General features: G+C 42.1%; 1 protein-coding gene across 1 annotated transcript; it reads left to right on the forward strand.

Annotated features, from left to right (window-relative positions):
• The first annotated feature begins 19,516 nt into the window (after positions 1 to 19,516).
• Positions 19,517 to 97,923, forward strand: LOC124035156 (GDNF family receptor alpha-2-like). The gene is made up of 8 exons (XM_046348577.1): positions 19,517 to 20,105; positions 24,778 to 25,086; positions 40,372 to 40,458; positions 52,515 to 52,878; positions 73,390 to 73,502; positions 74,524 to 74,664; positions 78,356 to 78,519; positions 96,293 to 97,923. The coding sequence occupies exons 1-8, from the start codon at positions 20,063 to 20,065 to the stop codon at positions 96,431 to 96,433; spliced, it is 1,362 nt and encodes a 453-aa protein (XP_046204533.1). The 5' UTR covers positions 19,517 to 20,062; the 3' UTR covers positions 96,434 to 97,923.
• The last annotated feature ends 26,087 nt before the right edge of the window (positions 97,924 to 124,010 follow it).

The following is a 124,010-nucleotide window of genomic DNA, read 5'->3' on the forward strand; positions in this document are numbered from 1 at the left end:
TACGTCCTGTTAATTGCTATGACATAAACCTGTCATAAAAGTCAGTGAAAGGTTCAATCACAGTTCACCAGCAGCTCTACTGGGGTGGTTCCAGTGTTTGAGATTTTGGCATTTAAGCCCTTTTTTCCCTAGTTACCCAGAGTCAGATGAACTCATGGATAGCATTTGGACGTCTCTGAGTGCTGTTTGAAGGTAGTTGAAGGTAGTTTCTGTATGCTAGCTGGTCGCATAGACTTCCAGTCATTGCGCTCCGTCTAGTTAGCAATCGCTCCAGAAACGACCTTAAACTTCCGTCAGACTGCACTCGAAGACAAAAATGGTATCTATGAGTTCATCGAATTATCTCTTTAAATCAAAAAGACCAAGGCACTTTTATCAGAGAGTTGCAGTTAAAACGCCTGTATTGAATTGGCATCTCTATGTAGTCGTTAAAAGCTAAGTTAAAAACAAGGCAAACAAATTGTCTGTGTGTGTTTTTTCATCAGAGCCGGGACGTGTCAGAGACAGTGTCAGCCACAGTGTTTAGAGGGTGGCCTGAGCACAGTTCCACAGTTCAAAGGTTGTCGGTGACTCCCCTCTTTCTCATACTGTTGAAATCCCAATCAGTCAGTGTGCGTAGAAGCATACACAGGACAACTGGCATGGTGGTGTCCGACTCTTCACCGTAGTAGCCTATGTGTCATTTCTAGTTGGTCTGTGACTTCCTATAGCGAAGCCAGCTGAAAAATTGCACCCCAGCCATGATAAGCACAAAAGAAACTCCTCGAAGACAATGGTGCAGTCATCGCATACAGTATGAATGTGTGTTTGTGTGTAGCATGCAGATGTAACCCATCGTGCAATGACGTCACGATCTCTGAGACCTGAAGCAGTGTAGACTTGAGGACAAAATGTTGATTGACTGGCTGGATTACCTATTTCTTCCGCCAAACAAGTAAAAATGTCATCTATGATGTGTGATATCTGAAAGTTGAACATTTGTCTTCTCTCATCATGGCAGCATCTAAGAAGAAATGCTCCTTGGTCACAGGGCTGGAGGGCATTGGCCCCCTGGTGTGTTCTGTTGAGGAGATCCCCAAACCCACCACCATGGTGATCAAGGGTAATATCCTGGATCCTGCGGAATGACCCTGGAAAGTATGAGTTTGGCAAAGACAAGTATAAAATAAACTTACACTCAAGACATACAGTGCACACACACACACACCACACACACACACACCACACACACACACACACACACAAAAGGAACATGGTGCACGCACAAAGGACGCTTATGCCCATATACATATTGTGGTGTACTGCAAGAGCACACACACCAAAAACAAACCCATTTGTCTTTTGTCTCTCTCCTCAGCTACGACCACTGGTTTGATGGCATGGCCTTGATGCACCGCTTCCACATCCGTGACCGTGAGGTGACCTATAGCATCTGCTTCCTGCACAGCGACTCCTACGTGCGTGGTTCTGATCCCACCGTACCTTCTCCTCTGTGCAATCCGGTTTCCAAGCTGGTCAAGGGTGGACCTCAGCCATGCTGAAGGTACTAAACAATATCATAACCGCCATCGATAAAAGACCCTTGCAGCCATCTTCATTGACATGGCCAAGGTTTTCGACTCTGTCAATCACCGTATTCTTAACGGCAGACTCGAAAGCCTTGGTTTCTCAAGTGACTGGCTCGCCTGGTTCACCAACTAATTCTCAGATAGAGTTCAGTGTGTCAAATTGGAGGACCTGTTGTCCGGACCTCTGGTACCCCCTCTCTATGGGGGTACCACCGGCTTCACTTCTCGGGCCGACTCTTTACTCTGTATATATCAACGATGTCACTCTTACTGCGTATGATTCCCTGATCCACCTCTACGCAGACGACACCATTCTGTATACATCTGGCCCTTCTTTGGACACTGGGTTAACAAACCTCAAAAGAGCTTCAATGCCATACAACACTCCTTCCGTGGCCTCCAATTGTACTCTTAAACGCTAGTAAAACTAAATGCATGCTTTTCAACCAATCGCTGCCCACACCCCGCCCACCAGACTACTCTGGAAGGTTCTGACTTAGAATATGTGGACAACTACAAATACCTACGTGTCTGGCAAGACTGTAAACTCTCCTTCCAGACTCATATTAAACATCTCCAATCCTAAATTAAATCTAGAATCGGCTTCCTATTTCGCAACAATGCATCTTTCACTCACGCCGCCAAATATACCCTCGTAAAACTGACGATCCTACCGATCCGACTTCGGCGATGTCATTTACAAAATAGCCTCCAACACTCTACTCAGCAAACTGGATGCAGTCTATCACAGTGCCATCCGTTTTGTCACCAAAGCCCCACATACCACCCACCACTGCGACCTGTTTGCTCTCGTCGGCAGGCCCTCGCTACAAATTTGTTGCCAGACCCACTGGCTCCAGGGCATCTATAAGTATTTGCTATTTAAAGCTCCGCCTTATCTCAGCTCACTGGTCACAATAAAAACACCCACCCGTAGCACGCACTCCAGCAGGCATATCTCACTCAGTCATCCCCAAAGCCAACACCTCCTTTGGCCGCCTTTACTTCCAGTTATCTGCTGCCAATGACTGGAACAAATTGCAAAAATAGCTGAAGTTGAATACTTATATCTCCCTCACTAAATGTAAACATCAGCTATCTGAGCAGCTAACCGATCACTGCACATGTACACAGCCCACCTGTAAATAGCCCATCCAATTTACCTACCTGATCCCCATATTGTTTTTATTTACTATTTTGCTTTTTTGCACACTAGTATTTTTACTTGCACATCATCTGCATCATCTATCACTCTGGTGTTAATTTGCTAAATTGTAATTACTTCACTACTATGGGCTATTTATTGCCTTACTTCCTCACCCCATTTGCACACTGTATATAGACATTTTTTCTATTGTGTTATTGACTGCACGTCTGTTTATTCCATGTGTAACTCTGTGTTGTTGTTTGTGTCACTGTCACGTTCTGACCTTAGTTCCTTTGTTTTGTCTTTTGTTTTAGTATGGTCTTGTGGTGGGTTTCCGTTTTCAGTGTTCATTCAAATATTTAAAATGTGAACACTTGCCACGCTGCACCTTGGTCCTCCTCTCCTTCCCCAGACGACAAGCGTTACAGTCACACTGCTTTGCTTTTTTTTGCCAGGTCGCAGTTGTAAATGAGAACTTGTTGGTTAAATAAAGGTGAAATAAAAAACATTGATTACATGGGTGGGTGGAATCTGTGCCATATCGCAATGTGTTGCAGAACTCATGAGCTTGATTTAGCATGTTTGAAGCCTATAGGCCCATTTATTTGCCAATACATGGATGGCTGCATCTCACTTTAGTAGGCTCTGTTTTGGTTATTTGCATTCGCCTTTTGTTGACTGTGTTTGTTTGTTCTTAATGTAACTAGCCTAAATATAGATTGTGTAATGCCTTTATCGATCTCATATTGTGTTTATAGACCTACCGCTGATTTGTTTTGTTCACCTTCATTCGTTTGTGTCGGTAATCGAAGCCAAACTGCTATTCAATATTTTAGTTTTGCATGAATAACTAGGCTACTACTTTCAGCATTTAGTTTGCATTATTTTAGTAAAACAGCTGTGTGTACGGCTGAATTCACATAGGGTCATTCTCCTATTGCAATGCGCCTATCTGTCTTGTAGCCTATATTCATTGCCAAATAAGCCTTACTTTACTGTGTCGGGCACAGTCCATTGTGCTGATGCAGCGCAGTAGAGATAGGTACAAATATTGTGCCCAGCTGTAACTTCAAAAGCGCTCAATGGTCTTGGAGTCTTGGCATTTGAACTTTAAGTTTATTGTGGGTTAGTGTGATATACAGTGCATTCGGAATGTATTCAGACCCCTAAACTTTTCCCACATTTTGTTACATTACAGCCTTATTCTAAAATTGATTTTTTTTAAATCCACTCAATCTACACACAATACCCTATAATTGCAAAGCAAAAACAGTTTTCTAGACACAGAGGGTAGTGCGTACGGCCCAGTACATCACTGGGACTAAGCTGCCTGCTATCCAGGACCTCTACACCAGGCGGTGTCAGTGGAAGGCCCTAAAAATTGTCAAAGACCCCAGCCACCCATCATAGACTGTTCTCTACTACCGCATGGCAAGCTGTATCGGAGTGCCAAGTCTAGGACAAAAACGCTTCTCAACAGTTTTTATCCCCAAGCCATAAGACTCCTGAACAGGTAATCAAATGGCTACCCGGACTACTTACATTGTGTCCCCCCAACCCCTCTTTTATGCTGCTGCTACTCTCTGTTTATCATATATGCATAGTCACTTTAACCATATCTACATGTACATACTACCTCAATCAGCCTGACTAAACCGGTGTCTGTATGTAGCCTCGCTACATTTATAGCCTCGCTACTGTATATAGCCTGTCTTTTTACTGTTGTTTTTGTTTCTTTATAGCCTGTCTTTTTACCTATTGTTCATTGTTCAAATAACTTTTTTTGCACTATTGGTTAGAGCCTGTAAGTAAGCATTTCACTGTAAGGTGAAATGCCTGTTGTATTCAGCGTGCGTGACAAATAAACTTTGATTTTGATTTCTGCAAAGGGCATTCAGAGACTTGTCCCGAAGCCACTCCTGCATTGTCTTGGCTGTGTGCTTAGGTTCATTGTTCTGTTGGAAGGTGAACCTTTGCCTCAGTCCTCAGCGCTCTGGTGCAGGTTTTCATCAAGGATCTCTCTAAACTTTGCTATGTTCATCTTTCCCTCAATCCTGACTAGTCTCCCAACTGGAGCTGAAAAACATCCCCACAGCATGATGCTGCCAAGACCACGATTCACCGTAGGGATGGTGCCAGGTTTCCTTGACGTGACGCTTTACATTCAGGCCAAAGCATTTTGTTTCTCATGGTCTGAGAGTCCTTTTGGTGCCTTTTGGCAAACTCAAAGTGGGCTGTCATGTGCTTTTACTGAGGAGTGGCTTCCGTCTGGCCACTCTACCATAAAGGCCTGATTGGTGGAGAGCTGCAGAGATGGTTGTCCATCTGGAAGTTTCTCTCATCTCCACAGAGGAACTCTGGAGCTCTGTCGGGTTCTTGGTTACCTCCCTGACCAAGGCCCTTCTCCCCCGATTGCTCAGTTTGGCCGTGCGGCCAGCTCTAGGAAGAGTCTTGATGGTTCTAAATTACTTCCATTTAAGAATGATGGAGGCCACTGTGTTCTTGGGGATCTTCAATACTGACAATTTCTTTTTGGTACCCTTCCCCAGATCTGTGCCTTGAAACAATCCTGTCTTGGAGCGCTACAGAAAATTCCTTCGATCCCATGACTTGGTTTTTGCTCTGACATGCACTGTCAACTGTGGGACCTTATATAGACAAGTGTGTGCCTTTCCAAATCATGTCCAATCAATTTAACTTACCACAGGTGGACTCCAATCAAGTTGTAGAAACATCAAGAATGATCAATGGAAACAGGATGCACCTGAGTTAAATTCCGAGTCTCATAGCGAAGGGTCTGAATATTTATGTAAATAAGGTATCTGTTTTTTATTTTTAATACATTTGCTAAAAGTTCTAAAAAACTTTTTTTTCGCAAGTGTTTATATTGTGTAGTATTTATAAATAATAATAAGAGTCTAGTTGCAGCAGTTGTAATGTGTGTAGCAAGAATATGTGTATGTGTGTGTATGTGTGCATATCTATCTCTCTGTCTGTCTGTTTAACTTAGTCACTTGATTTCATGACAATAATAATAATGTTGTTAATAATCATCATAATAATCTTTTTACCTTTTGACATGTTGATTGGTTATGTAAATTCACACTCTATTGGCCCATGTGTCTCACCCCAGGATATTTCTGTGTGCCTCAAACTGGGGCTGATGAGTAGGGAGAAGGGGAGGACAAGGCTGATTTCAGTGGAGCTCAGGTCGTCAGCGTCTGACTCCAGTACACCACCCTAATTCCACAGCTTCGGTATTTATCCATCTCCTCCCTTCCCCTTCCCTTTATCTTTTATCGTATGCTTCTTTCTCTCTCTCTCGACAACAGCGGTGGTGAATACTAATGACTAGTTCTCACTCTCCTCACTTCTTTCTTTACTACTGCAGCTACAACATCTCCAGGATGCCTGTTTTCTCTATGTCACTGTCTTTGACTGTTTCTCTAATTCAGCACTGGTTTAAGTAGGTTTAAGTGTTTGTGTGCTCTATGCATTTACAGTATGTGACCGACCGGCTCTTGTAGAAAAATTGGAAATTATGTTTTTTTTTACACTGAATAAAAGTAGAGACTCAGAGGTACAAAATTGTATTTCATACACTACAGTTGAGGAACAATGGGAAAGTAATTTTGCTTTGAAAGTTGATCAACTTGTAAACTAATTTTTCTGAGAATGGCCTTTTAATGCTTTGGTACTACTATTGGAGAGCCCTTCCTTGTCTACACCCATTCAGCATCGCTCCCACCCTCTTAAGCTTTAGCCTCAACCATCAGAATGTACTATCAACAGCAGTCAAGCACACAAGCTAACTTGCTAGCTTCTTCCAGACATCTAAGTGAGAGAAAAGCTCACTGAACATTACTCGCCATAGCAGGGCTGGTTAGGCTGTTATGTTATCCAGAGCGTTGGTGACTGAAATTGTCCTATGGCCGATGAGTAGAGTTGATCCCAACGACAGTCCAGCACCCAAGCTAACTGGCTAACATTAGCGAGCTTGCAAGTGTTACGGATACAGTTATCCTGTGTGTGTGTGTATCCTGTGTGTGTGTTTCTTTTCTCTCCTTCTCCCCTCACAGGTGAAAATCATCACTCTCCAATCAGTCAACAATCAATCATCAATCAGAAGACACACCTCCTCCTATTTCCTGACCTATCACAGTTCCTTCCCCATGGTTTAAAAACCCCATCATTTGTTTATTCTAAAGCTCAGCTCAGCTCAATCTCTCTGTAAATGCCATGTCTGTAGGTCTCTGTGTTTCACTCTCGCTTTATGTCTTAACCTCTCTTTTGTTTAAGCACCTCATAGCACTTTGTCATAACCTGTGAGTATTGTTTTTGTTTATGGTGTTTGTTTGTTTGCTGGTGGGAAAAGGGGAAACCAAGACAAGTCGCCCATGGGCATACACTACCCGTAGGTGAACTTTGTTAAATACACTAGGTAGAACTGGGCGGACCACCCACTGTATTTTTGGTTAGTTAGTTAGTTGTTGTTAAAGTAGGCTAGTCTAGCTTAGGGGTGTGTTTTTGTATATTTATTGTTTCTTTCCTTGGGTCCAGCTCAGCCCCTTTTGCTGCTCCCCCTATTACCGTGTGTTTATAAATAAACCTAGAGTTTGACGGTAGATTTCTGTTGTCGTGGTTATTTCGGTGCACACTTTTACTTTGTCACAATAATAATTTGCATGAGTTATGTTACGAGTCTCATTACCATCCCCCCTAGACTGTCGGGCCAAAAGGGATTCGTAACACAAGCTACTTCCAGACACATAATGAGAGAACACCCCACTCTGACCATTTTATTCGCCCTAGCAGTGCTGGCTGTTTTCATGTTATCCAGAGCGTTGGTGACTGTCACTGTGCTAATGGCAACAATTTAATTACGCCTGTTTTGCCAACGTTTACTGGCCGTATTCAACGGGTGTTGAACATTTGTAAATTCATCAGTAATTCTGTGCTCTCTGGCACACTGAGATGAGAGTGCTCTGAAATCGGAGTAGATAGCCAGACTGAATTTACCAACGCACCCGAAATGGTTACTTGCACAGTGGAGTCTTTTGTTAAAACATGTAGCCAGCTAGATAGGTAAACAATGAACCATAATCCCAACTCATGAGGTTACTACCCTGCATGAATCTGCAGGTAGCTAACCAACCATGTTCAGCGTTAGCTAGCTAACATTAGGCTATGGCTATCCAAGCAATTGGCTATTTCTGTCAAAATTAGAAACTTGTAATATCTGAAAATGTAGCTAGCTAGACTATCTTACCCGTATACATCATTCATGGTTGGATGCGGCTCCTGTCGGATGCCATGCTGTCATATTTTCCTCCAGAAAGTGAAGAGCAACACTTATTTCAATACACAATACATTGTTTAAAAAGCCGCATTAGACAGGATTACCTAGTCATACTGACCAGCACAAATAGACAGAAGCGTGCTATATGGCAGACCAATCCAAACTCATCTCTCGGCATGTCCAGCCTACTAATTATCTCATTCAATCGTGGCTAGCGGGAAGGTTGCTGACTTTTTGTCTGGCTAAACCAACTAGGCTCGTAATTTAACAATTGTATTCGTATTTACAGATGGCATACATGTTTGTTATTAAGGCACATGAAAGTTCAGATGTTAGAGAACGCATTTCTGCTGGGATCACGGGACTGATAGGGTTATTAATCATAGGCAATTGGTTTTGTTTTGGAATGTCTGTTTCTGATATTGTATCTATTTCGTAATGGTGATACAATGGTTAATGTTTCCGTTTTCTGCTATGCCAGTTTTATAACTCCCTGTGCAGAAACCTTCCACTGAGACGCATCCTACCCCTGAAGGTAACTAGTGACACATATAGTGACCAAAACCTTGTCTCTCAACCTTTCTGTCAAGCAACTGCAGAAAACACTGGGTGTAGAGAGGTGTGTATGTGTGTGTTTGTGTTTATGTTTTACTGACATTTTTATGCCATTGTCTGTCTTTTTATACCAAACTAAGGATTATTGCTCTAAGAGGGGAAGCAAAGCACTCAAGCACTTGAACCAGCAACCCCTTTAGTCATCATACCATAAATGGCTAACTCTGTCTGTTAGCACTAAGGCATTGTGACGCATGTTCTGTCTGATGAAAAGAAAAGTTGATGTGTTTGTTGTCATGTCTACCTGACATACAGTATATATAGAACAAATTCTTATTTTCAATGACGGCCTAGGAACAGTGGGTTAACTTCCTGTTCAGGGGCAGGATGACAGATTTGTGCCTTGTTAGCTTGGGGACTTGAATTTGCAACCTTACGGTTACTAGTCCAACGCTCTAACCACTAGGCTACCCTGCTGCCCCAGGGTGTACCAAAATGTATCCCATCTGGGTGTGCTACCGTTGCTCTGTAATCACTCGGATCTCTATGACGAAGAGTTGCTCCAGTACTGTGACCTGGAGTTCCCACAGATCAACTATGCCCACTACAATGTGCATCCATACCGCGTCCATACTGCTACAACTACGCATGTGGCTTCAGACACAGTGACACCCTGCTGAAGATTAATCTAGAGACCAAGAAACGTACTGTTGTGTCAAATTTTTAAGGGCATAATGCATGTACAGTTTCTTTGTATAGGCGCGGTGCCACCCTGTTCGGTTCCCATCTGAGCTTGTGTTTGTTCCTGCACCCAGAGCAACAGAGGAGCACGATGGTGTGGTCATGTCCGTCATCATAACACCCAGAACAGTAAACAACAACACAAACTAAACAGAAATGAATATTCACCATCAATATACGACCTAAGACATAACATTGTACAAACCTCTCTATATTTCTGTTTCCAGGAGAAAATCATTTTCCTGCTGGATCTGGATGCCAAGACCTTCTGAGCTGGGCAGAGGTTCAAGTCAACATTCCATATGGAACTCATGGCGTTTTTAATGAAATGAGTTGAAAATGCAAAACCTCACAACCCTTTCAGCATTCTGCTAGTGAAATTACTCCAGCCATGGATGTCTCTTCTGATGCTGTTAAGATAACATCTCTAACTACTGAAGTACTCTTGGACCCTTCACGGCACAGCCCTTACCACCGTCGTTCTGATGCTTGCTATTTGGGGTCTAGGCTGGGTTACTGTAATGATAATAGTAATAGATAGGACTTTTAAAACATTTTGCATTTTGTGCAAACTGCTGATGTAGAAAGGGCTTGAGAAGTCCACCTGTGGTCAATTAAATTGATTGGACATGATTTGGAAAGGCACACACCTGTCTGAGACGGCACTTGTGAAGGTGGTAAATGACATTTTGATGGCATCGGACCGAGGCTCTGCATCTGTCCTCGTGCTCCTAGACCTTAGTGCTGCTTTTGATACCATCGATCACCACATTCTTTTGGAGAGATTGGAAACCCAAATTGGTCTACACGGACATGTTCTGGCCTGGTTTAGGTCTTATCTGTCGGAAAGATATCAGTTTGTCTCTGTGAATGGTTTGTCCTCTGACAAATCAACTGTACATTTCGGTGTTCCTCAAGGTTCTGTTTTAGGACCACTATTGTTTTCACTATATATTTTACCTCTTGGGGATGTTATTCGAAAACATAATGTAAACTTTCACTGCTATGCGGATGACACACAGCTGTACATTTCAATGAAACACGGTGAAGCACCAAAATTGCCCTCGCTAGAAGCATGTGTTTCAGACATAAGGAAGTGGATGGCTGCAAACTTTCTACTATTAAACTCGACAAAACAGAGATGCTTGTTCTAGGTCCCAAGAAACAAAGAGATCTTCTGTTGAATCTGACAATTAATCTTAATGGTTGTACAGTCGTCTCAAATAAAACTGTGAAGGACCTCGGGTTACTCTGGACCCTGATCTCTCTTTGAAGAACATATCAAGACCATTTCGAGGACAGCTTTTTTCCATCTACGTAACATTGCAAAAATCAGAAACTTTCTGTCCAAAAATGATGCAGAAAAATTAATCCATGCTTTTGTCACTTCTAGGTTAGACTACTGCAATGCTCTATTTTCCGGCTACCCGGATAAAGCACTAAATAAACTTCAGTTAGTGCTAAATACGGCTGCTAGAATCCTGACTAGAACCAAAAATTTGATCATATTACTCCAGTGCTAGCCTCTCCACACTGGCTTCCTGTCAAAGCAAGGGCTGATTTCAAGGTTTTACTGCTAACCTACAAAGCATTACACGGGGATGCTCCTACCTACCTGCTCTGATTTGGTCCTCCAGAAAGTGAAGAGCATACCTTATTTCAATACGCTACGGTCACAAGACGCAGGCCTCCTAATTGTCCCTAGAATTTCTAAGCAAACAGCTGGAGGCAGGGCTTTCCTATAGAGCTCCATTTTTATGGAACGGTCTGCCTGACCCATGTCAGAGACGCAAACTCGGTCTCAACCTTTAAGTCTTTACTGAAGACTCATCTCTTCAGTGGGTCATATGATTGAGTGTAGTCTGGCCCAGGAGTGGGAAGGTGAACGGAAAGGCTCTGGAGCAACGAACCGCCCTTGCTGTCTCTGCCTGGCCGGTTCCCCTTTTTCCACTGGGATTCTCTGCCTCTAACCCTGTTACGGGGGCTGAGTCACTGGCTTGTTGGGGCTCTCAACCTTTCTGTCAAGCAACTGCAGAAAACCTGGGGGGTGCGTATGGGTGGGTTGATTCACTGTTGTGGTCGGCCTGTCTGGGTTTATACCCCCTTTGGGTTGTACCGTGTCGGAGATCTTTGTGGGCTATACTCCCTTGTCTCAGGATGGTAAGTTGGTGGTTGTAGATTTCCCTCTAGTGGTGTGGGGGCTGTGCTTTGGCAAAGTGGGTGGGGTTATATCCTTCCTGTTTGGCCCTGTCCGGGGGTGTCCAAATTCGGATGGGGCCACAGTGGGTTACCCCTCCTGTCTCAGCCTCCAGTATTTATGCTGCAGTAGTTTATGTGTCGGGGGCTAGGGTCAGTTTGTTTATCTGGAGTACTTCTCCTGTCCTATTCGGTGTCCTGTGTAAATCTAAGTGTGCGTTCTCTAAGCTCTCCTTCTCTCCTTCTTTCTCTCTCTCGGAGGACCTGAGCCCTAGAACCATGCCCCAGGACTACCTGACATGATGACTCCTTGCTGTCCCCAGTCCACCTGGCCATGCTGCTGCTCCAGTTTCAACTGGCCTGGGCCCTAGGACCATGTCCCAGGACTACCTGACATGAGGACTCCTTGCTGTCCCCAGTCCACCTGGCCATGCTCCTGCTCGAGTTTCAACTGTTCTGCCTTACTAAGAAACCATGCTGGTCATTTATGAACATTTGAACATCTTGGCCACGTTCTGTTATAATCTCCACCCGGCACAGCCAGAAGAGGACTGGCCACCCCACATATGAATTCTCTCTTTCTTTCTCTCTCTCGGAGGACCTGAGCCCTAGACCGTGCCCCAACTACCTGACATGATGGCTCCTTGCAATGTCCCCAGTCCACCTGACATTGTGCTGCTGCTCCAGTTTCAACTGTTCTGCCTTCATTTATGAACATTTGAACATCTTGGTCATTTTCTGTTATAATCTCTACCCGGCACAGCCAGAAGAGGACTGGCCACCCCACATAGCCCGGTTCCTCTCTAGGTTTCTTCCTAGGTTTTGGCCTTTCTAGGGAGTTTTTCCTAGCCACCGTGCTTTTACACCTGCATTGTTTGCTGTTTGGGGTTTTAGGCTGGGTTTCTGTACAGCACTTTGAGATATCAGCTGATGTACGAAGGGCTATATAAATAAATTTGATTTGATTTGATTTGATCTATATAATGTCCAACAGTTGACAGTGCATGTTAGAGCAAAAGCCAAGTCATGAGGTCGAAGGAATTGTCCGTAGAGCACCAAGACAGGATTGTGTCAAGGCACAAATCTGGAAAAGGGTACCAAAATATGTCTGCAGCATTGAAGGTCCCCAAGAACACAGTGGCATTGAAGGTCCCCAAGAACACAGGTCCCCAAGAATACTGTGACAATCGGGGGAGAAGGGCCTTGGTCAGGGAGGTGACCAAGAACCAGATGGTCACTCTGACAGAGCTCCAGAGTTCCTCTGTGGCAATGGGAGAAACTTCCAGAAGGACAACCATCTCTGCAGCACTCTACCAATCAGGCCTTTATGGTAGAGGGGCCAGACAGAAGCCACTCCTCAGTAAAAGGCACATGACAGCCTGCTTGGAGTTTGCCAAAAGGCAGCTAAAGGACTCTCAGACCATGAGAAACAAGATTCTCTGATCTGATGAAACCAACATTGAACTCTTTCACCTGAATGCCAAGCGTCACATCTGGAGGAAACCTGGCACCATCCCTAAAGTGAAGCATGGTGGTGGCAGCATCATGCTGTGGGGATGTTTTTCAGTGGCAGGGACTGGGGGAGTAGTCAGGATCAAGGGAAAGATGAACGGGGGAAAGTACAGAGAGATTCTTGATGAAAACCTGCTCCAGAGTGCTCAGGACCTCAGATTGGGGCAAACGTTCACCTTCCAACAGAACAACGACCCTAAGCACACAGCCAAGAGTGGCTTCAGGACAAGTCTCTGAATGTGCTTGAGTGGCCCAGCCAGGGGCCAGAGTTGAACCCGATCGAACATCTCTGGAGAGACCTGAAAATAGCTCTTCAGCGATGCTCCCCATCCAACCTGACAGAGCTTGAGAGGATCTGCAGAGAATAATGGGAGACTTCCCATATACTGGTGTGCCAAGCTCATAGCGTCATACCCAAGAAGACTCAAGGTTGCAATCGTTGCCAAAGGTGCTTCAACAAATAATTGAGTAAAAGGTCTGAATACTTATGTAAATGTGATGTTTCTAAAAACCTGTTTTTGCTTTGTCATTATGGGGTAAGATGTGTAGATAAAAAAAAAGGCATTTTAGACTAAGGCTTTAACGTAACAAAATGGAGAAAAAGTCAAGAGCTGTCTTCAAATACTCAAACCGCACTAACCATAATATTTGTGATGTGAATTGATTTTATAGTATGCTTGGTTATAGTTTATAGTATGCTTGGTCATAGTATGGATAGTTAGTATGCCTAAAGTTCCCGGGTGTCGTACTAAATTAGCCAAAATATGAAGTGTTCATGCAGTAGACACTATTTCCATGCTTTTACGGCCCATAATGCAATTCTTTCCAAAATGGGCGTGGCTTCACAACCTTTTCAGATTTGAGGAAAATGGTGGAAAATATGCAGCCGAAGTGCGACGAAAGAGGATACAAATGCATTGCTTTAACTAATTATGAAACATTTTAAGAAAATGTTGAACAATGTAATAAAGTAAGGAATTTTCATATAAGTGACACATTATGTTGGCTGACAATTTGTTAGCTACGCTATCCTTACAAACCGCATAGCATTACAGCAGTAGGTATCAGGACAAGGTAAGACCCAGATGCAGACTATGTCGAAGTAACAATGTTAATTACTGCAAACCTGACCCTAATGGTCGACTATCTAGGGCGTGCACGGGGAAGGGTTGGTCCATCTGAACCAAGGGAATCTCTAACTTAAGCGCGAACCCACGGTCCATAAAACTCTATGCTGCACTTGAATCTACTAGTGCCTTATGCTGGGAATGAAGGGAAAGCTCAGGAAAGGAAATCAACACATACATATGACCAACAGGGAGCTCTGGGTGAGCCTGGTGCCCTTTCGACACCCACACGAGCTCCTCCAGCACCAGTCAGCTGTGTGCCCTCTCCGGTCGCCCTAGCTGCAGCACCCCCTAACTCCATGGGTGTCGGAGTGGGAGTGCTGGGGGGTGGAATGAACAGAACCCGATCTGGACGCCCTCGAGCAGCCAGCAAGTTGTCCAGCCTGATGGACATGTTTATCAGTTGGTCCAGAGTGAGGGTGGTGTTTCGACAAGCTAGCTCCCTGCGGACGTCCTCTCGCAGGCTACACCTATAGTGGTCCATCAGGGCCCAGTCTTTCCATCCCGTGCGCTCCTCGTCTCCTGCCTCAGATGAAACAGACGTTCACCCGCCGCTCTGCCCTCTGGTGGGTGGTCGAACACAGCCCGGAAGTGGCGGGTGAACTCTGGGTAATGGTCCCTCGCCTAGTCTGGACCCTCCCAGACCGCGTTGGACCACTCCAGGGCATTGCCCGAAAGGCAGGAGACGAGGACGTTGACACTCTCTTCTCCCGAGGGAGTCGGGTGAACGGTCACCAGATAAAGGAGCAGGCACTCATAAACACGGTCTATGAGAAATCCCCTGTGTTGTTAATACCGACTCGGACTATATATAACATAACTATATTCTATTCTCAATACTTTGTCATTCTCATTGTCAATGTCATAATTTAGCTGGTCACTGGAGGGAATGTAGTCCACCAGGTTGCACATGTATTGAGTGAGAGTTGGAAGCCTTAAAGAGCCGTCCAAGTATCAAATGGTGATCTATTCAATCATATTTTCCATTCAAGCCAGGCCTCCCTAGGTTGCCTATTAATTACCCTATAATACCTGATCTAATCAGTCATGCATAACTTCTCTGTGTACTCCAAAATTCGAATTAATTAGTAGTCTATCCAAAGGGCAGGAACATTGGTGTGAGGGGCCGTCAGGGACCTCCTATATCGACCTTGAATACATTTGGCACTAATTTGTGTATAGCAAAATGGTTGAATTTTGTAAACAATAATACATTTGATTGCCTTTTTCAGATCACATTTTTAAAGGAATGTTTAAGGGGACAAGTTTCAAAGATGATATATCATCTCCATGTTCACTTTATATCACTCACACTTCGTGGTGGAGAAACGTTTGAGAAAAACAACTCATTCTCATACTCGGATTAATTTATGGCAGGCGTGTCAAACTCAATTCCTGGAGGGCCAAGTGTCTGCTGGTTTTCGTTATTTCTGTTTAATGTTTGTACCATAAGACAATATTTTCCATCACATGTACAATTTCACCGCTTTCTTTAATACATTTCACTGCTTTCTTTAATAAATCACATTGCAACATTCCCAGTGAATTGTTCTGCAAACTAGAAATGTACAAAACAGATTATTTTCATAACCAGCCTATAACAAGTATTTCTGAAAGATAGAACATATTTTCTCCATTTGGATCTATGCTTGGGTCTCACAGGCTTAATTAATAAATCAAGAAAAAAGGGAGGAGTGAAAACCAACAGACACTCTGTCCTCCAGGAATTGAGATTGACTCCCCTGATTTATGGTCTGTGTCGTGCCGATCCTAGTCTTATTGTGGGAAAGCTAGCCTATGAGTCTGGTGCATGAGGCAACATCCGAGTCCTGCTTTCTCTCAAATTTGACATGCAGATACTTTGCAATGCTACATTGGAGATTATATACAGTACCCATGGAGAGAGGCTTGGTAGACCATGTCGACCTCAACAAACTGCCACAAAGGAGGCAGATAACCTGACAGAGCACTGTATGAAAAGGATGTATGTGTGCAGGATTATCATATAAATTGATCATTTATGGTGAAAAGGAGAACTGATTTTTTCACTGATTTTCAATTTAGGGCTAATACCATACACTCTCAGTGAAAAGGGTTCCAAAAGTGATCCTCAGCTGTCCCCATAGGATAGCTTTTTTGGTTCGAGGTAGAACCCTTTTTGGTTTCAGGTAAAACCCTTTTGGATTCCATGTAGAACCCTCTGGGGAATAGGTTAGGCAAAAAACTAAAACAAAACGGTTATGCAAAGGGTTCTCCTATGGGGACAACCAGGGTTGCAAAGGGTTGGAAACTGTCCTGGAAATTTTCCATGGGAAGTTAAGCCCGTGAATTTTGGGAATTTTTCTTATAATTCATCAAAAAGGTTAGCTGATAACAGTGAACCTTTTTTGTGGGATACACAAGGCAATTCTAGGTCTTGTGGCATATTTTGGTTAAACATTCCCCAATTCAATGGAATTGCAACCCTCTGCATGCACAGTGCATTCTTCCATCATGTGTGTAGTGCTCTCTTCCATCACATGTACAGCTGATTCTCAAGATCTTGCTCACTAATGAGATGCTATTGAGCCCAACCAACCACATTGTCTGAGCAAAGGACTACATGCTTTCTGCTAAGTTTTGATTACAATACTGGGTGGGGTGAATATATTTTATTTGACATACATCATTTTTTGTTAACTTGTAAATAGTAGCCTACAGCAAAGTGTGTTTAAATCATGTATACCTTGTTAACAATCTCTGTCAGTTTTTGCTGACATGTGGGGTTTAGCTTGCTTGAGGCTGCTAACTGAGGAGTGTTAATTCACCTGTTTCAATACATGTTTCATTTTTAAACATTTATCATACAAAGGAGTTGTTTAATCTAACTGCTTAACTATTTATCTGTACATGGAATTGTATTTACAGACAATGACAGACAATGACAGATAATGCTGCGAACATGAAGGCAACTTGGTCTAAAGTGGAGGAGTCTTACCCTCACATCACACCCATTGGCTGTACTGCTCATGCATTGAATCTGCTCCTCAGGGACATCATGGCACTGAAAACAACGGATACACTCTACAAGAGAGCCAAGGAAATGGTTAGGTATGTGAAAGGTCATCAGGTTATAGCAGCAATCTACCTCACCAAGCAAAGTGAGAAGAATAAGAGCACCACATTGAAGCTGCCCAGCAACACCCGTCGGGTGGTGTTGTCATCATGTTTGACAGTCTCCTGGAGGGGAATGAGTCTCTCCAAGAAATGGCCTTATCACATTCTGCTGATATAGACAGCCCCCTCAAGAGGATCCTCCTGGATGATGTATTTGGGAGAGAGTGGTAAGCAGCCTGAAACTCTTGAAACCTATAGCAGTAGCCATTGCACGGATTAAGGGAGACAATGCCATCCTGTCTGATGTTCAGACTCTGCTTGCAGATGTAAGAGAAGAAATTTGCACTGCCCTGCCCACTTCACTGTTGCTCCAAGCAGAGGGAACTTCAGTTCTGAAATATATCAAATAGAGTGAAGACATCTGCCTGAAGCCCATACACACACCGCAGCGTACATGTTGGACCCCAAGTATGCTGGCAGTCTGGTGAGGTACACTTCCAAGCAAGGGCTTTGGGATGGAGATGCAATATGGCAGTCGTGCCAACATATCTTTCTCATCAGCCACCTGGTGGAAGGGACTTTGTGGATCTGAGGCTCTTTCCCCTGTTGCCTCCATCATCCTCCAAATTCCACCAACATCAGCTGCCTCAGAGCGCATTTGGTCCTTCTTTGGGAACACACACATCAAAGCACGCAACAGGCTGACCAATAGAAGGGTTGAAAATTGGTGTCCATCCAGGCAAATTTGAGGCTTTTTGAGCCTGACAATGAGCCATCCTTAAGAAGTTTGGAAAGTGACAGTGAAGATGAGGCCTCAGAGTCTGATGTTCAAGAGGTGTACATTGAGGAGGTCCAGGGAGAAGACATGGAAGCCTGAGAGGAAGACAACCAAAGCTTTACAGATGCAATGGATCATTGGGGATCATTCAATATTCCCTTTTTTGTTCAGTGAAATCATCCCATGTGAAGAGTCAACTCATTTAATTAAAGTACAATTCCTAACTAAATTATACTTTTTTTCTATTGGAGGGATTTAATCATGTGCAATTACATCTACTTATGATATGGTAAATAGATTCAATGTGAAAAACATCTACATTTAAATGGTTAATATTAATTTGCATATATTCCCGTTAATTCCACGGAAAGTTTCCACCTCTGAATATTCCCCAAAATGTTCAACCCTAGGGACAACCGAAGAACCCAATTACGTTCTAGAATCCAGATAGTGTGTGTTTTTTTTCCAAGAGTGTGGATGGTATATATATATATATATTGATAAACCCATCAATGACATCACACCATTCAATTCTATGTGAATACTCAATGGCACACTTGAAGTCAAGGAAGTCGATTTTAACGACCAACATGGCATCTCATGGGGGAGATTTTCAAGACATAAAACGCACAGTTTGAGCTAGTCCAGGAAGTGACGTGCAGGCTAGCTCAGTGCTGCCCCTGTAACACATGCCCATCTGACAGTTTATCATCCTTATTAGGCACTGGCCATGCAGTTTTTCAATGTGCCTGTCTCTAAATAGACTTTGTTTTCAAGATTTGTAAAGATGTATGATGGCCAGAACCTATTTAAGCAATGAAGCACAACAGTCATTAGTGAAAGACATTTTGAAAAATGTAGGTTTTGTGCCTCAACATTTACTTCCTGGTTTGAGACCATGAATATAACGTCCCATGTAGTGTAATGATGGGATATAGTGGAAATGAATTTGCCTGTTGTTGTTATCTCTGCCATCTGAGAGGTCTGCATTTGATAACTCTGTTAGACATGTAGGCCTACATGTTATGAACTGGCATTGACATGGTAAAAGTAGGGTTTATGTGATCCCATGAATATACCTGACAAATACATAACATGTATAACACATTCTGTGATGTGCAGGAACAGGCAAATGCCCTGTCTTGACTTTTTTTTAAAGAGGATGCTCGTTTTATGGTGCATGAGGGAATTGTGGAAGCATTAAAACAACAATTAATTTGATGACATACATACAGCCAATTCCCGAAATGTCACAATCTACTGAAAATAATTGCCGTAGGCCAGTAATCGAGCAGTCAACCAGAAGATGGAGTCCTCTCATAATAATTTGGCAGAAGCCATATTCTTGCATAAATAGCGTTGTTCATAGTTTTCCCAGTAAACGAGTGAGTCAGCATCGCCCTCTGCTGGTTTCCCGAAGCTCGTGAAATTAACTCCTGTGATGCCAGAACACTCCAAAAGAAGCGCCGATACTCAGAAAGTCAGAGGCGCGCGGCTTTTGGAGAGTCAAGACTTCACTCGGCGATATCCCTCCTGCGTAGGCTACAGTAGTTGTAGTTTCCGTATTCCCCCAGAGAAATTTCATTGTAAAAAGTTATCTGACATCATTATCGTTGCCAAATCTTTTTTTTTTTTTGCATATCGTTTCAAGTGTGGGAGCTGCGAATTGGATCATCAGAGCTCTTGATGCGGAGATGCCACAGTTCATTCGATATGTACAGTGTATATATAGGCTACGACCTATGAAATAGCTGCTCACAGACTGGGATTTAATTACTTTACCAAGACGATTTTGAGATAGTCATTTTTGTGTATTTTCGAATCTGGAATCTGGATTAATGAGAGTGGAAATTGTGAAGGCGTGTTCCGTAGCCTAAATTGTATTTTTTTTTGCGCGAATATTTAAATTCTCCCAGTTGTAGTTACGACGGAACCAACTATTTGGAAAGGGAATTACAACACGTTTACAAAAGGAAGAAATTAAATCGGATCCTCATTTTCACAGGTTCTTGACCTTGAATCTAATTAGGCTACCAATTCTTCATGATGTGGATTTATTTCTTCTACCTCGTTCTTTTTCTATTAGGTGAGACATTTATATTCTGATGATATTTAAGTTTTAAATGCAGACAAAACCATTTATTCAATTGCACGACATGCATGGGGATAGTTTTGTAATTGTTGTGAATATTATGAATATTATACATTCAGAAGGACTCTTTCATTTGAGGTGTTTTTTAACCTACTTATTGTGAAATGAATCTTACATTTTACTGTCGGAAACATTTACATTGTTTCCTTAATTACCTATAGAATGCACGTTTGAACTTATTAGGTGCAATATTTGACCTATACTCCCAACTTGTTGTTAGTGCTTGTTGTAATTGTCTTTTCGCATCTCGTCTGCCTATTTGATTAAGGTTGAGAAAGTGAAATAACTCATAAAGTTAATGCATAGCCTAAACATGATGATGATGATGATGATGATGGGGATCTGTCTTGTTGGTAGAAGCTGCTCAATTAATCAGTTACTGATAGTGATTATATGCATAATTTAGTTGTACTGCATACTCCCTGTACTTTAAACCAATTGCAAAGTCTATAGCAATATCTCCCTTAGCAGTTTGCAGGTTTACCTGAAGGTATCGCTCATGTCAGTCTTTCAATCTAAATAGGAGTCAGTGTTTGTATCTTTCCTTGTCTATGCCATTCAATAGATAAGCCTCTGTTTTGCTCTCCCTGTGTTTGTTATTGATTTGACTGCCATACACAACAACAATATGGAACACTTTAATATTCTGAAGGTAAGTGCATTGGGATCAATGACCATGCACAGACAGCCCAATTCTGATATTCTGCCAAATTATTGGTCTTGACCAATCAGATCTGATATCTTGCCAATAATGGGCAAAATATCATGAAGCATAACAGATAATAGACTGAAATATATCATATAACTAATTGATGCATCAAATGCGTGTGTGCTAGTCATAGCCTACATACAAATCAACATGTCAAACAACAAATGACTTGTCAAACAACTATCATATATTTCGATCTGTTCCTGGGTCTATTTGTCAAAGAAAATCTTACACCTGTTTCATCCCAGTTGGCAAAACCGTTTGCAATGACGTCATGTTTGTGTTTTATACTGATTTCAAAATTACGTTTTTAATACATCTCTTTAGTGACCAGACAAAACACATTTAACTGATTCTAATCTGGTTAACAAAAATATGAAGTCTGTCCTCAGACTACTTGATGCCGTTGTAATCTGGTAATCTGACGTTTCTACAGCCAGAAATGTAGTTTACAACCAGAATATGTGATTATTATGTCCCATGCCAAATTCTGCCTGCTGAGATTGCAGCATTGTAAGGAGTTTGAGTTTCCAATTGCACAGTAGCCTGCATTTATAATAGGTCTTATTACATACTTGTAACGGCGTTCGTCTGTTGAAAGAAGAGAGTCGGACCGAAATGCAGCGTGTTGGTTACTCATGACTTTAATGAATGAAAACGAGGTACATGAAATAACTGAAACTAAATACAAAAACAACAGAACGGAACGTGAAACTAATTACAGCCTATCTGGTGACTACAACACAGAGACAGGAACAAACACCCACGAAATACAAAGCGAAACTCAGGCTGCCTAAATACGGTTCCCAATCAGAGACAACGATAAGCACCTGACTCTGATTGAGAATCGCCTCAGGCAGCCAAGCCTAACAACACCCCTAATCAGCCGCGATCCCAAATAATACAAACCCCAATACGAAAACAACATATAAACCCATGTCACACCCTGGCCTACCCAAACATATAACAAAAACACAAAATATAATGACCAAGGCGTGACAGAACCCCCCCCCCTAAGGTGTGGACTCCCGGACGCACCTCAAAAGCATAGGGAGGGTCCGGGTGGGCGTCTGTCCATGGTGGCGGTTCTGGCTCGGGACGTGGACCCCACTCCATTAATGTCCTTGTTCCTCCCCTTCGGGATAATCCACCCTCTCCGCCGACCATGGCCTAATAGTCCTCACCCAGATCCCCACATAACTGAGGGGCATCTCGGGACAGAGGGGCATCTCGGGACAGAGGGGCAGCTCGGGACAGAGGGGCAGCTCGGGACAGAGGGGCAGCTCGGGACAGAGGGGCAGCTCGGAACAGAGGGGCAGCTCGGGACAGAGGGGCAGCTCGGGACAGAGGGGCAGCTCGGGCCCGAAGCAGCCCGGGACTGAGGGGCAGCCCGGGACTGAGGGGAAGCCCAGTACTGAGAGGAAGCCCAGTACTGAGAGGAAGCCCAGTACTGATGAGAGGAAGCCCAGTACTGAGATGAAGCTCAGGCAGGTAGTAGGCTCCGGTAAATCCTGGCTGGCTGGCGGAACTGGAAGATTCAGGTTGACAGGCAGATCTGGAAGATTCTGGTTGTCTGGCAGATCTGGAAGAGACTGGTTGTCTGGCAGATCTGGAAGAGACTGGTTGTCTGGCAGATCTGGAAGAGACTGGTTGTCTGGCGGCGCTGGGCTGACTGGCGGCACTGGCGGCGCTGGGCAGACTGGGAGCACTGGCGGCGCTGGGCAGACTGGGAGCACTGGTGGCGCTGGGCAGACTGGGAGCACTGGCGGCGCTGGGCAGACTGGGAGCACTGGCGGAGCTGGGCAGACGGGAGCACTGGCGGAGCTGGGCAGACGGGAGACTCCGGCAGCGCAGGAGAGAAGAAAGGCTCTGGCTGCGCTAAACAGGCGGGAGACTCCGGCAGCGCAGGAGAGGAGAAAAGCACTGGCTGCGCTGAACAGGCGAGGCGCACTGGAGGCCTGGTGCGTGGTGCTGGAACTGGTGGTACTGGATCGAGGACACGCACAGGAAGCCTGGTGCGGGGTGCTGCTACCGGAGGACTGGTGTGTGGAGGTGGCTCCGGATAGACCGGACCATGCAGGCTCACTGGAGCTCTTGAGCACCGAGCCTGCCCAAGCTTACCTGGCTCGATGCCCACTCTAGCCCGGCCAATAGGAAGGGCTGGTATGTGCCGCACCTGGCTCTGCACCCGCACTGGAAACACCGTGCGCTCCATAGCATAACACGGTGCCTGCCCGGTCTCTCTAGCCCAACGGTGAGCACAGGGAGTTTGCGCGGGTCTCCTACCTGGCATAACCATACTCCCTTCTAGCCCCCTCCCAATAATTTTTTTGGGCTGCTTTTCAGGCTTCCAACCGCGTCGCCGTGCTGCCTCCTCATACCAGCGCCTCTCCGGTTTATCCGCTTCTATTTCTTCCTTGGGACGGCGATAGTCTCCAGGCTGAGCCCAGGGTCCTTTACCGTCTAATTCCTCCTACCATGTCCAATTCTCCAAGTGGTGCAGCCTCTCCCACTGCAACTGCTCTTCACGATTAACAGGGAGAGTTGGCTCAGGTCTGAACCCTGACTCAGCCACTCTCTCTCTGCGCTCTCCCCCAATAAATATTTGGGGGTTACTTTCGGTTTTCGCTCTGCGTCGCCGTGTTTTCCTTTTTGACTCCATTCGCCTGTAGCCCTCTTCGCACAGCTGAAGCGAATCCCAGGCGGGCGCCTGCACTCTCTCTGGGTCGGCCGCCCACCTGTCGATTTCTTCCCACGTCGTATACTCCACGTCGTTGCCAGTTTACACGCTGCTCGGTCCGTGAGTGGTGGGTGATTCTGTAATGGCGTTCGTCTGTTGAAAGAAGAGAGTCGGACCGAAATGCAGCGTGTTGGTTACTCATGACTTTAATGAATGAAAACGCGGTACATGAAATAACTGAAACTAAATACAAAAACAACAGAACAGAATGTGAAACTAATTACAGCCTATCTGGTGACTACAACACAGAGACAGGTACAATCACCCACGAAATACAAAGCGAAACTCAGACTGCCTAAATACGGTTCCCAATCAGAGACAACGATAAGCACCTGACTCTGATTGAGAATCGCCTCAGGCAGCCAAGCCTAACAACACCCCTAATCAGCCGCGATCCCAAATAATACAAACCCCAATACGAAAACAACATATAAACCCATGTCACACCCTGGCCTACCCAAACATATAACAAAAACACAAAATACAATGACCAAGGCGTGACAATACTCAAGACGGTTTAGGACCAATATATAGTTCCTAGTGGACAACATTTGGCATGGAATGTCATAATGATGTAATTTTCTGGTTGATTTTTTGTTTGTTTTTGTAGCTAATACATTACGACCAAAGATGTATTTTTCATGACAACATTGAGACATTAAATATAATATGCCATATCTGGTCAGAAAACTATTATACAAATATTTCAACCCAAACAAGGCATCAGAAGAACCATCAGAATGGCGTCATTGCAACCACTTTTGTCCGCTGGTTGATTACAAGGTTATTTAATTGCATTTCCTTATACCATATGTGTATGTATGTATTCTTTGCGTGTTTCATATTCGTAAACAAAATATCCAGTGATCAGAAATCCCTTACACCAGTGTTTCCTACAGTACCCCACAGCTATTCCACTTCTTTCATGTGTTCCAGTACTAGCACTCTTGAGTCAATTTTGTCAGATGTGCTAGTTGTGGAATATATCAAACACATGGAACGCCTGGAGGTACTCAAGAAGAGGTTTAGCAAACACTGCCTTACCTTATGAAATGCTCATACTGCACCAGTGACACAGTAAATCCATCATATATTCCCATGCATGTGTAACTCCATATGTCAAACCAATGGAAACAGCCTCCTGTTCCCTCCCTCAGACGGGGTTGTGTCCTCCTGGGGTGGTTCCTCATCGGCCCTGGTTGGGACGGGTGCCCATGGCTGGTTGGATTGCGTGAGGGCCAGTGACATATGCAACCAGAACCCCCAGTGCAGCTCCCGCTACCGGGTGATGCGTCAGTGCCTGGTGGGCAGAGAGAGGGACACCATGCTGGCCAACAGGGAGTGCCAGGCTGCCCTGGAGGTGCTGCTGGTCAGCCCGCTGTATGACTGTCGATGTAAAAGGGGCATGAAGAAAGAGCTTCAGTGTCTGCAGAGCTATTGGAGCATCCACATGGGCCTGACCGAAGGTGAGACTAAAATCAATGAATAAATTGTATTAAAAAATGGTCTTGTACCATATAGATAGATACTTGCATAATGAGATCTGCATGTATGTGCATAGATAAGAATTAGAAACGGAATTTGATTTGGTGAAATGGTGTTGCAGCAGTAAACTGAATCAAAACACAGAATATATAGACAATAAACATATACAGACAGAATAACTCTGCTATTATGAATTGTATATGTCATTGATTTAAAAAAAATGTTTTGTTCGTGAACAAACACGTAATCAGCAAATTAGATCTAATTAGATACAGTGGCTACATGATCATCTAGGTCTCTTTTTAAAAAATGCAGAGAAGAAGGAAAGTCTCATGGATTGTATGCTGCACCTGCTACAGGATAGAGTGCATTCGGAAAGTATTCAGACCCTTTCACTTTTTCCATATTTTGTTAGGTTACAGCCTTATTCTAAAATTGATTAAATTAATTGTTTCCCTCAGCAATCTACACACAATACCCCATTATGACAAAGCGAAAACAGGTTTTTAGAAGTGTTTCCATTTCAGCCCTTTGCTGTGACTATTCAGACCCTTTGCCATGTGACTTGAAATTGAGCTCAGGTGCATTCTGTTTCCATTGATCATCCTTGAGGTGATTGGAGTCCACCTTTGGGAAATTCAATTGATTGGACATGCTTTGGAAATGCCCACACCTGTCTATATAAGGTCCCACAATTGACAGTGCATGTCAGAGCAAAAACCAAGCCATGTGGTCGAAGGAATTGTCCGTAGAGCTCCGAGACAGGATTATGTCGAGTCACAGATCTGGGGAAGGGTACCAAAACATTTCTGCAGCATTGAAGGTCCCCAAGAACACAGTGGCCATTCTTAAATGGAAGAAGTTTGGAACCACTAAACTCTTCCTAGAGCTGGCCGCCCGGTCAAACTGAGCAATCGGGGGAGAAGAGCCTTGGTCAGGGATGTGACCAAGATCCCGATGGTCACTCTGACAGAGCTCCAGAGTTCCTCTGTGGAGATGGGAGAACCTTCCAGAAGGTCAACCATCTCTGCAGCACTCCATCGATCAGGCCTTTATGGTAGAGTGGCCAGATGGAAGCAACTCCTCAGTAAAAGGCACATGACAGCCCGCTTTGAGTTAGCCTTAAAGGCAACTAAACAAGATTCTCTGGTCTGATGAAGCCAAGATTGGCTTGAATGCCAAGCATCACATCTGTAAGAATTTGGCACCATCCCTACGTTGAACCATTGTGGTGGCAGCATCATGCTTTGGGGATGCTTTTCAGTGGCAGGGACTGGGAAACTAGTCAGGATTGAGGGAAAGATGAACGGAGCAATGTACAGAGAGATACACGATGAAAAAGTGCTCCAGAACGCTCAGGACCTCAGACTGGGGCGAAGGTTCATCTTCCAATAGGACAATGACCCTAAGCACACACCCAAGACAAAGCTGGAGTGGCTTTGGGACAAGTCTCTGAATGTCCTTGAGTTGCCCAGCCAGAGTCCGAACTTGAACCCGATCTATCATCTCTGGAGAAACCTGAAAATAGCTCTGGAGCGATGCTCCTCATCCAGCTTGACAGAGCTTGAGAGGATCTGCAGAGAAGAATGGGAGAAACTCCCCAAATACAGGTGTGCCAAGCTTGTAGCTGTCATGCATAGGTGTACTAGGTGGCAGGGAAGTCAGGCTCAGGAGAGTCAAATGGAGTGTAAAATGGAGTCTTTTAATAAAGTCCAACGAGTATGTTCCATAACACTAACTGTACATAAACAAACAAACATGGGTACGAGGACCCGACGCGCACCTATACAACAATCACACTACACTGACAAATAAAACAATCTCTGACAAAGACATGAGGGGAAACAGAGGGTTAAATACACAACAGGTAATGAATGGGATTGAAAACAGGTGTGTGGGAAGACAAGACAAAACCAATGGAAAATGAAAAAAGGATCAATGATGGCTAGAAGACCGGTGACGTCGAACGCCGAGCACCGCCCGAACAAGGAGAGGCAACGACTTCGGCAGAAGTCGTGACAGTAGCGTCATACCCAAGACTCAAAGCTTTAATCACTGTCAAAGGTGCTACAACAAAGTACTGAGTGAAGGGTCTGAATACTTATGTAAATGTCATATTTCCATTTTTAGTATTTAATACATTTTCAAACATTTCTAAAAAACTGTTTTTGCTTTGTCATTATGGCGTATTGTGTGTAGATTGATGAGCGGGAAAATAATATTTAATCAATTTTAGAATAACGCTGTAACATAACAAAAGGTGTAAAAAAGTCAAGGGGACTGAATACTTTCCAAATGCACTGTATATTGATACCCCTGATGAAAAATATATGCTTTCTATTCTCTGTGAAATAATGGAGCAATAATGCAATTACAGCAGCAAGACCTGTTAGGGGTGCGCGATTGGTTTTCACCTAAAGTGTTCCATATTATCGTATTATTAGGTTTCAAACCCACCGTTCAATGGCCTGGAGCCAGCCACTTGCACAATCCAGGAGGTAATATTTCACTTAGACCTTAGTCCTTCAAAAGCCTACTTCACATTGTCATAAGCGTGGCATGATGAATGTTTCAAGACATCACTGCAGCTGATGTCAAATCAAATCACAAGCTCTAATGTAGTCAAAAGCTTTGACGCACCATATGCTATATTCAACTGTGGCGAAGTCACTTTTACCAGGAGCTAACTTCCTATGGCACCAGTCAAGGTATGTCAGTCGCTATGCCTGTGATCGAGAATAGAGGGTTCAAGTGAAATGTTAGGACACTAAAGCAGGCCTATCTGAACGGAGTTACACTTGGACTTACAGTAGGCTACATACAGTAAGCTGTTTTGACAAATACAGACCTCCCCTGTGTCTTTCACTGAGGATACTTGACCGAACAATGTAAGTGTCCCATTTTGGCACTGTCCAGGGAGATAAAACAGGCTGTAATGGAGGACAGGGCTCTTACAGTGCAGCTTTAATCTAATCATGATCCATTGTGCAGTCAACCAGGCTTTTGTTAACTGGAAACAATCAGTATATAATATTGTTCTCCATCGAAACAAACACGAGTGCCAATTCCCCACAGACCCTCAAAAACGCTGCAAGCCACTTAAAAAATGGTTGTGGACAAAACCCAGAAAAGTTAGGATATTGTAGGAAGAGCACCAGCTTGAAAGGTTTTCTCAGCAGATACGGAAATGTCTACAGGCTATGTAGATAATTCCTAAGAGCCAGCCTGTGTTGCTGTTGACTAAAATATTAAGTCATTTAGGGAATTTTGGGGCATATTTATTAAAGGTTTGTGTGTGCGAAATTGCAGCAAAAATGTTGCGTTCTCTGCATTTTGCATAAAGAATTGTAGATAGTGTTAATGAATTGTAGGTAGCATTTTAGTCATTTAGCAAAAGCTGTTATCCAGAGCGACTTACAGGAGCAATTAGGGTTAAGTGCCTTGCTCAAGGGCACATCGGCAGATGTTTCACCTAGTCGGCTCAGGGATTCAAACCAGATACCTTTCGGTTATAGCTAACAATCTTAACCTCTAGGCTACCTGCCTAGACATTAAGAGGGGCGAATGTTAAAACATTAACAAAGATAAAATGAGTAAAGGCACGCCATCTGCAAGTTTCATATAAATTGATTGTCCTTTTATAATATTCATCTTCTATTCTTTCGATTCGTGGATTTCCAATATTTATATTCATGAAATGCTCTGAGCATTATGCAGGGATAAGGACTTACACTCCTAGTGCAATGATAACCACAAATCTCACACATTAGCAGCCTTTACATTTCTGTTTACTAAATTTGCCCTTATTTGTGTGATAAAGAAGGCTACTTTGCTGTATTCCAAGATTAGTGACTGCTTAGACTTTGTTACACTGTGCATGTAGGCAGCAAACTGGAGGGCGTTGCTGCTGTGAAAAGGACCAGCATTCATTGGGCTACTTGCGCTCCGTCTTTGGCCCTCGTTAATATTGTACACGTGAACTGTTAATTGAGGTTTTAAAAGAAATGCCAGCTGAATGCAATGTGTCAGTGACAGATAATGGTTGGCCTTTTGAATAGGTCCTTCTCACTGCCGGACAACAGGGGTTTGGAGTCTGAATCTATAAAAGGCATAATTACTATGTGGGAAGCATACTCTTTAATAACATAAAGGTAGCTGCATTTCTCTTTCGATTAAGCCTCATGGAGAGAGCACGAGGGTTTGAGGCAGTTCCGGCCAGTCAGTTAAGAAGTCCCATTCTTCACATATCACCGTTTTGTTCTTTCAAATGAAAGTGAATTGAGCAGATAGCTAAGAGAATTGAAGGCCTTTATGTGGGCGGTTTCCTTGCAGTTTAATTAGTAGAATATATTTCTACAGCAGGGAGCATACGTGAGTCTGTCTCAGGCCATTGTGAGATCTTACATGAAATAACAAAGTAAGCACTTAAAAATAATGATTTTCCCGCTGGTATTCTAAAGGTCAAGAGAAGAATCTGTCAGTATTCCATGCTAATATCACTACACAGCTAATTTAGAGCGGGGAAATAGGAACCCTATGCCAGCTTGAGTATGTTATTCCTAGGACCCAGGCAGAGTCAAGGGAGAAACGCATAAGGTTACAGAGGTACACAGTATTCCTCAGTGAAACCATCATTACCATGAGCAATGGTAGCAGTCACCAGCCATTACCTTAGCCATCCTCTGTCATAAGGAGCACATTTCTCCAGTGAGGCAATGGGAGTTTGCTTCTGCATGCTGAATGTGTCCTCTGTTTTTACTCATCTTGCCACGCTCGCTAGGTGGGTGCTTCATCATCAGAGGAAGAGACCTGTCAATATTTTTCTGGAACAAATCAATAAGAGATTTTCAGGCCCCCCAAAACCTGTGAACAGGATCAATGAAATATGATGACAGGGATGGCATTCTATGTTCTTGCAAATCCCTCTAATGATTCCTTTACTGTAACTGAAGATCCATCGAGCAGATTTCAATTTGACTGAAATGACACCCAGAGTGGCGGCTATAGTTGGGAAATTCGCCCCTCTTACCCTGGCAGGAAGAGACGGACTATTTTGCCTTCTGAATACGGGCAAGTGGGGATTTGGATTTGTTCCGCCATAACGGTTTGTGGATGACTGAATGCGGATCATTGGAATCGTGCGAATGGATTAGCTATCAGAGCCGTTGCCATTTTCTTCTACACAGATGGTCTTCAACCATTGAGAAATATGTAATCAATATTCTTCATTTATGCAAATAGACCAGGTCAACTTTAAACAAATAAGGTGAATGACAGCTATTAAAATGTACTTTGCTTCAAGCTATAAGCTGTTTGGCAAGACTGGAAAAATCCATAGGACAATTCCATCACCTCAGGAATGTACTCCTATTGATAATGAATATGTGATGGATTTTAGATTCTCTACAGCTTAAACTCTTAGGCAGTCATCCACTGAATCAACTTAACCCAATGAGTCCCACCGTAACGGCAGCATGTTTCGGCCTTCTAACCCCTTTTAAAAAATGGGGTGTTTAAGCTACAGATTTCTGGGTTGTACCATCGGTGGTTATGATATCCTGATGGGGCCTGAGGTTGGGTATTTTTACCACAACGTCTGTGGAGTCCGAATGGTTTGCGCTGCAAACTATTAAAAGCTATCTATAAAAAACTGAAACTCTCACGAACACGTACAGATGTTGCTCTATGACGCCCACAAGCTACACAAAAATTGTTAGAAGGTAAAAGGTTCTTCTACATAGAAGATCATCGGAAATCTCAGGACATATTGTCTATAATACTGTAATAAGCTCACATGTTCCCTGTCACAAACTCCACGCAGTTGTCGCTGACTAGTTGGATATTCATTTCTCACCGAGCAAAGTATTTCTGAACGTACAGAATTCATATAAATTCATTTTGATCAGATATTTGCTTTGGCAGAACTCATTATTGTCAATAAAACTCATGAATGCAACTGTTTATGTCAAATTGTTTTGTTTTATACTTGTTGCCCTGGTTTTCCTGAAAATAAAATGGTCAAACACTTCATTGTGAGGCTAAATATAAGGGCTGGACATGCAGATAAATGAAAAGCAGATCTTTGCTGGGATCTTGGGACTGATAGGGTTAAGAGCAATATCCTCCTACAAGGGACTCATTATTGTCTGTTTCACTCTGGCCATGCGCAACACTGTCAGAGCAAATGAAGTCAAACGGAGTCTTAATTACCACGATAAGTTGTTGCCCTACGGCAAACCATCATACACTAAACAGCTGGGAATAATGTTTTGTATTACCTGAGGAATACATTATTGGTTGGGTGACTGTCAAATAGCACAGTTGTTCAAGAACAGAGTGCCATGGCCCCCTGCTGTGAATGTGAATCTGTCAAACCCCAAGCGAGAGAGCGATGCTGTACTTGTGCAGTTCTAATTCTGCATGGCACGTGATAACATTAGAAAACACTTTCAAAATCCATTCACTACCTTCTTTCATGCTATCATTTTATGTTTGACAATGTTATTAATGAATTATTACTTCTTTGACTTACAATCAAATGAATTGTTATTATACACTGAGAATACCAAACATTAGGCATTAGGAACACCGTCCTAATATTGAGTTGCATCCCCCCTCAGAACAGACTCAATTTGTCAGGGCATGGACACAGGGATGCTGGCCCATGTTGACTCTAATGCTTCACACAGTTCTGTCAAGTTGGCTGGATGTCCTTTAGGTGGTAGACCATTCTTAATTATTATTATTTTTTATTATTTTAAAAAGTAAAATGTATTGGTTAAACTCCTTTTACTCCTCCATTTGGTGGTATCCAATTGGTTGTTGTTACAGTCTTGTCTCATCGCTGCAACTCCCGTACAGACTTGGGAGAGGCAAAGGTCGAGAGAAATGCGACCTTGACACAGTGCACATCCAACCCGGAAGCCAGTCGCACCAATGTGTCGGAGGAAACACTGTACACCTGGCGACCTGGTCAGCGTGCACTGCGTCCGGCCCGCCACAGTGGTCGCTAGTGTGCGATGAGACAAGGATATCCCTGCCGGCCAAACCCTTCCTAACCCGGATGACGCTGGGCCAATCGTGCGCCGCCCCATGGGCCTCCCGGTCGCGGTGACAGAGCCTGGGCTCAAACCCAGAATCTCTGGTGGCCTTAGACCACTGCGCTACCCGGGAGTCTCTGGTAGACCATTCTTGAGACAAACAGGAAACTGTTGAGCATGAAAACCCCAGCAGTGTTGCAGTCTTTGACACAAACCAGTGCACCTGGCACCTACTACCATTCACCCTCTGTATAGCACACATACACAATCCATGTCTCAATTGTCTCAAGGTTTAAAATACTTCTTTAGCCTGTCTCCTCCCCTTCATCTACACCAGGGGTCTCCAACAGGTAGATTGCGAGCTTCCAGTAACTCGGAGCCCACTTATGAATAGCTCGCCAAACAATTCTGAAAGTACATGCAATTTTCACGTGTTCCACCGCAAACTGTCCTAAACCAATCTCACAAGTATCAGACATTACGACATTGACGTTATCTCACATTTTTTGAGCCATTATTGGCTTAATAAGCTAATAACCTAATACAGTATCTGCCAATTCATTTCTAGTAATATTGCCCCTGTCTGTCTGTGGTGCGTGCGATTGTTTGTTTATCACTCTGTGTGTAGCCAGTGATGTGGTGACCATCTTGTGGGTTGACAGAAATACCAAATTAAGTGTTCACTGCAAAGTAGGCTTACCTGGCAGCAGTATATCATGAGTAAGTATATCATTTGTATCTATTATTTGTTATTTGCTAAATTTGCCATGAAATGAGCAGCAGTAGGCCTACAGAACCATCGCTAGACTGGCCCATTACATGCTGACTAGACCGGGCACGCACGTGCGTCTGTTGATTTTGTCCATCCACACCAGATGTGATCAGGACACGCATGTTGAAATATCACAATGAACTCTGAACCAACTATATTAATTTGATGACATGTCGAAACGCATGAAACGCATGAAAAACTCATGGCCATTTAGCTAGCTTGCTGTTAGCTAGCTAATTTGTCCTGGGCTATAAACATGGGTTGTTATCTTTTTTTTTTTCTTAAAAAAAAAAATTACCCCTTTTTTCTCTCCAGTTTCGTGGTATCCAATTGTTGTAGTAGCTATCTTGTCTCATCAGGCTCGGGAGAGACGAAGGTTGAAAGTCATGCGTCCTCCGGTACTGCTTCTTAAAACAGCGCGCATCCAACCCGGAAGCCAGCCGCACCAATGTGTCAGCGGGTACACTATGCACCTGGCAACCCTGGTTAGCGCTCACTGCGCCCAGCCCACCACAGGAGTCACTGGTGCGCGATGAGACAAGGGATGAGCCAAGCCCTCCCTAACGACACTAGGCCAATTGTGCGTCGCCCCACAGACCTCCTGGTTGCGGCCGGTTACGACAGAGCCTGGGCGCGAACCCAGGGACTCTGATGGCACAGCTGGCACTGCAGTACAGCGCCCTTAACCACTGCGCCACCCGGGAGGCCCGGGTTGATATCTTACCTGAAATGAACAAGGTCCTCTACTACGACAATTAATCCACAGCTAAAAGGGTAAACCTAGTTTGTTTCTAGTAATCTCTCCTCCTTCATTCATCTTATTCTGACTTTATATCGCGGTTGGCAACCAACTTTAAGGTGCATTACCACCACAAATTGGACTGGAGTGTGGACCTTTATGGTAGAGTGGCCAGATAAAAGCCACTCCTCAGTAAAAGACACATGACCACCCGCTTGGAGTATGAGAAACAATATTCTCTTTGGCCTGAATGCCAAGCATCATGGCACCATCCATACGATAAAGCATGTTGGTGGCAGCATCATGCTGTGGGGATGTTTTTCAGCGGCAGGGACTGGGGACTAGTCATGATCGAGAGAAATACGAACAAAGCAAAGTACAGAGAGATCCTTGATGAAAACATGCTCCAGACTGCTCAGGACCTCAGACTGGGTCGACGGTTCATCTTCCAACAGGACAATGACCCTAAGCACACAGCCAAGACAACGCAGGAGTGGCTTCGGGACAAGTCTCTGAATGTGGCCCAGACAGAATCAGACTTCAACCCAATCGAACATCTCTGGAGAGACCTAAAAATAGCTGTGCAGTGACTCTCCCCATCCAACCCGACAGAGCTTGAGAGGATCTGCAGAGAAGAATGGAAGAAACTTTCCAAATACAGGTGTGACAAGCTTGTAGGGTCATACCCAAGGAAACTCAAGGCTGTAATTTTTGCCAAAGTTTCTTGTATAAAGTACTGAGTAGGAGTCTGAATACGTATGTAAATGTAATTTTTCAGTTGTTTTTTTAAAATACATTTTCACAAATGTCTAAAAACCTGTTTTTAGATTAAGGCTGTAAAATAACAAAATGTGGAAAAAGTCAAGGGATCTGAATTTTTTCCAAATTCACTGTATGCTCCTAAAAACCATGTTCTATTTTAAAGCCTTGCTACACAGATGCTCATTGATGCGCGTGAGCAGTTTGGATGAAATGATTGAATAACATGTAGACATACATTTATTTTGCAACGTAAGCGCACGTAACGCGAACGCAAACATTGGGGTCAGCATGTTAGATGTCACATTCCTCAATTTCTAGATGCGCAATTAAAGGGGAATTACATTTTTTTTTAATCCAAGCCTAAAAATGTTTTTCTTATGATATGATTTAACCATTGACATGGACTCAGAACATCCAATTTCGTTGTTTCTCTATGAACAATTGTAATTTTGAAGGAAAATCATTTTGGAAATATACAACAGATTTTATTAACCTTTAATTTACCAGATATGTTGACAGAAAACATTACTTTCTCTTACACTAAGGACCCGGGGAAGAGTTGCAGTGGGGAGGAGAAGAGCAGAATTTGCCTATTTGAAAGAAATAAAAAAATGAGTAGCTCGTGACATGTTTCCTTTTTTTTAAGTAGCTCTCATGCTAGAAAAGGTTGGAGACCACTGATCCTCACTGATTTATGTGGATTTAACAAGTGACATCAACAAGGGATAATAGCTTTCACCTGGATTCACCTGCTCAGTCTATGTCGTGGAAAGAGTTCTTAATAATGTATTGTATACTCAGTGTATGTGGATGAGGCTAAATTATAATATACTTGTATGATATGCAGGGAAGTTTCTTCTTGGCCACTTGGGTGAAACTGAAATAGTTTGTTTCCCTAAACTTCCCCTCAGTCCCCCCGGAGAAGAATAGAGCTTCATCATCCATGATCCTCTCTAAGCTGGCCCTGAGGCTGGCCACAGCACTTTCAAAGCTAGAGCATTTGGCTTTGTTTGAAGATTTTGCTATTGTACAATGGCCATTTAGGATGGGTAAACAGACTTTATGGGAAGTCTCTGGGAAAAAGGACCTATCTCAGTGGTAACTGTGGGTTCCCTAAGAGTTCCAAGCACTCGTAAAAATGGGCAATTGTTGTACTTAGGCATGCTAAGAGAGAGAAGTAAGAATGTGTGTCTGGCTGCCTTTGCTTTCTCACTATAGAGATGTGTAGGATGATATGGAAAAATGTGGACAGGGAGAAAGAGGGATAATATCCCCTTATCTCACAACCCTCCCCCATGGTTTCTGCAATAGCTACTCTTAGAGAACTGCCTGTGGTGATGTTACACGTTGTGATGATCGCCAATGCTGACTGAAGTAGTGAAGGGAAGCTAGGGAAGTGGTAGAAATGGGATTTCTTTGTCCTTAGGGTGCACAACACAAAGGTTTCAGCGACGAGTGGCTCATCTGCCTTTGCCATCCGTACTGTTAGCTAACGTTCAATCGCTGGAAAATAAATGGGACGAACTGAAAGCACGTATATCCTACCAACGGGACATTAAAAACTGTAATATCTTGTGTTTAACCGAGTCGTGGCTGAACGACGACATTAATAACATACAGCTGGTGGGTTATACACTCTATTGGCAGGATAGAACAGCAACCTCTGGTAAGACACGGGGCGGGGGACTATGCATATTAGTAAACAACAGCTGGTACACGATATCTACGGAAGTCTCTAGGTTTTGCTCGCCTGAGGTAGAGCATCTCATGATAAGCTGTAGACCACACTATCTACCTAGAGAGTATTAATCTGTATTTTCCGTAGCTGTTTACATACCACCACAGTCAGAGCCTGGCACTAAGACAGCATTGAATGAGCTCTATTCCGCCATAAGCAAACAAGCTCCTCGTAGCCAGGGACTTTAATGTAGGGAAACTTAAATCCTTTTACCAAATTTCTATCAGCATGTTAAATGTGCAACCAGAGGGTAAAAACTCTGGACCACCTTTACTCCACACACATACAAAGCTCTCCCTCACCCTCCATTTGGCAAATCTGACCAGAATTATGTTCTCCTGTGTTTCCTGCTTACCATCAAAAATTAAAGCAGAAAGCACCAGTGAGTAAATCAATAAAAAAGTGGTCAGATGAAGCAGATGCTAAGTGACAGGACTGTTTTGCTGGCACAGACTGGAATATGTTCCGGGATTCCTCTGATGGCATTGAGAAGTACACCACATCAGTCATGGGCTTCATCAATAAGTGCATCGATGACGTCATCCCCACAGTGACTGTACGTACATACCCCAACCAGAAGCCATGGATTACAGGCAACATTCGCACTGAGCTAAAGGGTAGAGCTGCCTCTTTCAAGGAGTGGGACTCTAACCTGGAAGCTTATAAGAAATCCCGCTATGCCCTCCAACAAACCATCAAACAGGCAAAGCGTCAATACAGGACTAAGATCGAATCGTCCTACACCGGCTCTGACGCATGTCGGATCTGGCAGAGCTTGCAAACTATTACAGACTACAAACGGAAGCACAGCGAAGAACTTCCTAGTGACATGAGCCTACCAGACGGGCTAAATAACTTCTATGCTCGCTTCGAGGCAAGTAACACTGAAACATGCACGAGAGCATCAGCTGTTCCGGCCGACTGTGTGATCACGCTCTCCGCAGCCGATGTGAGTAAGACCTTTAAATAGGTCAACATTCACAATGCCACAGGGCCAGACGGAATACCAAGATGTGTATTCCAAGCATGCACTAAACAACTGGCAAGTGTCTTCACTGATATTTTCAACCTCTCCCTGTCTGAGTCTGTAATACCAACATGTTTCAAGCAGACCACCATAGTCTCTGTGCCCAAGATCACTAAGGTAACCTGCCTAAATGATTACCAACCCATAGCACTCACGTCTGTAGCCATGAAATGCTTTGAAAGGCTGGTCATGGCTCACATCAACACCATTATCCCAGAAACCCTAGACCCACTCCAATTTGCATACCAAAGATCCACAGATGACGCAATCTGTATCTGTACTCCACACTGCCCTTTCACACCTGGACAAAAAGAACACCTATGTGAGAATGCTACAGCTCAGCAGTCAACACCATAGTGCCCTCAAAGCTCATCACTAAGCTAAGGAACCTGGGACTAAACACCTCCCTCTGCAAATGGATCCTGGACTTCCTGACGGACCACCCCCAGGTGGTAGGGGTACATTACAACACGTCCGCACACTGATCCTCAACACTGGGGCTCATCAGGGGTGCGTGCTCAGTCCCGTCCTGTACTCCCTGTTCACCCATGACTGCACAGCGAGGCACGACTCCAACACCATCATTAAGTTTTCCAATGAAACAACAGTGGTAGGCCTGATCACCGACAACGATGAGAAAGCCTATAGGGAGGAGGTCAGGGACCTGACCATGTAGTGCAAGGACAACAACCTCTCCCTCAACGTGATGAAGACAAAGGAGAGGATTGTGGACTACAGGAAAAGGAGGATCGAGCATGCCCCCAACTCTCATTGAAGGGGATGTAGTGGAGCAGATTGAGAGCTTCAAGTTCCTTGGTTTCCACAACACCAACAAACTAACATGGTCCAAGCACACCACGACAGTCGTGAAAAGGGCAGGACAAAACCTATTCCCCCTCAGGAGACGGAAAATATTTGGCATGGGTCTTCAGATCCTCAAAAGGCTTTACAGGTGCACCATCAAGAGCATCCTGACTGGTTGCATCACTGCCTGGTATGGCAACTGCTCGGCCTCCGATCGCAAGGCACTACAGAGCGTAGTGTGTACGACCCAGTACATCACCACGGCCAAGCTTCCTGCCATCCAGGACCTCTATACCAGGCGGTGTCAGAGGAAGGCCCTAAAAATTGTTATTCAGCATGTCACTGCACCCGTTGTATTCGGCACATGTGACAAGTACAATTTGATTTGTAGTTCAATCAATCGTTTTGATTATGAAGCAGCAGTATGAACAAGCACAATGATAAGACCAAACACACCAACTTTTATTTGACCCTCATTTGACCACATCATCTTCTACCTGGAGAAGAGTTGCAGGGGTTGAATGAGTCAGTTGGAAGCTGGAGAAAATGACTGTAGGTGGCCAAGGGAGTATGAGAAGCCAGATTAGGATTTTAGCTTTGACAGTGGGGTTAACCTTTAACTCGCGCAACAAGTGCCATGGCTACTTTAATGACCACAGAGATTATGGACATCTGTTTAATGTCTCATTTGAATGATGGCACCTTATGCAGTTGAGTTACCCCTTCCCCCCATCACTCCCTTACCAGATGGAATAGTGCTTTCTTATGGCCCTCCAACACCACATTCAGCATATTCTATTCTCCCATCCAAGAATTGACCAGGCCCTGCCCTGCTTAGTTTCAGAGGCAAGCAGTCAGTAGGATGTAGGGTGGTGTAGATGCTGACAGTCTCTCTGCAATGTCTTACAATGGGTTGCTTACTTTCTTATAGTAATGTATTATGTCTAGGAATCTATGGAGTGTGTCTGGAGTCCTGAGTCAGGGTCCATGGTCAAAATCTTAATTATTAGACATGTTTCCTCATTATCAGATGGGGAAACTGGTTATGATTTTTTTCTCCCCCTCACATAAGGGAACAAGACATTATATCAGCCTTAGTGTGGCCCTCCTTGGACTTTTGCTCAGGAGTTGGCAAGGGAAGAGTTCAATGTCGTCCCTCTGCAGTTTATAATGCTGGGAGGCGCAACTTTCACTCCTGTTGAATGACATGTTTTTTTTTAGCCATTTGGCGTTATAGTTGATCATCTTTAGTTTGGTGTATTTCAATAGTTGTTTTACTGACGCTTTTTGTATCCCCCTGTTCACGATGGAACTAAGATAACATCATAATACAATGTTTTCTTTTCAACAAATGTACTGTGAACCCACGTTACACTGTGTTACTAAAGTGACATCTTCAAGGGTATTCTTTTTATTCCACCTGATCGGCAGCCTGGTAATGAAATATGCACTATACTGTACAACATGATCAACACATATGTGAATCACACACTACCTTCCATTGAAGTCTCCATTCTCTGAACAGCTGGAAGAACACTTGATGAGGTAACATCCTCTTTTCAAACGCACGGAGCATTGTGATAAACAAATGGTGATATTTATTGATTGGATGGTTATCCACTGGGCTTCACCTCTCCCCACAGGTTTTGGATTTTCTCATTTGCTGCGGTGGGCTCCCTGCCTGTCCCACACCAGCCTTGCTGTGTTTCTGTTAGCATCAAAATGCAATGCTACACACTGGAGGGTTTTGTCTGGATCACACCGAATGGCTGTGAATTTTAAACACAGGATTAGAGGCTTCTGAGAGAGAGGCACAGGGGAGCAGCACAGTCAGTTGAGTGCTAATTTGATTCATTTTTTTTTACAAACAGCCATAGCAATTCAGCGTTTGGAGGCTGCCACACCTAAATCAGAGAGCACCAGGACCAAATGTTCTTTCCAAAATCAAATTATCTGACCGTGGTGAACGATCTGCTTTGCATATCACAAAATTAGCCAAATGTTCACACCATTGAAATCTTCAGGGTGTAAAATGTGTTATTGGTCAGACAGACCGATTAAGAGCCAAAATCTCAAGTTGACAAATTTTGTAGAATTCAAACTTCACTGGTTTCTGTTATCAACACAAACAATGTAGATATTTGCTTATTGTTTTAGCACAAAAAAAATGTTTTATCCTGTGCAATGTTTCTAAAACCATGACTCCTTGCCTTAGACACATGAAGGTCAACAACTTTGTATACATTTTGAGATCATATTCCTTTATTAAATGTACCGCAACACATACCCAGTAATTAATGTACCATGAACTACAGTATGTGGGTGTGAGCACACTATCATTTTCCTTTTTATCAAAACAATTTCATCATGTACTGTTTTCCCAGGTGGAGAGCTTTATGAAACATCCCCTTATGAACCTGTGATGCCTGTTCGCTACCCTGATGCATTCCGTCTCGCTTCCATTATCTCAGGTAAGTACAGATGTTTAATGTTATCATTTTTTTGCTTCCACAATGACTATTCCATGTTAAAAGACTGTGAAGATACACTGTATACAGTGCCATCGAAAAGTATTCAGACCCCTTGACTTTATCCACATTTTGTTACATTACAGCCTTATTCTAAAATTGATTAAATAATAAAAAAGATCCTCAGCAATCTATATACAATATTCCATAATGATGAAGCAAAAACAGTTAAAAAAATAAATATATTTACAAATGTATTACAATTTTAAAACTAAAATACCTTCAGACCCTTTGCTATGAGATTCAAAATTGAGCTCAGGGGAATCCTGTTCCCATTGATCATCCTTGAGATGTTTCCAATACTTGACCTGTGGTACATACAATGGTACATACAACTGATTGGACATGATTTGGGAAGGCACATACCTGTATATATAAGGTCCCACAGTTGACAGTGCATGTCAGAGCAAAAACCAAGCCATGAGGTTGAATGAATTGTCCATAGAGCTCCGAGTCAGATCTGGGGAAGAGTACCAAAATACTTCTGCAGCATTGAAGGTCCCCAAGAACACTGTGTCCTCTATCATTCTTAAATGGAAGAAGTTTGGAACCACCAAGACTCTTCCTAGAGCTGGCCAAACTGGGTGACCAAGAACCCGATGGTCACTCTGACAGAGTGTCTAGAGTGTGCTCTAGAGTGTCTCTTTGGTAATGCGGAGAACCTTCTAGAAGGAAAACCATCTCTGCAGCACTCAACCAATCAGGCCTTTATGGTAGTGGCCAAACGGAAGCCACTCCTCAGTAAAAGGCACATGATAGCCCGCTTAGAGTTTGCCAAAAGACACCTAAAGACTCTTGGACCAAGAGAAACAAGATTTTCTGGTCTGATGAATCCAAGATTGAACTCTTTGGCCTGAAAAGCCAAGTGTCTGGGACTGGGAGACTAGTCAGGATCGAAGGAAAGACGAACGGAGCAAAGTGCAGAGAGATCCTTGATGAAAACCTGCCCCAGAGCGCTCAGGACCTCGGTCTGGGGGCTAAGATTCACCTTACAACAGGACCCCGACCCTAAGCACACAGCCAAGACAAAGCAGTAGTTGCTTCGGGACAAGTCTCTAAATGTCCTTGAGTTGCCCAGCCAGAGTCTGGACTTGAACCCTATCTAACATCTCTGGAGAAACCTGAAAATAGCTCTGCAGCGATGCTCCCCATCCAACCTGGCAGATCTTGAGAGGATCTGCAAAGAAGAATAGGAGAAACTCCCCAAATACAGATGTGCCAAGCTTGTAGCGTCATACCGAAGAAGACTCGAAGCTGTAATCGCTGCCAAAGGTGCTTCAACAAAGTACTGAGTGAAGAGTCTGAAAACTTATATAAATGTGATATTTCATTTTTTTTAATACATTTGAAAACATTTCTAAAAACCACTTTCCTTTGTTATTATGGGGTATTGTGTGTAGATTGATTAAAAAAAACAATGAATCCATTTTAGAATAAGTCTGTAATCAGTGGCGGTCAGTGCTGTTTAAGATGAGGGAGGACTATTTTTTTTCTATTACAGCATACTGGACGACTGTCATTCATATTCCATTCACCCAGTTAAATGTAACAGCGATAGGTTTAGGCTAATATTCGACACTCAGATTTCCCTTCCCCCATTATAAGGTTGCTACATCCTAGCCCAGTGGTTCTCAATCCTGGTCCTGGGGACCCAAAGGGGTGCACATTTTTGTTTTTGCCCTAGCACTACACACCTGATTGAAATCATCAAAGCCTTTTGATGAGTTGATCATTTGATAATTTAATCAGCTGTGTAGTGCTAGGGCAAAATAAAAAATGTGAAACACTTTGGCTCCCCAGGATTGGGTACCACTGGGCTAGCCTATGAATGACGGTTTACAACGTAGGTGCACACAGGTTGAGAGACACATTTGAGGTGTGTCGAGGGACACATTTGACATTCAACACCGCCTTGCACACTCTTGCCTGCATCTAGCTGATATAGGGTGTAATCATTCGTCCAAAAATGTGACAAATTCAGGTATGTTATCCCCGATTTGTTCCATTTGCTTCCATTTAAGAAATGTTTTTCAACAGAATCAGCGGAATGAATACACTCTCGTCCTCTCACCTTGTCCCTTCGCTTGTGGACTTCAATGCCCAACACATCAGCTGTATGTGACCAGGCGAAAAAACGTTTCCAAGCCAAACCACTACACACAGCCTACATCGGTGTCACAATATTAGCTAAAGAAGTAACGTCATAGTCAGCATAGCTAATAGAACTAATGTGTTAGTAAACCCACTACAATCATGCAGTAACGTTAGTGTACAGTCAGTAAGCAGTTACACCGGTGGACCCCGGTGGCAATACATTTGTAATGCCAAAAGCTTACCTTGACATGGAAGAGTTCCAATGTTTTGTTGGAAAGTCATAGCCAGATAGCTAAAATAACATCCCTTTGTTTGAGCAGGGTGTTAAGAAATGAATTTGTTATACTGTTCGACTAATGTCTTTCTCTCTCTCTTTGAGTCAACTACTCACCACATTTTATGCACTGCAGTGCTAGCTAGCTGTAACTAATACTGTCAGTACTAGATTCATTCTCTGATCCTTTGATTGGGTGGACAACATGTCAGTTCATGCTGCAAGAGCTCTGATAGGTTTGAGGACATCCTCCGGAAGTTGTCATAATTACTGTGTAAGTCTATGGAAGGGGGTAAAGAACAATGAGCCTCCTAGGTTTTGTATTGAAGTCAATGCACCCAGAGGAGGACGGAAGGTAGCTTTCCTCCGGCTACACCATGGTGCTACCCTACTGAGTGCTGTTGAGGCTACTCTAGACCTTCTTTGCAAAATAGTGTGTTTTAATAAATTATTTGATGATTATATTTAGTATCATTTTTACAAAAAAATATAACTTTTTAATTGTTTTATTTTTATGAAATTCACTGAGGAGAAATTCACTGAGGAGCCTCTACTGGCTGTAATGTAACAAAATGTGGGGAAAATCAAAGGGACCGCCTATTGAGAAGTGCCTGTTAAGTAAATCAGGTGTTAAATTAGGTGGAAAGAAGATTGCCACTTTCAGTAAATATGATGGATTCCTCTTTATATTCCTGAGTTCACCAATGGGTCTTGATTACGAAACCCATATATTTCCCATCTATTGATTTTCCATTCAGTTTGATTTCTGTTTACTAATTAAACAGCAAGTATTCACCAAGGGAACTATTGCTCACATTTCGTTTACTGGTTATTATTGAAAGGGCAATACAAATCAATGCAGATCTTATTATAAGACACAGCTACAATGGCTATTACACTAAGGGCTCTATTTTAACAAACCAAATACAATGATAAATCTTAGTGCTGGTGACAGATTTTTGTTGTTGTGCTATTTTACTTCCAGAATATGTGCAGAGTAGCTGGAGGTGGCACAACATTTCTGGGTTTTGATGAATTAACAAGTTGTGGGTACGTCGAGGCTTGACACCTCATTGGCCAATCAGAACTTGCTCCATGGCTGAATATGTGGTTGCTTCAAGTTGTCTTTACAGTGTTTTATGTATTGCCTCGTCATCATCTCCAATTCGATTGTAGTCCGTTATTTCCTAGTTTGTTAAATGGCCTGCCCCATATTTGTTAAATATGTTGAACATGTTTGCAGTCCACATTGTTCTTTTTTAAATTGAACTTTTATTATCTAGGCATGTCAGTTAAGAACAAATTCTTATTTACAATGATGGCCTACACCAGGCAAACCCAGTTGATGCTGGGCCAATTGTGTGCCGCCTTATGGGACTCGCAATCACAGCCGGTTGTGATACAACCTGGATTCAACCCAGGATGTCGGTAGTGATGCCTTAAGCACTGAGATGCAGTGCCTTAGACCACTGCGCCACTCGGGAGCTCCGAGTGCATTCCTTCAATATGGAAATACATTGTTAAACATACACTACCTTTCAAAAGTTTGGGGCCACTCAGAAATGTCCTTATTTTTGAAAGAAAAGCACATTTTTGGCCCATTAAAATAACATCAAATTGATCAGAAATACAGTGTAGACATTGTTAATGTTGTAAATGACTATTGTAGCTGGAAACGTCAGATTATTTATGGGATATCTACATGGGCGAACAGAGGCCCATTATCAGCAACCATCACTCCTGTGTTCCATTGGCATGTTGTGTTAGCTAATCCAAGTTTATAATTTTAAAAGGCTAATTGATCATTAGAAAATCCTTTTGCAATTATGTTAGCACAGCTGAAAACTGTTGTCCCTGATTAAAGAAGCAATAAAACCGGCCTTCTTTAGACTAGTTGAGTATCTGGAGAATCAGCATTTGTGGGTTTTTTTTACAGGATGCTGGCCTTCTAGGCAGAGTTCCTCTGTCCAGTGTCTGTGTTCTTTTAACCATCTTTTCTTTTTATTGGCCAGTCTCAGATATGGCTTTTTCTTTGCAACCCTGCCTAGAAAGCCAGCAACCCGGAGTCGCCTCTTCACTGTTGACGATGAGACTTGTTTTTTTTCGGGTACTATTTGATGAAGCTGCCAGATAATACTGCCTTTGCTGCAATGGCTAGGCTCTCCCGTTTCATAATCTGTATTGTAAGTGGAGATGCGAGTTTCACAGCCAGAGGAAATTAATCCTTTGTCTTGATAGGCCAGAAAATGTGACATGTCTCTCCCTATGCAAATGAGATGTTAGGTTTCACATACTGCATCTCAGATGAGCAAGAGGACAAGTACATTAGAGTGTCTAGTTTGAGAAACAGACACCTCACAAGTCCTCAACTGGCAGCTTAATTAAATAGTTCCTGCAAAACACCAGTCTCAACGTCTACAGTGAAGAGGCGACTCTGTGATGCTGGCCTTCTAGGAATCCTTCGGTAGGAGGCATGGATGTTTGTCCTATCCATTGAATATAGATTATTAAATAGTATACACAAATCTTACTATAGGCCTAGTTATAACAAACATTTATCTAATCTGGCTTCAACATGGAAATACTAGTCTACACAAATTACACTCGCATGCTATACATTTTTGAGCCATGGACAATTAAACAAAAGTTAAGAAGATTAGCCGACCATATCTGTTGATATGGCCTGTTAATGACTTTGTCACGTGAAAGGCAAACAATAAAAACCGGTCAAATGGCTTAGGCTCCAAGGGGATTCAGCACCAAGGGCAGCGATCAGAATTCATGCGATTTGACGGTTAGATCCAACAGAAATGTAAAGAAAGTCTGTTGACTGTTTTGCTGCTTATGATATTTTAATAAAACATTGGTTATAGGCTACTGATTAGGCTACTGTGCGCCTCCTCTGACAAAATCAATGCCGTAACAAATCGCGTTACATCTATGACAAGCTTTTGGCCAGTCTTAACTAGCAGAACCCCAGCTTTTACAAGTTGAATCTAGCGCCGCCTTAACGCCAGTCGGAAATAGAGCCCTGAGAGAGACTATCGCAAAAATATATATATATTAAAAAAAAGGTGAAATATGAGGACCGCAGGGCCATTGCCACAACTGTAGGAAATATAGGCTACAGTCATTTGAACGTTCAATCACTTCCATTCTCCAGATCCTGCGGAAATTGCCGGAGGATGATCGAGCCTCATTTGCTAAACGCAGTATACAGCAGAGATGCCACATTTGCTTTTCCTGGCCGGATGCCTCATGCTTTGTTTTATATCTTGGAGGTACAAGAAAGACACGCTTTCTGCATTAATCCCTTTAGCTTGAAGTCAGCAAACGACATAGGTTGTTTGAAAATATACTGGTTTGATCTATCAAAAAGGAGAACACCAGACAAAATACCAAATTGGAAGTGGCTTTGAATACCTTGGCGTTTTAACCTATGGTCCATATGAAGGAGGCTCAAATCGTTGTCTATCCCACGTCCTGGTTATTTTTCAGCACCTTTTGAAACAGCAGCTGGGGCTCATTAATGTGTTCATTTTTGCTAGAACTGTTTCCAACAATGTTTCTTTCAAAGGTGAAATATCGGATTTGCTCTCCTAAATCCATTTAGCCTTAGTCATTTATTATTTCAGAGGACAGAATAATTGATTGTGGTGGTGAGAAAAGCCCACAGGCAAACAGATAAGTAATTACAGTTGTTCTCTGAAATACTTTTCCCCGGCGATTTCAACTGCACAAAAGTGTGCTTAATCACTTTTAAAATGGTAATCTGAACCAAAGCTCGGGGAATGTGATATCTTGCTGTGTTGATGTGGATGGGGAAATACACTCTCTAGGAGGAAGGCTGAAAATTGAAAAATTATCTCCACAACTTAAGAGTTTATAGTGAGAGAGATAAGGACACCATTGATGGGGAAAAAAACATACTCCACAGTATCTCTAAATTCAAACAGCGGTAATAAAGCCAATGACTGAGAGGAAAGTGAGAGTACGCATTGCCCAAGTCCACCATTTTCTTACTTCAATGTGTACAAGTCAATAGTCTTACTCTTGAGCATTGTGAGAGATATGGGTTTGCACTCATATCATTTTTCTACCTCAATAGGTTGCCCCCTCATCCAACACCAGATAATTCTGAATTTTATATAACAAATTATCCCATAGCATACAAATATATACTTGACTGTAATTTCTATTTTATTTTACACGAATTGTTCCATCCTTGTGACCCAATGTTGAGCTAATTCACTTATTAAGAGCAGAGGCCAGGATTTTTAAAAAGCAGCACGTGTCCTCCAGGAATTGACTTTGACACCTCTTAGTTAGACCTTCTAACACTTCCTACTATAAGCCTCTCACCTCTCTGCTCCACATGCCCACCATCCAATTAAATGGAGAAACCTATTTCTATACAGCTGGGGGGGGGGAAAGGACCGGCGCAATAGTCGTGCTCAGCATGCAGCCCAACACTGGACATTCTCACCTTGCCCTCAAAACAATTACCATCCCGTTCTCAAAGACAATGTTGCCGTGCTTTATGCCAGTGTACTGCTGTTGAATAGCTGCTGTACTATGTGTACTTACAATAGGTTTACATTTACAACTAGGAGTTGCCTCTTCGTTTTCTCCATGGACACTTAATGAGTGGTGGGTGTAAGGGTAACGTATGAGTTGTTAGTGCAGTCAGCGTTATTCTAACAAGTTGGAATGAAACAGAATATTGAATAATCCTCCAAACATGGACATGGCAATGCTCATTAGTTTGTTTTGTTAGCAGAACTAGACGTTTACACTGATGTTAGGGGAATATGTGAAGCAACGGCAGCGTCTTGATAGAGATGTGAATCGACTCGCTTGTACATTTCTGCTACAATGATATGTTGTCCCAGGTTTGATATGCATGATTGCCAAACATGATGGACTATCGAAGGACTTATACTGCACAACGGAAGAAGCCATCAATTGCAATCTGAATACTGAACATAAAGCAATACTGCAACATCGCAGGAAGTGTTTTGAAGCCCGGTGTCAGCTGCTGTACACAAGCAACTCAAGAATTTGGAAACATGTTTACGTACCGTAGAGCTGACATGCTTTTAAAATCAGTGGCTGCCCTCACTTTCACTCTGTGTGTTAGATCATAGAACTGAAGTGCTAGTTTTATCAGGCTCGTATTTGGAAAACACTTCTGAACTGTTAAAGCAGCCGTTATCTTATTAGAGCACATATAAACAGCTTATGAAATAGCGGTCCTACCGATATCATCACAGATCCCAAACATGCACAGTCAGTTTTACCGTTGGGAAATGTCGTAGCGTGGACCCGTGGCATTACCTAACCCCTGAAAACCCTGCTCTGACACAAGCCTGAGCTAATAACTGATGAACTCTTTGACAGAGAAATGCTTGACAAGGCTCCCAGGGGTATAGACTAAATACTTTATAACAAGCTCCTTCACACTCACTAAGGGCCATATTAAATCCACACTTTGGCACCCATCCTAATTACAGTGAGCATACCCGGAGCCAAGAGCCCCTCTCTAACCTCGACTGGACTCCTGGTCCCCAGAGTCTAGGATGATGTCTGAAATACAGGATTCAAATAAGGGAGAGAGCAATTACTGTGGAAGGAAGATCCCTTCTCTTGAAAAGGGCTAAATCCTGATCTCTTGCCTGGCCTGTAATGACTACATTGTGCTTTTCAGTAGATGGCCATCACGTACTTTACACTAATGAACGCTGTGGACGATCCCCCTATTAACATTTAACTCTTAAACGTTAAGTCCCCTATTTATGGGACTTTGAGCTGTTCTGGACCGGATCCGACCAAACATTTCTGTGCACAGAGTACTCTGTGAATGGTGCAACATCAAGTGGTGTGCCCTCTGTGAAAGCTCTGGTTGTCCCGCTTCACATGTCACTCTCCGCTCTCATCTGAGATGCAGTATGTGAAACCTGACATCTCATTTGTATAGGGAGAGACATGTCACATTTTCTGGCCTATCAAGACAAAGGATTGATTTCCTCTGGCTGTGAACCTCGCAACCTCCGCTTACAGTACAAATTATGAAACGGGAGAGCCTAGCCCTTGCAGCAAAAGCAGTATTATCTGGCAGAGTTGCAAAGAAAAAGCCATATCTCAGACTGGCCAATAAAAATAAAAGATAGGCAAAAGATCACAGACACTAGACAGAGGAACTCTGCCTAGAAGGCCAGCATCACGGGATCGCTTCTTCTCTGTTGACATTGAGACCGGAGTTTTGCAGGTACTATTTAATGAAGCTGCCAGTTGAGGACTTGAGGTGTCTGTTTCTCAAACTACACACTCTAATGTACTTGTCCTCTTGCTCAGTTGTGCACCGGGGCCTCCCACTCCTCTTTCTATTCTGGTTAGAGCCAGTTTACGCTGTTCTGCGGAGAGAATAGTACACAGCATTGTACGAGATCTTCAGTTTCAAGGCAATTTCTCGCATGGAATAGCCTTTATTTCTCAGAACAGGAAGATATTGACGAGTTTCAGAAGAAAGGTCTTTGTTTCTGGCCATTTTGAGCCTGTAATCGAACCCACAAATGCTGATTCTCCAGATACTTAACCAGTCTAAAGAAGGCCAGTTTTATTGCTTCTTTAATCAGGGACAACAGTTTTCAGCTTTGCTAACATAATTGCAAAAGGGTTTTCTAATGATCAATTAGCCTTTTAAAATGAGAAACTTGGATTAGCTAACACAACGTGCCATTGGAATACAGGAGTGATGGTTGCTGATAATGAGCCTCTGTACGCCTATGTAGATATTCCATTAAAAGTCATTTAAAAGAATCCAGCCACAAAAGTAATTTACAACATTAACAATGTCTACACTGTATTTCTGATCAATTTTATGTTGTTTTAATGGACGAAGAATGTGCTTTTCTTTCAAAAATAAGGACATTTCTAAGTGGCCCCAAACTTTTGAACGGTAGTGGATAACTTTTTATACTGGCAGTTACTTTTTCTGGCAGTATAAGTATTACTAGGTATTATTTATGGCCATCTCATGATAAATCATTACTTTTGGGTATGTCTATTTAGGCGGAAATCTAAATTTGATAACATTACATTTAACTGGTTAGGTTAAAAGATGACTTTACTCTTTACTTTACGATAAAAAGCGCTTGGTAACAGTTCCCCCGAGAGCTTTTTCTTTCCTATATGGAAGCGTGAAGTAACATTGGTAAACCTTTTTTTCTTGTGAAGGGAATTTGGTATTTTTGTGTGCGTGCCAAAAACCAATTAAAATCTACCTAGCGTTCATTGCATGAGAAGCACGACTCTGATTATCATGCAAAGATGTGTCAACAGAGCCTCATGGCAACATAGTAACAGGGTCTAAAAAATATATATATATGCAGCGACATGCACTTAATCAGTTATTGTCCCACAGTGAACACCTTAGACACCAGTACACTGGAATAATCAGGACACAGCCCTCTATTTCCATGATTTCCTTATACAGCAGGCTCGGAATCAGGGTATTGGGATGGTGAGGCTTTCCCAAGACTGGCTGTAGCTGGTGTATGCAGCAATGGAATGACACCTAGAGAGATTTGAGGAATGTTTGATCATTACAGCCCATGTGCAAGGCTGATTGTGATGATGATTGGCCAGGTTAATTGAATACACTTGAGCACGTATACATAAGTGGTGGTCCAATCTCTTGGCAGTACACGACACATTGTTTCCTCTATCAGTGATGGCCTGCTGTAATCAGCAAGACTATTCTGCCTCTGATTTCAAAAGCTTTCCGTTTTTGCGAGTTGCCTGTCACCCTTCTTGTAGTACCGAAAGGTGTATAGGCAAAACCTTTCATAATGCACTTTGAAAAATGTATTATTTTCCTGTAACAGTATATATTTTCCATTCATCTACTCCATTCCCGTTTGTATATGTACACCGAGCCTTTGAGGGCCTTTGTGTCTTTGTGAGCCTCAGGACATCTTTCTGCTTTCAGTACCGAATTCAATCTTTTCTCTCCAATTAGAAGTAGTAAAACCTCAAACCACTGCACTGCTTGGTCAGATAAATCTTTGTACCTCGTCGCTCTACTATTTTGTTGTTATCCTGGACCCCCTGTGCACCGCATTAAAGGCTGCAGATGGCCAGAGGAGATTTAGGAGCTGCAATCCATCATTGTTATGTGTAGGGCTTTTGGATAGAACCCCAAACCACCCCTCCAGCTGGGCTGGCCTGGTTCTGTACCGATTTGGCCAGGTTTTGCCCAGTTTGGCCTCAATCCCTGCTGCTAATGTCAGCTGTCTTTGAAGTCCAATCACAGATCATCCCACAGCCCTCTGACCTAGCATGATCTCCTCCTCGGGATAACCTTGTTGCTGGAGGGATAAAGACAAAGCTCACAGCGATCTGGAAAGGCAACAATCTTTTCCTGTCGTCACAAAATAGAATCCACCTTTTCACTTTTCTTCCCATCGACAGGAAGTTGCCTCTATGTTGCCATGTGGTTGAATAAGGTAAATACTGTTTTATTTGGCTCTGAGTGTGTTGTGTCCATTCTGTGTATGACATTTCTAGGATTGATCTTTTGTGATGCACCACTTACAGACAATACAGCTGCTCATGCAGTCCATAGGAAAGGCTTTTCCTCGACACTGCGTGATAGACACAGAATGAGATTGGTTCTGTTGAATAAGAGATGAATCTCCTTGGATGTCACTGAGCCAGCGCTGCCTCTGAAATATCATTATCTACATGGGGAGGGAGGTGAACTTTTCTAATACACCCTGAATACAAGGGAGGTGGAATATGAATGAATGTGATACCGTTTTTTTGTTTTGTTTTATGGCATCTCAATAGCAGGTACCACCAGTTCAGAGTGCTCTCAGAATATGCACACTTAATGACTCCGTCTGTTTGCTACCGTACAATTGCTAGGTGGCAGTGTGTGATGACAATAAGAAATTGTTCATCTGTGTTCAATAGGCCACAATTCAACAGCACAGAGTGAGTCTTTACCATGTCCTTGAGCACCTGTGTTTAATGTCCACACTGACAAACCAATTACACATGTCAAAAAGCAACAAGAAATCTAATTCACCTGTTGTAAACGGCATCAAGGTCCGTGTCACGGTGTTTACAGTAGCTGCTGTAGCACATCATGTGCTAGTGGTGGAAGCAATCAGATGAGCAGAATCAACTTGACACACTCATGAAGTCAAAACTGAATGTAAAAGAAGATGAATATACTTACTATCTCAATCCATACTTTATTCATTCACATTTCACTCAAGGCCTCTAAAAATAAATAATTCAGTAAGAATGGATATGGGCGAGCTATACAAGTCTCAGATGGCTTGGGGTTGGCTTGGAGAAATATATGATATTGAATATCCCCCAGCATAGGGAGAGATCTAACACATGAAGCCCACTTTCAGCACACACAAACATGACATCCAACATGGTCAAGTAGTCAGAGCACATCAACTTATGTGTCATCATCATCATTATTGTGTGAAAGCGTTTTGTCATGAGCCAGTTGACAAATGCTATAGGTCATATCTGTGATAACAAGATGGCTTTGCAATAGGCAGATACGTGCATATTATTGTTCAGTGCTCCTCTTCTCCCTTCTCTGCAGGGATGCACACCGTCACCCCTAAAGCCAACACTTGCTCTGACCCAGGCAAGACTTGTAACCCATGTCTGGATGCAGCCAAGGCCTGCAACCTCAACAACACCTGTAAGAAACAGCGCTCCACCTACATTGCCACTTGCAACAAAGGGGAACCCTGTAACCGTAAGCGCTGCCACAAGGCCCTGAGGCAGTTCCTGGATCGGGTGCCCAGCGAGTACAGCCACCAGCTGCTCTTCTGCCCCTGCCAGGACCTGGGCTGTGCTGAACGGAGGAGGCAGACCATCGTGCCCTTCTGCTCCTTTGAGGACAAAGTCAAACCCTACTGCCTGGAGCTCAGAAAGAACTGCCGCCAAGACCCCCTCTGCAGGTAAGAGATTTAGGAGTTGGGGATTGTCTGTATGTGTGTGTTGGGTGCGTGAATGCGTCCATACGTCCATATGTGCTTACGTGCATGAGTGCGTCAGGGAGAGAGCTGTTGAACAAATGCAGGTATTAGTGAAAACTATTAACATGCTCTGATATTGACTTATATATGGTAAATGAGAAAAGATCAGCTAGAGACTGATCGACTGCAATCTCCTCCTCCTGTGACATCCTAGATTTCAGTGGTGTAACTTAGCCATGAAAGTAATTATGGCCACTCAGGGAAGCCTTGCTATTAGAGGCAGGATGAAGACGTGAGGCTAAACTGAAGGGGCAGCGTTCAATTTGGCTGAATGAAACATTAGTGAATCACTTTGACTGTGTTTCTATTGGATTCAAAGGGGCCTATTTAATTCACACCTGCCCAGCCGTGACTTGTTTCCCTGCCATAGAGCCAAGGAATAAGGAACACACAGACCTCGAGACCATTTTACCCTCCAAAGCTATGTGAATCAATAGGTTGTCCAAAATAAATGGAAATATACATTCTGTACACCAATAACATCAATAACTATGGATTGAAACATATGAATAGAATTTGAATCCAGAACAATAAGCTCAATGGAGTTCGATCAAAGGCTAGATGTATCTTAATGTTATCATCAGCATATGTTAACATACTGGTACAACTTTATTGTCCATCAAAACAGACATTTTTGTCTGTCTGTTCTTTCATTCCCAACCCTCCAGACATAACAGACTCACATCACACACTTACACACCACACCACACACACAGACACACACTGGCTGAAAGAAGCACAGGGGCAGCCAAAGAGCAGCGCACCTGGAGCTGGTTTGGGGTTAGGTGACTTGCTCAAGGGTGCAGTCATCAGCCTTGGTATTTGAACCAGCAACCCTGTGATTACCCGCCCCGCAACAGTATAAAAATACTGTTAAAAATATAGTATACACACAGTATATAATCCTGTACAAATGAGGGGCAGGTAGGCTGTGTGTGTACAGTGTGTGGATTTAATTCCCTGAGTAGGCTGCACTAAACAACAATCTACTCTCTCTGCTCATACTGTAGCCTAGGATCACTCTCAGGATAACTGAGTAGGCAGAATGAATTCTATTCAACAACTGCAATCCACCTGGACACCACACTGCAGTGAAATTAGATTCACTATAGACTCTTCGTGGCAAATTGTTTTCTCCACATTTTGGCTTGACTCTTTTCCTCAAATCTTAACACATTAAACCACACAGGCCGGTTGGACATACTGCCAATTTCTCGAAAACAATGTTGGATGTGGCTTATGGTAGAGAAATGAACATTCAATTCTCTGGCAACAGCTCTGGTGGACAATCCTGCAGTCAGCATTCAAATTGCACATTCCCTCAAAACTTGAGACATCTGTGGTGTTGTGTTATGTGACAAAACCGCACATTTTAGAGTGGCTTTTTATTGACCCCCAGCACAAGGTGCACCTTTGTAATGATCCTGCTGTTTAATCAGCTCCTTGATATGCCACACCTTTCAGTTGGATGGATTATCTTGGCAAAGGGGCAATGCTCACTAAACAAATTTGTGCACCATATTTTAGAGAAATAAGCTTTTGTGCATATGGAACATTTCTGGGATCTTTTATTTCAGCTAATGAAACATGGGACCAACACTTCACATCTTGCGTTTGTATTTTTGTTCAGCGTAGATTGAGACTTAGATGCATAGATTGGCATACTTTTTTACTCTTTAGTGTTAGTTTGCATGATGCCTCTTTGTTTAGATCGAAACTACTGTTAGGAACAATTCCTGCCGTGTCCAATTTTAGAATAGCAGTTCACATTCACTTTTTTACTCTTTAGTGTTAGTTCGCATGATGCCTCCGTGTTTAGATCGAAACTATTGTTCGGAGCAATTCCTGCAGTGTCCAATTTTAGAATAGCAGTTCACATTCATTTTACTTGAATAGAGGTTCCCGGCCTCCCAGGCTCAGACGTAATAGAATAAAAACTCCCAATAACTTATCTTACAGTAAATCTCTGCGGTTTGTTATTAGTGTGTGAAAAGTCCATTGTCTCTTCTCCGATTTATGATTGTCTTCATAATTGCTTTGCGGTCTGCTTTGTGTAATCTACGGTCAGGTGAAGTTGCTTTGGGTGACCTTTTCGCCCCCCCATGTGTCTGCTGTGCACTTTCTTATTGAGACGCATGAAATTGTTGGTTAGAGTGTATTATCTTCCCCTGTTGAACGCCCTGTGGAGGTCAAAAGTGCAATGTGTGGATCTAAGCTGGGAGGGAGGTCAATGTGGCGATAATAAGCGACTGGAGGAGGGTGCAATGCACCTACTAAGAAAAACATGTGTGGTATGCAAGGGCATGTCACTAAAATGTTCATTCAATTGGTCAGTCCTACTGAATATTGTCCTTGTTTATTTCAGCCTGAGATGTCCAGACTAGTTTACCACACAGTAAGGTGTTCTTGTAGTGGCAGACCTGTCACCTCCCATCTCAATTCCTCTACTGACATCTATACTATGCCAGCGTTTGGATACATCAAATTTTCACATGATAATATGCATTATTATCCGCAAGTGCGAGACCATTGTAAAGCAGCCTTCACACTCGTCCTACACTCTTAATCATTGAATATCTCAGACCCTCCCGAACATCCTCCTACCAAGGACGGGTGGATACAGAAAGGAAGGAGTGTAATCATTGAACTATCATTGCCGCCTGACTCCAAACAGGCCGATACGCCGGCAGCACCATTTCATCTGAGTGTTGACGGGTTGGGATGGAGAATTGATCCTGCTGAAGCTACTGCAGGAGAGGCCAGTGGTTTGGTCACAGTGGTATGAATCTCCAGGCATGGTTTCAGTGGCCAACGGATATCCAGTACCAGCAGAGTCGGATCAGAGAGGTAGTTAAGTAGAGCTGAGAACGAGCACTAGACATTGGCTGCTTCCTGTTCTTACACCTGGCTTAACTTCCATTGCAAATGTTTTTTTCATCAGCCAGCACAAATAAAGCATTCCTCCCGTGTTGCATATGCCTTGCTGATGGATCCAGTGTTTACTTTCTAGAGATTGCTGAGCGACGACAGAGTTATATGTGGACGTGCACTGTGTACATGAGGTCCATAACAGCAAGTCTCATATGTACACTATTGATTGGCCCGAAGAATCAATGCAACACTTCTATCTGTGATTTATTTCCTCTGTTCCTTTTGCGCTCTTTGGTTGGGTTCTTTGGCCACTGGGTTTCAGAACAGGGTCACTGCACAGGTATTCTGACCCAAATACTTCATATCTCATTTTAATTACTTAGCAGACACTTATCCAGAGCAACTTTGGTGGTGAGTCATACATTTTCATACTGGTCCCCTTTGGGAATCAAACACACAACCCTAGTGCCATGCTCTACCAACTGAGCCACATGGGACTATTCTTACAATAAAGCAGCCCACCACCACCACCAACTACAAAAGCTAGCTCTGTTTTATAAGACAACATAAGTTTCCACTGAGGGAGAATCAAAATACTCTGTTCAAGACACAGGCAGCATCTTTCATCACTCACACCTCAAGCAGTCATCTCTCCATTAGCCTTAAAAGCCTGTTTCTTAGGGTATTACTTGGACGACTCTATCGCTGCCTTACCTTAAACGAGGAAAGCGTCAAAGTATACCTACAGTACATTAAATACTGTAAATGCTGGCTTACACAAGCACACCGAGCAAATGACCTTAGACTGTACTCATATACAGCAGTACCCCGCTTTAATCAGATTTCTGCAAAGAGTAGGACGTGTTCTGCTTGTTGGCTGTACATAAGAGCAAAAGTTGGAGAGAGGGCATGAAAGAGCTGTGCAGATCATTTCAATACATGGATTACCGTATTCCCAGCTAGCGTACTGTAATCTCTGAGAGAACGGATAGAGGAAGATGCAATTAATACAGGCCAAGCCCATCCACCCCGTAGTCTCATCCTCATGGTAGAAATGTTATGTAATAGTCATGCTTCCAAAACAGATAAGGCTTAGATAAGGCATGTGAAAAGTACACATGGTTTTTACGGTGATTAAGCCAGACTTAAAATATGTCAGGGATCTCAAATGGAAGGCATAACATAGTACCTTCCATTATTCTATTATTAAGGAATGTCGTTTAGGTGACTGAGTTATTTAATTAGTCACATATATTATTCTATGTAGCTCCCTTTTGTATTTCAGGGGCAGTTAAAGATATTCTCCGATACTTTTTAATACTTTTTAGCCAGTAGCTCTGAAAGTAGCATTCACGAGCCAAAAGTGGTCTCCCAAAAGTGTGTACTACGTCACATATGTGAAGATATGTGCACCTTGTCATTGCTCACTCTCTCTCTCTCGATCTGCAGTGTGTGCCTCTTGCTAGCTGTCACTCAAATGGCGAGGGGCTAAAGGTCATTGGCTGGAACTTGAATTGCTAGGGGGCTGGCACACGTGGGGGAAAATTGAAGGAAAATGGTGCTGCACAGCTTTCAGTAAACAGTTGCTTTCAACCTAGGGATTTTGTGGCGCTAATTAAGGTAAAACAGTAATTCTGCCCATAGATTATGCATGCATGAACTACAAATTGACATATCCAGCCCAAAGCAGGAGGTTTAAAAAATTCTTACTAGTCACCAAAGCACGTCTTTAATATATACATAGATTTGTTTACTCAAGTTTCACAAAATATATGTTCCCAAAAAAGCAAAAACTGTCCAGTTGTGCAGAAAATTCAGCAATGTTTATTTTATAGTGCAAAAAAAACATTATCTTGATGTTTCAAGAACATTCCCAGATGTAAGGGGTGCGTAACTGGTGGCAGGGAAGTCAGACCCAGGAGAGCAGAACAAGGTAATTGGCGGAGCAGTTTAATTCCAAAACAAACGGCATCAAGAAAATAACAACATGGGTACAAAACCCGACGCGCACCAGTCAACATGTGCACAAGCACTTACAACAAACAACACCACACAAAGACATGGGGGGGAACAGAGGGTTAAATACACAACACGTAATAAGGGAATGAAAACCAGGTGTGTGGGATAACAAGACAAAACAAATGGAAAATGAAAAATGGATCGGCGATGGCTAGAAGACCGGTAACACCGCCCGAACAAGGAGAGAAAATTGTGGGGACATCACAAAATATGTCTTCCCAAAATAATAAAACCGTCCAGTTAGGCTGACATTCAGATAATGTTTGTATCAGGGTGCTCAAAATATTCCTTTTATGTTGCAAGAATGTTGTCAGAACAGCCTTTTTAATATTTTAAAGGTTCAGAGAACATTTAGTTTGGTTGCGTGAAAAGTGTGGGTACATTACAAGAGATAGTTTCCCAAAACTGGGATGTTGCAAGAATATGCTTGTGATATTCACATAGGTTGCACAGAACATTCCTAAAATGTTGCACAATGTTTCAAAATGTTTCTTGTTTTTATGACATTGATAGCATATTTGTTTTCTGTTCAAAATAATTGATGTTCACGCCATATACATTTGACCTTGTCTTGGAGGTTCTCAGAACATTTCAAGAATAGTTAGAAAATTGTTATATTTAAGTTTCACCACAACATTCTCAGTGTGCATAGCTCTCTAAAGCAAATTCATCCCAATTATGTTTCTCTTCAGATTTAACGGAAATTCACATTTGAGGACTGTATTGTAGGCAATATTAGAGACTAATTTAATTTAATTCATAGAACAGCATTTACTCATACAAACACAATATGTTTAAGATGTGCACATTACATCACAAGACACTTGACCAGGATTGAGTCAGACAAACATAACCATATTTTGTACACTATACATTGTCAATCTGCACATGTGGGATTTGAACCTGCAATGTTCAGTTTCCAAACCAAACAACGTCTTTATTCTCTGCACCATCAGGGAAGCTTGCTAACAGCTTATTTTTTCAGTATATGGCCGTGGCAGTTAATTCCAAGCTTATTTTTCTTTACCTTCTTAGACAAAACTAACCCAGGGGTAAAACTGTTAACTGGGTCATTCAGCATCACTTTACCCATCCTCTTTATATGCTGTGGACTTCTGGGCCCATATTTACAAGTTCTGTGTGTGGTGATCTAGGATCACTTTTGCGATCATGAAGAAGAAGACAGGGTGGAACATATCAAGCGTCTCAAAGTAGGAATTATATCAGGTGGGGCAACAACAACAAAAAAGCATGAAATTTGTAGATTTAAAATAATATTTACAGTCTAATTTCTGCATTTCTGACTGGATTTATAAATCTGGATGAAATAAAGACCTCTTCTCTGAATTTATACATCTGGATGAAATAAAGACCTCTTCTCTGAATTTATACATTCTCTTCTCTGAATTTATACATCTGGAATCCTCCAGGTTAAGTAATCCCTGCTCTTCCCCCTAAGTTTTAGATCTGCGCCATCCACGGTTGACAACTCCATTAAGTGAACTGGCGTGATCTGAAATAAAGAGACAGGTGGAACCAAGCGCCTCAAAGTAGGAATTATATCAGGTGGGGCAGGTCAACAACAAAAAAGCATCTTCTCTGAATAAAGACCTCTTCTCTGAATTTATACATCTGGATGAAATAAAGACCTCTTCTCTGAATTTATACATCTGGATGAAATAAAGACCTCTTCTCTGAATTTATACATCTGAATGAAATAAAGACCTCTTCTCTGAATTTATACATCTGGATGAAATAAAGAACTCTTCTCTGAATTTATACATCTGGATGAAATAAAGACCTCTTCTCTGAATTTTTACATCTGGACAAACAAACCTCAGTTTCACAGTTGTTTTCAAAAGAAACATGGTTGAAGAATTAGTGGGATTGAACCTGCAATTTTCAGATTAGCAACCAAATCATTAACACTCTGTGCCACATTTACATTTACATTTACATTTAAGTCATTTAGCAGACGCTCTTATCCAGAGCGACTTACAAATTGGTGCATTCACCTTATGACATCGAGTGGAACAGTCACTTTACAATAGTGCATCTAAATCTTAAAGGGGGGGGGTGAGAGGGATTACTTATCCTATCCTATCCTAGGTATTCCTTAAAGAGGTGGGGTTTCAGGTGTCTCCGGAAGGTGGTGATTGACTCCGCTGTCCTGGCGTCGTGAGGGAGTTTGTTCCACCATTGGGGGGCCAGAGCAGCGAACAGTTTTGACTGGGCTGAGCGGGAACTGTACTTCCTCAGTGGTAGGGAGGCGAGCAGGCCAGAGGTGGATGAACGCAGTGCCCTTATTTGGGTGTAGGGCCTGATCAGAGCCTGGAGGTACTGAGGTGCCGTTCCCCTCACAGCTCCGTAGGCAAGCACCATGGTCTTGTAGCGGATGCGAGCTTCAACTGGAAGCCAGTGGAGAGAACGGAGGAGCGGGGTGACGTGAGAGAACTTGGGAAGGTTGAACACCAGACGGGCTGCGGAATTCTGGATGAGTTGAAGGGGTTTAATGGCACAGGCAGGGAGCCCAGCCAACAGCGAGTTGCAGTAATCCAGACGGGAGATGACAAGTGCCTGGATTAGGAACTGCGTCGCTTCCTGTGTGAGGCAGGGTCGTACTCTGCGGATGTTGTAGAGCATGAACCTACAGGAACGGGCCACCGCCTTGATGTTGGTTGAGAACGACAGGGTGTTGTCCAGGATCACGCCAAGGTTCTTAGCGCTCTGGGAGGAGGACACAATGGAGTTGTCAACCGTGATGGCGAGATCATGGAACTGGCAGTCCTTCCCCGGGAGGAAGAGCAGCTCCGTCTTGCCGAGGTTCAGCTTGAGGTGGTGATCCGTCATCCACACTGATATGTCTGCCAGACATGCAGAGATGCGATTCGCCACCTGGTCATCAGAAGGGGGAAAGGAGAAGATTAATTGTGTGTCGTCTGCATAGCAATGATAGGAGAGACCATGTGAGGTTATGACAGAGCCAAGTGACTTGGTGTATAGCGAGAATAGGAGAGGGCCTAGAACAGAGCCCTGGGGGACACCAGTGGTGAGAGCGCGTGGTGAGGAGACAGATTCTCGCCACGCCACCTGGTAGGAGCGACCTGTCAGGTAGGACGCAATCCAAGCGTGGGCCGCGCCGGAGATGCCCAACTCGGAGAGGGTGGAGAGGAGGATCTGATGGTTCACAGTATCGAAGGCAGCCGATAGATCTAGAAGGATGAGAGCAGAGGAGAGAGAGTTAGCTTTAGCAGTGCGGAGCGCCTCCGTGATACAGAGGAGAGCAGTCTCAGTTGAATGACTAGTCTTGAAACCTGACTGATTTGGATCAAGAAGGTAATTCAGAGAGAGATAGCGGGAGAGCTGGCCAAGGACGGCACGTTCAAGAGTTTTGGAGAGAAAAGAAAGAAGGGATACTGGTCTGTAATTGTTGACATCGGAGGGATCGAGTGTAGGTTTTTTCAGAAGGGGTGCAACTCTCGCTCTCTTGAAGACGGAAGGGTCGTAGCCAGCGGTCAGGGATGAGTTGATGAGCGAGGTGAGGTAAGGAAGAAGGTCTCCGGAAATGGTCTGGAGAAGAGATGAGGGGATAGGGTCAAGCGGGCAGGTTGTTGGGCGGCCGGCCGTCACAAGACGCAAGATTTCATCTGGAGAGAGAGGGGAGAAAGAGGTCAGAGCACAGGGTAGGGCAGTGTGAGCAGAACCAGCGGTGTCGTTTGACTTAGCAAACGAGGATCGGATGTCGTCGACCTTCTTTTCAAAATGGTTGACGAAGTCATCTGCAGAGAGGGGAGGAGGGGGGAGGATTCAGGAGGGAGGAGAAGGTGGCAAAGAGCTTCCTAGGGTTAGAGGCAGATGCTTGGAATTTAGAGTGGTAGAAAGTGGCTTTAGCAGCAGAGACAGAGGAGGAAAATGTAGAGAGGAGGGAGTGAAAGGATGCCAGGTCTGCAGGGAGGCGAGTTTTCCTCCATTTCCGCTCGGCTGCCCGGAGGCCTGTTCTGTGAGCTCGCAGTGAGTCATCGAGCCACGGAGCGGGAGGGGAGGACCGAGCCGGCCTGGAGGATAGGGGACATAGAGAGTCAAAGGATGCAGAGAGGGAGGAGAGGAGGGTTGAGGAGGCAGAATCAGGCGATAGGTTGGAGAAGGTTTGAGCAGAGGGAAGAGATGATAGGATGGAAGAGGAGAGAGTAGCGGGGGAGAGAGAGCGAAGGTTGGGACGGCGCGATACCATCCGAGTAGGGGCAGTGTGGGAGGTGTTGGATGAGAGCGAGAGGGAAAAGGATACAAGGTAGTGGTCGGAGACTTGGAGGGGAGTTGCAATGAGGTTAGTGGAAGTACAGCATCTAGTAAAGCTGAGGTCGAGCGTATTGCCTGCCTTGTGAGTAGGGGGGGAAGGTGAGAGGGTGAGGTCAAAAGAGGAGAGGAGTGGAAAGAAGGAGGCAGAGAGGAATGAGTCAAAGGTAGACGTGGGGAGGTTAAAGTCGCCCAGAACTGTGAGAGGTGAGCCGTCCTCAGGAAAGGAGCTTATCAAGTCATCAAGCTCATTGATGAACTCTCCGAGGGAACCTGGAGGGCGATAAATGATAAGGATGTTAAGCTTGAAAGGGCTGGTAACTGTGACAGCATGGAATTCAAAGGAGGCGATAGACAGATGGGTAAGGGGAGAAAGAGAGAATGACCACTTGGGAGAGATGAGGCTCCCGGTGCCACCACCCCGCTGACCAGAAGCTCTCGGGGTGTGCGAGAACACGTGGGCGGACGAAGAGAGAGCAGTAGGAGTAGCAGTGTTGTCTGTGGTGATCCATGTTTCCGTCAGTGCCAAGAAGTCGAGGGACTGGAGGGAGGCATAGGCTGAGATGAACTCTGCCTTGTTGGCCGCAGATCGGCAGTTCCAGAGGCTACCGGAGACCTGGAACTCCACGTGGGTCGTGCGCGCTGGGACCACCAGATTAGGGTGGCCGCGGCCACGCTGTGTGGAGCGTTTGTATGGTCTGTGCAGAGAGGAGAGAACAGGGATAGACAGACACATAGTTGACAGGCTACAGAAGAGGCTACGCTAATGCAAAGGAGATTGGAATGACAAGTGCCACCAGGGGACAACTGGGGCCACTTAATATAATATTTAAAAAATGTTTTAAATGGTCTCATATAGTTCATCAAGACACGGAAAAAAAAGATGACTTATTCAAATGTTCCCATCCTATTCTTATGCTGTGTACTTGTAACACTGTACTTTTGCTTTTGTGCATTTTAATTTAAACAATCTCAGTAAGGTGCTTTATTGTTACCCAGAAATGATTTGATATTGAGATAAACAGCTGCATTGGACCTTTAAATCAATAAAAAATGATTGCCTTGAGCCTGAATTTATTTTGGTATACTGTTGAAGTTGGAAGTTTACATACACCTTAGCCAAATACATTTAAACTCAGTTTTTCACAATTCCTGACATTTAATCCCAGTAAAAACTCCCTGTCTTCGGTCAGTTGGGATCATCACTTTATTTTAAGAATGTGAAATGTCAGAATAATAGTAGAGAGAATGATTTATTTAAGCTTTTATTTCCTTCATCACATTCCCAGTGGGTCAGAAGGTAACATACACTCAATTAACATTGCCTTTACATTTTTTACTTGGGTCAAACATTTTGGGTATCCTTCCACAAGCTTCCCACAATAAGTTGGGTGAATTTTGGCCCATTCCTCCTGACAGAGCTGGTGTAACTGAGTCAGGTTTGTAGGCCTCCTTGCTCGCACACGCTTTTTCAGTTCTTCCCATTTGGAAGACCCATTTGCGACCAAGTTTTAACTTCCTGACTGATGTCTTCAGATGTTGCTTCAATATATCCAAATAATTTTCCGTCCTCGTGATGCCATCTATTTTGTGAAGTGCACCAGTCCCTCCTGCAGCAAAGCACCCACACAACATGATGCTGCCACCCCCATGCATCACGGTTGGGATTACAGCCAAACAGTTCTATTTTTGTTTCATCAGACCAGAGGACATTTCTCCAGAAAGTACAACCTTTGTCCCCATGTGCAGTTGCAAACCGTAGTCTGGCTTTTTTTATGGCGGTTTTGGAACAGTGGCTTCTTCCTTGCTGAGCGGCCTTTCATGTTATGTCGATATAGGACACGTTTTCCTGTGGATATAAATACTTGTGTACCTGTTTCATCCAGCATCTTCATAAGGTCCTTTGCTGTTGTTTTGGGATTGATTTGCACTTTTCGCACCAAAGTCCATTCATCTCCAGGAGACAGAACGCGTCTCCTTCCTGAGCGGTATGATGGCTGCGTGGTCCCATGGTGTTTATACTTGTGTACTATTGTTTGTACAGATGAACTTGGTACCTTCAGGCATATGTAAATTGCTCCCAAGGATGAAGCAGACTTGTGGAGGTCTACATTTTTTTTGGAGGTCTTGGCTGATTTCTTTTGATTTTCTCATGATGTCAAGCAAAGAGGCACTGGGTTTGAAGGTAGGCCTTGGAATACATCCTAAGGTTCACCTCCAATTGACTCAAATAATGTAACTTGGCCTATCAGAAGCATCTAAAGCTATGACTTCATTTTCTGGAATTTTCCAAGCTGTTTAAAGGCACAGTCAACTTAGTGTTTGTAAACTTCTGACCCACTGGAATTGTGATACAGTGAATTATAAGTGAAATAATCTGTATGTCAGCAATTGTTAGGAAAATGAATTGTGTCATGCACAAAGTTGATGTCCTAACCGACTTGCCGAAACTATCGTTTGTTAACAAGACATTTGTGGAGTGGTTGAAAAACAAGTTTTAATGACTCCAACCAAAGTGTATGTAAACTTCCGACTTCAACTGTATTTATTATGTATCATACTTTTTCAGAATGGGTATCGTGTGCGTTTGTATTGCTTTTTGATAGCAATTTAGAAAGGTAATTTAGTCTTATTTAGTTTGAAAGAACATAAACAAATAGTGTTACAAGTACACAGCATATGATGAAGAAGGGAATATTTTAATAACTCAGAAATTGTGTTCTGTGTCCTGATCAACCATAAGTCGACTGAAAAACCCACACAGTACCACAGATATTCCCTGGTGGTGCAGAGGGTTAATGATCTGACTGCAAAGCAGACGTTTGCAGGTTGAATCCCACGTACTTGAGAACCACGTTTCTTTTGAAAACAACTGTGAAACTAAGGATTGTTTCCCAGATGTATAAATTCAATCTGAAAAATAATGGACTGTTCAACTTTTAAGAAACGCACCAAATATATATCTGACTATAAGACGCTTATTTTTCACGATCTCAAAAGCAAACGTGATACTAGATCAGCACTCCTTCTCTTGGATATGTTGTAAATATGGGCCCAGAAGTACCCATCATATAAAGAGGATGGGTGAAGTGATGCTGAATAACCCAGTTAACAGTATTTGCCTGGGTTAGTTACGTCTAAGAAGGCTGAAAAGAAAGCATGGGATTCCTGATTGGCCATACTGCCATGGCTATATTCTGTTAGAATAAGCTGCTTGAGAGCTTCCCTGGTGGCCCAGAAGATAAATAAAATCTGGGGGGAAAACATAATGGGGATGTATTCCAATCTTCTTTCTTATGCTTTAAGGAGCTGCACATGTGCATGCTGAGAATGTTGTGGTAATATCAGGTAAAACTTAAATATAACATTTTCGAAATGTTCTTGACATGTTCTGAGCATCTCTAAGACAAGGTGAAATATATATGGCGTGAACAGCAATGGAATATTATGTTAAACCTAAAAAAGAAATGTGTTTTGAACGTAATAAAAACAGACTTATTTGGAAATTGTATCAGAAGAATTATTGCAGCATCCCAGACAACTCCCATAATGTAATTCAATGTTCTGGGAACCTTTAATTTAAGAACTAAGACCAGGTGTTCTGTCAACTTTCTTACAACAGTAGTCCTTTCCCGCAGTCAAATGACCTAGTGCATCCATGGATGGAATGTTATTCATATTTGTCATAATTTCATAAATAATACATTTTATTTCAATAACAAAAAAACAGAAAATCTGGTGTTTCTATGTCAAACAGTGTTGTTATATTTCAGTCTTCTGTGATGTTTATAAAATGTAATATTGGGAGGCAAACTCAAAATTGACATTTCAGCTCTATATCTGACATGGTACAGGTGTATTGTTTTTTTAAAGTCCATAACCATGTGGGTGAGTTGTATACTTTTGTTTCAAAGTAGATTTGTTTAAGACGACCACAAAACACTCTGTGACCCTGACTTAGGTTAAGGAATTGTCCTGTGCAACCTAATTTACACATTGTATGAATGTCATCGCAACTGAGCATATTCTGTGTTTTGGGAACCTATCTCTTGTATTGTACCCACACTGTTCCAACAACCTAATTAAATGTTCCGGGAACCTTTAAAGAAATCAGAAGGGATGTTCTGTCAACATTCTTGCAACACAAAGAAATATTTTGTGCACTCTGATACAAACATTATCTGAATGTCAGCACAACTGGAACGTTTTAGTGTTTTGGGAACCTATCTCCTGTCACATCCCCACTATGTTCCCACAACCTAAAGAAATGTTTTAGGAACTTTTAAAGAACATTTTAAAAAAATGCATTGTGGGAATGTTCTTGTAAAATCTGGTGAATGATTTTTTTGCACCCTAAAAGAAACATTGTGAAATCATCTGCACAACTTGACAATGTTCTGTGGTGGTTGCTTCAGATGTTGTGCACAACATTTTAGTGAATGTTAGGATTACATTCCAAGGATGTTTCATATTTCGTTTTTTGGGGAAAGTATATATATTTTTTATCAAAAGCATTCTTTGAATGTTTTGGGGATGTTATCATCCTAATTGTTAGTTAAAACTCAACGTAGCATTTCATGGGAATCTTAGCTACTGTTCTGGGAATGTTCCCGGTTTTCTAGGCAGGCAGCTTTAGTGAACTGCAGCACAGCAGTGTGTTTGACTGAAAGCCATATGCCCATATGCCCTCTTAGTCTTGAGGATGTGTCCCAATGAGTGTGTAATCAAATAGCCTTGTGTTTCCAAATGAATGGGCCTTCTTGATATTCCTTCGAAGGACAATTGCCTGAAGCTGCTGTGAGACTGTCTACTGACCCTGATTAAATAGAGAAGGTCAGAGACAACAGCAACCAGCTAAAAGGCAATGCTAGAATGACCTGTAACTCTGGGAGAATTACATATATTTGTTGTCAAGATAGTGGAGAAGTTTATTTTACTGAGAAGAAAATGGACAATTATCATATGGTTTAAGTCCTTTACTTTTGCATTTTCCATCATTGTGGATATGCAAAGTTCATCCTTTTGTAGGCTGAATAGTCCATATGCAGTATATCAATTGAAGAACAAACGGGATGGAGAACAACCCCTCTATTGTCCGCTCCTATTTTTCGAATCAGCATTTAACACTGATGAATTGACAAAAGACCAATGACCGTTGCCATTGACAATGTCGAGGTCAAATTTCTTAACTGTGAGTTTGCACAGAGACACAGCGCCAGCTTATCCCCATGTATCTATGACTAAGCAGAGACCCATTTGCAATCATGTCCCCATTCAATGTATAATTGTTTGTTTTATCGTCACTAGTGATACATGAAGGCTAGTGTGAGCATTCATCTATGACCAATACACTTAGAATGAGAGTTACATTAATGGATGTAAAATTATAATCGCAGCGCTTATCCAGGAAATCTAAAATAATGTCCAATATTACTGAAATGGTAAAAAACTGTCAGTAATTGCAGAGAGGATGTTTCACAAAGATATCATTTCCCCAAGACATTCGCTGTTGAGAGGCTATTACAGCCACCATATCTTAGCAGTTGATAACTGTGATACATTTTTGCTTCCATCATGAGGAAAGGTTTCTTCGACATTCATCTGATTTGACTCGATGTTTGTCATTGTTGGCGATAAGGGATATGATTCCATGTTAAAAGCCATTAGTTTTCTATTACGTTGGAGCAAGATGGATAGGCACTCAACACTGACCAAATTACTGTGTTTGAAGCGTCAAATATTTGAAAGCAGTCTACCTCTACGGGGGCTCCCTTTGCCACTTCCCAGGGCTGAGTGTCTGAAATGGCGATACAACTCTGAGAGGCAGACAGCCTGTAATTTCAGCAGCGAGTACTCCGCCAAAGGTATAATGGAAAAGATGTGGAAGCCATGAAATGTGCTGTGTCTTGATGTTGGAACACTATTGTCCAGAAAACTCAGGACACCTTTCTAAACTTGAAATTACTGTGTTTAAACTGTCATTGTCTGAGAGGCCTTTCTCTAAAAAAATGTGCAGTCCCTTTCCATAGTTTCAACACCTAATGCAGACACATATTGTTGTCCAAAGTACTTGTGAAAAAATGAACAGGTTCTCCACGGAAACACCAACATGGAAAGTGTTAGTGATTCCTTTTAGTTTCTACAGATGTATAACAGAGAGGACGCGTTGTGACCTGGCTGGGAATTCTCTGTCTCTGCACACGTCTGTTTCTCTCTATCAAATCCTGTGATGGGATGTTTTAGGGAACAAGTCATTTGTTCCACTCGGAGAGGAAGAAGAAGAGAGGGTTTCTGTAGAGGCGAGGTGGAAAGAGGTGCAAGAAGCCCTTCTCCCTGAAACAAGGCTTAGATGTGATGTTCCCAACATGTCACATTGAGAGCCTCTCGGGGTGATTTGATGGGGGGGGGCGGAACGAGATGGAGCCTATTCTGTGCATCCAGGCTACAGCGAGAGTTACATCATCATTTTCTCCAGGCAAATCCTCAGCATCTCAATTCTCAGTGATACGGAGGATAGAGGATAATTAGCATAGGACTGTTGTTATACTATATTCTTTCATAATACTTTAACAGTGATATGTGATGCATTCCAATACACCTCAACTACCATAACACAAAATTAATAGCCCAGGAGTTTATTTGCTGAAATCACCAAACACAACACAAACTTATTTGAGACAGGCTTCTATTTGAGCCAGGCTTCATCCTTAATGCACACAGCTTTTGCTCATTTGCATAGTTCATTGTTTAATTCCAGCATTCACTTCCAGCTTTTTTATCAATTCCTTCATATCTTGCACTAATGTGCTATCCTATACATAAGGTGACACATTTATTTTGTGTCAGTATGAACAAAGCAAAAAAGATTCTCCTCATTGACTATATTTCTGACAGTTCTGTGCAGTTTTCGCCACTAGAGGGCAATCATCCGATTTCTGGAGGTCTGTACTGCCGAAGTTGTTGACTGTTTTTGTGCTTGCCAGTTAGCAATCAGTTCTCAGCTGTTAGCAGCCAATGGCTAGCAGTTTCTTATTGGCGGATGATTGCCATGATTATTCTGAATCATTACTGAATTATTTAATGTAACAAATGAAACATTAAACCTCATAAACAATTCATGGTAACCTCATAAACAATTCATTTAGACCCAGTGTTTATTTGAAACAGGTGTTTATTTCCTGAAATATTAAAGTTGCCCTGGCTATTGAAAGGGACAGATGACTATTTGAGACTTGGCGTTTAAATTAAGTTTTACGGTATCTCAATTCCTCAAAGCACCTCAACTTCTGCCTAAGATTTCACATCTACCAGTCAACAGTATGCTGAAACATCTTTAGTAAGCTGCAAGACTGTATGCAGCAAGGCATGTTCACTTAGGGCTACATAACCAGAAGCATTACCTTTAATCTTCAGGCAGAAAGGCGTTGGGCAGAATTAATAAGTCATGGTTGAAAAGGGAGGGCACGAGCACGATTGAATCACTCCATCTTAGTGAGCATCAGTGATGTGGAAAGAGAGAACAACTGTGCACACACTACTCCAATAAACCTACTTAACTGGATTAGAGATCCCACCCTCCAGGCATAAACACATTTAAACTTTTACCATAAACATAAAAACAAAACCATTATTTTTATCAACTTTTTCAGTATAGAACCAAGTTGGGTTACACTTGAGATGGCCATGATAAGCACGTAGCTGGCAGAAAAGTATAGTTGCAAAATAAATGTACACATCCATGTTATTCAATCCTTTCATCCACACTGTTGCGCATGTCAATGAGCGTCTGCATTGCCGAAAACTAAAATAGAGCTAGGTTCTAGTTGAGACGCTCGACACACTGCAAGTCCCACCTCTTCCATCTCCTTATTGATTTTCACAAAGATACAAACCCATGTGGGTACTTGAAAAATGAATGAGGAGAGCATAATCAAAGATAACTAACTAGGTTTCCCTTTTTATCAGTGGATTCGTCGTTGGAGTAGCGAAACAAACTCAAATTCTGCAAAGAACAGGCTAAATTAGAACCACGTATGCATGTAAGGTAAATTAACAACCCACCGATCATCTCCCAGGACAAACTGCTGTCAACAGCTATCTAGCTAAATGTCCATGAATGTGTGTTTCGACCAGCCCCAAAATTAATATACTTGATTCACAGTTGTTTTGGTATTTTAACCTGTGGCTCATGACCATGCTTAGTGGGGATAGACAAAATGATAATGTGCATGATGGATGCATATGTGGGGCTGGTGTAACATGGTTACACATGATTTGACACTGCGAATATCTTTCTGAACTGTTATTACCAGAACTGAATTTGTACACCATCCTCCATTTTTATGAAAGCAGTCTACCTCTACGGGGGTAGAGCTGTTTTGAGAAAAGTGTTGCCAAAACCCGAGCCATCCCTCACCTGATTAATAATTAATCTAAGCTTCCCATAGAATCGGTAATTGACAGTTGACCGATTCTATGGGAAGCTTAGTTCAATGCTATCTGATTCTGAACTAAGGCCGGGATTCAATCCGATCGAGCGTTGTCGACAATACAGGTTTTAAAGGCAATGTTCCCATGTTCGTTGAAAGCGCATTCACGGTAAACACAGGATATGTGAGCTGAATTGGAAATTACCTTTAAAAGCTGCATTGTCGACAATGCACAATCGGATTGAATCACGGCCTTGTTGTATTATGTGCAGACCTGGGTTCAAATACTGTATTTGTCAGGACCCGGTTACGAACCTGGGTCTCCAGGAGTGAGAAACAGTCACCAACTGAGCCACGACTAGTCGGCAGAACCCAGAAGATGAGGCAGACACAGCAGTACTTGAGACGGTGTATTTAATGAAGTAAAAAGTGAAGTTCTTCAGGAAAACATGTAACTCCACAACCTCAAAAGGAATCCCACAAGAACAAAGGTAATCCTCCAAGACAAAAAAGGCAAATCCACAAGGTGGAAGGTAAAGCACAAAAAGCCTCAAAAGATACTCAAAAAACAAACAAACAAGAACAAAAAAACAGAATTCCACAAGAGAGTCCACCGGGATCAACAAGAGTTCTAAGAGTACTAGGGCTGGGTGCTAACATACAAACACAGAGCAAAGAACAGAGGAAAACAAAGGGTTTAAATACAATCAGGGGAAACGAGGCACAGGTGCAAATAATAATGGGGATCAAGGGAAAACAAAAGGCACAATGGGGGCATCTAGTGACCAAAAACCGGAACAACCCTGGCCAAATCCTGACAGTATTTGATTATTTGTTATATACAGTGCCTTCAGAAAGTATTCACACACCTTGACTTTTTCCACATTTTGTTGTATTACTGACAGAATTTAAAATGGATTGCATTTATGTTTTTTGGGGTCACTGGCTTATACACAATTTCAAAGTAGAATAATGTATTTCAAATTTTTACAAATGAATAAAACATGAACATCAGAAATGTCTTGAGTCAATAAGTATTCAACCCCTTTGTTAGGGCAAGCCTAAATAAGAATTTGCTTAACAAGTCACATAATAACTTTCATGTATTCACTCTGTGTGCAATAATAGTTTTTCTGTAAGATCCTTCAGTCGAACAGTGAATTTCAAACACAGATTCAACCACAAAGACCAGGGAAGTTTCCAATGCCTCACAAAGAAGGGTAACTATTGGTAGATCGGTAAAAAAATTAAAAAGCAGACATTTAATATCCCTTTGTGCATGGTTAAGTTATTAATTACACTTTGAATGGTGTATCAACTCAACCAGTCACTACAAAGATACAAAGTCCTCCCTAACTCAGTTGCCGGAGAGGAAGCAAACCGCTCAGGGATTTCACCATGAGGCCAATGGTGGCTTTAAAACAGTTACAGAGTTTAATGGCTGTGATTCTAATCGAATTGACAAGAGTGAAAAGAAGGAAGCCTTTACAGAAACAAAAATTCTAAAACATGCATCCTGTTTGCATCAAAGAACTAAATAAATATTGAAAAAAATGTGGCAAAACAATTCCCTTTTTGTCCTGAATATAAAGTGCTACTGAGTACCACTCTCCTTATTTTCAAGCATAGTGGTGTCTGCATCATGTTATGGCTATGCTTTTAATCGTTAAGGACGGGGGAGTTTTTCAGGATAAAAAAAATTGTGGAATGGCTCTAAGCACAGACAAAATCCTAGAGGAGAGCCTGGTTCAGTCTGCTTTCCACGAGACACTGGAAAATGAATTCACCTTTCAGCAGGACATAACCTAAAACACAAGGTCAAATCTACACATGACTTGCTTACCAAGAAGACAGTGAATGTTCCTGAGTGGCCCAGTTACAGTTTTGACTTAAATCTGTTTGAAAATCTGTGACAAGACTTGAAAATGGTTGCCTAGCAATGATCAACAACCAATTTGACAGAGCTTGAAGAATTTTGAAAGAGTAATGAGCAAATATTGTACAATTCAGGTGTGCAAAGCTCTTAGAAACGTACCCACAAATACTCACAGGTGTAATCACTGGCTTAAGGTCATTCTAACATGTATTGACTCAGGGGTGTGAATATTTATCTACGTGAGATATTTCTGTATTGAATTTTCAATACATTTGCTAACATTTCAAAAATCATGTTTTCACTTCGTCATTATGGGGTATTGTGTGTAGATGGGTGAAAAACAACAACAATTCATCAGTTCATCCATTTTGAATTCAGGCTGTATAAGTCAATGAATAAGTGTATTTGAGTATTTGTATTTGAATCAACTACTTCCATTGTCATTTTTTTGGAAGTATTTTAAAATAATTTCCTATAAAAAGCCTACGACTTATTTACCCAAAAGAAAATTAAAATACCAAACAGACATCAGTTCAAATGCATAGGGGTTTGTATTTGTATTTTAAAATACATGCCAACACTTTCCAAATGTATTTCCAAATACATTTAAATATCCAACTCCATGTGTTTTCAACTAGAGACTATCAAAATACTGACTTCCAAACGTCTTTGAAAGTGATTTAAATACCTTAAATAGTATTTGAACCCAGGTCTGATTATGTGTGCCAACAATGTAGATGATCCATCCTCATGCGGTAGTGAGTGAAAACATGACCACATTTATTAGACATTTTTATTTAGATAATTAGTTATTCATTTAGCTAACATGCTCAAATGTACACGCAGTGAGCTTCTGTTTAACTATGAGCAATCCGATCATAGCAAAAAAACGCACTTCCAGGGTGTGTGTTGATGATGTAGTCCACTGTGTTTGTTTGTGTGCAGGTCTAGACTGGCTGATTTCCACATGAACTGCATGGTGACTCAGCACACGGTCAGCAGCTGCCCAAATGAGGACAACTACCAGGCCTGTCTGGCCTCCTACGCTGGCCTCATTGGTGAGTGCAGGGGATTTTGGGCTACCTACCCTGGTAAAACTTGACTTAAAGCCTGCAAGTATAATGCTTTATTAGTTGTTATACTGTATATATGAGCTTTTATAATAGCTTATTTTAAGGCTTATAAAATGTCATATCTCCCTATGACAGAACATTTTTTATTACTGGCTCAATATGTCTGTTATTTTGTCATGATCATTGGAGATGATAATTAGACATTTTAGGGTGTTAGTAAATGCCTATGACAAGTGTTATAATTCATTATAATGCACAATACCTGCAGACTTTAGGTTAAGTGATATCCGTACCCCTCCTCTGTTTCTTCCCCTAAACACATTTGACATCCGTGGCTGTGGAGGTGAGGATGGGAGAGTGAGAGTATTACTTAGATTACAACATTTTAGTACCATCTGTTTTCTTGTATAGGAAGTGTTCTTCAAATAGAAAAATGAAAAATGTGCGCCGCAAAGACATCCTTCCATACCAGTAGACATTTTAAAGCACCTTAGTAATGTGTTGGCACTATTCAGTACAATGAAGGCGGTAAATGATGGGAGTTATTTTTTACTACTTTAAGTGACCTTAAAATACTCTTTAGGGGTGGGATAGTAATAGCTTTCCCACTGCCACCTATCTGTAATTTAATTGTTTGTTAGTTACTATAAATGTGTCAGACATCTCTAGTGTAAACTTACAATTGTTAGTTGTTCTGGATTAAACAGTACGGTGTGTTTTCCACAAATAAAGCATTCCTCTCCTGAAAGCAGGATCTAACAGAACATCTGTTTTTGGTAATATCTGTGTAAACTAATATGACCAGCTACAAGCATCAATCAGCATACTACTGTTAATTCACCCCCTCCCCCTCTAGCTCCATGGTACAATGTAGGCACCATCGCCATTAGTAACATACTGTGAGCCTGTGTAGGTAGGTATGTTGTTTATAGTAAATGTAGTCCATTATTATCCATTAGTGACCTGTGAATTATCTGTAACTGCAGCTTTATTTTCACCTCCATAGGGACAGATATGACTCCAAATTATGTGGATGGCAGCTACAACAACTGGACTGTCTCCCCATGGTGCACCTGTAAAGGAAGTGGGAACCAGGAAGAGGAGTGTGAGAGCTTTCTGAGGGACTTCACAGAGAACACCTGCTTGAGTGAGTCCAGATTGCCTTCAAAATGCATTTTGTAACACATACAAGACAACTTCTGATATGATTTTAAAGGCACCACCATTCTGTAGTGTTTTCCCCTCTAAACTGAAAGAGAACTGGCACATCTAACATATTTTAGCTGTTTTTAGGTAGATTTGGGGTCTGTTTATAAACAATGCATTTGGAAAGTATTCAGACCCCTTCCCTTTTTCCACTTTTTGTTACATTACAGCCTTATTCTAAAATGGATTAAATAAAAAGTGTTCCTCATCAATTGACACACAATACCCCATAATGACAAAGTGAAAACTAAAACAGAAATACCTTAGTCTCTAAATTGAGCTCAGGTGCATCCTGTTTCCATTAATCATCATTGAGATGCTTCTACAACTTGACTGGAGTCCATACTTGGAGTCCTTCTGTGGTAAATTTCATTGATTGGACATCATTCTTAAATGGAAGAAGTTTGGAACCCCCAAGACTCTTCCAAGAGCAGGCCGCACGGCTAAAATGAGCAATCGGGGGAGAAGGGCCTTGGTCAGGAAGGTGACCAAGAACACGATGGTCACTCTGAAAGAGCTCCAGAGTTCCTCTGTGGAGATGGGAGAACCTTCCAGAAGGACAACCATCTCTACAGCACTCCACCAATCAGGCTTTAATGCCAAGTGTCACGTCTGGAGGAAACCTGGCACTATCCCTACGGTGAATCATTGAGGTGGCAGCATCATGCTGTGGGTGTCACGCCCTGACCTTAGAGAGCCTTTTTATTTCTCTATTTGGTTAGGTCGGGGTTTGATTTGGGTGGGCATTCTAGTTTTCCTATTTCTTTGTTTGGCCTGGTATGGTTCCCAATCAGAGGCAGCTGTCTATCGTTGTCTCTGATTGGGGATCATACTTAGGCAGCCTTTTTTCCACTTTTAGTTTGTGGGATCTTGTTTTTGTATAGGTGCAGTGTAGCCTGCAGAACTTTACGTTCGTTTTTGTATTTTGTTGTTTTTCGGTGTTCATTTTAAATAAAGTAAGATGTTCGCCCACCACACTACACCTTGGTCCAATCCATCTCTAAACGAACGTGACAGTGAGGATGTTTTTCAGCAGCATGGACTGGGAGACTAGTCAGGATTGAGTGAAAGATGAACAGAGCAAAGTACAGAGAGATCCTTGATGAAAACCTGTTCCAGGGCACTCAGAACTTCAGACTGGGGTGAAGGTTAATCTTCCTACAGGACAACGACCCTACGCACACAGCCAAGACAACGCAGGAGTGGTTTTGGAACAAGTCTCTAAATGTTCTTGATTGGCCCAACCAGAGCCTGGACTTGAACCCTATCTAACATCTCTGGAGAGACGTGAAAATAGCTGTGCAAAGACGCTCCCCATCCAACCTGACAGAGCTTGAGAGAAACTGTTTTTGCTTTGTCATTATGGGGTATTGTGTAGATTGATGAGGGGATAAAACCTATTTAATCCATTTTAGAATAAGGTTGTAACGTAACAAAATTCCCGGAATTTGACATACCTAGACAAGATACATTGTGAGCCATTTCTTGTCAAGTAATTACATCTCAATATTCCATCATTGTTCAGATTATGGGATAGAGCAATTATTTGCATGTCATTTCCAGATTAATTATTTTATTTTATTTTATTTCACCTTTATTTAACCAGGTAGGCTAGTTGAGAACAAGTTCTCATTTACCACTGCGACCTGGCAAAGGTAAAGCAAAAGCAGTGTGACACAGACAACAACACAGAGTTGCACCTGGAATAAACAAACATACAGTCAATAACACAATATAGTTTTTTTTAAAGAAAGTCTATATACAGTGTGTGCAAATTTAACCTTAAATATTAGTGTATGAGAAAAGAGATCATCTAATGGAAATAACTTGACATAGGAATGTGAAAGGATAGAGAAAGCATCCTAATGACACCATTTAGCAGTCAAATATCAAGGCTACCACCACACCATTGTGCTATACCATGCAATATCATCAGAAGTACAGAATACCAGTGCTTTTAACATGTTCCATTGTGTGGATAATGCTTTCAGACCATTTCAATAGATTGCCGTGGTGCACTTTTAGCTGAGTCTGCAAGATGAGGGATGAGGCTTGTAGCTGAAGAGGCTTCTTGGAAAAGAATACAAAAATGCAGCATCTCCTCTTTGCAGTCAAGGGGAACTGGATAAGATAAACTGAAATAGATGGCGCTTTGCTCTTATACACTAAGTGGGGGGACATAAATCCACAGAGATGGTACATGTTATGTAAAATTAGATAACAGGCTAATCGTATTCAGCCTCGTCCCTGCAGGTAACAGCAATAGGGTTAAAAAAAACTTATCTGAAGTCATAAAGAAATGGAATTGCTGTCGGCAATGAGCTTAATCACTCGGTAGAACATTTGGATGCATAAAAGCATCCGCTGAAGGAGCCCTCTAGCCAACTTTGGTGATTTATTACTTTATTCCCCTAGCACTTCTCTGGATGATCTTTCCACCCCAGCAAAGATATGCATAAAAACAAGACTCTTGTCTCTGTCTCAACAAAAACAAGACTTGTGTCATAATAAAAACAAGACTCGTCTTAACTTGGCCAGCAAAATGAAGATCATTTACAATACTTTTTGAAATCACAAGAACTATGTTCTTCGTAGTTTTGTCATACGTCCTAGATTTGTTACCAACCCAAGGCTGAGATATCCAAGCACCACATGGAATGTCTTTACATAATAAATCTGAAGTCCATTATGTCTTTACTATGCGATGTGTGTGCACAGTACGCGTGCATGTGTGTGTGTGTGGGGGCGGGTGGGTGTGCTCTCTTTGCATGTGTCACTGCTCTCTGTTCTCTCCGAAAGGGGGAAATGTTTCCTTTGTTTGAGAATGTTCTGAATCTGATCAGTCACATAAATCTACTCAAAGTCATCTCTGCATGGTGACCTTATAATGGAGGTGGTTGCCAAGCAATTACACGGTTTGCCTTCCTTCTGCCTGAACAGAAAGAAACATGTGTTCTGTTAAAATGGACAAGCAGAGTGAAAAGGTACTTTGTCTTGGTTTACCCCCACCCATCAGCAAAAGCTGACTGGAGATGTATTTGTCACCCTCCCCCTGCAGAGTATTTGTGTTCACTTTACAGGCTCATTTATTTGCTTTTAAAAGATTCCATCTCACAGTGAGATGTTGCTGGATACTTACTGGCAAACAAATAGGGCTCATCAACTCGAGTGCAGACATTACAGGGCTATTTGGCCATGTTGTTGTCGTAAATTGACCAATAACCTTTTTGCAACATAAAAGGTTTGAGTGAGTGTTCTTATGAGTCAAAGGCTTTGGCCATGGTGTCTGTGGATGAAAATCCTGTGTGTGGCTGATGTTTTCTCTACTCTCTAAGATAAAGAGGAATATTATAGCACATTTTTGTTGTCCAAAATGATAAGGTGATAATCATAGGATGTACAGTATATCATTGTAGTGTGTAGTAGGTAAAGTTCAATAAAACATGCAGGCAGCTGACTAAGTTTAGCAGTCTCAAACGGAACAGTGCAAATGGTAGTGAGGCAAAGGGAAGATCAACACCCACACCCTAAAATTGGGCAGAGGACCAAAAAGTTGACTTAGGACTGACTGTCAGCTGCCCCAACACTGGGAAGACAGTCTAGACAAATGACTTTATCATTTGCCCCCACAGGAAATTCCATTCAAGCATTCGGTTATGGAACAGACAGTCTCTTCCACAAAGCTGAGTCTGTCCCACCAACCCCTTCCATGAAGCCTGGATTAGAGGCCTCAGTCAGCACCTCAGAGCCATACAACCCCAATGACGTCCAGCCTGAAGATGAAGCCCACGGGAAGGTATGCAGGCATATCACCAGCTAGCACCGGGTGCCAAGTTCAAATAACCAGGGTCGTGTTCATTAGGGCACAGAACGGAAAATGTTTTAAAGCACTTTGTAACTGTAAACAAATTAATGTTTTTTTATTGGACAAGACCAGAAGGTCCCTCCCTGTTTCAGTACATGTTAGTCCTTTAGGTGCCAAATGAACATGACCCATTAATCACCGATAGCTATATTTATTTAAAATTGGTTAACATTTTTGAAACATTTTGAATGTTGCAGATGATGCATAGCTGACAAGAATCACTATTCTACATGAAACAGTATTATGTCAGTTTTACACCATTTCTGTGTGAATGTCCTGTAATAAGGTTTGGGTAGGTTACTTTCTAAATGTACTCCGTTACAGTTACTAGTTACCTGTCCAAAATTGTAATCAGTAACATAACTTTTGGATTACTCAAACTCAGTAACGTAATATGATTATGTTCAGTTAGTTTTAGATTAGTTTCCCCTTAAGAGGCCTTTGAAGAAGACAAAAATAATTGAACGACATCTATTGCATGATAAATCAATGTTAAAGTTTACATGGCTGGCCATATATGGATTTACTTTATGGGTTGGCTATGTAGGCTTCTTCTAACCAATCACTTTCTACTTTCTTCTTCACTTTCTACTACATATAATAATACGATTAAATTATATCCATAAGGCGTAAATAGCTAATTGAGAAAGCAGCAGTGTGATTCACATCAATGCGCTATATAGATACCAATAATAAGTGATATCCGTATAGTCAGTGAGAAAACAGAGAAGTCTCAAATATTTTTTTCACAAACATCCTTTCTGAATTTAAAAGTTATCCTCTAAGTAATCATCTAGTTTTCAAAAGTACCTGTAATCTTATTACAATATTTTTGCTGGTAATGTAACGGATTACAGTTACTGTTTTTTTTGTAATCCCTTACATGTGTCGAATTACATGTAATCCGTTACTCCCCAACCCTGTCTGCAATGCTAATAACCCCAGGTTTATTTTCTGGGATAGGTAGAAAAAAACTGTTGCTGTGCAGTGGGAAAACATGTTTGTTTATCTGTTTTGTTTTCACACCGTAAAAATAATTTATGTTGAGTATAGAAATCCAAATATGCATCTTTTCAACACAAAAAGTATGAAGAGGCTTTTGACCTAAGGTACACCTACTCATTCAAGCATTTTCCTTTATTTTTTACTATTTCCTACATTGTACATTGTACATCAAAACTATGAAATAACAAATATGGAATCCAGGTAGAATCCATGTAGTATCCAAAAGAGTGTTCAACAAATCAAAATATATTTTTGATTTTAGATTATTCAAAGTAGCCACCTTTTGACTTGGCGTTCTCTCAACCAGCTTCATGAGGTAGTCACCTGGAATGCATTTCAATTAATAGGTCTGTATTGTTAAAAGTTCATTTGTGGAATTTCTTTCCTTCTTAATGCATTTGAACCAATCAGTTGTGGCAAGAACAGCTCAAATAAGAAAAGAGAAACGACAGTCCGTCTTAACTTTAAGACATGAAGGTTCAGTCGATCCGGAAAATGTCAAGAGTTTTAAACATTTCTTCAAGTGCAGTCGCAAAAACCATCAAGCACTAAGAATGGAACTGGCTCTCATGAGGACCGCCACAGGAAAGGAAGACACAGAGTTACCTCTGCTGCAGAGGATGTGCATTAGAGTTACCAGCCTCAGAAATTGCAGGCCAAATAAATTCTTCAGAGTGCAAGTAACAGACCCATCTCAACATCAGCTGTTCCGAGGAGACTGCATAAATCAGGCCTTCATGGTCGAATTGCGGCAAAGAAACCATGACTAAAGGACACCAATAAGAAGAAGAGACTTGCTTGAGCCAAGAAACACTACTAATGGACATTAGGCTGATGGACATTTTGAGATGTTTGGTTCCAACCGGCGCGTCTTTGTCAAATCTAATCCAATTTTATTTGTCACATGCCCCGAACACAACAGGTGTAGACCTCACAGTGAAATATTTACTAACAAGCCCTTAACCAACAATGTAGTTTTAAGAAAATGCCCCCCCCCAAAAAAAAATAAGAGATAAAAATAACAAATAATGGAATTTCTTTGTGAGACACGGAGTAGGTGAACGGATGATCTCCTCATGTGTGGTTCCCACCATGAAGCATGGAGGAGGTGTGATGGTGTTGGGATGCTTTGCTTGTGACACTGTCGGTGTGAGCTAGCTAGCTAACAGTACGCTTTAACTTGCAATGTAAACGACTTTCTGACCAAATTTGAAACATACAGAGCCTTCAGAAAATATTCAGACCTTCAGACCCTTGACTTTTTCCACATTTTGTTACATTACAGCCTTATTCTAAAATGTATTCAATTGTGTTTTTTTCCTCATCAATCTACATACAATACCCCATAATGACAAAGCAAAACAAATTCATGAAAAGAAACTGAAATAACACATTTCCATAAGTATTCAGACCATTTGTTCATTTCTTTGTTGAAGCACCTTTTGCAGCAATTACAGCCTTGACTCTTCTTGAGTATGGCACTACAAGCTTGGCACACCTGCCATTCTTCTCTACAGATCCTCTCAAGCTCTGTCAGGTTGGATGGAGAGCGTAGCTGCACAGCTATTTCCAGGTCTCTCCAGAGATGTTCGATCGGGTTCAAGTCAGGGCTCAGGTTTTAATCAAGGATCTCTCTGTACTTTGCTCCGTTCGTCTTTCCATCGATTCTAACTAGTCTCCCAGTCCCTGCCGCTGAATCCCCACAGCATGATGCTGCCACCACCATGCTTCGCCGTAGGGATGGTACAAGGTTTCCTCCAGACGTGACACTTGGCATTCAGGCCAAGGAGTTCAATCTTGGTTTGATCAGACCAGAGACTCCAAGCCGGCTATCATGTGCCTTTTACTGAGGAGTGGCTTCAGTCTGGCCACATTACCATAAAGGTCTGATTGGTTGAGTGGTGCAGAGATGGTTGTCCTTCTGGAAGGTTCTCCCATCTCCACAGAGTCACTCTGGAGCTCTATCAGAGTGACCATCGTGATTCTTCGTCACCTCCCTGACCAATGCCCTTCTCCCTCGATTGTTCAGTTTGGCCAGGCGGCCAGCTCTAGGAAAAGTCTTGGTGGTTCCAAACTTCTGCCACTTAAGAATGATAGAGACAAATGTGTTCTTGGTGACCTTCAATGCTGCAGAAATGTTTTGGTGCCTTTCTCCAGATCTGTGCCTTGACACAATCATGTCTCGGAGCTCTACGGACAATTTCTTCAACCTCATGGCTTGGTTTTTGCTCTGACATGCACTGTCAACTGTGGGACCTTATATAGACAGGTGTGTGCCTTTCCAAATCATGTCCCATCAATTGAATTTACCACAGGTGGACTCAAATCAAGTTGAAGAAAAATATCAAGGATGATCAATGGAAACAGGATGCATCTGAGCTCAATTTCGAGTCTCATAACAAAGGGTCTGAACAATTCTGTTATTATCAGAACTCAAGATGCAGACAGTTCGAATCACAGAAGTTTATTTACAAAACAGGGGGCAGGCAAATGACAGGTCAAGGAAGGGTGTGACACAAGACAGGTGAAACAGATCAGGGTGTGACATATGTAAATAAAGTATTGATGTTTTTTATTTTTAATACATTTGCTAAAAATTCAAAAGAAAAACTTGGGTTATGGGTTATTGCGTGTAGATTGATGAGGAACATATTTTTATTTAATCAATTTTAGAATAAGGCTGTAATGTAACAACATTTGGAAAAAGGTAAGGGGTCTGAATACTTTCCGAAAGCGCTGTACCCATCGATTCTTAAAGAACTTAACTTCTCAATGCCTTAGTTCAACTGTCTTGTTATACTCAAATGTTTGTCAACAAATGTAAGCAAACATTGTTTCGCCTCAAAACATGGTTAAAACTACATTTTCAGTATCATGGATGGTCAGTCCTTGAATCTGTAGTTCTGTTTTAAGAATTTGAGAGTGGTCACATTTCTCTTGGCCCATCCTTCAGCTTTTTACTAAAACAGGTCTGAGGTCTGTGCGAACACTTTGTTGTTGTTTCAATTAAGGATTGCAGCTTTAAACAAGAGAAGTCATTGTTTTCATTTCATGACTATTATAGGGATATTTATAATTCCATGTTTCATGCATGGCTGAAAACAATACTGTTCTGGCATCATTATTATGTGTGAAAAGACTCCTATAATGATGTTGAATGCTGAGCAATTTCAGGCTTTCACATCCATTAAATAGTCATCTCTCACACTGCTCCAATAGTGTGCTTTACACGACCCTCATTGTGATGAAGACAGCAAATTAATACCTTAAAAATTGTGTGAGTGTGAGAATGAATGAATAAGCCACACTGATAACAATAACAGTGGGAGGTAGAGGAGGGGAGCTGTTGAATTGCTTTCTCCAAAGGTTCTGTGTGTATGTCAGTATTGATGCACCGTTCTGTGCCACTCTCGCTGCAGTGCGATGCTTAATTTATAGTAAAAATGGTAATTAGGAAACAATAAGACACGTGATTACTCAAGCAGGAAGTTTATAATTAGAGAGGGAGCCGGTGGGGACATTTTGGGCGGCCCCTCATTCTACAGCATATATGCTTGGCAATTAAAATGTGTCAAACTTCCATCGTAGATTAATTGGTAGAATGCTTATATGACTCCTCTTGGCAAAAGACAAGCTTTCAAGCCTCGTAAATCTCATGACTGCTCAGGACCACATGCATGCTGTTGTCCAGTTAGTGGAAATGTTATGCTAAATGAAGTGGCATAGTCCGCTGTGTGTTTGATGGCTGGACAGGCTCCCCGTGACACTCGATAAGTAATCTGAAGTGTTGTTTGATAAATGAGCCCCGTGGAGCATTAGGCCAGGATTGGCTGTGCTGCTCAAACTTAATTCCCTCTCAAGTCAATTTCCCTGTATTCAGTATTACCATTAACAGGACAATTGAGCTATGTGATTTAGTTTACATGTAAATATGTACTATGCAGAAATCCCTCCACCATTTCCTGGTTGCTAAAATTCTAATAGTTCCCCTAATTTCAGTTTATGTAACAAAACAAGCGAGGTGAGTGTAGAGAATCATTGCACCATCTAAACCCCTGTGAAATATATTTTCCATAAGCAAAGATTATTGTATTTTCAGCTGTTTGAAGCTGGTAAAAAAAACTCAACTTAAGAACATAGAACAGATATATCGCTTATTAGACTTGCTTTCAATGAGAATGACAGCTCTATAACTAACATTTCTATGTGAATTTGGTCAGGTCACCCAAAACGTTACATGTTGCAGCTTTAATATATGTCAGCTATGTCCTCATGTCCAGGTATTATGCCTTATTCATTCAGTAACTGTGCTCAAGTTGTGTTCTGAAGAGACTGAAAGAGAAGAGATATCTAGGTGACATTTTATTTTGTGTCATTGCTGTTTGCAACTTCTGTATTTTCAACCCTATGGAAAGTTTCAGGAAGTGAAACTGTGGAAGACTGTTGAATGGATAAAGATATGAAAAATGCAATTTTCCTTACCAATCAGGATTTCAATTAATTTAGTGGAAAGGCTTTCAGAATGCTGCCAACATTTAATAATGGAGAGCTTTTGTATTTTGAATTGTACATGTTATTATATTATATAAATTGTTATATTTTTATAATGATTCTACTAAAGTTAGGCCTATCTACTTCTCTATTTTTGCCACAACAGTTTTGTTAGTGTTTCGGTACGTTCCGATTCACATAAGAATCTATTGTACCACAACTATTGGGTCAAATGTGCGGGACAATGCTTGTAGATGCTACATTGGCGCAGTCTTTGCATAGATACAGTATGTGCAAACACTTTAACAAGTGAAGGCTGGTGGGAAGAGCTAAAGGAAGATGGGCTCATTGTAATGGAATGGAATTAAAGGAACAGAGCCATATGTTTGATGTTTGAATTCCATTCCAGTTATTACAATGAGCCCATCCTCCTATAGCTCCTCCCACCAGCCTCCACGGATTTAATGTGACCCAAAAATACCAACTCTGTCATTGCCCAAGTCATGGCTCACTGCCTTTCTGTGCTGTGTCTGTAGAACAGAGACCCTAATCTTACAACCATTTCTGCTGTTTGGAAATAGAGATTAAAAAGTGTTTTACCATTTTTTTCAATCACTTCGGCAAATTTTTCAGATGTATGTGGTATATCTTCAAAACTCTAAACTGATCAAACTTGTAATGCCCCCGTATCTTATGTTCAGAACCTTTGATTGTGCAATCATTTGAGGTTTCACACATCTTTTATGCCTGAGTGATTCAAAATCGACATTTTCTGTGAAATACCATGAGAACATTTTGTTTAGTCACCAAAACATCAGGTAATGATAGGCTCACAATTTAGTCATGTTAATTAACATTTTAACTGACTTTTAATCCAATGCAAAAAAAATTGTAAGTGCTGTTTAGAAAGAATAGTACCTGGTCAATATAATTTTCCATGCACTATTTGACAAAATCTTTGAATAAGTTGTACACAATGGCAGGTTGTGAGTATGCTGAGAAATATGTCTTGTCTTACAGTTTCATTGTCCTTATACAGTATATATGTTGGATAAATCATCAGAAATAGGGGTATTGCAAAGCAGTTGGCTACTGTAAAGCACGGTGTTATATGCCATTTCTGTCCCATGCAGCAAGTTACAAGATCACCTTTTCTATGAGACATGTCAACTGAAACAGTATCGTTCTCTCCTCGAAAAAAGAGTGCCCTTTGAATGTAGTATGCTACAGTACTGTAAATGTCAGTACATTACACTGTTTTCACATAGCACAATGCACTACTCATTAAAATGTACTGAACATCACATTTCCATCATTTCTATCCCATGTGTGATCAAAGGTGTGATCATTGAAGAGATCTTTCAAAATGTAATCAAAATAAATGAAAGAAACAATGTTTAGCCGGCACTAATTTGCACCGAGCCTGTCTTGATCATTTAGCCATAGGTTCTTATCAGCATCGCAGTAAATATCCCCATTGTTCATGCACCTGGGTGAAAACGTTTTTGCATGGCGAATCCAAGCCTGATTGAAATCTGGATTGAAATCACTGCATGCCTCATAGCATGTCTCATAGCATGCCTCATAGCATGCCTCATTGCATGCCTCATTGCATGCCTCATAGCATGCCTCATAGCATGCCTCATCTGGGTAGGCTGTCATTGTAAATAATCATTTGTTCTTAACTGACTTGTCTTGTTAAATAAAGGTTCAATAAAACATGTATTTAAAAAATATCTATGGCCTGAAGGAGGGAGGTATGCTCAGGTTAATGACAATCAAACATCTTCCACCTGTATTGTAATTGTGTATTGTATTGTACTTATGTACTGTAGTGATCCTGTACATGGCTCAGTTCATAAGAGCATGGCACGAGCAACATCAGAGTTGTGGGTTCAATTTGAATCAAATCAAGTCAAATTGTATTGGTTATGTACACATATTTAGCAGATGTTATTGCGGGTGTAGCAAAATGCTTGTGTTCCTAGTTCCAACAGTGCAGTAGTATCTAACAATTCACAATTGTTTTCTTTTTTTTATTCCCCAAGATGGCATAGCAGTCCTCTTTTCTTCACATATCTTTATATATATATATATATATATATATATATATATTCTAAAAATCCCAACTTCAAAACACTCTCCTGCAACCCAACTCACCAATTTAAAAAAATACGTATTATTCACCTCAAATCTGAAATGCCTAGGTTTACCTCCACTGTATTCACATCCTACCATACCGCTGCCTGTACATTATACCTTGAAGCTATTTTATTGCCCCCAGAAACCCCCTTTTACTCTCTGTTCCAGACGTCCTAGATGACCAATTCTCATAGCTTTTAGCCGTACCCTTATCCTACTCCTCATTTGTTCCTCTGGTGATGTAGAGGTGAATCCAGGCCCTGCAGTGCCTAGCTCCACTCCTATTCCCCAGGCGCTCTCTTTTGATTACTTCTGTAACCGTAATAGCCTTGGTTTCATGCATGTTAACATTAGAAGCCTCCCTAAGTTTGTTTTATTCACTGCTTTAGCACACTCTGCCATCCCGGATGTCCTAGCCGTCTCTGAGTCCTGGCATAGGAAGACCACCAAAACCTCTGAAATCTCCATCCCTAACTATAACATTTTCAGACAAGATAGAACGGCCAAAGGGGGCGGTGTTGCAATCTTCTGCAGAGATAGCCTGCAGAGCTCTGACCTACTATCCAGGTCTGTACCCAAACAATTTGAACTTCTACTTTTAAAAATCCAAATCTCTAAAAGCAAGTCTCTCACTGTTGCCGCCTGACATAGACCACCCTCTGCCCACAGCTGTGCTCTGGACACCAAATGTGAACTGACTGCCCCCATCTATCTTCAGAGCTCGTGCTGCTAGGTGACCTAAACTGGAACATGTTTAACACCCCAGCCATCCTACAATCTAAGCTTGATGCCCTCAATCTCACACAAATTATCAATGAACCTACCAGGTACCACCCCAAATCTGTAAACACGGGCACCCTCAAAGATATCATCCTAACCAACTTGCCCTCTAAATACACCTCTGCTGTTTTCAACCAAGATCTCAGCGATCAGTGCCTCATTGCCTGCATCCGTAATGGGTCAGCGGTCAAGCGGCCTCCACTCATCACTGTCAAACACTCCTTGAAACACTTCAGCGAGCAGGCCTTTCTAATCGACCTGGCCCGGGTATCTTGCAATCTTGACCTCATCCCGTCAGTAGAGGATGCCTGTTTTTTTTAAATGCATTCCTCACCATCTTAAATAAGCATGCCCCATGCAAGAAATTTTAAACCAGGAACAGATATAGCCCTTGGTTCACTCCAGGCCTGACTGCCCTTAACCAACACAAAAACATCCTATGGCGTTCTGCATTAGCATCGGACAGCCCCCATGATATGCAACTTTTCAGGGAAGTTAGAAACCAATATACACAGGCAGTTAGAAAAGCCAAGGCTAGCTTTTTCAAGCAGAAATGTGCTTCCTGCAACACAAACTCAAAAACGTTCTGGGACACTGTAAAGTCCATGGAGAATAAGAAAACCTCCTCCCAGCTGCCCACTGCACTGAGGATAGGAAACTCTGTCACCACCGATAAATCCACTATAATTGATAATTTCAATAAGCATTTTTCTACGGCTGGCCATGCTTTCCACCTGGCTACCCCTACCCCGGTCAACAGCACTGTACCCCCCACAGCAACTCGCCTTCCCTATTTCTCCTTCTCCCAAATCCAGTCAGCTGATGTTCTGAAAGAGCTGCAATATCTGGACCCTTACAAATCAGCCAAGGCTAGACAATCTGGACCCTTTCTTTCTAAAATGATCTGCCGAAATTGTTGCAACCCCTATTACTAGCCTGTTCAACCGCTCTTTCGTGTCACCTGAGATTCCAAAGATTTCCAAAGATTGGAAAGCAGGTGCGGTTATCCCCCTCTTCAAAGGGGGGACACTCTTGACCCAAACTGCTACAGACCTATATCTATCCTAGCCTGCCTTTCTAAGGTCTTCGAAAGCCAAGTCAACAAACAGATTACCGACCATTTCAAATCCCACCGCACCTTCTCCGCTATGCAATCTGGTTTCAGAGCTGGTCATGGGTCCACCTCAGCCACGCTCAAGGTCCTAAACGATATCTTAACAGCCATCGATAAGAAACAATACTGTGCAGCCGTATTCATTGACCTGGCCAAGGCTTTCGACTCTGTCAATCCTCATCGGCAGACTCGACAGCATTGGTTTCTCAAATGATTGCCTCGTCTGCTTCACCAACTACTTCTCTGATAGAGTTCAGTGTGTCAAATCGGAGGGCCTGTTGTCTGGGCCTCTGACAGTCTCTATGGGGGTGCCACAGGGTTAAATTCTTGGGCCGACTCTCTTATCTGTATACATCAATGATGTCGCTCCTGCTGATGGTGATTGTCTGATCCACCTCTACGCAGACGACACCATTCTGTACACTTCTGGCCCTTCTTTGGACACTGTGTTAACAACCCTCCATATGAGCTTCAATGCCATACAACTCTCATTCCGTGGCCTCCAACTGCTCTTAAATACAAGTAAAACTAAATGCCTGCTCTTCAACCGATGGCTGCCTGCCCCTGCCCGCCCGTCCAGCATCACTACTCTGGACGGTTCTGACTGAATATGTGGACAACTACAAACACCTAGGTGTCTGATTAGACTGTAAGCTCTCCTTCCAGACATCAAACATCTCCAATCCAAAGTTAAATCTAGAATTGGCTTTCTATTTCGCAACAAAGCATCCTTCACTCATGCTGCCAAACATACCCTTATAAAACTGACCATCCTACCGATCCTCGACTTCGGCGATGCCATTTACAAATTAGCCTCCAATACCCTACTCAATACATTGGATGCAGTCTATCACAGTGCCATCCATTTTGGCACCAAAGCCCCATATTACTACCCACCACTGCGACCTGTACTCTCTCGTTGGCTGCCCCTCGCTTCAAACTCTTAGCCAAACCCACTGGCTCCAGGTCATCTACTAGACCCTGCTTGGTATAGTCCCCCCTTATCTCAGCTCGCTGGTCATCATAGCAGCACCCACCTGTAGCACGCGCTCCAGCAGGTATATCTCTCTGGTCACCCCCAAAACCAATTCTTCCTTTGGCCGACTCTCCTTCCAGTTCTTTGCTGCCAATGACTGGAACGAACTACAAAAATGTCTGAAACTGGAAAAACTTATCTCCCTCGCTAGATTTAAGCAACAGCTGTCAGAGCAGCTCACAGATTACTGCACATGTACATAGCCCATCTATAATTTAGCCCAAACAACTACCTCTTCCCCTATTGTATTTATTTATTCATTTATTTTGCTCCTTTGCACCCCATTATTTATATTTCTACTTTGCACATTCTTCCACTGCAAATCTCCCATTCCAGTGTTTTACTTGCTATATTGTATTTACTTCGCCACCATGGCCTTTAAAAAATATATATATATATTTTTACCTCCCTTATCTCAACTCATTTGCTCACATCGTATATAGACATATTTTTCTACTGTATTATTGACTGTATGTTTGTTTTACTCCATGTGTAACTCTGTGTTGTTGTATGTGTCGAACTGCTTTGCTTTCTCTTGGCCAGGTCGCAATTATTTAGCCTACCTGGTTAAATAAAGGTTAAATAAAAAATACAATAAAAACAACAATACATACCATGTATTCCATGATGTATATAGGGCAGCAGCCTCTAAGGTGCAGGGTTGAGTAACCGGGTGGTAGCCGGCTAGTGATGGCTATTTAACAGCCTGATGGCCTTGAGATATAAGCTGTTTCTCAGTCTCTCTGTCCCAGCTTTGATGCACCTGTATTGACCTCACCTTCTGGATGATAGCGGGGTGAACAGGCCGTGGCTCGAGTGGTTGATGTCCTTGATTATCTTTTTGGCCTTCCTGTGACATTTAGTGCTGTAGGTGTCCTATGGGGCAGGCAGTGTGACCCTGGTGGTGTGTTGGGCATTTTTATCTATTTTTTTATTTCACCTTTACTTAACCAGGTAAGCTAGTAATTATTAAACACTGGAATGGTAGATGTGCAAAAGATGGATGTGCAAGTAGAGATACTTTGATGCAAAAGGAGCAAAATAAATAAATACAGTTTGGGAATGAGGTAGATAGATGGGCTGTATACAGATGGGCTATGAACAGGTGCAGTGATCTGTGAGCTGCTCTGACAGCTGGTTATTAAAGCTAGTGAGGGAGATGGGAATCTCCAGCTTCGGTGACTTTTGCAGTTCATTCCAGTCAGTGGCAGCAGAGAACTGGAAGGAAAGGCGACCAAAGGAGGAATTGGCTTTGGGGGTGACCAGTGAGATATACCTGCTGGAGCATGTGCTACGAGTGGGTGCTGCTATGGTGACCAGCGAGCTGAGATAGGGTGGGGCTTTACCTAGCAGAGACTTGTACCGCACCACCCACTGTAGAGCCCTGTGGTTGCGGGCAGTGCAGTTGCAAAACCAGGCGGTGATACAGCCCGACAGCCACTTTTCTTGAGGTGTTGCGCCTTCTTCACCACAATGTCTGTGTGTGTGGGCCATTCCAGATTGTCAGTGATGTGTACGCCGAGGAACTTGAAGCTTTCCACCTTCTCCACTGCGGTCCCATCGATGTGGATAGGGGCGTGCTACCTCTGCTGTTTCCTGAATCCTCGATCAGCTCCTTCATTTTTTCCCCGCCACCACTCCCCCAAGGCCCTCACTTCCTCCCTGTAGGCTGTCTTGTCATTTTTGGTAATCAGGCCTCCTACTCTTGATGATTGAGTTGGAGGCATACATGGCCATGCAGTCATGGGTGAACAGGGAGTACAGGAGGGGGCTGAGCAAGCACCCTTGTGGGGCCCCAGTGTTGAGGATCAGCTAAGTGGAGGTGTTGTTTCCTACCTTCACCACCTGGGGGTGGCCCGACAGGAAGTCCAGGACCCAATTGCACAGGGTGGGGTTCAGATCCAGGGTCCCGAGCTTAATGATAAGCTTGGAGGGTACTATGGTGTTGAAGGCTGAGCTATAATCAATGAATAGCATTATGATGTAGCTATTCCTCTTGTCCAGATGGGATAGGGTAGTGTGCTGTGCGATGACGATTGTATCGTCTGTGGACCTATTGGGGCGGTAAGCAAATTGAGGTAGGTAAGGTAGAGGTTATATGATCCTGAACCAGCCGCTCAAACCACTTCGTGATGACAGAAGTGAGTGCTACGGGGTGATAGTAATTTAGTTCAGTTACCTTTGCTTTCTTGGATACAGGAACAATGGTGGACATCTTGAAACAAGTGTGGACAGCAGGCTAGGATAGGGAGAGATTGAATATGTCCATAATCTCCAGCCAGCTGGTCTGCACTGTCTGGGCCGTCAGCCTTGCGAGGGTTAACACGCTTAAATGTCTTAGTCACGTCGGCCACGGAGAATGAGCGCTCACAGTCCTTGGGAGCGGGCTGCGTCTGTGGCACTGTGTTATCCTCAAAGCGGGCAAAGAAGCGGTTTAGCTTGTCTGGTAGCAATACGTCAGAGTCCGCGATGTGGCCGGTAATTCCCTTTGTAATCCGTGATTGTCTGTAGACTCTGCCATATAGGTCTCATATCTGAGCCATTAATTGCAACTCCACTTTGTCTCTGTAATGGCGTTTTGCCTGTTTGATTGCCTTACGGAGGGAATAACTACACTGTTTGTATTTGACAATATTCCCAGTCACCTTGCCATGGTTAAATGGGGTGATTTGTGCTTTCCGTTTTGCTCAAATGCTGCCATCTATCCACGGTTTCTGGTTTGGGTAAGTTTTAGTACTCACCGTGATAACAGCATCCCGTATACACTTCCTGATGAACTCAGTCACTGCGTCTGTGTATACTTAAATGTTATTCTCAGAGGCTACCCGGGAACATATCCCAGTCAGTGTGATCAAAACAATCTTGAAGCATTTATTCCGAATGGTCAGACCAGCATTGAATAGACCTTAGCAAGGGTACTTCCTGTTTGAGTTTTTGCCTATAGGAAGGGAGGAAAACAATGGAGTCGTGATCTGATTTTCTGAAGGGAGGGCGGGGGAGGGCCTTGAAGGCATCTCAAAAAGGTGAGTAGTTCAGAGTAGTTCCTTGAGGGCCGTCGTGGTATGGGCTTGAGGGGAATATACACGGCTTTGACTACAACCAAAGATAATTCTCTTGCGAGGTAATATGGTTGGCATTTAATTGTGCAGTATTCTAGGTCGGGTGAACTAAAGGACTTGAGTTTCTGTATGTTATCACAATCACACCATGAGTGTTTAACCATGAAACATACACCACCGCCTTTCTTCTTCCCAAGAGTTCTTTATTCCTGTCTGCGCGATGAACTGAGAACCCGGCTGGCTGTATGAACGGGGACAGTATATCCCGAGAGAGCCATGATTCCATGAAACAGAGTATGTTACAGTCCCTGATGTCTCTCTGGAAGTAGATCCTCGCTCTGAGCTCGTCTACTTTATTGTCCAGAGACTGCGAGTAATATACTTGGAAGCGGTGGATGGTGTGCACGCCTCCTGAGTCGGACTAGATGTCCACTCCGAATCCCTCTTCTCTGCCGGCGGTGTCTTGGAGCAGCCTCTGAGATAAGTTCAATTGCCCTGGGGGTACGTACAAAGGATCCAATTCGGGAATGTCGTATTCCTGGTCGTAATACTGGTGAGTTACAGCCGCTCTGATATCCAAAAGTTCTTTCCGGCTGTATGTAACAACACAAAAAATGTTCTAGGCTAATAATGTAAGAAATAACACACAAAAATACTGCAAAGTTGCTTAGGAGCTAGAAGTAGAGCTGCCATGTCTGTCGGTGCCATCTTAACTTAATTCCCACTGGGGTCACGTACCAAAATGTGTGGACTGTTGTCACTTTGGATAAAAGTGTCTGTTACGTAAATGGCATATATTACGGTATTACAGTACTGTACTGGCCAGTGCAGTTTTAGTAAAGCAGTGAGATGTTTTACATACAGTACATCTCTGATCTTGTCAATATCAGATTGTTTTATGTAAAATCATAATACATAATACAACAAAAAATAATAGTTTTGTTGTCACCTGTTGTCACCTTCTCACCAAGCTGCTTGGCGATGGTCTTGTAGCCCATTCCAGCCTTGTGTAGGTCTACAATCTTGTCCCTGACATCCTTGGAGAGCTCTTTGGTCTTGGCCATGGTGGAGAGTTTGGAATCTGATTGATTGATTGCTTCTGTGGACAGGTGTCTTTTATACAGGTAACAAACTGAGATTAGGCGCACTCCCTGTAAGAGTGTGCTCCTAATCTCAGCTCGTTTCCTTTATAAAAGACACCTGGGAGCCAGGTGTCTTTTATAACATTTTTGACATGCGTTTTTCTGAATTTTTGTTGTTGTTATTCTGTCTCTCACTGTTCAAATAAACCTACCATTAAAATTGTAGACTGATCATTTCTTCAGTGGGCAAACGTACAAAATCAGCAGTGGATCAAATACTTTTTTCCCTCACTGTACATTGAAAAAATAAATGCCTACCGATATCTACAAGTGACTAAGAAAATTACCAACTCACTATGATGTCTTTATAGCAGTCCCAGTATGAGAGTTCAACATATTGTTTTCAGTATTTATGTTCCTGGATATTGTTTGGGATAAGACAATATTCTTCATTGTGTTTTTTGAAGGGAGCTTGACATGTACATTAGATAAATGGTGAGAACTTTTCAGAATTGATCAGAGCTTCGTCAAACAGTAAGGTTCAGCTGCTTACCACATGTATGTCTCTGCGTGCAGTTTGAAGGAAGTTGCTAACTAACGCTAGTTAGCATTGGCTCGCGGAACTAGCTGTAAATTCCTTCGTACTGGACACAGACATAAAAATGGTATCCACAAGTTCATCTGACTCTGGGTAAGTAGATAAAGGACCTCATTGCCAAAATCCCGAAGAACAAGCTTTTAATCAGGGAAATAATTCCTTCATTTCATAGTCTTTTTGGAGAGTCATGCATTATTTAATGGCACCATTGTATAAGAGAGAGGCATCGCACATAACACTGCCCTATCCCACCTCTTCAGAAGTCAATGTTTGCTTGAGGGCCCCTGACTTTACAGTACACTGTGTTGATTCTCAGCTCAATTAAATGTAATTGATTGTGGACCAACCCTGGGTTACTCAATAACCAGCCCTGGGAAAAGCATCCGAACATTACTGTTCAACGAAGCTCTGATCACTTCTAAAAAGTACTCTCCATCTATCTACATGTTAAGCTACCTTCACAAAACTAAACTAATGATATCCTGTAATCCCAAGCAATATTTTGTGTGTAGGCGCGTTTCTGAATGTGTGTGTGCTTGTCTCTCTGTGTGTTTCTTTGTTTTGTCATTTAGCAGACGCTCTTATCCAAAGCGACTTACATGAGCAATTAGGGTTAAGTGCCGTGCTCAAGGGCACATCGACAGATTTGTCACCTTTCGGTTATTGGCCCAACACTCTTAACCACTAGGCTACCTGTTCATATGTGTGTGTGTGCGTGTGTGTGTACCGGTATACATATTGGCTGCAGACAGAGATCTGGACCAATGTCAACAGGCTGCTGTCACACATCACTGCACCTGCTAATTAATTGGCTTTTAGTTGCGGATGTGTTTGCTGCATTGTCAAGCAACCGATTGCTTTTTTGGCAACTGTCATTTAACCATTTCTCTGTACAATCACACATTGGAAACCAAGCTTTTCCATAATCAATTCAGCCTTTCCTTTCACCGAAAACCCAAACAAAAACATATCCCAGTGCTTATATAACTACCATTTACTATTTTTTTCAATGTGTATTTTTCTACAACAAAAATATTGGCCATATGTTGTGCTGGAGACACTGCTATTAGAAGATCATATCTGACTATGTTTTCTCTCTGTACAGGGAAATGGACCAAAGTGCAATCTCTCAAAAGGAGTGGAGGAGGGAATGCTTCATGTTTTTGTTGATATGCTGTATTGCTTTGCGGGGGAAATGATGCCTCCACAAATTGAGAAAGCTGCAGTTACTTGGAGGCAAATTGTTTGCTAGGTGTTACAGGAATCAGAGCAAATTGAAAATGTTCAAAATGCTTACAATGTTATGGAAAAGCACATAATAAAGCCATACTAGAGTGGGCATAACAGAGCAACTCTGGGATGTACCATATCTAGAACAATAGAGATGGAGATGTAGTGTCTGAATTTGATCACCATGTTGTAGCAGGAAATGTACATTTGTATTATATTATATGTGTAAAAAGGCTTCTAAAGTTCATAATTTCCATGTTTCAAAAGCTACAAATGTTTGATATAATCCACACACTAATTCCCATTTCCTGTTGCTGCAAGATTATTTTCCTGCTGTGGGATCTGTATGTCCCTTCTACTCTTTCTCCTAATGTACTGTACAACATAGTTGCCTTTCAAATGGACTGCTTTTGTCTATGGTAAAATGTTCTATATGTTCTATATCTATATGTGTACAACTACAATGTTTTGACTGATATTGTACAGAAATAAAATGGATCCAAATGTCTAGGAAGCTGATTAGTGCTGTAAAACTTAAATTAATAGCCTGGGTGTTTATTTGCTTAAATCACTAAACACCAGGCACTTATTAAAAACAGGATTCTATTTGAGCCAGGAGTCTATTTCCTTGATGCATACTGCTTTTACTCTGTTCTCCTCTATGACCCCCACAAGTGTCACGGGACTTGTCTGACGGTAACCCATACAAACGAATGGAAATATTGAGGTAGTTTTGTGCCAACAAAAATATTTGTCCAAGAAAAAGTAAATATTTCCTGCTCTTTATATCCCCCACCGGGCAGCTATTTGAGAATCAATGTTTAATTGTAGTTTTATGGTAACCCTATATGTGCTCTGCATGTTCTATAATTTGTGCTTTCCTTGGAACTAATGCTTAAAATGTTTAAGGGGACACTACCGAAAGGGTATTGGGAGAAATGTCTTAGCTAGCTCTGCACTGTGCCAAAACGTTTCAAAGTAGAGAGTACACCCAAAAAGACTGCACTAGCAGTCGCTTTCAACATACTTCATATGTGCCTCAAATGTATTCATGTTTTTATTCCAGTGGAGTGGCTGTGGATCCGTGTTTAACCATTTCTCTGTAAAACGCAACACTCAGACTCACTGAGTCATTCCTAACCTTTTCCATTGTTGTCCTCCTCTCAGCCTATACTGGAGCCCAGCGGTGGTTACGATGGCCTGACTAGACCCAAGAGCCCTCCTGGTGATGGGGCACCCTGTGTCTTTGCCAGTGTCTGGGTTCTGCTGCTCAGCCTGTCCTCTGCCTTGGCCAACTATGCCCTATAAAATTCCCTGTGGGCTGTCGCCGACCATCAAGCTGATCCCAAACGCAGAGGTGTTGTCAAGGGGCTTGTTTGAGGATGTTTTATTTTTCAAGCCCAGGCATCATGCAATTTCAAAAAGGAGAGGCGGAGCGCATACAATCGGAGATAATCTAAATATTATTTATTTGATGTAACATTTTGGCTTTTGAGGACCACTATGATCAAGAAAATGGCTTTACATGGACCCCTCATGTGGTGAAGCCTCAGTGGCCATTGGCTGTGACTGTCTTTCCATCAGTAACACTGACAAAGAACCCAAAGTATCATGTCAAAGACTTCTGCACTCCTGCCATGACAAAGAGAAGAGAAAGAGAGAGAGAGAGAGAGAGAGAGAGAGAGAGAGAGAGAGAGAGAGAGAGAGAGAGAGAGAGAACGTGTGTGAGAGAGAAATGGAGAAAGAGAGAGGAGAGAGAACTGCTGAACGTCACACGTTTTCGTCTAGAAACAGTGCTCGACTTGATTTTCTGGACAGACCTCAAGCTTTGTGTTTCCATTTCTTGCAGACAGAAGACTTATCACTTTTGTGTCTTCTCAAAAGTGTAAATCTTAACTCAGTGTATCCGTGTTGGTATAGTGACAGTGAACAGTATGTTCAGTACAGCTCTTTTATTTCAGTGCTATATTTTTTCAGCAGACAAAAAAAAAGACTCAAATATAATGTTAACTGGTTCTCATTTGAGATGTTGTTGTCATTGATAGTGGGTGAGAATAAATATCCACCCACACATGTGCATACTTTGTCAGTGTATATAACAAACTGTTTTCTTTCAATGAGCCAATATAAACCAACTGTTTTCTTTCAATTTACCAATATAACATACCTTAAATGGTCAAGGTGATCTGATGGCACTGTATTGTTAAGTGTGAAGAACAAATTTAGAAGGAAAAGTTGGCCATGTCTATGACGAAAAAGTCAAATAAGAATGTATATAGGGATTAAATTTAATTAGCTACATTTGCTTGGAAAGTAATTACCTGTGTGTATTATATTCGTTCTTTGTACAAGTGCAAATACACGTGGCCTTACCTATTGCTCGTACCACATTATCCTGCTCATGGGACATCGCAACTCGTAGTAACGCTTTACAAAATGAATCATTCACATGGGTTCATGTCAAAACACCACAAGCCATCAGATCAACATTTGACTACATAAATGCCTGGGATTGAACCCTTCTGTTTCCATTGGACTGTTCCAACAGAGGTGTCTAGAGCAAAGAAATATGGACAGTTTATAGCTGCTGCACATTCTGTTGTGTTGAGTTTCCCCCCCGATTAATATTATTTTTGATTGGTCAGGTTGTAGCTGAGTCTTGCAGATGACATCATGACGTACTGCCGATGAATGATTACAATACTGGCTCTGGCCTCCTATAAGCCAATCAAATGCATGAGGTAAATTACGAGTTTTGACATGTAGTAATGTAAATAAATAAACTGATAAATATTCCCCCTCACAAAGAATGGGTCCGGGTATATGAGGAGAATGGGGTTTCCGCATTTCTTACACAGTTAAGTTCATTCATGTTGATTGTTTCATACAAAAGTGAGCCATTTTGAAAAATATTACTGCAAACATGACTCAATGGAAGTCAAGACAGCACTGAAAACAAAGATTGCACACAAATAAATCCTGACAATAAATAAATGACATGCCGCAGCTTATATAAGGTGAGGGGCAGAGAGTACTCAAAGATGGGATGTCATAAGTGTATAAGTGATTGAAAAAGTGAGAAGAGTGTGTGTGTGTGTGTGTGTATGTGTGTGTGTGTGTACACGTGTTTGTGTGCCTGTGTTCTGGAGGTGCAGTTTTAAAGATGCTGCTGGAGTCCAGTTTGTTTCCTTTCCATATAAATATTGGGGGTGGGGGTTAGTTTTGTGGTGGGGTCTAGGGGCACCGTAATATGAAAGCGTTGGGTTACTGTGCGCTCCCTTGATTAACGAGCCAGTGGGATGATGTTTCTTATCAACGCTCTGCACATGTTGGAGAGAGGGCTAAGGTTTACAAGACTGGGATCCTCCAATCAGAGACAGCGCCCACTTCCTTCCCATCATTCCACTTTTTCAGTCACACCTGCCTGTGTGGCTCTTTTCTCTTTGGCTTGGTTGGTGTAATATGTTATACACCGTGAGGGGGTCATTTTGTGAAACACTGAACATCATACTTCAGGGTTCAGTTAGCAAATTAAAGTGTAGCCTAGCATAGAGCAGGGGTTTTCAGTTCATCATACACTTGATAAGCTAGAGTAACTGGAGCGTTTATGTTTACACATTTGTTCACGAGCTGGAATCTCAGTCTGTGCTACAGTGTAGAATAACAGCTTTTATAATAGGCACATTCGATTTCTGCGCTCACAATTTGGATACATATGAGGAGTCCACAGTCTCCTTGCAAGAATAGGAGAGCCGAGCTGTAGTAGAAATGCAAGGCAAGTTATTGGAAAGGAGGAAATGAAGTGCGTTTTCCCAAAGGCACTGTTGACACTGTACTGTATATTGCACACATTGAGATCTTCGGCTGCATGCACATTCATGAAAAGTTTTCATTTCATTCTCATAATTTTCCCCTTGATCTTTCTTTAATTTCATTTTTAACTGCCTGCCTCATAAGTCAAGAACTGTCTGGCTTTTTCTTTTCAAAGGGTTGGATGTAAAATGAGAATGGTTGGGTAAGAAAAAAAGGTAATAGAAAATCAAAAACCCTCTGAGCCTTTTCTTAAGCAAGCAACTGTGTTGTCAAGGGAGTGGACAGAGCTATTGAACCACGCCACTCGAGATGTAATTCCCTGCTCCGTTGAAGAAAGTCTGGACATTTCTATTGGAAAGAGGAGAACCTCTAAAACAATCACATAGTTTCTGCTATGCCAATGTGAGTTTGACTGCGTCATCCCCACTCTCAGTCTTTCACATGTGGTATGATTATTGATTGAGCCATCATTTCCAAAGCTGAACATCTGTAATGAAATTCTACTCTTTTTATTGGGTTTGGTGATGGGATCTTGGTCTCTAACAGCTGTTGTGGCTTTATTACACAGTCTCTGTCACCAGTGGGAGGCTTCCACTATAGTGCTGACTGCTAGGGATCCTCATGACATCTCATCTGTAAACACAGTGCTTCCTAATATTTAGGGGTTCACGGTGAAGCCTATAAATATCTTGACATGGTCAAATAACTCAAAAATAGATTGCAAACGTATTTTTTTTTCTAATTTGGCACAAAGAAACTAAAGCATATGAGTAACTTGCTCAAAAATATTGAAACCGCTTGGCCTATCGGTGGCTCTGTTATAAGCAGTCTCACTTAAACTCTCATATCCGCCACCCCGTTTGACCTAGAGACTTGAAACGTTAAATGTACAGTACCAGTCAAAAGTTTGGACACACCTACTAATTCAAGGGCTTTTCTTTATTTTTAATATTTTCTACAATGTAGAATAATAGTGAAGACATGGAATCATGTAGTAATCCAAAAAATGATAAACAAATGTAAATATATTTTTGATTTTAGATTCCTCAAAGTAGCCACCCTTTGCCTTGATGACAGCTTTGCACACTCTTGGTATTCTCTCAACCAGCTTCACCTGGAATGCTTTTCGAAATAGTCTTGATGGAGTTTCCACATATGCTGAGCACTTGTTGGCTGCTTTTCCTTCACTCTGCGGTCCAACTCATCCCAAACCATCTCAATTGGGTTGAGGTCAGGTGATTGTGGAGGCCAGGTCATTTTATGCAGCACTCCACCACTCTCCTTCTTGGTCAAATAGCTCTTACAATGCCTGGAGTTGTGTTGAGTCATTGTCCTGTTGAAAACAAATGATAGTCCCACTAAGCGCAAACCAGATGGGATGGCATATCGCTGCAGAATGCTGTGGTAGCCATGCTGGTTAAAAGTGTGCCTTGAATTCTAAATAAATCACTGACAGTGTCACCAACAAAGCACTCCCAAACCATCACATCTCCTCCTCCATGCTTCATGGTGGGAACCACACATGCAGAGACCATCCGTTCACCTACTCTGCATCTCACAAAGACACCAGTTGGAAACAGAAATCTCAAATTTAGACTCATCAGACAAAAGGACAGATTTCCACCAGTCTAATGTCCATTGCTCATATTTATTGGCCCAAGCAAGTCTCTTCTTCTTATTGATGTCCTTTTAGTATTTGTGTCTTTGCAGCAATATGACTATGAAGGCCTAATTCACTCAGTCTCCACTGAACAGTTGATGTTGAGATGTGGCTGTTACTTGAAATCTATGAAGCATATATTTGTGCTGTAATTTCTGAGGCTGGTAACTCTAATTACCTTATCCTCTGCAGCAGAGGTATCTCTGGGTGTTCCTTTCCTGTGGCGGTCCTCATGAGAGCCAATTTCATTATAGTGCTTGATGGTTTTTGCGACGGCACTTGAAGAAACGTTCAAAGTTCTTGAAATGTTCTGTATTGACTGACCATCTCTTAAAGTATTGTTGGCCTGTTGTTTCTCTTTGCTTATTTGAGCTGTTCTTGACATAATAGGGCCTTGTTATTTTTGATCAAATAGGGATATATTCTGTCTCAAACGCAGTAAGAAGGAAATACATTTCACAAATGAACTTAAGAAGGCACACCTGTTAATTGAAATGCATTCCAGGTGACTTCTTTTTCTTTTTTACTAGGCAAGTCAGTTAAGAACAAATTCTTATTTTCAATGACAGCCTAAGAACAGTGGGTTAACTGCCTTTTCAGGGGCAGAACAACAGATTTGTACCTTGTCAGCTCAGGGATTCGAACTTGCAACCTTTCGGTTACTAGTCCAACACTCTAACCACTAGGCTACCCTGCCTCTCCAAGAACTTCTTTATGAAGCTGGTTGAGAGAATGCCAAGAGTGTGCAAAGCTGTCAAGGCAAAGGGTGGTTACTTTGAAGAATCTCAAATATATTTTGATTTGCTTAACACTTTTCTGGTTACTACATGATTCCATATGTGTTATTTCATCATTTTTATGTCCTCACTATTATTCTACAATGTAAAAAATAGTAAAAATAAAGAAAAACCATTGAATGAGTAGGTTGAGTAGTGTCCAAAATTTGACTCGTATTGTATGTGTTTCTTCACGATGAACAAATTTCACTCATTGAAGGTTTTCCTCTTGGACATTTTGGAAAAACATATTCTCATGAACCACAAGTCCAAATAGCGTCAGGTTTTATGGTTTGTAGGCACATGGTACATCTCTAAACTTAGTTTGAGAAAAGCAAAGGGATTGGTTAAGAGATGGATAAGTTATTAATCACTATGGCCTATCAACTTTTAGGGTTGTCACGGTTTTCATATGGTGAAGGAGAGTCGGACCAAACTGCAGCGTGTCGATTGCGATCCATGTTTATTTAAACAAACGTAAAGACAACTAAACACAGACACTACAAAACGAACCGAAAACAGCCTATACATGTGTCATCAAACAAAGACACCAAGACACTCAGGACAATCACCCACAATACAACCAAAGAATATGGCTGCCTAAATATGGTTCCCAATCAGAGACAACGATAAACACCTGCCTCTGATTGAGAACCACTTCAGACAGCCATAGACTTTCCTAGAACACCCCACTAAGCTACAACCCCACTAAGCTACACACCACATACAAAAACCCATGTCACACCCTGGCCTGACCAAATACATGAAGAAAAACACAAAATACTTCGACCAGGGCGTGACAAGGGTCATCAATTAAATTACCATGATAAATCATTTTAAGTTTGTTATTGATATAATATATGTCTACGTAAGGCTTAAATTAATCCTAAAAAAAATTTAATCAGGTTCACTCCAAATTTGGTCTTTGGACCCTAAAGAGTGAGAAAAGAATGTTGATGCATTAAAAAATGGCCATATTAGAATGTTAGCACTTATGCTTAAATTATGAAATTAGTTAAAAATCCTTAAAAAATCTTCTTCTCATGAACCATAAGATCAAATGACACCAAATGTGTAACGTAGGCCCATGGTACACGTCATTACATAGTTTGGTCCAAAGTGATCGGTCAGTCAGATTTTACATGTCCATTTAATCCACGGTAAATCCACTCCACAGTGGTTTATCAACTTGAAACTTGCCATCGCTACACACTGAATTTGGTATTACATATGTAATGTTAATCACCTGCTATCATTTTCCCCAGATTCACTCCAGATTTTTTATTTAGACTCATTACATTCGTTTTTCATTGTTTTGAGAATACATTGTTGCTGCATTCAAATATGGCTGCACTGTACCTATACATGCAGGTTAGTACATATGCTAATGATGGAAATACTTTAAAAAATCTTCTCATCAAATCAAATTTTATTGGCCACATACACGTGTTTAGCAAATGTTCTTGCGGGTGTAGTGAAATGCTTGTACTTCTAGTTCTGACAGTGCAGCAATATATAACAATTAATATCTAACACGTTCACCACAAATACCCTAATACACAAAATTCTAAGTAAAGGAATGGAATTAGGAATATATAAATATATGGATGAGCAATGTCAGTGGCATAGATTAAGATACAGCAGGTAGTATAGAATACAGTATATACATATGAGATGAGTAATGCAAGATGTATAAACATTATTAAAGTGACATTATAAAAAGTGAATAGTGTTCCATTTATTCAAGTGGCCAATGATTTCAAGTATGTGTATGTTGGCAGCAGCCTCTCTGTGCTAGTGATGGCTATTTAATAGTCTGATGGCCTTGAGAGAGAAGCTGTTTTTCAGTCTCTTAGTCCCAGCTTTAATGCACCTGTCCTGACCATGCCTTCTGGATGATAACGGGGTGAACAGGCAGTGGCTCGGGTGGTTGTCCTTGATGATCTTTTTGGCCTTCCTGTGACGTTGGGTGCTGTATGTGTCCTGGAGGGCAGATAGTTTGCTCCCGGTGATGCGTTGTGCAGACTGCACCACCCTCTGGAGAGTCCTGCGGTTGTGGGCAGTGCAGTTGCCGTACCAGGCGGTGATGCAGCCCGATAGGATGCTCCCAATTGTGCATCTGTAAAGGTTTGTGAGGGTTTTAGGTAACAAGCCACATTTCTTCACCCTCCTGAGTTTGAAGAGGCTCTGTGGCGCCTTCTTCACCGGGTGGACCATTTCAGTTTGTCAGTGATATGTGAAACGTTTTAGGAATCTAGGAGTATGTCGCAAGTCACAACTTCACAGGTGAGCTGTTTGAACGCAAAAAAAAATATTTAAAAAAAAATCAAAATGTGTTTTTTGGCAGAAATTCCTTCTCGAACATATGAACTTTCATGTAACCTTATTATCTAACTTGTATTACATCGGTAAATATGAATACAAATTTTAAATTACAAGCCTAGTTGGTTTATCCACAGAAAAAGAGAGCAACCTTCCACTTATCCATGTTTGGCTGAGATAATGGTGGGCTGACGGCGCTATACTTTTCTACCATATAGCACGCGTCTGTCTATTGGAGCTGGTCAGTATGTTTAGGCAATCGTGTCGAACGCGGCTTTTTTCTTTAAATGTAGTGCTTAGTAAAATTGCATAAACCTAATGTCAAGTTAAAGTGTACTGTTAGGTAGCTAACATTAGCTGGCTGGCTGGCTCGCTAGCTAGCTAATGTTATGTGTATGCTCTTCACTTTCTGAAGGACCGAGTTTTGAAATCAGTGGAATTCAGTATGATAGCTAAGGAGTATGATAGCTAAGGAGATGTAGAAAACACCAGTCTGGAAAACATTGTCAAACTAAGGCAACCATGTATGGCATCAGACAGGAGACGTGTCCAACCATGATGTATACTGGTAAGATTTTCAGATATTACACGTTTCTAATTTGGACAGAAAGTGGTTTCATTTCAAGTGTCCAGTTAGCTAGCTAACTTCAGCTGGCTATGTCCCTAGCTAATGTTATGTGTATGATCGTATTCTTTGTATCTCAGACACATTTGCTTGACTAGTTTTAGCCATAGAACCTGGTGGTTAGCTACCTGAGGATTCATACAGGTTAAGTAGCATCATGAGTTGTGATGATGGTCCATTGTTTAACTAGCTATCTAGCTAGCTACATGTCTTAACAAAAGACTCCACTCTAATTTTGACAAAGTATTTTCATTTCAAGTTAAAGTGTACTGTTAGCTAGCTAGCTAACGTTAGCTGGCTGGATCGCTAATCTAACGTTACGTCATGCGTTGGGATTCATTGTTTACCTAGCTAGTTATCTAGCTACTTTTCTTAATAAAAGACTCTTGTCCTAGTGCAGAATAACTGATGCATTTTTGAACCCTCAATACCCGTTGAATATGTCCGTTGTCAGTAAACTTTGGCAACATAGCTTAATTAATTTGTTGCCAATAGCACAGGTACAGTCACCAACGCTCTGGATAACGTGAAATAAGCTTAACCAGCTCTGCTAGGGCAAGTAAAATGGTTAGAGTGGGATGTTCTCTCATTATGTGTCTGGAAGTAGCTGGCCAATATTTGCCAGTTAGCTTGGGTGCTTGACTGTAGTTGTAAGGTCAGAGCTTATGGAACAACATTACTTACTGGTCAGAGCATCCAGTGTGCGCTCTGAACACAAAACCACAGCTATAGGGCTATAAGTAATGTTCAGTGAGCTGTTCTCCCTCTATTAGATGTCTGGAAGTAGCTTGCAAGTTAGTACACAACGCACGGATCAACCCTTAAAGAGATGGATGGGGCTAAGGCTTAAGAGGGTGTGAACAATGCTGAATGGGTGTAGACAAAGAAGGGCTCTCCAATAGTAACACCAAAATATTGAAAGACGATTTCCTCAAAAGTGAGTTTACAAGTTGATCAAATTTCAAAGCAGAATTACTTTGCCATTGTTTCCTCAAATGCACTTTATGATATACCATTTTGTAGCTCTGGGTCTCTTCTTTTTATCCAATGTACAAAACAGAAGTTCAAATGTTGCTACATGAAACCGTATCCAGGTGGTGAGTCACATACGCACACGAGGAATTTAAACTTTCCACCTTTTCCACTGCTGTCCCGTCGATGTGGATAGGGGGGGTGCTCCTTCTGCTGTTTTTCTTGAAGTCCACAATCTTCTCCATTGTTTTGTTGATGTTGAGTAAGAGGTTAATTCCTGACACCAGCCTCCTAGAACGCTCACCTCCTCCCTGTAGGGTGTCTCATCGTTGTTGGCAAACAAGCTTGCTACTGTTGTGTCATCTGCAAACTTGATGATTGAGTTTGAAGCGTGCACGGCCACGTAGTCAGGGGTGAACAGGGACTACAGGACGGTGCTGAGCACGCACCCATGTGTGCCCCCAGTGTTGAGAATCAGTGAAGTAGAGGTGTTGTTTCCGACCTTCACCACCTGGGGGCGGCCTGACAGGAAGTCCAGGACCCAATTGTACAGGGCAGGATTCAGACCCAGGGCCTCAAGCTTAATATTGAGCTTTAGGGGACTATGGTGTTGAATGCTGAGCTATAGTCAATGAACAGCATTCGTACATTGGTAATCATCTTGTCCAGATGGGATAGGGCAGTGTGCATTGTGGTGGCGATTGCATCGTCTGTGGACCTATTGGGGCGGTAAGCAAATTGAAGTGGGTCTAGGGTGACAGGTAAGGTGGAGGTGATTTGATCCTTGACTAGTCTCTCAAAGCTCTTCATGATGACAGAAGTGAGTGCTATGGGGCGATAGTCATTTATTTAAGTTACATTTGTATTCTTGGGTACAGGAACAATGGTGGCCATCTTCGAACATGCGGGGACAGTGGACTGAGATAGGGAGATATTGAATATGTCCGTAAACACACCAGCCAGCTGGTCTGCCTATGCTCTGAGGACGCGACAAGGGATGCCGTCTGGGCCGGCAGCCTTGTGAGGGTTAACACGTTTAAATATCTTAACTCATGTCGGCCACTGGTAGCTGGCCACGTCGGTGGCACTGTGTTTTCCTCAAAGTGGGAAAATAACATGTTTAGCTTGTCCAGAAGCAAGACGTTAGTGTCCGTGACGTGGCTGGTTTTCCTTTTGTAGTCCGTGATTGTCTGTATTCGTTGCCAAATACGTCTCGTGTCTGAGCCGTTGAATTGTGACTAGTTCTTCCTGGCTGTATGTAATAAGACATAACCTTTTCTTGGCTAACAATGTAAGAAATAATACATAAAAATACAAAATACTGCAAAGTTTCCTATGGACTAGAAGCGAGGCAGCCATCTCTGTTGGCGCGATTGTGTGATCCATAAGTCAGATGGAATCCAGAGTTGGTATGTAAGGTGCATCTAGAAAGTATTCAGACCCCTTTCCTTGAGGGAAAAAACTATTGAATCCATTTTAGAATAAGGCTGTAATGTAACAAAATGTAGACAAAGTAAAGGGGTCTGAATACCTAATTCACTGTAGAATCCATGAATTAGCCTCTAATTAATTTGAGAATGATTACCTGCTGAATTCAAAGATAACCAACCTACAGCACTAGACTAAACTCAACTTAAGTCATCCTTGTGGTATTGAGAGATAAACATGGTAATGCTTTCACTGATTGCACATAAAGAAAGATAGTTCCTACATGATGAGTGCTTGATTTGTTATCCAACTGATCTTGTGTACTTTCTGTCATCATGTGAACCCCAATTATTGCTGCTTGCAGCCTTATTAGATTATTATTTTCCAGAGAACATTCCCAATGAATAACATCAAACCAAATGGTGCCCTTTACAAAATAAATTTGAAGTTGATACACAATCTGTGTATCAACTTCCCAAAAGCCAAACCAGGACGACAGATGCAAGGACCGGGCACAGGGCAGGGTAGATGTTAGTTAGGGCAGGACGCTTCGAGAAGGCAGGCAGCGTATGACCTTTACTTAATAGCATTGAGATAGAATACATTGAGAGCACAGATTTTTATTTTGTATTTAGTAATGACTAAAGGGAAGAGAATTTAAGACAGTTGCTCTTAACCCTTTAGACTCCAATAGAATTCTAGAATGCTGCTGTAGATGACTGAGAGTTTTCAAGATAAAGCACATTTTCTCACACATTTCAAACAAACATATAGTTTAAAACAAATAATCAAATTCCAATTACAAGTTAACTTCCTTTTAAAGAGCACAACGTCTTCTTTAATATGACACCACATGTCAATAGTAATAACTGCCATGTGTGTTCCATCTCCGGCCTTTAGGTCACCAGTGCTCCCTCTGAACGCGCCGGGGAGGGGGTACTGTCACCAGTGCTCCCTCTCGACCAAGGCAACTGGGGAGGTCTCAGCTGGCTCATCAGGCTCTCATGCCTCAGCCGGTTCGTTAGGTTTAAGCACATCAGCTGAGGCAACCGGTCCGCTCCTGATCCCCGGGATCGTCCCTGTGGTTGGTGTCCTGCGGCTGGAGCCGAACGCGCTGGGGAGGGGGTACTGTCACCTATGCTCTCTCTCCGGCACTCTAGGTCACCATGCTCCCGCACCTCAGCTGGATTGACAGGTTCCTGCGCCTTAGCAGAGTGGACCGGTCCGCTCCTGAACCCCGGGATCGTCATCTTGGTCGGTGTCCCGCGGCTGGAGTCGTGCGTCGGGGAGGGTGTACTGTCATGTGTGTTCCCTCTCCGGCTTCTAGGTCACCAGGCTGCTCATTATGGAGCACACCTGTCAACATCGGTATGCGCATCAGCGCATTATGACACTCACCTGGACTCTTATCACCTCCTTGATTACCTGCTCTATATGTCACTCCCTTTGGTTCCTTCCCCAGGCGTCATTGTTTCTGTTTCATGTCTGTGGATTGTTCGGGTTTCTTGTTTTGTATTATATTCCGTTTATTTATTAAAACACTCACTCCCTGTACTTGCTTCCCGACTCTCAGCACACTTGTTACAATAACACACATTTTGTCCTCCATTGTGTAAAAACATTCACTATCGAAAGATGATTAATACTCAACAGAACAAAACAAAATAGAATATTTAAATTGTAGTAAATTTGATGAAAATTACTGATTCAAAAAGTATAATATATTACACATATATTTACACAGAACTACAATTATCCAAAATGTGACCAGAGGACAAAATATTCAGAAAACATTTCAAAACCCACTCAAAGTAAGCTGTTTGACTGACAACGCGTTTTACGTCTGTAGCAATGTAAAAATGCAAACAACTATTCAGAGACTATTCCAAAATGTAGGTAACCTCACTCAATAAGATTTAGTACAGATCAGGCATGACACAAAATGTGACTCACCACCTGGATGCGGGCTTATGTAGCAACATTTGAATTTCTGCTTACTTACTTACTCACAAGCCATTAAAATCTATTTTTAAAAAGCAGTGTTAGAAAGGATTACCTACACATACTGAGCAGCTCATGTTATAGACAGAAGCATGTTATGTTCAACCCATCCATTATCTCAGCCAATCATGGCTAAGTTCCTGTCTTATTCCAGTGGCTAAACTAACAAGGCTTGTAATTTAACAATTGTATTCGTATTTACAGACGGCATACCAGTTTGTTATTTACGCACATGAAAGTTCACATGTTCCAGAAGGCATTTATGGCAACAAAAACATTTTTAACTCTCAAATGCCTCTCCTGTGAAGTAGTGACAAATCACATATGAGTTCTAATGTGCGGGAATCTACTACCCTAACATAACAGCTAAGCTGTCAAATAATAGGAAAATGAGGCAATGTATAGCCTATATATTTCTGCACCTATCAAACATGACAAACCATAAACTAAACCCAAAAGATGACAACAGTAAATTACTCTAAATTACTCTCATTTTGGTGGCTAGTTAGCTGGTTGTCTGTATGAATAGCTCGTGAAAGTGACAACTCAGGTTGTCGCTTCGTGAGCGCAGCCCTAATTTACCACTGCACACAACTATTCTTGCCTGACAGACTAACTAGTTAGCTAGCTAGCTACAGCAAGCAGCTTGAGCCGTTTCCATACTAATTACTTTCGAAGAAACAAGATAAACTAGTTAACTGACTATACAGCCAAACACTGCAACTGTTTCCATGAGAAAAATAGCAATCAATCAAGTTCCACCACTGGTGTTCTCGCTTGTACTAACCAAGTTATCATAACATGATTTGCTAATCTGAGAGCTATTCCCCAAGTTTCAGAGCATCAAACATCGACTACACCAAACATCTGATGTTTACTTATTTCACTCACAACATCATCGCTTTTCAAAGTACAAGGACGTCTCCGAATCCGTATCACCAACCAACATACTGTAGATACAGCCTCTTTCACAGTGAAAAGCGTAATTTTGAGTAATGAAGTACACTATATACAGTACCAGTAAAAAGTTTGGACACACCTACTCATTCCAGGGTTTTTCTTTATTTTTTAAAACTATTTTTAGAAAACTATGAAATAGAACTATGAAATAACACATACGGAATCATGTAGTAACCAAGAAATGGTAAAATCAAAATATATTTTATATTTGAGATTCTTCAAACTAGCCACCTTTGCCTTGATGACAGCTTTGCACATGCTTGGCAAATGCTCTCAACCAGCTTCATGAGGAAGTCACCTGGAATGCATTTAAATTAACAGGTATGCCCGGTTAAAGGTTAATTTTGGAATTTCTTTCCTTTTTAATACGTTTGAGCCAATCAGTTGTGTTGTGAGAAGGTAGGGGTAGTATACAGAATATAGCCCTATTTGGTAAAATACCAAGTCAATATTATGGCAAGAACAACTCAAATAAGCAAAGAGAAATGACAGTCCATCATTACTTTAAGAGATGAAGGTCAGTCAATCCAGAACATTTCAAGAACTTTGAAAGTTTCTTCAAGTGCATTTGCAAACCATCAAGCACTAAGAATGAAACTGGACTGCCATAGGAAAGGAAGACCCAGAGGATAAGTTCATTAGAGTTACTAGCCTCAGAAATAGCAGCCCAAATAAATGCTTCACAGAGTTCAAGTAACAGCCACATCTCAACATCAACTGTTCAGAGGAGACTGCGTGAGTCAGGCCTTCATGGTCGAATTGCTGCATAGAACCCACTACTAAAGGACAATAAGAAGAAGAGACTTGCTTGGGCCAAGAAACACGAGCAATGGACATCAGACCGGTGGAATTCTGTCCCTTGGTCTGATGAGTCCAAATTTGAGATTTTTGTTTCCAACCACGGTGTCTTTGTGAGATGCAGAGTAGGTGAACGGATGATCTCTGTTGGAAAAGCATTCCAGATGCAGCTGGTTGAGAGAAGGAGTGCGCAAAGCTGTCATCAAGGCATGGGGTGGCTACTTTGAAGAATCTAAAATATATTTAGATTTGTTTAATAATTTTTGGGGTTACTATATGATTCCATGTCTTCACTATTATTCTACATTGTAGAAAATAATATAAAATAAAGAAAAACCCTTGAATTATTAGGTGTGTCTGTTACGGATACAGTTATCCTGTGTGTGTGTGTATCCTGTTTGTGTGTTTCTTTTCTCTCCTTCTCCACTCACAGGTGAAAATCATTACTCCCCAATCAGTCAACAATCAATCATCAATCAGAAGACACACCTCCTCCTATTTCCTACCCTATCACAGTTCCTTCCCCATGGTTTAAAAACCCCATCATTTGTTTGTTCGAGAGCTCAATCTCTAGCTCAAAGCTCAGCTCAATCTCTAACTCAATCTCTCTGTAAATGCCATGTCTGTAGGTCTCTGTGTTTCACTCTCGCTTTGTGTCTTAACCTCTCTTTTGTTTAAAGCACCTCCATAGCACTTTGTCACTTAACCTCTCTTTTGTTTAAAGCACCTCCATAGCACTTTGTCATCACCTGTGAGTATTGTTTTTGGTTATGGTGTTTGTTTGTTTGCTGGTGGGAAAAGGGGAAACCAAGACAAGTCGCCCATGGGCATACACTACCCGTAGGTGAACTTTGTTAAATACACTAGGTAGAACTGGGCGGACCACCCACTGTATTTCTGGTTAGTTAGTTAGCTGTTAAAGTAGGCTAGTCTAGCTTAGGGGTGTGTTTTTGTATATTTATTGTTTCTTTCCTTGGGTCCAGCTCAGCCCCTTTTCCTGCTCCCCCCCATTACTGTGTGTTTATAAATAAACCTAGAGTTTGACGGTAGATTTCTGTTGTCGTGGTTATTTCGTGCACACTTTTACTTTGTCACAATAATAATTTGCATGAGTTATGTTACGGGTCTCATTACCATCCCCCCCCTAGACTGTCGGGCCAAAAGGGATTCGTAACAGTGTCCAAACGTTTGACTGGTACTGTATCTTATGACAGCATACCCTGTTTCTGTTTGATGACAACAGCCACACGAATACGACAACACGTTGTTAGCAGGTCAATTTTGCGATATTGACACAGATATTATTGTTATAAAAACAAGACCGTTTGAAGCCGCTACAGTAATTTAAAGAATGGCCGTCGGAGGCCGTTATGGGTCCTAAACTGTTTTTTAATAACGTGCGTAAAATAGTAAATACTCTAGGTGAAAAATTCAGTTCAAGAAATTGGAAGTCAATATGTATGAACAATACCGATTGGAATTCAATGTGCCATAGCCATGAAAATAGCTTTCATCTCGGTTATTGGAGAGAGAAAGAGAGAGCAGTTAGGCGAACACAAGGAGACAGTGGAGATAATCTAAATGACAGGCCTAGTTATCTTGAATGCAAATGCTTGCCATGTGTTTTCAAAAATGACACATTTGCTCTTTATTGAAAATTTAAGGATCACATGCTATAATGCTCCCAATATACTTTGAGAGACCAGACAAAGATCCACTCTTATCGTTTAGACGGTGACAGAATGTGTGGACACTCATTTCGAAGCGCTTTCCCAGATCTAGTGCTGCTCATGATGCAACCATAGTTAAACATTCATTATGTCAATTGTCAGTGTGGTATCGACAGTGGGATTTGGGTTATAAGGATACGTGAAAAAAATAATGTATGAATGTATAAACCTAGGCCTTCTACATATAATGAAACAGATCAACAAAAAACAAATTCTAAACAATCGCAGTGCAGTATGCTGCCGTATGGTTATGTTTTGGAATAAAGGTCCCGATAAAAAAGTATTCTTAGATGTTTCTTAAATCTATACCCTTCAGCAATGCTGCAAGCATTTGTTTTGGATGAATAGGCCTATGGGTTTTACTGGGGGGTTTATACAGTAAAAGAGTAATCCGATATTCTCTCTGTGGATGTGTACATAATGTACATAACCTCCTGCATCAGAGACGCTTCAGAAATATCAAATCATATTTGCATGCCTGTACATATCCCAGGAGGACTCCAGCATTGGAGTAATGACTGATAAGACTTTGAAGGCCAACCTCAATAAACTGCATCACTCATTCATGCAAGCAAGGAGTCTGGCAAATATATTTTTTAAAGCGATCAAAAACCTTTTCATAATAAATTCAAAGATAAAGTAACCTTTGAATAAAAGAGATTTAAACAGTATATTAAATATTTGTTCTGTTTTTAACTTAAATTAAGACAAATGCAGTGACAAGTACGTTTTTCCTTCTGAACATACTGCGGGCCATAACTTGAATACCTCTCGACCAATTAGAAAATTACCCAGGATATGAAATACTGTTCACTGGTGTGCTTCATCAATTACTGTAAAATGAAGTATTTTGCTGCTCCAGCAAACCTGCGCTGGCAGGAGTTGTTATTTATGTCCCACTGTAAACAGTCAGATCATAACCATGGCTGCAAATAATATTTATTAATTATGTGAAAATATAAAATTGAAGTGGTCAGCAAAACCCAAAACCGGGGAAAAAAATGTATATGTCATCCAGAACTGACGTGACCACTGACTGACTCATATGAGCAGGTGAGGGAGGCTGTTATAAGACATGATATAGATAACACTTTATTATCATTATGAAAATTATTTTTATTGATACAGCAGGTGATATACTGTGCTAATCACTCAAAGTGACAAGCCATATATAGAAATGCCTTGATTTTTAAACAATTACTTTATGCCAATATTGGAGTACACACCATTTAAAAAAATCTAAAGTGCAGATGAAGACCAGTCTCATGAGATGAATGTGGGACAGTACTAGGAAGCGGCATCTCAGAGAGTCTCTGTGTGATGTTGCTGTGAGCGAGTAGCTTGTATTTTTAGGTCTTACCCTGGGCACTCGCTGTCCCCTTAGCCCATATATGCACTCGGGCATACAGAGGGAGAGCGGAGCGGCAGACTGGGGGCAGGCCCTTTTAAAGGTGAACTTCAGGTTTGTATTCAAAGGCAGAGTATTGTCAGGAGAGCACAGCTCCACTAACAACTACTCCAACCCCAGAGGGGGTCTCCAGCACAGATGTGGACGTGCCCGACAAACAAAATGTCAGGTCAAACCAACTCCCCCCTTTTCTAACTCAGCCAAGGGTTTGTTAAAATGAGTTGGGAATAGACCCTGAAGATGTTTTTTACCAACTGCGTTTTCTCCTCTTTCTGTTCCGTGGCATCTCATTGAATACTGATACCCATACCTATAGCCTACATTATGACTGTGTATGGACACTATTAGAAAAATAGGATCCTGGGGATATGTCTCAATAAATCATTTTCTCCTGCATCTCTTTTGCTGTAGATCATTGCTGATTTAACTAATCAATGTCCCATTTTATGAAAAGCGCTGTTCACGTACAGTACTCTACATTATGTAAATCAAATTGCAAATGTCATGACATTATTTAACTGTATGACTTCACATTGGTAACCCAAGATGAGGCTACAGGGAAGCTATTCATAACAAGATGGATTGATTCACCGTGTGCCCCACCCATTTGCATGAGTTATCATAATGAATACTAATGTCAGTCAAAAGCTTTTTCCCACATACTTATGATAGCACCATACTTTTGAGATGATGCTAGAAACAATGAGGAGAGAGATGTAGGTGGATAATGTACTACTGTACCAGGAGAGCGAAGGAGAGAAAATGGATTGACACAGTCAAGTGTGCATCACTGAGAGAAATTATGCCTTTTGATGTTTGCCCTTAATGGAGGAAGACAGTAAATGTCAGAGGCAATAATGGTCTAACAAAAAGCTTGTAGAAGGCATTTGTATTTATTGAATTGCCTCCTCCAACTGTTTCCTGGCAGTTTTTCCTGTTTGAAAATATACTGACTATACAAAACATTAGGAACACCTTCCTAATATCGAGTTGCACCCCCCTTTGCCCTCAGTTCATCAGGGCATGGACTCTACTAGGTTTCTAAAGTATTTTCGGCCCGCTAAACAACTATTGATTTAGAACCACAGAAAGTTACCGTAAGTCGCAAAGAAAACAGGTGCTGCCTCCACTATTCCAACACCATTTCAACTTAAACATCATCAAATCACCTCTGCTTAGTCTAATACAGTGACAAAAAAAATATACCAAAAACAAAATAGTCAACACATTAGCTAAATAGTATGTTGCTGTCCATGGTTCTTATTTCTGTGTGTGTGTGTGTGTGTGTATGTGTGCGTGCAAGTAGAAAAACATGTTGACTGACCCTACTTGTAGAGAAACGCCAATGACATCCTCCTACATTTTTACATTTAAGTCATTTAGCAGACGCTCTTATCCAGAGCGACTTACAAATTGGTGCATTCACCTTATGACATCCAGTGGAACAGCCACTTTACAATAGTGCATCTAAATATTTTAAGGGGGGTGAGAAGGATTACTTTATCCTATCCTAGGTATTCCTTAAAGAGGTGGGGTTTCAGGTGTCTCCGGAAGGTGGTGATTGACTCCGCTGTCCTGGCGTCGTGGGGGAGTTTGTTCCACCATTGGGGAGCCAGAGCAGCGAACAGTTTTGACTGGGCTGAGCGGGAACTGTACTTCCTCAGTGGTAGGGAGGCGAGCAGGCCAGAGGTGGATGAACGCAGTGCCCTTATTTGGGTGTAGGGCCTGATTAGAGCCTGGAGGTACTGAGGTGCCGTTCCCCTCACAGCTCCGTAGGCAAGCACCATGGTCTTGTAGCGGATGCGAGCTTCAACTGGAAGCCAGTGGAGAGAGCGGAGGAGCGGGGTGACGTGAGAGAACTTGGGAAGGTTGAACACTAGACGGGCTGCGGCGTTCTGGATGAGTTGTAGGGGTTTAATGGCACAGGCAGGGAGCCCAGCCAACAGCGAGTTGCAGTAATCCAGACGGGAGATGACAAGTGCCTGGATTAGGACCTGCGCCGCTTCCTGTGTGAGGCAGGGTCGTACTCTGCGGATGTTGTAGAGCATGAACCTACAGGAACGGGCCACCGCCTTGATGTTAGTTGAGAACGACAGGGTATTGTCCAGGATCACGCCAAGGTTCTTAGTGCTCTGGGAGGACACAATGGAGTTGTCAACCGTGATGGCGAGATCATGGAACGGGCAGTCCTTCCCCGGGAGGAAGAGCAGCTCCGTCTTGCCGAAGTTCAGCTTGAGGTGGTGATCCGTCATCCACACTGATATGTCTGCCAGACATAAGGATAACTCCTCTCTTTCATGTTGTTGAAATAGTCTATGGCTCTTTCATACAGTACACATTTTTATTTGTTGTCGTCCTAGGCTACCTGGCTTAAATACTTGCTTGCTAGCCTAACTTCAATGACATGGAACTCTATTCCACATCAAGTAACTAGATTTAAAAAACAGATACAAATCTACCTTCATACAATGGAATGGAATGTAATTTCTTTAAAGGTATAACTGCCTTAATTTTGCTGCACCCCAGGTAGAGTAGCTGCTGTCTTGGGGATCCATAATAAATACAAATACTTCCATTCAACGTTAGCTAGTTAACATTAGCCTTCTACATCTAGCTACATATTGAACTTCCATCCTCTCAGGCCAGGGTCACAACAATGTATTAATTAATGGTTGGATCAGAATCGTTGTTACAATCACTGGCCAGTACGGAGAATTAAGTAAAGCCACACGTCCAAATCCCTATCTCCATCCATCGCTAATTTAGGAAAGGGACAATTTGGGCTAGATAGCTAGCCAATGGAGGACAACAACACAACGATATGCAACAATTCAAGTTTGTCTGTCAATGACGTAATGATGTGTACTCTCAACTCTCGATTTGATAGGAGTGACGCCAAGACTCAAGCTGGCTTCCCTTTACAGTTTTTTTTAGGTGCGCAGGACAATTCACTGTTGAGCTCACTCAGTTTTGATTATTGGCATATTTTTTCAAATGTTCGCTGGCTTCTCTTGCCTTCAATGCTACGGGTGGCAGCAATGTCATACTCGTTTGGACAAGACAGCATCAAATAAATAGCCTACACGTAGAGATACAGAGGGGCGCTGTTTCGCTCGCTCTAATGCTTTCTCCTGTGAGATACGTTCAGCCTCTAGTGAATTGAAGAAAAATGATGAAACACAGAGAGACTAAAGATCAATTATTATTATTTCTTTATTTTAAATTTAAATTTTTGGGGAAGCTTGGCTTCTCTTGGCATTCATGAATACACGCCACTGGTTGACTCCAATGCTTCCCACAGTTGTGTGGATGGATGACTGGATGTCCTTTGTGTGGTGGACCATTCTTGACACAAACGATAAATTGTTGAGTATGAAAAACCCAGAAGCTTTGCAGTTCTTGACACACTCAAACCGATGCACCTGGATACCTACTACCATACCTTGTTCAAAGGAACTTAAATATTTTGTCTTGCCCATTCACCCTTCGAATGGCACACATTCACAATCCATGTCTCAATTGTCTCAAGGCTTAAAATCTTTCTTTAACCTCCTTCCTTTCTTTAGTCTCCTTCCCTTCATCTACACTGATTGAAGTGGATTTAACACGTGGCATCAATAAGGGATAAGAGCTTTCACCTGGATTCACCTGGTCAGTCTATGACATGGAAAGAGCTTGTTTTGTTTTGTAATGCCTGTAATGTTTTGTACACTCAGTGTTTATTTTCTACTCTGATAGACAGATGAATGTCTAAGTACCATTTACATTCTGAACCACAACTCCATTTTTTACTAATCTAAATGACAAAATTATATTAAAGAGGTTGATATGGTGAATTAGTTACTACATAAATGCACAGCTAGAGGGGGGGTTTAGCATAATCAGCAGTTCCTGAGGAGCAGCTTTGAGAGACTGATGTGTGGTACTGCTGCACCTTCTACACTCAGGTCTAATGAGTTCATGCAAAGGGGAGGCCAATTGCTGACGTGACTTCATAAGCATTAGCGTGGACCAGGCACCAGGCAGATCTACTTATCTTTAAATCATCTGTATTTCCAGACAGTATAGCCAATTATATGGCTACAGCAACGCCGCATTGCCACCAGTTCATCCTCCAATGGTCTAGCTCTCTACAGCACCATGCCGTCAGGTCACTGCCTTAGACCTGGGTCATACTGGAGTAGAGGGATGGTTTTGAGTGAAGGGCAGTTGGGATATGAGCCTTCTGAACATCACAGAGAGACGTTGACATACTGTATTTCAGTCACAGTTTCTCTGTGCTTCTATGAGTCAATGATTGGCAGTGGATGACGATCTTAATCACCATGGGGTTCAGTAACCTAATATTCCTCATCACTAGAATGTCACATTTCCTGCACTGATAAATTCCCTTACTGTCTTTCTTTGATGTTGTAGATGACTATCTTCACACTATAATGAGACAATACAGGCTACTTTGCCATATGCTGCTTTGAAACCAAAGTAGTAATTACTGACAATAATTAATTGTGAGTACCAGCCATCTCACTCTGACTGCAGTCAGACATTCTCATTACATCATAAAGCATGTTCTATTTTATTCTCAGCAATGTTTTAAACCAGGATGGCAAACCCCAAAAAACGAGCAAGATGATTTTGAACTGTTTGTGAGTTAAAACAAAATCACCACTTCTGTTTTGGAAAGATGACAGAACATGTAATAGCAACGACCAACTGCTGCTTTGTGTTTTTGTGCATTTTGCCCCTGCCAACAGGGGTATTTTCTCCACTATTTGAAATCCTTCCCTGGGTAATTATCCATTGTCGATGCACATTCTCAGATAATGAATGCCTTACGACCAAGCTATGAAATTAGCATATACCCTTATGTGCTAAAACACACACAAAGACAGCAGAGAAACTACCACCCATACCATGGTGCTAAATTCAACCAAGGAAGACAAAGAATTGCTTTAGCAAATGTTCTCCCTACATAAATAGCATATTGTCATTTGGTGTCCATTATTATCTGGGGAAGAGAATAATGAAAATGTAGCAAAAGATGTCAGCTTGAGGAGCAAAGGACAACAGTGCCCCCGTGTGGACTAAAGCGTCTCCTCAACCAGTTAACAGAGTGATTCATCTTTTCAGTGAGCTGGCGCTTTTGGCTCCGTTCAGCTCAAAAAGACTTTCATTAGGCTCCCAAACTGCTCTTCGTTCAGTAGCGCTTAAAAATGTACCTAAAACCATAAAAATTGCAAATCGGGGGGTGGTTGGCCGGGGTGGATGGGTGGCGTATAACACGAACATCTAGCAACCCAAAGGTTGCAAGTTTGAATGTCATCACGGACAACTTTAGCATTTGAGCTAATCAGCAACTTTTCAACTACTTGCTACTTCACAAGTACTTAGCATGTTAGCTAACCCTTCCCCTAACCTTAACCCTTTAACCTAACTCCTAAACTGAACCCAAACCTTAACCCTAACCCCTAGTCTAGCTAGTATTAACCAGCTAGCTAATGTTAGCCACCTAGCTAGAATTCATAACATACCATACATTTAGCAAAGTTGTAACATATAGAACTTTTGCAAAATTGTAACATACTGTACATTTTGCAAAATCGCACAATATAATACAAATTGTAATTAGGAACACAAATGAATGCATACTGTACCATACGAAACATCACATATCATACTAAATGGAGTGTCACAGTTTACAAACAGAAAAATATGAAATGCTCTGAGAACAGGTTGGACCAAATTATTAGATGGCCTGCAAATATTTCGTACCCACAGCAAAAATGTGTGTGGACCACAAAAGGCTCTCTCCTCACTCTCTATTGTTCCTGTTGTGAGGAATTACAATCTTCAGAGAATATTTATCTGCAGATAATCATTTTCTGGAACTAAAAAGCAGTAGTAACAGTCAGCAAATCAGGAGGCCAAATGAACATCTTTTTCAAAGATTTGATTCCGTTCACGACGTTCACCCAAAAGAGACATTCAAAAAAAGCTGTTCATTCACAAACGACCCATCGTTAGCTAGTTTACAGCTAAATACTGAAGCCAGTTGTAATGAATGCCATGGTTGTATTTCTTTCACGCTAAATTAACATGCAGACCATGCATTCATAGCTCCATTTCACTCTATATTTATATCCATATCCATTAACAGCTGCTTAAGTCTACTCCACGTAATTAACTGTCATTAACTATTTAAGTATTAACAACGAGAAATGAAACATTTCTTTAGTTGTGATAGTCAGAGAAGCCAGTGGCTCTTTCAAGAGCTGTATTTCTCAGAGCACCCATGTCGGTATGGCACAGCAGGGTTCAAAACAAATATACAGAACCAGTCATCACCAGCGGGGGGCGGTGTCGTACAAATACCCAGAGCCATGCCGTGCATTATCTGAGGAGGGCTATACTACAATCCAGCACAAGCATGAGCCTTTGCAGTTATAGAGCCTCTATGGGTCAGTTTCCCGGACACAGGATAACCCTAGTCCTGGATATTTCCTTTGAGCATGCTTTTTATGCTTTTTTTTCCTGGATTCTGTGTCCAGGAAACCACCCCATAGTCTCTGTAACTACATAAATGCTGATGTTTGTGTTCAAGTGTTGTAGAGCTCTCCTCTGACATGGACACAGACAAAGAAAACATCCATACTTGAGAGGTGTTCCTCCAATAGAGGTGTGCAAAACTAATAAAGATATCTTATTGGGGTTGATTGGGGTAGGTCAACTAGGATTCTATGGTTCACTCTAGGAGTGAATCATCATCAGAATAAAGCATATTGGTCGATGGGATGTGCAACATAGACGGAGATGATGAGGCCTCTGAGCCCAGGCCAGTTATTATACCCTATCAAATATCAACCTCTCTCAGACATTTTTTTGGATACGGGGGTAAGACTTACATTGGCATGAGTGATGTATAGTGCATAGAGCTTTTTCCTGACCACCAGGCGACCTGACCAGGAAAAACTCCTGGCCCTCTGCATGAGATCAGGCATTGAGATTAACAGAGTACATGGTGCTAACCCCCCATGGTGCAGTTTATAGGGTTGACTGTGACTGTCTCCCCATCACTCCATCTCAGTTGTATAGAAGAAGGTAAACGATTCAAATGTCCTCAGCCAACCCAGGCAGTTTCTCTCTGCCTGGGATTGCTGATGCTAGCCTTATTTCTTTGCTGCCAGAGAAAGGAGAGCAATTTCCCTTTGCATAGAGAGGGGCGTCAGTCACACTGCTTTGGTGTGTCAGTATACTGCATGCACTCAGTCTTGGCATCTAGCACAACTTGACTCAATCCAGGTGACACACTCTCTATTTTTTTATGTCGTCCTTGTCTGGAAGTAAGTGTTAGGGGATTTGTCAATTTGTCACCACTGAGAGCTGTTCACATGTAGGTCAACAGCCAAGACAAATGAAAAACCAGAGTGTAAGTGTCTTTCTTTGCCGTGTTTCAGAGCTAATTTTAGAACTTGAAAACAAATCATGGCATGTCCCTGTTCTCTTCTCTTGGGTCACGGTGTAGTAGTGGGGTGAATCACAAGGTCCCTGTAGTCTCTAAACCTGACTATTGTCCCTTCCTGTAGCGGTTGAAAAGGGAGTGGCCATACATCATCCTACAGCTGTGTACTCCGGGCTTAGAGAGACAAAGTCGTGTGAATCAATAAAGCCCGGGCCCAAGTCCTACTTCTACACACATTACTAACCTCTGAGATTTTCTTGTCCCCACTTTTTCTTCTATCGCTCTCTTCCTCAGGCTGTGTCTTTGTCTAAAGACAACTTCTGTCAATATTATCTCCTCTAACCCTTCCTGCTGCCCCAGGTGTACAAGCTGTTACACAGAGGAGGATTCAGCCTTGGTTGCAGAGAAGAGAATAGATCATTAATACAGAGGTCGGCTGGCTATTGAAGGCCCATTTGCTGTCACACATCATCAAATCAAATCAAAGTTATTTATATAGCACTTCGTACATCAGCTGATATCTCAAAGTGCTGTACAGAAACCCAGCATAAAACCCCAAACAGCAAGCAATGCAGGTGTAGAAGCACGGTGGCTAGGAAAAACTCCCTAGAAAGGCCAAACATAGGAAGAAACATAGAGAGGAACCAGGCTATGTGGGGTGGCCAGTCCTCTTCTGGCTGTGCCGGGTGGAGATTATAACAGAACATGGCCAAGATGTTCAAATGTTCATAAATGACCAGCATGGTCAAATAATAATAATCACAGGCAGAACAGTTGAAACTGGAGCAGCAGCACGGTCAGTTGGACTGGGGACAGCAAGGAGTCATCATGCCAGGTAGTCCTGAGGCATGGTCCTAGGGCTCAGGTCTTCCGAGGGAGAGAAAGAAAGAGAAGAGAGAATTAGAGAGAGCATACTTAAATTCACACAGGGCACCGGATAAGACAGGAGAAGTACTCCAGATATAACAAACTGACCCTAGACCCCCGACACATAAAACTACTGCAGCATAAATACTGGAGGCTGAGACAGGAGGGGTCAGGAGACACAGCATCTACATCAGATGTCTGGATATTCTAGCCTAGCACTAGGAGAGGCTGTTTTCCAAAGAGACTGTTTACATGATATGGAGTCTTTGGGCACTACACACAAACCCCTTTAGTCTCCATGTAAATGACTATGGTAAAGATAAGAGGGAACACCAGGGAGCAGTTCACTTTAAACTGGGGTTTCAATGTCATCATACCTGTTTACCGTCCAACAGAGCCATTTCTTGTGGAGCACAGAGTACTGCATTCATTTCAATAATATTTGAAGTCAAGATTATATCAATATGAAGTTATCCCATAACATGTTAATATTATGTAAACACTTATTCAATCACTACTTAAGGGAATTATTATGAGCAAAAACTTAATACTATACTGATGGAGGGAATTTCTTTGTCTTGGATTTGCAGATAGAAGCATCTAAAGCTGCTTTCCTGCAGTCTGCCAAAGGGCGTATGTGCAGACAGATAGCAGTCCTATATATGAAATTGGATTGCGGGACTCTACAGGCGTCCAGATGTAAGATTTGAGCCCTGGCCTCTCTGGTTGACTGGTCAGCTGTGACTGGCCAGGCCTGGACTACAACCCTCACAAAACCCCCACCATAAGGCTCCTCCCTGGGGTCAGGGTGTCTGCCAGCAGGGTTAAGCACAATATGCCGGGGCTTTCTCTGCATATCACAAAGAGTATTGATCTCTCTGTGTGTGTGTGTGTGTGTGTGTGTGTGTGTGTGTGTGTGTGTGTGTGTGTGTGTGTGTGTGTGTGTGTGTGTGTGTGTGTGTGTGTGTGTGTGTGTGTGTGTGTGTGTGTGTGTGTGTGTGTGTGTGTGTGTGTGTGTGTGTGTGTGTGTGTGTACGTGCGGGTGGGCGTGTGTGTACGTGCGGGTGGGCGTGTGTGTACGTGCGGGGGTGTGTGTGTTTAATGTGGTCATAAACATCAGGAAAAGTAATATTGAACAATGGGGCTACAACAGACACCAGGCTACAACTGCTTTGCTAATATGTCAGTGACTTTTACCCATTCAATGCTAGTATACCACCTTTAGACCCCCTCCCCCCTACAGGAGCAAACTGGAACATGTCAGGAATAACAAAGTCTTCGATTTCTTTAACACCCAGGGACCCTTAAAGGACGTCTTTGAGCTAAAGTTCACAAACTGACACTTCTTAACACACTTTTATAACCACAGAGAGCAGAATAATAAAACTGGTGGAGGAATATCAAAGCCTGACTTTGTCTGACAGAACAATCGCGCACAGACACACACACCCGTGTCACCTTACACTGAGCATATGCTCTGATTTAATGCTTCCTGAGACCTCAGAGCCAGGTGGCACGGTGTGATCACCGACAACACAGAACACAGAACACATGACACTACTAACTACAGTGACATTGAGGAACCAAAAAGCTATTCCCCCATCCCTATCACAATCCCTCCACAGCGTATCATATAATGAGATCACCACTTCATGTTGGTCTCACCAGAGAGAATTGAGAGCTGCCCTACATCTGGCACAGACATGAGACAATATTTACTTTAACACCACTGAGCACAGGATGCTGTTATTGGCTTTTTTCCTGGATTTTGATTACAGATAATCATCTAGAAGAAAACACAGAATATAATTTGAAGACAAATTAGCACATTTCAGAACTTGCTCAGACAGTCAAAATGTTCTTTATCTTTTGTTTGCTAAAAAGATTCTACAGTTGATGTCTGCACCCCGCGGGATTCTAGGTAGGATAATACAACAATTCCCCATCAAAACCATCTGTTTAAACGGTAGATATCAGTTTTTTTTCCGTTGCATTCACTGCGTCTCAATCCACTGCCTCCACCAATGGCGGCCTTCAGCATCTGCAGTGGAAGGTGGCTGAGATAG

This window comes from Oncorhynchus gorbuscha, linkage group LG05 (assembly GCF_021184085.1).
Source record: "Oncorhynchus gorbuscha isolate QuinsamMale2020 ecotype Even-year linkage group LG05, OgorEven_v1.0, whole genome shotgun sequence".
Taxonomy (NCBI): domain Eukaryota; kingdom Metazoa; phylum Chordata; class Actinopteri; order Salmoniformes; family Salmonidae; genus Oncorhynchus; species Oncorhynchus gorbuscha.

Bases quoted from the DNA above. Each gene is read 5' to 3' on its own strand.
- LOC124035156 (XM_046348577.1), top strand. From the start codon at position 20,063: ATGATGTGGATTTATTTCTTCTACCTCGTTCTTTTTCTATTAG. The intron at 25,087-40,371 runs GTGAGACTAAAA...CTGTTTTCCCAG, and splicing joins CCACATGGGCCTGACCGAAG to GTGGAGAGCTTTATGAAACA. The intron at 40,459-52,514 runs GTAAGTACAGAT...CCTTCTCTGCAG, and splicing joins TCTCGCTTCCATTATCTCAG to GGATGCACACCGTCACCCCT.